The sequence below is a fragment of the Lipophrys pholis genome (assembly GCF_963383615.2).
Source record: "Lipophrys pholis genome assembly, chromosome: 10".
Classification (NCBI taxonomy): Eukaryota; Metazoa; Chordata; class Actinopteri; order Blenniiformes; family Blenniidae; genus Lipophrys; species Lipophrys pholis.
This window is the reverse complement of record NC_137640.1, coordinates 32109205-32253383: the sequence shown is the minus strand read 5'-3', so window position 1 is coordinate 32253383 and position 144179 is coordinate 32109205. Positions and strand designations below refer to the sequence as shown.

General features: G+C 46.9%; 1 protein-coding gene across 6 annotated transcripts; it reads right to left on the bottom strand.

Moving 5' to 3' along the window:
- Positions 1-31829: 31829 nt before the first annotated feature.
- On the bottom strand, positions 31830-133869 carry tut4 (terminal uridylyl transferase 4). Of its 6 annotated transcripts, none has more exons than XM_080473456.1 (28): positions 133716-133859; positions 117192-117479; positions 113624-113740; positions 113364-113541; positions 105183-105271; positions 105043-105094; positions 104894-104963; positions 104261-104387; positions 93742-93861; positions 65207-65356; positions 49013-49187; positions 46644-47281; positions 46267-46417; positions 45688-45774; positions 45487-45590; positions 45146-45203; positions 44957-45060; positions 44347-44436; positions 42568-42681; positions 42416-42493; positions 36558-36735; positions 36442-36489; positions 35695-35777; positions 34894-35009; positions 34100-34251; positions 33943-34025; positions 33593-33827; positions 31830-32984 (listed from the first exon to the last, which is right to left on the bottom strand). In XM_080473456.1, exons 2-28 carry the CDS (start codon positions 117447-117449, stop codon positions 32920-32922), a joined length of 3720 nt encoding a protein of 1239 aa, XP_080329582.1. In that variant the 5' UTR covers positions 117450-117479; positions 133716-133859; the 3' UTR covers positions 31830-32919. The 6 variants fall into 6 exon arrangements, 4 of the variants coding, with proteins under 4 accessions (XP_080329582.1, XP_080329580.1, XP_080329581.1 ...); XM_080473454.1 differs by having other exon boundaries at positions 32493-32984; positions 33512-33827; positions 133716-133869; XM_080473455.1 differs by having other exon boundaries at positions 32493-32984; positions 33512-33827; positions 42568-42603; positions 133716-133853.
- Between the last annotated feature and the right edge of the window lie 10310 nt (positions 133870-144179).

Sequence of the window (144179 nt, the reverse complement as noted above, 5' to 3'; positions counted from 1 at the left end):
TTCCTTCGTGCACTGTAGGATACCCTCCTTCCATTGTGATTCTCCCTCTCTCCAGTTTCAGAGGCCCTCCCTCCACTGTAAGGCTCCCTCTACTATAAGACTCCCTCCCTCAACCGTAAGAGTCCCTCCACTATTAGGCCCCCCTCCCTCCAAATCTGAGCCTCCCTCCCTCCACTGTGAGGCTCCCTCAAATGTGATCTCCCTCCCTCCACTGTGAGACTTCCTTCGTGCACTGTAGGATACCCTCCTTCCATTGTGATTCTCTCTCTCTCCAGTTTCAGAGTCCCTCCCTCCACTGTGAGGCTCCCTCCACTGTGAGACTCCCTCCCTCAGCTGTGAGACTCCCTCACTCCACTGCTAGCCTCCTTCCCTACGCTGTGAGACTCCCTCCCAACAGTATGACTCCCTCCCTCCACTGTGTCTCCCTCCACTGTGAGACTTCCTCCCTCCACTGTGAGACTCCCTCCCTCCACTATGAGCCTCCCTACACTTTGAGTGTCCTTCCACTGTGAGACTCCCTCCCTCAGCTGTGAGACTCCCTCACTCCACTGCTAGCCTCCTTCCCTATGCTGTGAGACTCCCTCCCTCCACTATGATCTCCCTCCCTCAACTCTGAGAGTCAATTCCTCCTTCAACTGTAACAGTCCCTCCACTATTAGGCCCCCTCCTTCCAATCTGAGCCTCCCTCCCTCCACTCTGAGGCTTCCTCCACGTTAGGCTCCTTCCCTCCCCTGTGAGACTCCCTCACTCCACTGTGAGCCTCCTTCCCTAGGCTGTGAGCATTTCTCAACTTTGACACTCCATCCACTGTAAGGCTCCCTCCACTGTGAGGCTCCTTCCACTCTGAGGCTCCATCCACATTGATACTCCCTACGTGGACTGTGAGACTCCACTGTCAGACTCACTCCCTCAACTGTGAGACTCCCTCGCTCCACTGTAAGGCTGCCTTCCTTCTCTGTGAGACTGCCTCCACTGTGAGGCACCCTCCCTCCGCTGTGAGACTCCCTCCACTGTGAGGGTCCATCCACTGTTAGGTTCCCTCCCCTGTGCGACTCCCTGCCTCATTTGTGGCCAGAAATGTGCTCCACACGAGATGCTGAGTTTGATTTTGGAAAAATGTTTATAATCACGAAAACACACTGGTACTTTCACTTTTCAACCACATACATTATGCTGTAGTATGTTCAAGCAGTTTGAAACATTGGATTTACTCGGCAATTGTCATTTTCATCATTTATGGCCAAAAACGTGCTCCAGACGAGATACTGAGGGTAATTTTTTGAAAAATGTTCATATTTCACAAGACAAACTCGAACTTTCACACTGATCAACCAAATACAACATGCAAGCAATTTCAACTTGTTTATTCATTGGATTTACAGTAATATTGTCATCTTCATCATTTATGGCCAAAAACGTGCTACAGACGAGATGCTGAGTTTGATTTTGGAAAAATGTTTATATTTCCCAAGAATAACTCGTACTTTCACTGAGGAACCACATGCAAAATGGATTCACCATGTTCAAGCAGTTTCAACTTGTTTATTCATTGGATTTACAGTAATATTGTCATTTTCATCATTTTGGCCAAAAACGTGCTCCACACGAGATACTGAGCGTGATTTTAAAAAAATGTTTACAATCACGAAGACACACTGGTACTTTCACTTTTCAACCACATACAATGTTGATTCACCATATTCAAGCAGTTTCAACTTGTTTATTCATTGGATTTACAGTAATATTGTCATCTTCATCATTTATGGCCAGAAATGTGCTCCAGACCAGACACCGAGCTTGATTTTGGAAAAATGTTTATATCTCCCAAGAACAAACTTGTACTTTCAATGATCAACCACATACAATAATGATTCAGCATATTCAAGCAGTTTCAACTTGTTTATTTATTGGATTTACAGTAATATTGTCATTTTTATCATTTTGGCCAAAAACGTGCTCCAGACGAGAAACCGAGCATGATTTTGGAAGCATTTTTATAATCACGAAAACACACTGGTACTTTCACTTTTCAACCACAAACAATGTTGATTCAGCATATTCAAGCAGTTTCAAATTGTTTATTCATTGGATTTACAGTAATATTGTTATATTCATCATTTGTGGCCAGAAACGCGCTCCAGAAGAGATACTGAGTTTGATTTTGGAAAAATGTTTATATCTCCCAAGAACAAACTCGTACTTTAACTGATCAAACACATACAATAATAATTCAGCATATTCAAGCAGTTTCAACTTGTTTATTCATTGGATTTACAGTAATATTGTCATTTTCATCATTTTGGCCAAAAACGTGTTTCAGACGAGAAACCGAGCTTGATTTTGGAAAAATGTTTATATTTCACAAGACAAACTCGTACTTTCACTGAGGAACCACATTCAAAATGGATTCACCATGTTCAAGCAGTTTCAACTTGTTTATTCATTGGATTTACAGAAATATTGTCATTTTCATCATTTGTGACCAAAAACGTGCTCCAGACGAGATACTGAGTTTGATTTTGGAAAAATGTTTATAATCACGAAAACACACTGGTACTTTCACTTTTCAACAACATACAATGTTGATTCACCATATTCAAGCAGTTTCAACCTTTTTTATTCATTGGATTTACAGTAATATTGTCATATTCATCAATTGTGGCCAGAAATGTGCTCCAGACCCGACACTGAGCTTGATTTTGGAAAAATGTTTATATCTCCCAAGAACAAACTCGTACTTTCACTGATCAACCACATACAATAATGATTCAGCATATTCAAGCAGTTTCAACTTGTTTATTCATTGGATTTACAGTAATATTGTCATTTTCATCATTTTGGCCAGAAATGTGCTCCAGACCAGACACTGAGCTTGATTTTGGAAAAATGTTTATATCTCCCAAGAACAAACTCGTACTTTCACTGATCAACCACATACAATAATGATTCAGCATATTCAAGCAGTTTCAACTTGTTTATTTGTTGGATTTACAGTAATATTGTCATTTTCATCATTTTGGCCAAAAACGTGTTTCAGACGAGAAACCGAGCTTGATTTTGGAAAAATGTTTATATTTCACAAGACAAACTCGTACTTTCACTGAGGAACCACATTCAAAATGGATTCACCATGTTCAAGCACTTTCAACTTGTTTATTCATTGGATTTACAGTAATATTGTCATATTCATCAATTGTGGCCAGAAATGTGCTCCAGACCAGACACTGAGCTTGATTTTGGAAAAATGTTTATATCTCCCAAGAACAAACTCGTACTTTCACTGATCAACCACATACATTAATGATTCAGCATATTCAAGCAGTTTCAACTTGTTTATAAATTGGATTTACAGAAATATTGTCATTTTCATCATTTGTGACCAAAAACGTGCTCCAGACGAGATACTGAGTTTGATTTTGGAAAAATGTTTATAATCACGAAAACACACTGGTACTTTCACTTTTCAACCACATACAATGTTGATTCACCATATTCAAGCAGTTTCAACCTTTTTTATTCATTGGATTTACAGTAATATTGTCATATTCATCAATTGTGGCCAGAAATGTGCTCCAGACGAGAAACCGAGCTTGATTTTGGAAAAATGTTTATATTTCACAAGACAAACTCGTACTTTCACTGAGGAACCACATTCAAAATGGATTCACCATGTTCAAGCAGTTTCAACTTGTTTATTCATTGGATTTACAGTAATATTGTCATATTCATCAATTGTGGCCAGAAATGTGCTCCAGACCAGACACTGAGCTTGATTTTGGAAAAATGTTTATATCTCCCAAGAACAAACTCGTACTTTCACTGATCAACCACATACATTAATGATTCAGCATATTCAAGCAGTTTCAACTTGTTTATTCATTGGATTTACAGTAATATTGTCATTTTCATCATTTTGGCCAAAAACGTGTTTCAGACGAGAAACCAAGCTTGATTTTGGAAAAATGTTTATATTTCACAAGACAAACTCGTACTTTCACTGAGGAACCACATTCAAAATGGATTCACCATGTTCAAGCAGTTTCAACTTGTTTATTCATTGGATTTACAGTAATATTGTCATATTCATCAATTGTGGCCAGAAATGTGCTCGATTGTGCTTGATTTTGGAAAAATGTTTATATCTCCCAAGAACAAACTCGTACTTTCACTGATCAACCACATACATTAATGATTCAGCATATTCAAGCAGTTTCAACTTGTTTATTCATTGGATTTACAGTAATATTGTCATTTTCATCATTTTGGCCAAAAACGTGTTTCAGACGAGAAACCGAGCTTGATTTTGGAAAAATGTTTATATTTCACAAGACAAACTCGTACTTTCACTGAGGAACCACATTCAAAATGGATTCACCATGTTCAAGCAGTTTCAACTTGTTTATTCATTGGATTTACAGTAATATTGTCATATTCATCAATTGTGGCCAGAAATGTGCTCCAGACCAGACACTGAGCTTGATTTTGGAAAAATGTTTATATCTCCCAAGAACAAACTCGTACTTTCACTGATCAACCACATACAATATGCAGTAGCATGTTCAAGCAGTTTCAAACTGCTTTATTCATTGGATTTACTCGGCAATTGTCATTTTCATCATTTTGGCCAAAAACATGCTCCACACGAGATACTGAGCGTGATTTTAAAAAAATGTTTACAATCACGAAGACACACTGGTACTTTCACTTTTCAACCACATACAATGTTGATTCACCATATTCAAGCAGTTTCAACTTGTTTATTCATTGGATTTACAGTAATATTGTCATTTTCATAATTTGGGACCAAAAACGTGCTCCAGACGAGATACTGAGCGTGATTTTGGAAAAATGTTTATATCTCCCAAAGAAAAAACTCGTACTGTCACTGATCAACCACATACATTAATGATTCAGCATATTCAAGCAGTTTCAACTTGTTTATTTATTGGATTTACAGTAATATTGTCATTTTTATCATTTTGGCCAAAAACGTGCTCCAGACGAGAAACCGAGCATGATTTTGGAAGCATTTTTATAATCACGAAAACACACTGGTACTTTCACTGAGGAACCACATTCAAAATGGATTCACCATGTTCAAGCAGTTTCAACTTGTTTATTCATTGGATTTACAGTAATATTGTCATATTCATCAATTGTAGCCAGAAATGTGCTCCAGACCAGACACTGAGCTTGATTTTGGAAAAATGTTTATATTTCACAAGACAAACTCGTACTTTCACTGAGGAACCACATTCAAAATGGATTCACCATGTTCAAGCAGTTTCAACTTGTTTATTCATTGGATTTACAGTAATATTGTCATATTCATCAATTGTGGCCAGAAATGTGCTCGATTGTGCTTGATTTTGGAAAAATGTTTATATCTCCCAAGAACAAACTCGTACTTTCACTGATCAACCACATACATTAATGATTCAGCATATTCAAGCAGTTTCAACTTGTTTATTCATTGGATTTACAGTAATATTGTCATTTTCATCATTTTGGCCAAAAACGTGTTTCAGACGAGAAACCGAGCTTGATTTTGGAAAAATGTTTATATTTCACAAGACAAACTCGTACTTTCACTGAGGAACCACATTCAAAATGGATTCACCATGTTCAAGCAGTTTCAACTTGTTTATTCATTGGATTTACAGTAATATTGTCATATTCATCAATTGTGGCCAGAAATGTGCTCCAGACCAGACACTGAGCTTGATTTTGGAAAAATGTTTATATCTCCCAAGAACAAACTCGTACTTTCACTGATCAACCACATACAATATGCAGTAGCATGTTCAAGCAGTTTCAAACTGCTTTATTCATTGGATTTACTCGGCAATTGTCATTTTCATCATTTTGGCCAAAAACATGCTCCACACGAGATACTGAGCGTGATTTTAAAAAAATGTTTACAATCACGAAGACACACTGGTACTTTCACTTTTCAACCACATACAATGTTGATTCACCATATTCAAGCAGTTTCAACTTGTTTATTCATTGGATTTACAGTAATATTGTCATTTTCATAATTTGGGACCAAAAACGTGCTCCAGACGAGATACTGAGCGTGATTTTGGAAAAATGTTTATAATCACGAAAACACACTGGTACTTTCACTGAGGAACCACATTCAAAATGGATTCACCATGTTCAAGCAGTTTCAACTTGTTTATTTATTGGATTTACAGTAATATTGTCATTTTTATCATTTTGGCCAAAAACGTGCTCCAGACGAGAAACCGAGCATGATTTTGGAAGCATTTTTATAATCACGAAAACACACTGGTACTTTCACTTTTCAACCACAAACAATGTTGATTCAGCATATTCAAGCAGTTTCAAATTGTTTATTCATTGGATTTACAGTAATATTGTCATTTTCATCATTTTGGCCAAAAACGTGTTTCAGACGAGAAACCGAGCTTGATTTTGGAAAAATGTTTATATTTCACAAGACAAACTCGTACTTTCACTGATCAACCACATACATTAATGATTCAGCATATTCAAGCAGTTTCAACTTGTTTATTTATTGGATTTACAGTAATATTGTCATTTTTATCATTTTGGCCAAAAACGTGTTTCAGACGAGAAACCGAGCTTGATTTTGGAAAAATGTTTATATTTCACAAGACAAACTCGTACTTTCACTGAGGAACCACATTCAAAATGGATTCACCATGTTCAAGCAGTTTCAACTTGTTTATTCATTGGATTTACAGTAATATTGTCATATTCATCAATTGTGGCCAGAAATGTGCTCCAGACCAGACACTGAGCTTGATTTTGGAAAAATGTTTATATCTCCCAAGAACAAACTCGTACTTTCACTGATCAACCACATACAATAATGATTCAGCATATTCAAGCAGTTTCAACTTGTTTATTCATTGGATTTACAGTAATATTGTCATTTTCATCATTTTGGCCAAAAACGTGTTTCAGACGAGAAACCGAGCTTGATTTAGGAAAAATGTTTATATTTCACAAGACAAAGTCCCTGGGAGGGGTGCTGGATAGTGCTCCAACTGGGGACTCCATTGTTCTATTGGGGGACTTCAATGCCCACGTGGGCAACGACAGTGTGACCTGGAAAGGGGTGATTGGGAGGAACGGCCTCCCTCATCTGAACCCGAGCGGTGTTCTGTTATTGGACTTCTGTGCTAGTCACAGTTTGGCCATAACGAACACCATGTTCGAGCACAGGGGTGTCCATAAGTGCACTTGGCACCAGGACACCCTAGGCTGGAGGTCGATGATAGACTTTGTGGTCGTGTCATCTGATCTCCGGCCACGTGTCTTGGACACTCGGGTGAAGAGAGGGGCAGAGCTGTCAACTGATCACCACCTGGTGGTGAGTTGGATGCGCTGGACGGGGAGAAAGCCGGACAGACTCGGCAGGCCCAAACGTGTCACGAGGGTCTGTTGGGAACGCCTGGCCGAGCCCTCTGTCCGCGCAGTCTTCAACTCCCGCCTCCGGGAGAGCTTCTCACGGATTCCGGGGGAGGTTGGAGACATTGAGTCCGAGTGGACTATGTTCTCCACCTCCATTGTTGAAGCTGCTACTCGGAGCTGTGGTCGCAGGGTCTCTGGTGCCTGTCGTGGCGGCAACCCCCGAACCCGGTGGTGGACACCGGAAGTAAGGGATGTCGTCAAGCTGAAGAAGGAGTCCTATCGGGCGCTGTTAGCTCATAGGACTCCTGAGGCAGCTGACGGGTACCGGCAGGCCAGGCGGGCCGCAGCCCGGGCCGTGGTGGAGGCAAAAACTCGGGCCTGGGAGGAGTTCGGGGAGGCCATGGAGGAGGACTATCGGTCGGCCCCGAGGAAATTCTGGCAAACCGTCCGGCGCCTCAGGAGGGGGAAGCAGTTTTTCACCAACACCGTTTACAGTGGAGGTGGGGAGCTGTTGACCTCAACTGGAGATGTCGTCGGGCGGTGGAAGGAATACTTCGAGGACCTCCTCAATCCCACCATCACGTCTTCCGCTGAGGAAGCAGAGGCTGGGTTCTCAGAGGTAGACTCGTCCATTACCCGGGCTGAAGTCACCGAGGTAGTTGCTAAGCTCCTCGGTGGCAAGGCACCGGGAGTGGATGAGATTCGCCCTGAGTTCCTTAAGTCTCTGGATGTGCAGGGACTGTCGTGGCTGACACGTCTCTGCAACATTGCGTGGCGGTCGGGGACAGTGCCTCTGGAGTGGCAGACCGGGGTGGTGGTCCCTCTTTTTAAGAAGGGGGATCGGAGGGTGTGTTCCAACTACAGGGGGATCACACTCCTCAGCCTTCCTGGGAAAGTTTATTCCAGGGTACTGGAGAGGAGGATCCGGCGGTTAGTCGAACCTCGGATCCAAGAGGAACAATGCGGTTTTCTTCCAGGTCGTGGAACACTGGACCAGCTCTATACCCTCCACCGGCTACTCGAGGGTTCATGGGAGTTCGCCCAATCAGTCCACATATGTTTTGTGGACCTGGAGAAGGCATTCGACTGTGTCCCTCGGGACGTCCTGTGGGGGGTGCTCCGGGAGTATGGAGTCCGGGACCCTTTGCTAAGGGCTGTCCGGTCCCTGTACGCCCGGAGCAGGAGTTTGGTTCGCATTGCCGGCAGTAAGTCGGACCTGTTCCCAGTGCACGTTGGCCTCCGGCAGGGCTGTCCTTTGTCACCGGTTCTGTTCATAACTTTTATGGACAGAATTTCTAGGCACAGCCAGGGACCGGAGGGGGTCTGGTTTGGGGACCACAGGATCTCGTCTCTGCTTTTTGCAGACGATGTGGTCCTGGTGGCTTCATCAAACCTGGACCTTCAGCGTGCACTGGCGCGGTTCGCAGCCGAGTGTGACGCAACTGGGATGAGGATCAGCACCTCTAAATCCGAGGCCATGGTTCTCGACCGGAAAAAGGTGGCTTGCCCCCTTCAGGTCGGTGGAGAGCCCTTGTCCCAAGTGGAGGAGTTCAAGTATCTCGGGGTCTTGTTCACGAGTGGGGGGAAGATGGAGCGTGAGATCGACAGGCGGATCGGTGCAGCGTCTGCAGTTATGCGGTCGCTGTATCGGTCCGTCGTGGTGAAGAAGGAGCTAAGCCAAAAGGCGAGGCTCTCGATTTACCAGTCGATCTTCGTTCCTACCCTCACCTATGGTCATGAGCTTTGGGTCATGACCGAAAGAACGAGATCCCGGATACAAGCGGCTGAAATGAGTTTCCTCCGTAGAGTGGCTGGGCGCACCCTTAGAGATAGGGTGAGGAGCTCAGTCACCAGGGAGGAGCTCGGAGTAGAGCCGCTGCTCCTCCGCATCGAGAGGAGCCAGCTGAGGTGGCTCGGGCATCTGTTTCGGATGCCCCATGGACGCCTCCCTCGGGAGGTGTTCCGGGCATGTCCCTCCGGTAGGTCTCGGGGCAGACCTAGGACACGCTGGAGAGACTATGTCTTTCGGCTGGCCTGGGAACGCCTCGGGGTCCCACCGGAGGAGCTGGAGGACGTGTCTGGGGCGAGGGAAGTCTGGGCTTCCTTGCTTAGACTGCTGCCCCCGCGACCCGGCCCCGGATAAGCGGAAGAAAATGGATGGATGGATGGAAGAACAAACTCATACTTTCACTGATCAACCAAATACCCTCCACTTGTGAGTTTCGCCTCCCTCCCCTGTGCGACTCCCACCCTCCAATGTGAAACACCTTCCCTCCACTGCCGTCATATTGAGACTCATATTGAGACTCCTATAAGACTCCGTCCCTCCACTCTAAGATTCCCTCCACTATAAGGCCTTCCACTCTGAGACTCACTCCCTCTACTCTGAGACTCCCAGCCTCCACTGTGAGACTCCTTCCCTCTGCTGTGGGATTCCCTCCCTCCACTGTGAGACTCGCTCCCTCCCCTATTAGGCTCACTACAATATGAGACTCCCGCCCTCCACTCTGAGGCTTCCTACACTTTAGGCTCTTTCCCTCCACTGTGAGCCTCCCTCCCTCCACTGTGAGACGCCATCCCACCACTGTGAGGATTTCTCAACTTTGACACTCCATCCACTGTGAGGCTCCCTCCACTGTGAGGGTCCTTCAACTCTGAGGGTCACTCCACATTGATACTCCGTCCCTGGACTGTGAGACTCCCTCCACTGTCAGACTCACTCCCTCAACTGTGAGACTCACGCTCTACACTGTGAGCCTCCCTCCCTCCGCTGTGAGACTCTCTCCTTCACAATAAAGCTCCCTCATTCCACTTTGAGCCTCCCTCCCTCCCCAGTGTGACACCCTCCCTCCACTGTGAGTCTCCCTTCACTGTGAGACTCCCTCCCTCAGCTGTGAGACTCCCTCACTACACTGTGAGCCTCCCTCCGCTGTGAGACTCCCTCACTCAATAGTAAGAATCCCTCAACTATTAGGCCCCCTCCCTCCAAATCTGAGCTTCCCTCCCTCCACTGTGGGGCTCCCTCCACTGTGAGACTAGCTCCCTCCACTACGACTCCCCTCCCTCCACTGTGAGTCTCCCACCACTGTGAGACTTCCTCCCTCCACTATGAGCCTCTCTCCACTTTGAGTGTCCTTCCACTGTAAGGCTCCCTCAAATGTGATCTCCCTCCCTCCACTGTGAGACTCCCTTCCTCCGCTATGACTCCCTCCCTCCGCTGTGAGACTTCCTCCGTGCACTATAGGATACCCTCCCTCCACAGTGATTCTCCCTCTCTCCAGTTTAAGACTCCCTCCCTCCCCAGTGTGACACCCTGCCTTCACTGTGAGACTCCCTCCCTCCGCTTTGAACTCCCTCCCTCCGCTGTGAGACTCCCTCTACTGTAAGACTCCCTCCACTGTTATCTTCCTCCCTCCACTGTTAGACTCCCTGCCTCGGCTGTGACTCCCTCCCTCCGCTGTCAGACTTCCTCCCTCCACTATAGGATACCCTCCCTCCACAGTGATTCTCCCTCCCTCCACTGTGAGGCTCCCTCCCTCCACTGTGAAACTCCCTCCACTGTCAGACTCCCTCCACTGTGAGGCTCCCTCCACTGTGAGGCTCCCTCCCTCCGCTATGACTCCCTCCCTCCACTGTGATCTCCCTCCCTCCACTCTGAGGGTCAATTCCTCCACTTTAGGCTCCCTCCCTCTACTCTGAGCCTCCCTCCCTCTGCTTTAAGACTCCCTCCATCCGCTCTGCGACTCCCTCCCTCCACTGTGAGACTCCCTCCCTCACAGTAAAGTTCCCTGGTTCCACTTTGAGCCTCCCTCCCTCCCCAGTGTGACACCCTGCCTTCACTGTGAGACTCCCTCCCTCCGCTTTGAACTCCCTCCCTCCGCTGTGAGACTCCCTCTACTGTAAGACTCCCTCCCTCAACAGTAAGAATCCCTCCACTATTAGGCCCCCTCACTACAATCTGAGCCTCCCTCCCTCCACTGTGAGACTCCTTCCACTGTGAGACTCCCTCCCTCAGCTGTGAGACTCCCTCACTACACTGTGAGCCTCCCTCCCTCCGCTGTGAGACTCCCTCCCTCAAAGTAAAGCTCCCTCGTTCCACTTTGAGCCTCCCTCCCTCCCCAGTGTGTCCTTCCACTGTAAGGCTCCCTCAAATGTGATCTCCCTCCCTCCACTGTAAGACTTCCTTCGTGCACTGTAGGATACCCTCCTTCCATTGTGATTCTCCCTCTCTCCAGTTTCAGAGGCCCTCCCTCCACTGTAAGGCTCCCTCTACTATAAGACTCCCTCCCTCAACCGTAAGAGTCCCTCCACTATTAGCCCCCCCTCCCTCCAAATCTGAGCCTCCCTCCCTCCACTGTGAGGCTCCCTCAAATGTGATCTCCCTCCCTCCACTGTGAGACTTCCTTCGTGCACTGTAGGATACCCTCCTTCCATTGTGATTCTCTCTCTCTCTAGTTTCAGAGTCTCTCCCTCCACTGTAAGGCTCCCTCTACTATAAGACTCCCTCCCTCAACCGTAAGAGTCCCTCCACTATTAGGCCCCCTCCCTCCACTGTGAGGCTCCCTCAAATGTGATCTCCCTCCCTCCACTGTGAGACTTCCTTCGTGCACTGTAGGATACCCTCCTTCCATTGTGATTCTCTCTCTCTCCAGTTTCAGAGTCCCTCCCTCCACTGTGAGGCTCCCTCCACTGTGAGACTCCCTCCCTCAGCTGTGAGACTCCCTCACTCCACTGCTAGCCTCCTTCCCTACGCTGTGAGACTCCCTCCCAACAGTATGACTCCCTCCCTCCACTGTGTCTCCCTCCACTGTGAGACTTCCTCCCTCCACTGTGAGACTCCCTCCCTCCACTATGAGCCTCCCTACACTTTGAGTGTCCTTCCACTGTGAGACTCCCTCCCTCAGCTGTGAGACTCCCTCACTCCACTGCTAGCCTCCTTCCCTATGCTGTGAGACTCCCTCCCTCCACTATGAGAGTCAATTCCTCCTTCAACTGTAACAGTCCCTCCACTATTAGGCCCCCTCCTTCCAATCTGAGCCTCCCTCCCTCCACTCTGAGGCTTCCTCCACGTTAGGCTCCTTCCCTCCCCTGTGAGACTCCCTCACTCCACTGTGAGCCTCCTTCCCTAGGCTGTGAGCATTTCTCAACTTTGACACTCCATCCACTGTAAGGCTCCCTCCACTGTGAGGCTCCTTCCACTCTGAGGCTCCATCCACATTGATACTCCCTCCGTGGACTGTGAGACTCCCTCCACTGTCAGACTCACTCCCTCAACTGTGAGACTCCCTCGCTCCACTGTAAGGCTGCCTTCCTTCTCTGTGAGACTGCCTCCACTGTGAGGCACCCTCCCTCCGCTGTGAGACTCCCTCCACTGTGAGGGTCCATCCACTGTTAGGTTCCCTCCCCTGTGCGACTCCCTGCCTCCACTGTGAGACTTCCTCCCTCCGCTTTGAACTCCCTCTGTCCGCTGTGAGACTCCCTCCCTCACAGTAAGGCTGCCTTCTTTCTCTGTGAGACTGCCTCCACTGTGAGGCTCTCTCCAATGTGAGGTTCCATCCACTTTTAGGTTCCCTCCCCTGTGCGACTCCCTGCCATTACTGCGAGCCTCCCTCCCTCCCCAGTGTGACACCCTCCCTCCACTGTGAGGCTCCCTCTCTGTACTGTGAGGCTCCCTACACTGTGAGTCTCCTTCCACTGTGAAACTTCCTCCCTCCACTGTGAGACTCCCTCCCTCCACTATGAGCCTCCCTCCACTTTGAGTGTCCTTCCACTGTAAGGCTCCCTTCACTGTGATCTCCCTCCCTCCACTGTGAGACTCCCTTCCTCCGCTGTGACTCCCTCCCTCCGCTGTGAGACTCCCTCCCTCCACTGTCAGACTTCATCCCTGCACTACAGGATACCCTCCCTCCACAGTGATTCTCCCTCTCTCCAGTTTAAGACTCCCTCCCTCCACTATTAGGCCCCCTCCCTCCAATCTGAGCCTCTCTCCCTCCACTGTGAGACTCCCTCCCTCACAGTAAAGCTCCCTCGTTCGACTTTGAGCCTCCATCCCTCCCCAGTGTGACACCCTCCGTCCACTGTGAGGCTCCCTCCCTCTACTGTGAGGCTCCCTCCACTGTGAGGCTCCCTCCCTCAGCTGTGAGACTCCCTCACTCCAATGTGAGCCTCCTTCCCTACGCTCTGAGACTCCCTCCCTCCGCTATGACTCCCTCCCTCCACTGTGAGTTTCCTTCCACTCTGTCAGGCTCCCTCCACTGTGATCTCCCTCCCTCAGCTGTGATACTCCCTCACTCCACTGTGAGCCCCCCCGTCCCCCGCCCCCCCCAATCTGGGAGCGAGGCAGACCCGGAGCGCGGCAGCAGGGGCCAACCCGCCCCACCGGGGGAGGAGGCCAGTGGGACCCCCACCAGAAAGGGGGAGGCCCCGCACCCCCAGGGCCCGACGCCCAGCACCCCCACCCCACCCCAGCGGGAGCACCCCCGGCTCAGAGCAGAGCCCCCCACACACACACCCACCAGGACTCTCCAGGCCAGGTCGCAGTCCCCCAGCATAGACGCTAGGACCCCCCCGAGCCCGCAGAGCCGCCAACCACCCAAACCACTGACGGCCCCCAGAGCCCCGGGGCGGAGCCACGGCCCCCCCACAGGGCTACATGGTGTATTTAATTATTGGGGACCATGTGGACTCAAATTGTGTCAACTGATTTTTCCTACCAGCAGACATTCTCTCCACTGTGATGTGGTCTAGAAGTAAGTTTTTAAATAACTTTATACTCAGATTACTTTTGGATTTCCAGTTCATGAGCCTTTTTTGCGACGCTTAGGGAAACCAGGAGCATCAGGACTCATTTTATTCTCATTTAATTTCTGTGAGATCACCTGACAAGCAAAGTGAAGGTGAGACTGGGATAGGGTGGCCCAGGTAGAACCATAAATCTTCACAAATCTTTTGCCAGAACGTTTGGACTGGTGTACACAGCCAAAGTGTGTGTAGATAGGTATCGAGGCACCTGTGCAGTTTGAATATATGTTAGTGGGAGTGAGCCCCATCTTGAACATCCTTTGTCCTGTGTAAAGTACTCTGTGAAGGAGCTTGTACTGTATGAGCTGTATCTTGGTGTTATTAGTGTACTAATGTATTAGTACAGAGTAGTGAGCCAAACGTTGGGTCTCTGTTGATGTTGAGATCTTCTTCCCATCTGGAGGTTGAAGGGATGTTGAGATATTTGAAGCTGACAGGATTGAGATGATTTTAGAAAGAGGTTTAGGAGCTGATATCTTCAGGAGCTTTGTCACTGTCTGAGGTCAGTTCAGCTCAATCTCTTCCAGTTTAAACTTAGTTTGTATTATTGACTGAAGCTGAAGATTTTCCAGATACTTGTTCTGACAGATAGCAGATGGTTCTATTAGCTCATTAAATGGAATCAAAGAGTTACTGGAGATAAGTTGTTCTAAGGTTCTTCTTCCTTTATTTTGCCATCTTGGGAAGTTTCTTGGTTTCTTCCTTTGCGGGATGTCAGGATTGTTCCAGAGGGGGTGAAGAACCTCCCAGCAAGCTGTCAGAGACGTGGTTCTATTGATGCTTTTAAAGCAGCTGGGTTCTTTGATGAAGGACTGAAGAAGGGAAGATCTCTGGTTTGGAGATCTTCACACAAGGTTTTTCCAATGTCTAGCCAGCCTTCATCTAAGGGTTTCTGATTCATCCATTTTACTACATAAAGTACTTTATTGGCCAGATAATGAGTATAAAGTTTGGGAGTTCCAAGCCACCTTGGTCCTTGGTGTTCTGGAGTGTTTTTAAACTTCTACCTGATGGTTGGTTTTTCCTTCAGAATGTTGAGACGTGAGAATCAAGAGTGTTAAAGCAGGTTTTTGGTGGTTTTGTTGGGATCATTGAGAAGATGGAGTTCATTTTAGGCAGGACCATCGATTGTTGCTCCTCTCCCCAGAAGTGAAATAGGGAGTGTCCTCCATCGGGTGAGTTCCTCCTCCAATGTTTTAATATGGGGAGTGTAGTTTAAGTTCACCAAGTCTGAGAGTTTGGCTGAGATGTTAATGTTGAGGTATTTGATGTTCCCTGGTGGGGTGTTAGGTGTGTGCTGAAATATAGAGTTAATAGGCAAGACAACCGATTTATTCCAATTTATAGAATATTCTGAGATTGAGGAGAACCTGTCTATTAACCCTTTTGTTTCTGGAAGAGACGTCTGTGTGTTCTGCAGGAAAAGTATCACATCATCTGCATAGAGACATATTTTATGTCTTACATTTACTGTTGGTATTCCTTTTATGTTATTGTTCTGTCTGATGGCTGCTGCTAGTGTTTCCATAGAAATAGCAAAGGGAGATGGTGAGAGTGGACACCCCTGTCTGGTGCCTCTCTCAAGATTGAACCTTGAGGACATTTGGTCATTGGTTTTAACATAGGCACTGAGTGAGGTGGACAGGATCTTTATCCAGGAGATGTCATTTTTTCTAAATCCAAATTTCCGTAGTGTAGCGAGTAGAACTTTCCAATTTACCCAATCAAAGGCTTTTTCTGCATCTAAGGAGGTGATAATGGCCTTTTGTTTATTGTGGTGGCAGTGGTTAATAAGATGAATTAATCTACGTGTATTGTTAGTGTAGTGGTCTATAAGATGAATTAATCTTCGTGTATTGTTAGTGCAGTGGTCTATAAGATTAATTAATCTTCGTGTATTGTTAGTGGAGTGGTCTATAAGATTAATTAATCTACGTGTATTGTTAGTGCAGTGGTCTATAAGATTAATTAATCTTCGTGTATTGTTAGTGGAGTAGACCACTCCACTAACAATACACGAAGATTAATTAATCTACGTGTATTGTTAGTGCAGTGGTCTATAAGATTAATTAATCAACGTGTATTGTTAGTGCAGTGGCCTATAAGATTAATTAATCTTCGTGTATTGATGGTGGAGTGGTCTATAAGATTAATTAATCTACGTGTATTGTTAATGCAGTGTTCTGTAAGATTAATTAATCTACGTGTATTGTTAGTGGAGTGTCGTCCTTTAATGAACTCAGTTTGATCAGGGTGTATGATGTGGGGTGTGATTTTTTCCAGTCTGCTTGCTGATGTTTTACTAATTATTTTAAGGTCTACATTGATTAGTGATATCGGGCGATAGCTAGATGGTAGTGTGGGATCTTTATCCGGTTTTAGAAGAAGACTGATATTTGGAAAGTTCATATGTTGGGGGAGAGTTGAAGATTCTTTAATTTCCTCAATTATTCTGAAAAGAAATAGGTAAAGACCATAATTCTTTGTAAAATTCAGTGGGGTATCCATCAGGTCCTGGAGCTTTACCACCAGGTCCTGGAGCTTTACCATCAGGTCCTGGAGCTTTACCTTCAGGTCCTGGAGCTTTACTGTCAGGTCCTGGAGCTTTACCAATCAGGCATGTGCTGGAGAGCTTCCTGCAGTTCTTCAACTGAGACGGAAGCTTCTAGACCTTGGGTCTGTTCTTCTTTTAATTTTGGGAGGTCATCTGTGCTCAGAAAGTCTATTTCAGATTGTGAAGGGTCAATTTGTGAAGAGTAAAGTTTTTTGTAAAATTCTCTGAAGGTATTGTTTATTTCTTGAGGGTTAAAAGTGATTTTACATTTTGAGTTTGGACTGAGGAGATTGTACATTTTTCTTTATTTCGTTTTAACTGATTGGCTAGAAGTTTGCTGGATTTATTACCATGTTCTAAGTTCTCCCAGCGTAGTCTCTGCAGTTGAAATTGTGTTTTATGTTCAATTATTCTATTCAACTCTATTTTTAATTTCCTTAGTTCCATTAATAGGCGGTCGTCTTTGCAGGCAGCATGAGCTGTAAGTAAGTAATTGAGTAATTACTTTAAAAAAAAGAATAAATTATCAAAAATTATTTATTAATAAAACAATTATTAATTTGCATAAATTTGTTATTTACGTATTAATAATAAATTGGGGCACCACCAGATAAACTGGAAATAGCTAATACCAAAATATCAGTCTCGTTTGTAAAAACTTTAAGTTAGTTAATATTTCTGTGTAAAATATAACAATCTTAAATAAAATGGAAGTTGTGAGATCCGAGCACAGAATGTTACAAACCAGTGAATTGTCAACAATAAATACACAATAATCACCAAGAATCGTTCAATTCAGCTAACAGGCGTTCATTTATAAAATGTATTCATTCATAAATAATTCTGAAATCATTCCATAAATGAACACATTCAAATAGCAAACGACATCTAACACGGAGATCTAATCTATTAAACAGCAAACACTATGTACAAAGTGTGTGTGTGTGTGTGTGTGTGTGTGTGTGTGTGTGTGTGTGTGTGTGTGTGTGTGTGTGTGTGTGTGTGTGTGTGTGTGTGTGGGTGTATGGGTGTATAGATGTGTGTGTGGTCTGGAGTGATGAGTGTGAGTAGGTGGCGCGCAGAGGGAGAGCGCAATAACCTGATGTGTCCACCCGGTGGATGTCAAGAGGGATTGCGATGACCCACGCGACCACTAGAGGTGTTTGACTCGCTCTTTCTGGGAACGCGGCGGTTGCTTAGCGGCCAGATAAACAAGACGTCCGTCGAGGCGGGTCTCAGAGCGAGGCAGTCTCCCGAGTCTACCAACATCAACATGGAACGTACCATGATGACATTCATCAACATGGAACGTACCATGATGACATTCATCAACATGGAACGTACCATAATGACATTCATCTTTCTATTTGGGCTGGATCTCACTTTCTAAGACACTTGAAGAACATACTAGAGTTTTCCCAGAAGACCCTCATGAATTTGGACGGACACAGGCTCAGCAGGACAATTCAGCAGCTGAAAAGGAAGTGAACTTAACATTGGAAGTTGAACGGAGCCACAAGTTAACCTGCTTTGGACTGAGACCAACCTTTCCTGCATCTTATTGAACTTAGTGGGATCAGAACTGAAGCAGTTTGGTCTGCAGTGAAGTGATCCTGGTCTGAACTGAAGCAGTTTGGTCTGCAGTGAAGTGATCCTGGTCTGAACTGAAGCAGTTTGGTCTGCAGGGAAGTGATCCTGGTCTGAACTGAAGCAGTTCAGTCATTCTGTGGGGCTCCACACAACAATGCTTTGTATTTCACGTTGTCGCTGCTCAATCAAAATCACATATTTTCACAATGTCTACTTTCATTTTACCTTTATTTTTTGACACTGAAGTCTTGAGGTGATTAGGGTTAGTCGGCTTAGTAGGTTGAACCTTAGTTTTAGTCCTCAAAAGTAGTTTATTTTTCCAAGAAAATGTAAAAGCCCATTCTCAGGATCCTTGGTTCTTGTTAGACAGCGATCGTTATTGTGTCCAGGCTCCTCCCTTTTAACATGCTGCATTTAGATTTACATTATGAAACACGACACATTTCTCCCTAAAGTGTTAATCTACCTTTTAATGGAGCTTTATTGAGTCTTAAGTATAGATATATATTTTATTTTATGTTTTCTAATATTCCAAGGCAATTCTGTTACACTCTTCTTTGGAAAATTGTGCATAAGGTCAAACACCTGTTTTTTCTGTTATAAATTACATGTTTGGTTCTTTCAAATGTGTGTGTTAAGATTTTATTACATTTGAATAAAAAAAAAACTGAGCCAGGTATGATACACACTGTAATACACACTGAGTCAATTCAACTTTATATAGGTGCTCAGAGCAGGTGAGCGGTGCTCAGGTAGCCGGAGAGCGCAGAGCAGCTAAAACCAACTACTGGACGTAAAGAACCAGATCCCTAAACCCAAAAGGTGACTGCCTTCCAGTTTCTCTCTGTTTTAGCTCCTATTAGCTCCTGTCTCGTCATGGCTTCCCCCTCCTCTCCTCCTATCTTTTCCAATATGTTTGCCCCACTCAGCAGCACGCTGGCTGAGAAGGACACGCTGGTTATTGGCTCCTCTATAGTGAGACACGTTAACCTAGGACAACCAGCGGCCACAGTTAGCTGCCTGCCCGGGGCCAGAGCAGGCGACATAGAGTCCCAGCTAAAGCTAATGACCAAGAGTAAACAGAGATTTAAAGGGATTATAATCCACTGCGTTGGAAATGACGTTCGCCTGAAGAAGTCTGAGGTCCTCAAAGCTAACGTAGAGTCAGTGTGCATATACGCGCGGACCATTTCAGACGAAGTAGTTTTCTCTGGCCCCCTCCCAAACCTCATCAGTGACCAGATATTTAGCCGCACCTCATCTTTTAACCGCTGGCTGTCAGGGTGGTGTCCCAGTAACTCGGTAGGCTTCTTTAATAATTGGAAGTCCTTCTGGGGCAAGCCTGGTCTCATCAGGAGGGATGGCATCCATCCCACGTTGGATGGAGCATACCTCTTATCTAGAAACAGAGTTAAAAGCTTAGCTCCTCCGTCCTGACGTAGCAGAGTGGGGATCAGGCAACAGAGTCCTACACGCCTCTCTGAGTTTCCCTCTGGGCAGTCACCAACCATAGCTAACTTAGTTAAACATCCCATAGAGACTGTGTCTCTCCCTCGGACCACCACAAGTATAAAACTATCTAAACCTAGGAAAACAACTTCTAATGACTACAAAAACTTCATCCGTATCAAGTGTGAAACTAGACAAAATCAAGACAAACAAATGAAATGTGGTTTCCTAAACATTAGATCTTTATCATCCAAAGCTCTTCTAGTCAATGATCTGATAAGCGAACACAACATTGATCTCTTTGGATGAATAGAAACCTGGCTACGTAAAGATGAGTATGTTAGTCTATGGAATAATTCTACGGAAAGTTATCACATTCACTGTACCAACAGTCTTTTAATGAATTGCAGAAGTACTGTGTGACTTATGTTTCCCCACTGTGACCTCGGAATGAGATAATAAAAGGAGAGGAGACGCAGAGGGTTTTCAGAGCGGGTTGGAGATTGTAACTGAAACACTCTCTGTCCGTTCTCCTCGCGGTGTTTATTCTTTCTTGCAGATTTAATAAATGTCCAGAGGTTGAACCTGACATTTAACTTGGTCCTTCGAGCCGGATGCCAACAACGCCTGAGGATTCCGGCAGACGCGGAGATCAGCAGAAAGACCACGGCCGTGGCAGGCTCACTAGGTGAGACCTAAGCTCCTTTTCCGGGACTGGTGGTCTCCCCAACTGTCGGAATTCGACGGCTGACGGCATCCAGAAGCGAGACAGAACCGCACCAAGGGTAAGTTGATTGTTTTTAAAAGACTGGCTGACCTGAGAGGGTTGCAGTGCAGTAGTAAAACCCTATAATCCTAGGCACTTATCAGTAAAACTAAGAAAAGACACTGAGGTTAACGGGGCCTGGAAAATACTCATTGTTAAAGGACGGCAGGGTCCGCGGTTGTTGTGTCTTCGAAAATCCTGCACCCAAAAATAAGAAAAGACACTGAGGTTAACGAGGCCTGGAAAATACTCGTTGTTATAAAAGACGGCAGGGTCCGCGGTTCTTGTGTCTCCGGAAATCCTGCGCCAAAAGTGTGAATGTTGATGAATGTGTGGAAGTACTGAGAACCACTAGGTTTCGGGCATCATTTAAAGCAACAGGAAAGTAAGTAGTGGGCTGACGTGGATGCACAGGCAAGAATTCTCCACCTGAGAGGGTTGAAGCGAGAATTACCGCATTCAGTTACAGATTAACCACTACCCTGTTGAAGAAGCGATAAAGCGGAACCACAGACTACCCTATGTAGTACGGTCCATCCAAATTTAATTCAAAATGGGACAGGGACGTTCAAAACCACGTGAAACATTAACATGTAAAGATTGGAAATTTGTTTAAAATCAGGATACGGACCTGACAAAACATTTAGACAGCTGGATAACTAAACATGGATTCAACGGGAGCCTCAATACTCAGAAAATAACCCAGCTCAGAGATTCGATAATAAAATATACCAAGGGAAACGAAAAGAAAAAACAGAAACAAGGGTTCGATCACACAACAAAATGGCTAGAAATAGCAAACAAGAGGAAGCAGGGGGAAAGGAGAGGAAAAGAGGAGAGAGAGAAACAAGCAAAACAAGGTTACAGCAACTTGGTTATGAACCTGTTCCATTGTATGCAGGGGCAGAATATGAAGGAGATTTCTATGATGTCATAAGCGCAGAGAACATAAACACTGAGGTACAATTAAATTTTGAAGAAATAATGTATTCTGCCCACCAATTACCTGAGGTAACGTTAATTTGTAATGGAAAACAAATTACTTTTCTCTGTTAAAAGATTCAGTACCCGGCCTTGTACAAACAAATGAAACAGTGAAACAGTTCCTCATACAAATCAGGAGATTTTTTTAAAGAAAAGTTCGAGAAATGACACCAAATGTTGAACAATGTATGAGCCCGGATGAGCTCCATGTAACAATGTGGTACAAAACAACTCCAGGGCCAGACGGAGATTATGAAAACAAACTGAACAGACTTACTCCTGAAAAGATAACATGCAGTTATGTGTACAGCGATGGCCACAGCCGTGCAGCGGCTGCTGTGACACTCCCAGCCTCCTTAAACCAGATATATGGAGGCCAGTACCCAGCACATGTGTCACTATGCAAGAAGGCATTAGATCAATGAAAAGATCTTTTTGACCAACCTTTAAATGAAGGAGAGACACTTTTTGTTGACGGTTCATCTCGGAAAAATGAGTTTGGGAAAACTGAGACAGGTTATGCTGTAGTGACGGCAGACAAAGTCTTAAAAGCGGAAGCGTTGCCATCTCATTATTCTGCACAGGCAGCCGAACTAGTTGCATTAATCGAAGCTTGTAAACTAATGGTAGGAAAACCAGTAACAATACATACTGATAGTCAATATGCTTATGCTACTGCTCATACCATTGTCACATACTGGCATAACAGAGGAATGGTTACATCAACAGGAAAACCGGTCACACATGCAACATTGCTAAAAGAGCTATTGGAAGCTATCCAGTTTCCCTCAAAATTAGCAATATGCAAATGTCAAGCCCACACTAACGGCACTGACAGCGTTAGCAAAGGAAATGCTTTCGCTGATAAAACAGCAAAAGATGCAGCAACAGGGAGAATTCTTGCTGCATCAATACAAAAACATGACCACTTAGATCAAGACTTACTTAGAACTATGCAAAAACAAAGTCCACCAATAGAACAAGATTATTGGAAAAAACAAGGCGCTAAACTAAAAGATAGCATCTATTTCTGACCAGAAAACAAACCAATCCTACCAAAAAACCTATATAAATGGGCAGCAATATTGAGCCATGGTGTCTCACATGCCCTACCCATAAACATCTACACACCCTAGACCTTATTCTAACTTATGGTTTGAATATAGAGCATCTGACCATCTCTCCTCACTATGATTTCCTGTCAGATCACTTCTTAATAACCTTTGACTTTGTTCTAAATAGTTATAACCCTCCGGCTAAAGCCGTGTTAACCAGGTCTCTCTCTGATAACATAGTAACTAAATTCAAGGAAAAAATTCCCTCTGCTATAGAATCAGTAGTGAATCTTCCTGACCCGTATACTGTTGCTAGCTCAGACATTGAATACCTAACAAACAGTCTGACAGATATGCTAAAAACAACGCTAGACGACATAGCTCCTCAAAAAATGAAAATGAAAAAACATGAAAAGTCCTCCCCATGGTTTAACTCATCAACCCGCCAGCTTAAACAACGCTCCCGTAGATTAGAAAGAACTTGGCGTTCAACAAAAACAGACCTAGATTATATAGCCTGGAAGGATAGCTTCAAAACTTATAAGAAAGCTCTGAGTAGAAGTAGAACTAATTACTATTCATCCTTAATAGAGGAAAACAAAAACAAGCCTCGGTTTCTTTTCAGTACTGTAGCCAAAATGACCAAGAACCAAAATAGCATTGAGCCCACCATTGCTATCAATATATGTAGTGAGGACTTCATGAAGTTCTTTCAAAATAAAATGACAAGGCTTAGGGATAACATCCATCAAACCCTACCGTCCGTTAGCCCCATAACAGAGGAACTGTTTAAACCTAACAGTCATCTGGAATGCTTTTAGCAAATACAACTAACCCAACTAAATTCCCTTATTTCTTTTGCTAAACCAACTACTAGCCTGTTGGACCCAATTCCTACTAGAATTCTGAAAGAGGCACTGCCACTAATCAATAATTCTATACTCTCAATTATTAACCAGTCTCTAACAATAGGCTATGTGCCCCAATCCTTTAAACTAGCAGTTATTAAACCTGTCATTAAGAAGCCAAACTTAGACACAAGCCTTCTCTCAAACTACAGGCCGATCTCCAACCTTCCTTTCCTGTCAAAGGTTCTGGAGCAAGTAGTCGCTAAACAACTCCAGGATTATCTGCAGGAGAATAATCTGTTAGAGGACCTTCAGTCCGGCTTCAGAATGAACCACAGTACAGAGACCGCACTGCTAAAAGTTACTAATGACCTTATAATGGCCTCAGAGCTCTTCTATCTGTTTTACTTCTTCTGGACCTTAGTATTTGATACTGTCCATCATAATATACTTTTAAGGAGATTAGAAGATGCCGTCGGCATTAAAAACTTAGCCTTAAACTGGTTTAAATCATATTTATCTGACCGGTTTCAATTTGTTCACGTAAATAACAAATCTTCAATGCATGAACGGGTCCTGTGTGGAGTACCACAAAGCTCCGTCCTCGGACCCATATTGTTTAATCTCTAGATGTTACCACTCGGAAATAGTATTAGGAAACACAACATTAACTTTCATTGTTATGCAGATGATACTCAGCTAAAGTATATTTATCAGTTATAGCCAATCAGGCCGACCAACTTGTTAAACTAGAATCCTGCCTCAGGGACGTTAAGTCCTGGATGTCTATCAACTTCTTAATGCTCAACACATCCAAGACTGAGGTTATAATCTTAGGTCCTAAAAAGCTCAGGGATAACTTTTCAGATAGTCTGATTACCTTAGATAATATTACCTTAACCTCTAACAGTGATATTAGGAACCTGGGTGTTATTTCTGATCAGGATCTGTCCTTTATGTCCCATGTTAAACATGTCTCCAGGACAGCCTTCTTCCATCTAAGGAATATTGCAAAAATGAGAAACTTCTTGTCCTTCAAAGCTGCAGAAAAAATGATTCCTGCCTTTGTGACTTCAAGATGAGATGATTGTAACTCCCTAATGTCAGGATGTCCAAACTCCTCTGTTAGGATCTTCCAGCTAGAGCAGAACGCTGCTGCAGGTTTACTAACCAGAACTGGAAGAAGAGCGCACATCTCCCCAGTCTTAGCATCCTTACACTGGCTTCACATCAAATCTAGAATAGAATTCCAGATCCTTCTGATCACATATAAAACTCTTCATCACCAGGCTCCGTCCTATATGGAGAAACTTCTAGAAGTGTCTCACCCTCCACGAGCCCTTGGCTCTGAAGATGCAGGACTGTTGGTAATCCCTAAAGTCCTTCAAAGTAAAACAGGAGGCAGGAGTTTCAGCCATATGGCTCCTTTACTCTGGAATCAACTAGCAGCCTCGGTCCGAAGGGCCCACACCATTAGTTTATTTAAGAGGAGACTAAAAACCTTCCTCTTTGATAAAGCTTCTCATTAGGAATAAAATAGGAGCACTAAGTTGAGCTGCTCTAGGCCTAGACTGCTGAGGGGATTTTCTCTCTCCCGTTAAAGGGAGGAACTCTACATTTGGAGCTTCTGTTTCTTGTCTTTCTTTCTTTCTCTCTGTGCAACAACATTACTGGAGCCACCAGATCCTGACAGGAGGGGAGCAGGATCCAGGGGATCAGACCCAAGACTCCCAGAGTGGAGTTACCACGGTCCTACTACCCGACCCCACCACAGCACCGGGACCCCACCGCAACGGCACGGCCCTTAAACTCCAGACTGAGATTGGTTCATCATCAGACCAACGCTCATCATAGTCTTTTCTTAGTATTTGTACTTATCTGGCCTGTCTGCCACTCTCTCTCTCCCTCTTCTATTCCTCTCTCTCCCTGTCCTATCCATGTACTTCTCCCCCCAACCGGTCAAGGCGGATGGCCGCCCTTCCAGAGTCTAGGGTCTGCCCCATGCTTTCTTCCTGAATAGGGAGTTCTTAGGAACTGTTCTTCCTGCGAGGGAGTTTTACCTGGCCATTGAGATAGATATAACTCAAACCTAACCCTAACCCTAACAGTCTTAACAATATATACTGTAGAAAATATAAGGCACAGCCTGCAGCTTGAAATATTACTTTACATACCACGGACATTTGAGGTCCATGTAGAGTCGAGTGGTATTCAGGAAAGTACCACAAACACCATTTAAACAGTCTGTAATTAAAGTTGTTTGTTTAATGCTAGGCTAAGCCAGGCTAGCCATCCGCTGGCACTTGTTGATAGTGGGGTAAAAATATCTATTGCTTCTTCAGCACTGTATTAGGACTGTCTGTGTTTTACACCTGTTAAGCTGAGCTTTAAAATAACAGTTGCCAACAATGAAGGAATGTCTTTTACGACATCTGATCCAGAGACCAGTTTAGCATGTAACCAAACTAGACAAGCATAAATGAGATAGTTGAGTAAAAAGAACTGCTGATATATGTACTCTGTGTGAACTCTGTGCAACCAAACATATTATGCATGCTGACTATATCAAAACAATGTATTAAAACTTGTATGTGTTTTTTAAAACTTGGGAAGCACCCTTGACGGATTATAACTGTGTCCTCTGCAGGGGGAGGGAAAACCCAGAATAGACCCAGAAGGAGGACACCAGTAGAACACCATAGTTTTGGGGTTCTACTGTAGGGATAAATTGTGATAGGAGGGGCTTCCCAACCAGACTACATAAGAACCCGGTTATTTCCAGACTATTGTTGATTGTTCAAAAATAAAATGGGACGTGCTTGAGAGCCGAAAGGAGGACTCTCAGAATGGCATATAAGCATTGGAACAAGAGCGAGTGTCTTAGTGTGCTGATCGATCTGGGCACCGGGTTTTAGCAATAAAACTCTACTTTGCATCCTGATGCCATCTCCCTGTCTGTTTTGTACTTCAGAACTAGCTGAGTACCAGTATAGTTAGAACATTAGAACCATATGCTTGTGAAATTTACAGACGACGCACCGGGCCCAAGGCTGCATTCCGATAAAATTTCACAACATTAATTGGCGAGCCAGCCAGGAGGAAAGAAGAAACCAGTGTTATCTTATCTGTGGGGAAGGGCCGACTTAGCGCATTGTGGCCACAGCGATTGGAAGGTAAGCAGAAGAAATTTATTCTGCAAAATATGTGTGCCTGATGTCTGGTCTCCACCAAGGTAGGATCCAGCCGGTTCAAATTGAATCCAAAAGAACCTAAATAAAAGTAAAACTATTGATAACTAATAGATAGGGAAGTTGGAAGTGGATGCAAACTACTAAGTGTATGTGCCTCACAGACCATGGAGTGGAATGAATGAGTGATGTGTAGCCCAGCTATTCCTATTCTCTATTGGAAAGGGCTCTGAGTTCTGTGACACATAACTCTGGTATTTTGATAAGTCTCATGTGACTATCTTTTGTGTCTTTCTGTGCTTGGGCTTCTGATATTGTTTACACTAACGGCACAACTACTTATTTGAAATGAATACTTCCTGGAAAACAGTTAACTAAAATCATTCCCATTTTAATAAACAAACAAACTCCATTAAACAGGTGCGTAAACAAAAGATACTGGCAACAATTCACACTACCTCAAAATTATCCAATTGATATAATCAGGTTAAAAAAAATGTATTTTCTATCACAGTGTGCACACTGGTAATTAGTTCATAATCATTTTAACCCAAAAAACTCAAAGCGCAGGCCTGCTTCGTTGCCCGGGATTCCACACAGCAAAATAAGGAATATCCTCAGTCCTTTCCTCACTGAGGAGGAGAAAAAACAAAACAAAGTGGTACCTGGTCCCACGGAACTGGAAGGATTCACTCCTACCAGTCTGACAGGCTCAGTCCGGGAACAGCTGATCGACAACAGCGGGAAACAGCTGATCGGCGCCACTGCAGCACCAGCGGAGCGTCCGTCCCGTTGCCAGAGGAACTCTGAGTTTTCCGGTCACTCAGAGCGCTATCTGGTTTCGTCTTGCTGTCTCCAGGTGGGAAACAGTAGGGTGAGCTACCTGCTCAGCTGTGGTGGCTGCCCCTGAAGCCGCTGGCCGGTGGTGAGGTGAATCAATCACTCACTGAACTAGTGAGTGATCCTCCAGCTGTCAAAGCCACAGATCCCAACTTCGGGTGGAAGTTATCTGTTGCACTGTCCTTTCACAGTCCTCTCCCAGATCGTCTCACCGACAGATCTGTCCACCGCGGCACGCAAAACACCCGCTTCGCTCCCTGTGTGCGGACCGGTGTGTCTCAATCACCAACGCGCATCCTCGAGTCTCCTGCTGACCTCCTAATTAAATCAACCACTCCCTTCACCTGATCTCTGATGCTCCTTTCCCCGTCACAGGTGAAGGTTCACACAACAAATCAAAACAGAACAACCTGAAGCATTGCTGCGATTGAAATAAAAAGGAACTAAAAAATCACAGACTCGAAATTGACATTTTAACTTAAATGAAATACATGAAAAAAAACATTCTTTTACACAATTTTCAACCTGGCTACAGATGTGTTAATCATCTGTTGACCGCCGTGTTGCTTTGAGGAAGAGTCTGGTCGTGTTATAGAAGCAACATAGTCCCGTGAGTCAAGTGATGCAGGATCTTAATGTAGAAAGGCCAAAAGAGGCATTTGAGCGAGATAAAGGAGTCCATGGTTTGTTGTGTGTTGTCCTTATGTGTGTTTGTCCAAAGTTAGCAGTTGTAAATGAGTCCATACGGCTCCCGCTGGCAGTCTGTCGGACAAATACAGCTAGGACGCAGTGTTTGGGTGACTGAAGGTCTGGTCTGAACGGGTAGGGCCACTACAAGCTTGTAAATTAGCCGCTATGGATACAGCTGACCGTTGGTTAATCAAATACAGTTAAGGTGCTGTGTGTGAGTAACTTAACACCAGGTCTGAACGGGTAGATGTGCTAAAGATTCTTCCCAAGATGGGAAAAGGTGTACACAAAGGTCCTAAGACAAGACCTGGACAGGAGATTCTGTCCAACTGACGGTTGGTCCTTGAGTAGGAGCAGAAAAAGAAAGGTGAGGGTTGTTGATAATGAGCGCTGATGTACCAGAGTCAGAGAGTCAGAAGGGAGGAGAGCAGAGGAAGTTCAAATGTAGGTCAGGCACCAGGGGGGAAGTCCCGACTGAAACCGTCTGGTGAACCAAACTCACAGGCAGGCCTGTATGACCATGATGACACAGCAACACCAGAGCAGAATAATAAATCTGTACCGGCGAAGGACAAGAGATACATTTGGCTGAATGCAAAGATGTGTGGACTCTGACAAGGTCATGACGGTGGTCTGATCTGAGTAATGGAGGCTGACTCCGCGGCGCAAGATGCACAGGGGGAGCAACGGCGGCCGAAAGCTGAAAAATGTAGTAATCTCCGTCTACTGGCTGGGTGGAGCTGGGTGGAGCTGCTAACAGCTGCACGTTGTACAACAGGCCCACGCTGGACCTGAAGGAGTTCGACGCTCTGCTGGCACAGATGTGAAAGGGGGGCGAAGGGGGATAGACAGCATATATAAGGGCCATATTTCCTGTGCTTGTCAGTCGTCGGAGCGACCGGCGGCTCAGAGTCTTTGTTCTGGACAATAAAGACTCTTTTAGTCCCACTTCTCATCTGTTTTTTGCTTCAAGAGTGAAGTTTTTTACCATTAGAGTTGGAGGATTAGAGAAAATGGTGCTGGCCCTGTGGCCGATGGAGTGAGCCTCCCTTAGACTTAATGTGAGCCCGTGGGAGGGGTTGAGCCTCCCTTAGACTTAATGTGAGCTCGTGGGGGGTGTTGAGCCTCCCTTACACTTAATGTGAGCCCATGGGTGGGGGGTTGAGCCTCCCTTGGACTTAACGTGAGCCTGTGGGGGTGGTTGAGCCTCCCTTGGACTAAATGTGAGCCCGTGGGGGGTGTTGAGCCTCCCTTGGACTTAATGTGAGCTCGTGGGGGGTGTTGAGCCTCCCTTAGACTTAATGTGAGCCCATGGGGGTGTTGAGCCTCCCTTGGACTTAACATTAGCCCGTGGGGGTGTTGAGCCTCCCTTGGACTTAATGTGAGCCCGTGGGGGGTGTTGAGCCTCCCTTAGACTTAACGTGAGCCCGTGGGGGGTGTTGAGCCTCCCTTGAACTCAATGTGAGCCCGTGGGGGGGTTGAGCCTCCCTTGGACTTAACGCGAGCCTGTGGGGGGTGTTGAGCCTCCCTTAGACTTAATGTGAGCCCGGGGGGGGTGTTGAGCCTCCCTTGGACTTAACGTGAGCCCGTGGGGGGGTTGAGCCTCCCTTGGACTTAACGTGAGCCTGTGGAGGGGGTTGGCCCCACCTGGAGGGGCCGTCAGTGGCGCTCCATCTACAATGATATTTTCAGACTCCATTCTGAAATACTTTCAATGGCTTACCTCACCAGAAATGCACCGGCACCCTTCCCTTCCTCATCTCTCCTTCCTCCTACTTGTTTCTTTCTACTTCTTGCTCTCTACTGCAACTACTTCTTCTCTTCTTCCTCCCTACTGTATCCTCTACTTCTTCCTCCCTACTTGTTCATTTCTACTTACTCCTGTTGGGGCCAGAGCTCCATGAACTCCTCCAGAGGTTTTTCCCCCGAAAGGAAAACACCAGCCACAATGGATAGGCCATAAAACAGCAGGGGAGCGAGCCAGACCCCGGAAGTGGCCAATGAGGACGCTTGAATCCGACCCGAACACAGCAGGGGTCCAAACCCAAGTTGATGAGACTCACGTTCTATCAAAGCTCTCGGCTATTCTCAACTACCCATGGAGGGAGAGACATCTTTTTCCCTCATCAGGATGGTAAAGAGAGCACCAAGCAGAAACAAAGAGACAGAACCAACGCCTGCCCGCTGGACGAGCAGGACCCAGTTTGGACTACATCTTCTGTTTTCCGCTATTTTTCCTGTTTTTGGGAGATTCTGGAGACCAGAGCCATCGTCTCCTCCCAAGATCATCCTCTCAGTTGCACTCCTGCAGCTGGAGCCAGGCCTCTGAATTTCAGGACGCTGAAATTAAGACCCGGTAACAACCAGTTACCACCGCCTCCCAGAACCAACAGCACCATGGACGGTGCTGTCCAGAACCGGAGGGTGAGAGCTTTTGTCTGGGCATAGAATAGTTAGAATGATGTTCTGTTGAAAATGCAATATGTTTCCCTGTGCCGCTCAGAAGGCCGCAGTATCTCATATGTTTATGTAGGCGCGTTCACGCGCACCAACCAAGTCCCTGACTCTGGTTTTCCACCTCAGAACCAGAGGTCCGAGTGAGCTCCAGGCCCACTGGGAACTCTGTGTGGAGGAACCAGGGTTCAGAACCGAGCCTCACAGAATTCTCTGTCTTTCTCTTGTCTTCATTCTCTCTCATCTCTCCCCCTCTTTCACTAACCGCAGATATGCGCCCCCCTTACCTGATCAAGATAAGCTCACACACACTGCTGCATGTAACACCAATCTGTTAGCTGCTGCAAGAGCAGATCTGCCGTGATCACAAGAGCCCTGACTGCCGGTCCCGACCTCCACTTAGGTGCTCAGAACCGGGCCAATGGAACCGCCCATTCGCTACACCCTCGGTAGACTAACTCGCTCCGAGACCGCCCTCGCTCGACGGACGTCTTGTTTATCTGGCCGCTGAGCAACCGCCGCGTCCCCAGAAAGAGCGAGTCAAACGCCCCTAGTGGTCGCGTGGGTCATCGCAATCCCTCTTGACATCCACCGGGTGGACACATCAGGTTATTGCGCTCTCCCTCTGCGCGCCGCCGCACGCCCCTAGTGGTCGTCACAGTCACCGCATTGACCCGCCGACGTCTGCCTCCACCTGGTGGACGTTCGAGGCCATTACACCCCCTCACTCCAGACCGCACGCACGCACGCACGCACACACACACACTCTTTGTACATAGTGTTTGCTGTTTAATAGATTAGATCTCCGTGTTAGATGTTGTTTGCTATTTGAATGTGTTGATTTATGAGATCATTTCCGAATTATTTATGAATTAATACATTTTTATTAATAAACGCCTGTTAGCTGAATTGTACGCTTCTTGGTGATTATTGTGTATTTATTGTTGACAATTCACTGGTTTGTAACAGTCTGTGCTCGGATCTCACACCTTCCAATCTATTTAAGATGGTTATATTTTATGCAGAAATATTAACTAACTTAAATAAACTTTTTACAAACGAGACTGATATTTTGGTATTAGCTATTTCCAGTTTATCTGGTGGTGCCCCGATTTATTATTAATACATAAATAACAAATTTATGCAAATTAATAATTTTTTTTATTAAAAATTATTTTCGATAATTTTTCTTTTTTTGTTTTTAAAGTAATTATTCAATTACTTTAGGAGTTGTTAATGAGTAAATGACCGTTTACTTCCATTAATAATTTCAATTTTTCATAAATTACTTCCAGTGATTTATTACTTTTAGTAATCTATTACTTACAGTAATTATATGCTAATAACCAACCATAAACCCCAACACTCCTCTCTACTGCATCTACTTCTTCTCTTCTTCCTCCCTACTGCATCCTCTATTTCTTCCTCCCTACTGCATCCCCTACTTCTTCCTCTCTACTTGTTCCTTTCTACTTCTTCCTCTCTAAGGCATCCTCTACTTCTTCCTTTCTACTTCTTCTCTACTTGTTAATTTCTATTTCCTCCTCTCTACTGCATCCTCTACTTGTTCCTTTCTACTTCCTCCTCTCTACTTCTTCTCTACTTGTTCATTTCTACTTGTTCCTCTCTACTGCATCCCCTACTTCTTCCTCCCAAGTTGTTCCTTTCTACATCATCTTCTCTACTTCCTCATCACTACTTCCTTTCTAATTGTTCCTCTCTTCCTCTCTGCATCTTCTACTTCTTTGTCCCTACTTATTATTCCCCAATTTTTCCTCTCTACTTCTTCCTCTAAGACCACTACTATTGCTACAACTACAACTATTAATGCTACTAGCACACATTACATTGTAAACACGACCCAGAAACATCCGAATTTGCATTTTTATTTTCTTTGTTTTTTATTATATTTTTCGGATATCTTCCATGTTTTTGTCCCTTTTTATTTCCTCCTGCTCGCTAATCCAAGTTGGCTAGCTGAGCCCGGCGCTGCATCCTGACACGTTTGCTCAGTTGGTCGTCATGTTGGCAAAAAACAAAACAAACATACACGGCGGATAAAAATAAAGGCGGACGTTTATTTTTCCTTTCGTCCACGTTACGTCAAACCTTTTTTTTCACGTTAAAAATAAAAACACGACTAATATCTGTTTGTTTCCCTGAAAAAACGGGAGATTAAAAAGATCCTTTTGACGCTTTGCCGTGAGATCAGAGGCGGCGACACGCTAAAAGATGAAAACGTAAAAACTGTACAAGAAAGTCTTTAAAACACGCAAACTACTCGACAGTAGCGTCACTTCTTCTGTTGGACAAAGTTCACGTGACGTAGGACGTGAGGCAGCAGCGGCACCACGGAGCCTGGAATAACAAACAAACATGTAAACAAACATTACACAAGTAGTTAGCATGCTAGCTGGAATTAGTGCATTAGCATGATAGCCAGGATGACTTGTCGTCAGCATGCTCGCAGTTGAGAAAGTAGCTGCTACCATGGCGCTTAATGTATAGCGTTAGCAACTATTGCATTAGCATGTTACTCAGGATTAGCACATTAATACTTTCGTAGTTGTTACTGCGTTAGCTTAAGTTAGTACATGGTCATCCTAGAGCACATTAGCTTGCTAGTACCTTGTCACTTGCGTGTTAGTAGTTGTTTGCATGTTAGCATATTAGCAGTTGACTGCGTCTTAAGTTCTTAGCATGTTAGCCATGGTGAGCACATTAGCTTGTTTGTAGTTGTTAGCATGCAAGCTGTGGTTAGAAAGTAAGCATTTTAGTTTGTAAGCAATTAGCATTTTCATAATAGCATGTAAATAGTTAGCGTGTTAGCAGTTGATTGTTAGCTGTGGTTAGCAAATCAGCAGTTGTTAGCATGTTGTCCTAACCTGGACCCAGAAAGCCGTTGCCCGGCTGGTAGTTGCCCCCCCCATTGCCCTGGGGCAGGAAGCCGTTGCCCTGGTAGTTACCTCCGGCGGGGAAGGCAGGTGGTGGGCGGGGCATCCTGTAGCTCCGCCCCCCGCCCGCCGGCTGGGCAAAGATGATGCTGGGGTCGTTAAGGGGCCATGAGGGGGAAGAGAGGGAGGGCAGGCCCGGGAACTGACCTGGGAAGCCCAGCAGGGATGACAGGGGCAACTGTGGGGGTGGGTACTGTGGTGGAGGCAACTGAGGGGGCGGCTGCGGGGAGCATGGCAGTGTCTCCGACTAGAAAAAAACACAAGAGTTCAATAGTGAAATAGTGCTACTGTCATGCTACGATTGGTTTCACTTGTTGAAAACTAAAAGCTAAAATTGCTCCAGATGTTTCGCCGCTACTCACGCATTCTGAGTTGCTCCGCGTCCTTCCAGGTCGCTCCGGGTCAGACAGCACGCTGCTAGCTCCGGATCGCACGATGTGACCACCTGTAGGGTGGGCGGTTTATTTAGATTAGTAAGCTAACGTTAAAGGAGAAGGTGCGTCTAGCGGTGTTGGGTACCTGGCGCGGCGGCTGCATTGCGATGTTTGAGGTGTCGGTATTCCGGACAGTCCCTCCGGACGTGTCCCGCATCGCCACACTGGAAGCAGCGGCGGTCGCGTGGTTCGTCCTCCTTCAGGTCCTCATCTCGCTCGCTCTCCTTCTTTTTCATCCTGAACGCACACAGCTAGCAAGAGGTTAGCTAACAGGCTATGTGCTCACACACTAGCTTGTTCACAGTTGTCATGTTAGCCCGTACAAAAGTATGAATTCTAAAGTTAGCATCTTAGCTTGTTAAAATATCATGATAGCTCATAAACAAGTTAAAAAACGTTAGCATGTCAAAATAAAAGCTCATAATTTGTTAGCATGTTAGCTCGTTAAAAAGTCTTGTTAAAATCATAACTTTAACATGTTAGCTTGTTAGCTAATTTACCAGTTTCATGTCAGCATGTTGTTATGTTAATGTTAGCATGTCAGCTCATTAAAACGGTTAGCTCGCGGAGGAGTCTCGTAAGCATTTTAGCTTGTTACTCATTGAAACACATTAGCTTATAAATAAAGTCGTGTTAGAAGATTGGCTAATAAATTTTTTTTAAAGTTTATAAAAAGTTTAGTGGCTTCGTAAGGCGTCGTGCAGACAGGTGTACTGTTAGCAAATAGCTGACCTGTGTCTGCGCGGACAGTCCTTCATGTAGTGTTAGAATGTTAGCTGACCTGCGTCTGTGCGGACAGTCCTTTATGTATTTTTAGAACGTTAGCTGACCTGCGTCTGCGCGGACAATCCTTCATGTAGTGTTAGCATGTTAGCTGACCTGCGTCTGCGCGGACAGTCCTTCATGTAGTGTCCGATCTTTCCACACACGCGGCAACAGCGGTCGTTTGGTGCGAGCTCTCCATCGGTGAGAACCTTCGAGTCAAAGAAGTAATCCTGAAGAGACAAAGCCTAAGTTAGTAGCTGGAGGCTAGCAGGTAGCTGCTAGGGGCTATTAGCTAGGGACTACTAGCTGGTGGCTAATGGTTAGGGTCTACTGATTAGCAGGTAGCTGTTAGGGGCTATTAGCTAGGGACTACCAGCAGTTGGCTAATGGTTAGGGGCTAGTGATTAGCAAGTAGCTGCTAGGGGCTATTAGCTAGGGAGTACTAGCTGGTGGCTAATGGTTAGGGGCTAGTGATTAGCAGGTAGCTGCTAGGGGCTATTAGCTAGGGAGTACTAGCTGGTGGCTAATGGTTAGGGGCTAGTAATTAGCAGATAGCTGCTAGGGGCTATTAGCTAGGGAGTACTAGCTGGTGGCTAATGGTTGTGTTCAGTGGAAAACAGGTCAGACCCTTGGTGCTAGTGGCAAGCAGCATTTAGCTCGGGGGTAGTGGCTAACAGCTGCGAGGGGCCAGTGGCTTCAAACTACTGCCTAGCTGACCGTGGTTTGGAAATAGCAGCTAGCTGCTATTGGCTAATGGTTACGGACTAGGGGCTAGCAGATACGGGCTAATGACCATTTACTAAGGGTTAGCAGATGATGGCTAATGGCTATTGCCTAGAAGCTAGCAGATATTGGCTAATGGCTATTGACAAGGGGCGAGCAGCCAGCCACTAGCAAGATATGGGTTGACGTTACCACTTCGGTTCCCGGGATCGGGAAGAACGGCGTTCCGAACAACTTGCGTCCGTTGACGAATGCCTTCATGATGAAATTCGTCACTGGAACGGAAACAATTAGCTGAGCGACACTAACACTCGAGAAGGTAACGTAGCTAACTTAGCATAAATCATTAAATAATGCTAATTAATTAGAGGTGTATGTTGCATGATTAGCTCCCAAATGAAACACTTGTTAGCATCAAAACTGCTGCAGCAAATTAGCTAACTGAGCTATCGGAAATGCTATCTGTCGCTAACTTTTCTGGATACACTACAATTAGTTGAGTTAGGTAAGGTTAGCCTTTTCATTAGCATATTTTACTAATTGATAGCTAAACATGCTATTTGTAGCTACATGTAGCATCTTTGAAAGCTGACTCTAGCGAACGGCTAGCAGTTAGCTACAATGAGCTTGATTTAGTTAAGCTTGCAAAGTTCAGCATTTTCATTAGCTTCTTCTAACAGATAGCTACGTTTGCTATTTGTAGCTAATAGTACCAACTTGCTACTACAACTAGCTCCAATTAGCACCAAGCAAACATAGTTAACAAGGATGCTATTTTTAGCTAATTGTAGCTAACAAGCATGCTAATTAAAGCTAGCTGTGCTCAAACCAACTTTTCAGAATGCAAACATTAGCCAAACTTTAATAATGCTAACTGTGGCTAAATGCATTTCAGTGAGGGAAGCAGCAAAGCTATGTTGAACTAACTAGCGTACGTACTCTTGCGGGAGACGCCGGCTCCGAGGTTGTGGTTCAGGTCGAAGGGATCTGCGGAAGAGACAACAGTTAGCCTCTGTTTGGGCGCATTAGCTCGTTTAGCATTAGCGCTAGCTTACCCTCAATAGCGATGCACTTGCTGGTCCACTGCTTCTCGAAGGTGGTTAGCCTGCGACGCTGGCGGATGCTAACTACGTGCTCCTTGAAGTCGAAGTCTTCGGTGTAGAATCGCAGCAGGCCGAGCCACAGTTCACCCACTGACTCAGAATTCCCCAGCGACTCCGACAGCCGGCGGCGCTAATGAGGGGAACGAGCCAGAGTCAAATTACGTCACAAACAAGTAAAATTTATGGGACTTTGTCCAGGAATTTTTTCCAGTTGGTAAATTCAGGAGTCCGTTCAAGAGTTTGTGAGTTTTGTACAAGACTTACAAGAGGACGAACTTGGATGGGAGTTCATACGAGAGTTCGTGGATTAGTTTGTGCGAGTTCGTGAGAGTATTGTGAGAGCTCATACCAGTTGTCCGTGAGTGCATATGAGCGTTTGTGTGCGTTTCAATGAAAGTTGTACACAAGTTCATACGAGTTTGTATGAAAGTCTGTATGAGAGTTCATACGAGTGTTTGTACGAGAGGGTGTACATGAGTTTGTATGACTGATTGTGCGAGAGGGTGTACATGAGTTTGTACTGAGACAGTGACTCCTGGCTGATGATTGGACAAATGGAGAGCACAGTCACAACCACTCAGTGTGTCACACAACCACTCAGTGTGTCACCATCATAACCAGTCAGTGTCACCGTCACAACCACTCAGTGTCACTGTCACAATCACTCAGTGTGTCACACAACCACTCAGTGTGTCACCGTCACATCAACTCAGTGGTCACTATCACAACTATCACAACCACTCAGTGTGTCACCGTCACATCAACTCAGTGTGTCACCGTCACAAATATCAAAACCACTCAGTGTGTCACCATCACAACCACTCAGTGTGTCACCATCATAACCAGTCAGTGTCACCGTCACAACCACTCAGTGTCACCGTCACAACCACTCAGTGTCACTGTCACAATCACTCAGTGTGTCACACAACCACTCAGTGTGTCACCGTCACATCAACTCAGTGGTCACTATCACAACTATCACAACCACTCAGTGTGTCACCGTCACATCAACTCAGTGTGTCACCGTCACAAACACTCAGTGTGTCACCATCACAACCACTCAGTATGTCACAAAATCACTTAGTGTGTCACCGTTACAACTCACTGTCACCGTCAAAACCACTGTGTATCATTGTCACAACCACTCAGTGTGTCACCACCACAACCACTTAGTGTGTAACCGTCATATCAACTCAGCGTGTCACCGTCACAACCACTCAGTGTGTCACTGTATCTTCAACTGAGTGTGTCTCTGTCACAACCACTCAGTGTCCCACCGTCACAACCACTCACTGTGTCACCGTCACAAACACTCAGTGTGTCACCGTCACAACCACTTAGTGTGTAACCGTCATATCAACTCAGCGTGTCACGCCACAACCACTCAGTGTGTCACTGTATCTTCAACTGAGTGTGTCTGTCACAACCACTCAGTGTCCCACCGTCACAACCACTCACTGTGTCACCGTCACAAACACTCAGTGTGTCACCGTCACAACCACTTAGTGTGTAACCGTCATATCAACTCAGCGTGTCACCGCCACAACCACTCAGTGTGTCACTGTATCTTCAACTGAGTGTGTCTCCGTCACAACCACTCAGTGTCCCACCGTCACAACCACTCACTGTGTCACCGTCACAAACACTCAGTGTGTCACCATCACAACCACTCAGTGTGTCAACGCCACAACCACTCAGTGTGTCACAAAACCACTCAGTGTGTCACTGTCACATCAACTCAGTGCGTCATCGTCACAACCACTCAGTGTGCCACACAACCCCTCAGTGTGTCACCGTCACAAACACTCAGTGTGTCACCATCACAACCACTCAGTGTGTTACCGTCACACAACCACTCAGTGTGTCAACGTCACAACCACTCAGTGTGTCACAAAACCACTCAGTCTGTCATCTTCACAACCACTCAGTGTGTCACTGTCACAATCCCCCAGTGTGCCAAACAACTGTTGGGGCTGAAGATACCAGTGAACTCCTCCAGAAATTTCTCCCCCGAAGGAGACTCACCAGGGACAATGAACAGGCCATAAAACAGCAGGGGAGCGAGCCAGACCCTGGAAGTGGCCAAAGAGGATGCTCGAATCCGACCCGAACAACACAGGGGTCCGAAATTCTAGCCTGGGTGAAACTTCTCCTACCAAATCTCTCTGCTTCTCATCTGACCATCGAGGGAGACACATGTCTCTCCTGCCTCAAGATGGTATAGAGAGCACCCAAGAGGAATAAAAGAAACAAGACAAGAAAAAAAGAAAAATAAAAAAAAGCCTTTTTGGGGGATTCTGGAGACCAAAGCCAGCGTCTCCTCTTCTCCAAAATCATCCTCTCAGCTGTCCACTCCTGCAGCTGAAGCCAGGCCTCTGAATTCAGGATGCTGAATTCAGACCCGGTAACAACCAGTTACCACCGCCTCCCAGAACCAACAGAACCACGGATGGTGCTTTTCAACCGAACCATGGAGGGTGAGAGCTTTGGCTGGGCAGAGAATAGTTAGATTGATGTTCTGTTGAAAATGCAATGTGTTTCAAAGTGCCGCTCAGAAGGCCACAGCATCTCATATGTTTGTGTATGCGCGTTCACGTGCACAAACCAAGTCCAGGACTCTGGTTTTCCACCTCAGAACCAGAGGTCCAAGTGAGCTTCAGGCCCACTGGGAGCTCTGTGTGGAGGAACCAGGGTTCAGAACCGAGCCTCGCAAGAATTCTCTGTCTTTCTCTTGTCTTCATCCTCTCTCATCTCTCCCCCTCTTTCACTAACCCGCAGCTACGCACCCCCCGTTATCTGATCAAGATAAACACACACACTACTGCATGTAGCACCTATGTGTTATCTGCTGCAAGGGCAGAGCTGCCTTGATCACAAGAGTTCTAACTGCAGGTCCCGACCTCCACTTAGGACTCCGGTGCTCAGAACCGGGCCAACGGAACCGCCCGTTCGTTACGCCCTCGGTAGACTGCCTCGCTCCGAGACCGGCCTCGCGCATGCGCGCTCGACGGACGTCTTGTTTATCTGGTCGCTAAGCAACCGCCGGGTCCCCAGAAAGAGTGAGTCAAATACCACTAGCGGTCACGTGGGTCATCGCAATCCCTCTTGACATCCACCTGGTGGACACATCAAGTCATTGCGCTCTCCCTCTGCGTGCCGCCGCACGCCCCTAGTGGTCATCACAGTCACCGCATTGACCCGCCGACGTCTGCCTCCACCTGGTGGACGTTCGAGGTCATTACACCCACTCACTCCAGACCGTCCACACACACACACACACACACACACACACACACACACACACACACACACACACACACACACACACACACACACACACACACACACACACACACACACACACACACACACACACACACACACACACACGCTCTTTGTACATGGTGTTTGCTGTTTAATAGATTAAATCTCCATGTTCGATGTCGTTTGCTATTTGAATGTGTTGATTTATGAGATGATTTCAGAATTATTTATGAATTAATACATTTTATTAATAAACGCCTGTTAGCTGAATTGAACGCTTCTTGGTGATTATTGTGTATTTATTGTTGACAATTCACTGGTTTGTAACAGTCTCTGCTCGGATCTCACACCTTCCATTCGTTATATTTTATGCAGAAATATTAACTTAAACAAACTTTTTACAAACGAGACTGATATTTTGGTATTAGCTATTTCCAGTTTATCTGGTGGTGCCCCGATTTATTATTAATACATAAATAACACATTTATGCAAATTAATATTTTTTTTATAAATAATTTTTTTTTGATAATTTATTCATTTTCCCCCCTTTTTTAAATAATTACTCAATTACTTTAGGAGTTGTTAATGAGTAAATGACCGTTTACTTCCATTAATAATTTCAATTTTTCATAAATTACTTCCAGTGATTTATTACTTTCAGTAATCTATTACTTACAGTAATTTAATGCTAATAACCAACCATAAATCCCAACACAACCAACCAGTGTGTCACACAACCACTCAAGTGTGTCACCGTCACAAACACTGTGTGTCACCGTCACACAAGGACTCAGTGTGTCACAAACACTCAGTGTGTCACCCCAACAACCACTCAGTGTGTCACCGCTACAACCGCTAAGCGTGTCACCGCCACAACCACTGAATGTGTCACCGTCACAAACCACTCAGTGTGTCACCGTCACAAACCCTCAGTGCGTCACCGTCACATCAACTCAGTGTGTCACCGTCACAACCACTCAGTGTGTCACTGTCACAACCACTCAGTGTGTCACCGTCACAACCACTCAGTGTGTCACTGTCACAACCACTCAGTGTGTCACCGTCACAACCACTCAGTGTGTCACTGTCACAACCACTCAGTGTGCCACACAACCAATCAGTGTGCCACACAACCACTCAGTGTGTCACACAACCAATCAGTGTGTCACACAACCACTCAGTGTGTCACACAACCAATCAGTGTGCCACACAACCACTCAGTGTGTCACCGTCACAAACCCTCAGTGCGTCAACCTCATAACCACTCAGTGTGTCACAAAACCACTGTGTGTCACAAAACCACTCAGTGTGTCATCTTCACAACCACTCACTGTGTCACCGCCACAACCACTCAGTGTGTCACCGTCACAAACATTTAGTGTGTCACCGTCACATCAACTCAGTGTGTCACCGTCACAACCACTCAGTGTGTCACTGTCACAACCACTCAGTGTGTCACCGTCACAACCACTCAGTGTGTCACTGTCACAACCACTCAGTGTGCCACACAACCAATCAGTGTGCCACACAACCACTCAGTGTGTCACACAACCAATCAGTGTGTCACACAACCACTCAGTGTGTCACACAACCAATCAGTGTGCCACACAACCACTCAGTGTGTCACACAACCACTCAGTGTGTCACACAACCAATCGGTGTGTCACACAACCACTCAGTGTGTCACCGTCACAAACACTCGGTGTGTCAACGTCACAACCACTCAGTGTGTCCCCGCCACAAACACTCAGTGTATCACCGTCACATCAAGTCAGTGTGTCACTGTCACAACCCCCCAGTGTGCCAAACAACCAATCAGTGTGTCACACAACCACTCAAGTGTGTCACCGTCACAAACACTCAGTGTGTCACCGTCACAAACACTCAGTGTGTCACCATCACACAACCACTCGGTGTGTCACAAACACTCAGTGTGTCAACGTCACAGCCACTCAGTGTATCACCCCAACAACCACTCAGTGTGTCACCGCTGCAACCACTAACTGTGTCACCGCCACAAACACTCAGTGTGTCAACGTCACAGCCACTTAGTGTGTCACCCCAACAACCACTCAGTGTGTCACCGCTGCAACCACTCAGTGTGTCACCGCTGCAACCACTCTGTGTGTCACTGTCACGTCAACTGAGTGTGTCACCGTCACACAACCACTCAGTGTGTCACCGTCACAAACACTCAGTGTGTCACCATCACACAACCACTCAGTGTGTCACAAACACTCAGTGTGTCACTGTCACACCCAATCAGTGTGTCAACGTCACAACCACTCAGGGTGTCACCGTCACAAACATTTAGTGTGTCGCCGTCACATCAACTCAGTGTGTCACCATCACAACCACTCAGTGTGTCACCGTCACAACCACTCAGTGTGTCACCGTCACAAACATTTAGTGTGTCACACAACCACTCAGTGTGTCACTGTCACAACCACTCAGTGTGCCACACAACCACTCAGTGTGTCACCATCACAACCACTCAGTGTGTCACCGTCACAACCTCTCAGTGTGTCTTTTATGATGTCGTTACCAGCTGCATCAGGTCGTCATAGAAGAAGGCGTTCCACCCGTCCACCATTCGCTGCGGAGCCGCCTCCCCGTCAAAGATCTGCACACACACATGCAGCGTTAGCACCGTGGCTAGCTTCAGTATTAGCGTGGCTAGTGGCGCACGGGCACTACCTCCTGCAGGACGGGGATGACAGGCGGCATGCGCTGCTGCAGGAAGTAAAGAACCATCAGGATGTATGCGTACGACGACAGGCTCCCCCGCGAGGCGTCGCCGATGTCGCAACGCTAACAGGAAGCACGCAGGAGGGTTAGCGCCGTTACAACAAACAACAACAGTAAAAACTGCTGACATGCTGTCCAATGTCCAAAAAACTCGCTATTAGCTAAATTGGCTAAAACCGCTAAAATAGTTAATACACAAAAAAAAAATCAGCTTAAAATATGTAAAACATCGAAATCAGGTAAAATGCGAAAAACACTCAAATGCAAAAACATTTACTACGTATAAACATTAGGAGGATTCATGAAAGGTTTATGCTCACGCAGTTAATACGCAAAAAATATTAACTAAGAAACATAAAGCATTAAAACCAGCGAAAATGCTAAATGCTAAATGTGGCTGAGATAAGTAAAATAGCTAAAACAGTTCATTTGTAACAAATGCGAAAATGCGGCGCTAACCTTAACGACTACACTAAAAACTGCTAACATGCTAACAATCTCTCTTCTGTAAATGACTACTTGGATGCTAACGACTGCTAACATGCTGATTACCTGCTAACACGAAAAAAGAGCTAAAAAAGTGATCATATCTGTAATATTTTAAATAGTTAACGCAGCCACTTTCAATTTTAACAAATTTAGCGAAGGAGTAAAATCGCTGATCTAAGTAAAATTACTGCATTAGCTAATGTAGCTAACAAGTTCAATTGCTGATGTAGCCAAAACGGCATAGCTAATTACAAAAAAGGCTAATGCTCGAACAAAATATAACTGATTTAGCTAAAGAGTTAAATAGCTAATGTAGCTAAAATTACAGATTTAGCCAGAATGAAATCGTTATCAAAGCTAAAATTATTAATTTAGCTCGAATGAAATTGGTAAAATAGCTAAACATGGTAATAGAACAAAACAATATTGGCTAAATTGATCATGTAGCTAATTTGGTTAACATCTTAAAATCACTAATGTAGCTAGCTGCTAAAATGCTAAAATGGCTAATGCTAATAGAGTTAAAATAGGCTTAATTAATAACGTAGCAAATTTAGCTAACATGTTTAAATCGCTAACAGTACATTTAACATGTTTAACCATAACGCTAATGGCTAATGCTAATAGGGCAAAGCAGAGGCCTCTACTACAACCCTGATAATCATTTCCAGGATCTCTCCGGTCAGTTACCATGGTGATTTATCCTGGGAAGATTTGAACCAGCGTTATAGTATGAAAAACGAGTTAATCCTGAAGTTACCTGGATAAGAGAAAACCAGAGTTAATCCTAACTTTAGGATTAACCTGGATAAGAGAAAACCAGAGTTAATCCTGAAGTTACCTCCATAAGAGAAAACCAGAGTTAATCCTAAAGTTATCTAGATCAGAGAAAACCAGAGTTAATCCTGAAGTTATCTAGATAAGAGAAAACCAGTTAATCCTGAAGTTACCTAGATAAGAGAAAACCAGTTAATCCTGAAGTTACCTCCATAAGAGTAAACCAGAGTTAATCCTGAAGTTACCGCCATAAGAGAAAACCAGTTAAATCTGAAGTTACCTCCATAAGAGAAAACCAGAGTTAATCCTGAAGTTACCTAGATAAGAGGAAATCTGGCGTCGTACTACAGGCTTCTGGTAAATCACTAACAGAACTGAAATTGAGTAACATAGCTAACAAAGTTAAAACAGGTTAAATGGTTAAAAAAATGCTAACGAGGCTCAACGAGCGTCAGCATGTACCTTAGCAAAGACCTTCATGGTGTAGCCCAGCAGCTGCACGCGAGGGTCCAGCGCGGCGTATGTAGCTAACATCCGGGTGTTGTGTTGAGCCTGCGGTAGGTGATTTATGCTCGTTAGCTTCAAGGAATTAAATGCACTAAATTAGCTGAAGAAGCAGCGCTAAAAGTGCTAAAACATCTGAAGTGGTGCAAAATACTAAAGGTGGTTCAATACGATAAAATCGTTAAGATGACTAAAATCGCGAAATCAGTCAATACGGAATGAAAGCTAAAAAACTTCAAAGATCCTAATCCTCTAAAACGGCAGAAATTCTGAATAAAACCACGAAGACGGCTAAAATGCTATTATTATAGGTTATTACGCAAAAAATCATTAAAACACAAAAAACATCCAAATCTACCTGGTTAATATGCAAAAAAAAAGCCAAACCATAATCCGCTAAAACCGATAAAATGACCATAAAAATAATCTGGAAAATCCTAAAACGTTTAAATTGGCTAAAATAGCAAACATTTTGAAAACGGTTAATACGGACTAAAAGCAAAAACACAAACACAGGATGCTACATGTAGCGCTAACAGAGCGGTGTGATGTTAACCTAGCGGCTAACCAGCGTGTTGTAGAGGCTAACGTCGCCCTCCAGGCCGCTCTGGCGGTGCTCGAACTTCACAATGGGAACTTTGGCCGTCGTGATTGGAAGAATGTTCCGGAGTCCTGCGGACACAGAACAAGGAGGCGGGGTCAGGACCCGCTGAGTCATTCCCACAAAGTTCCCGACTTACAAAACCTTTGTCCTCACCCGCGTGCTTCTTCAGTACTTTGGCTAGCCCCTCGATGATTTCCTTACAGTTCAGCTTCTGTCGGAACATCACGGTTAGTTCACACCAAACTTCGTATGCAAGTCGCTGCATAAATTAGCTTGAAACTTAATTAGTGCAATGTGTATTTGGAATGCTTTCAGCTAATTATGGTGTTTTTAACTGATTACTATACTTTTAATCAACAGTAATATTTTTAGCTAATTACGCAAGATTGTAGGTGAGTTTGTGTGAGACCTTGTATGTGTTGTTTTTTATGTAAGAGTGTACGTGAGTTTGTTCCAGACTTTGTACGCGGGTTTATACATGCTAGCGTGCTCACCTCCGCGTTGTCGTGGCCCTCCAGCGTCATGCAGATGTCGAGGTCGCTGTCACGGAAACCAAATCCGTTTTTTGAAGATCCAAACAAACAGAGCCGAGCTTTATCTGCAGAGACAGAACAAGCCAGCATGCTAACTCGCATACAGAGGGGACAATGCAGAGAGGCGGAGCTTAGACAGAACCAGAAAGGGACGGCGCTTACCATTGAACTCCTTCCTGATGAAACGTTCCAGTCCAGAGAGAATTAATTCTCGTCTCTGTTGTTCAAGCGGAGAAAGACACAACTCAACTACACACACACACACACACACACACACACACACACACACACACACACACACACACACACACACACACACACACACACACACACACACACACACACACACACACACACACACACACACACACACACACACACACACAGGTAAGTGTGTGTTTATAGTTCCAGTTGGAACTGGAATTTGTATGATTTTTTGTGACTTTGGACGAGAGTTTGTACGATAACTTTGCAGGGGATTTTGTTTGATGACTTTGTAGGTGAGTTTTTATAAGTTTGTGACATTGTACGAGGGATCGTTCAATATTTTGTATGAGAGTTTTTACGAGAGTTTTTCAGTGAGTTCATATGTTAGTTCGTACGTTAGTTTGCACAAGGGTGTGTACTGGAGTTCACAAGTGAGTTTGTATAAGACTGTACAAGTTTGTGTGTATTAGTGTGCGTTCACAGTGGCAGGCAGAAACACAGTGTGTGTGTGTGTGTGTGTGTGTGTGTGTTTACAGTAGCACGTGGAACACAGCGAGTCAAGGATCTTGAAGAACTTGGGGTTTGGTTCTGGAAGCTTCTGCAGTTCCGTTTTCTTGAAGTCTTCAGGACATTCGTCCTTCAGGTGTCCGTCACGCTTGCACACACTGCACACCACGGTGGGGGGCTACACACACACACGCGCACACACACACACACACACACACACACACACACACACACACACACACACACACACACACACACACACACACACACACACACACACACACACACACACACACACACACACACACACACACACACACACACACACACACACACACACATAAGCAGTTACAGTGACAAAAGGACGCAGGTTGAATAGAGAAGCTACGCTAACGGCGGCTAACCTTTCCTCCAGTGAGGATCAGCTTGTCGAAGACGTACTTCACTTCCTGGTTCTTGGTCGGCATCACTTCCTGGTTCCCAGAGGGCCTGACTTCCTGGTTCTCTGATGACACTTCCTGGTTCCACAGTGATTTAGCAGATCGCATTTCCTGCTTATCTGATGTTTCGGGGACTCTTACTTCCTGCTTCACCTCCTTGTTCTTTGACGACTTTGAAGGTCTTACTTCCTGGTTGTGGTTGAGTCCTACTTGCTGGTTCTCTGATGACGTGGAGGCTCTGGTGTCCTGGTTCTTGAAAGATTTGGGAGGGCTCACTTCCTGGTTCTCATTGAGTCCGAATTCCTGGTTACTTGACAACTTGCAAAGTCTCACTTCCTGGTTCACTCCCTGATTCCCCAATGACTCAGCAGGGCCTACTTCCTGTTTCGCCTTAACTGTAACTTCCAGGTCGACTTCCTGGTTCCCCAGTGACTCTGTAGATTTAACTTCCTGGTTGTCATTGAGTTCGACGTCCAGGTTCTCTGCGGGTCTCTGTGGGTGTGCAAAGTATCGGTACGCGGCCCGGAGGCGGTCCTGCAGGTACTCGAAGACCATCTGACTATTGAGGCTCCGTGCCACATTCCTCTTCAGGGCAAACGGGTCTGAAAGGGAGACAGCAGGGTCACAACCAGGACCAGAAGTAGAACCTGAACAAGGACCAGGACTAGAACCGAGACCGGGACCAGAACTAGAACCGGGCTCAGGACCAGGACCGGGAACAAGACAAGGACCGGGAGCAGACACGGGACTGGAACCAGAACTGGAACCGGAATCAGGCCTGGGACTGGGACCAGGACCGGGACTGGGACAAGGAACAGGTCCAGAACTGGACTTGGACCAGAACTATAACCGGGATCAGGACTGTGACCAGGACCAGGATTAGGACCGGGAGCAGGATAAGGACCGGGACCAGCACCGGGACATAAACTAGGAGTTTGACCAGGGGCCACATATAAGTTAAAACAGGCTGGCGTGACTCAGAGAAGCTAAACCCTAACGCAAGTCCTAGCGTGGCTAAAATAGGCTAACGTGCCTTAAAGAAGCTAAAACAGTACCTGATCACACTTTATGTCCCCGATACCGATCCGATTTTTCAGAATTGAGTACCGGGCGATACCGATACTTTCCCGATCCGATACTTACATTGCTATTGCAAATATACTCAATACTGTATTTTTGGAGCAACTAAGATGTCTGAAGCTAAAAGCACTATTGGTAGAAGCTTTGTTTACCTAGAAATTATTGTAAAACTCACTTATTGAATCAAAATTCTTCTCAGAATGACTTAAGAACTTATTTAAACTTTATTCAGTCAGAACAACAAAAACCCAATTACACTCTGCAGTCTTGTTTCTCTTATTTATCTTATCTTAAACAACTTCCCCTGGATTTTGTGGCAAATTAAAATAAATAAAAAATGAAACCCAGTGAATCAGTTTGACTCGTCGGGACGGCAGGGCATGCCGTGGCTCCAAAGGCTGTAAGAGACGGGACAATCCAGCACTCTCTGCCAAGGACATGGACTGGTTGTCCAGAGCCACAGATTCAATCACATTCTGGGTCATTAGTTTCTCCATATCGCTCCCCTGAGGGGACATGTCATTTTGTTTACAGTGGAGAGTTTGCTGCTTCGCTGCGGCTTTTTCTTTACTTCTTTAGTTTCTTTACTTCTTTAGTTTCTTTACTCCTTTAGTTTCTTTACTCCTTTACTTTCTTTACTTCTTTAGTTTCTTTAATTCGCTGACATTTTATCCACTCAACTGCATCAGGCTGCTAACGGCGAGGTTGCTATTTCTCAGTTTACGGCAGGTCGCAAACGGGGCTGACGTGAAATTTTATTTTATTTCTTTAAGATCGGCGGGGTTATCGGCTGGACTTGGCGATGCCCGATTACTCACAAATCACCAATATTGGCCCCGATCCGATATCTACTGATCGGATCGGGACATCCCTTTAATCCTTTATACGTGGCTAACATAAGCTAAAAGCGGCCAACGTGGCTAAAAGAGGCTAAAAGTGGCTAAAAGTAGAAAAGGCTAAAAAAGCTAATGGAGGCTAAAGTAGCTGGAGTGATCAGAATTGGCGACAGGATGCTAATGAGGTTAGAAGTGGTGAAATGAAGGTAAAAGACTAACGTTGCTAAGGAGTCTAAATAAAGCTAAATTAAGATAGAAGTGGCAGAAAGAAAGGCTAGAGTGGCTAACAGGCGTGAACAGTGGCTAACAAGGTGTAAAGTCGCTAAGAGAAAGGGCTAGAAAATGGTTCAGGGTCCAGCAGTCTCCGGGGACAGGACTTACCTTTGATAGCTAGCTGTATCCGGGGGCGGGGCTTACCTTCGATAGCTAGCCGTCTCCGGGGCCAGTTCTTGGCCTCGCGGGGAAGCGACTCCTTGAGGCGGACGCTGATCACCGAGTCTTCGAGAGGAAACTCCAGGGAGAAGAACTGGAGCAGCTCCAGCCAGAGGAGACCCACTGAGGCCGGGACGGGGCGGGGCCAGACGAGGGTGGCCTGGAAGACCACAACCAGAGAACCGGAGATTAGGGGGGGGGGGGGGGGGACGCAGCCCAGAGGACCATCTGGACCAGGACAGAGCGGCCTGGAAGACCACAACCAGAGAACCAGAGATTGTGGGGGGGGGGGCACGCAGCCAAGAGGACCATCTGGACCAGGACAGAGCGGCCTGGAAGACCACAGCCAGAAGAAAAGCCTAAAAGCTAAATAGGCTAAATTAAGCGAAAACCCCAAAAGAGGTCTAAGTGAAGCTAAAAAGGGCTAAAAGAGAATCAAATGGCTAACAATGCTAAATGATGCTAAAGTGGCTAAATGATGCTAAAGTGGCTACATAATGCTAAATGCTGCTGCGATAGGCTAACAATACTAGCAAAGCTAAATGATGCTAAAGATTCTAAAGTGGCAAAATGACACTAAAAGAGGTTCAAATAGGCTAACAATGCTAATGAAGCTAAAGATGCCAAAGAAGAAGAAGAATGGTACTTTATTGTACCACCTAGGGAAATTTAACCAAATTGGTATCGCCATCAGTAAGCAGCCACATGGCATAGCCCTCGGGGGAGGGGAGACTTACTCAGGGTCCCCGGTACGGTTCTTTGAATGGTGGGGGAAACCGGAGTATAAGGAGGAAACCCATGCACACTTGGGGAGAACATGCAAACCCCACACATAAAGCCTCATGACCTTCTCCATGTGAGGCAAGAGCACTAACCACTGCACCTGCACCACCACGCGGCTAAAGTGGCTAAAGGAAGATAAAAAGGGCTAAAAGAGACTCAAAATGGCTGACAATGCTAACAAGGCTAAAAATGGTAAAGTGGCTAAATAAAAGTAAAGATGGTAAAGTACGGGTACCGGAAACAGTACTGACTAGACCTCTGGTACACGCCCCCACCTGTCTTCCTCACTCACCACAACACGTATCTGTTGGCAAGAGCACCCCTACTGCTCTCTTCATCAACTCTCCACTACTCACAACAACACATTCACTGCCATCACCACAATCCTCCACAACCACCTCCTCCACATCCTCTCAGCTCCACCCTGACTAAACACAAACATACACAGAGCAGCAAAATGGCTCTCTATAACATTCCAGCTCCTGCCAGGAAATCTTGGATTAGAAATGATCTCATGTCAGATCAGAAACTGGACTGCCTGTGTGAAGGGAAAGGTTCTGACGCTCCAGCTGTTCTCACACAGGCTCCCCACACAATGTTAACGTTCTATTTTCAGTGAGGGGACGGAGGAAAGGTGGCGGCACTGCCTCAATTACCTGCGGCACTTTTTAAAAGAGGACATGTCTTTGGCAGTTCACCACCTTTGAACACGCCTTTGTTTTTAGCAGCCCTCAGATTCTATGTGTATCTATATATATATAAATTATTATATTTATTATATTTATATCTACAGCCCCCCAGTGTGCCTCTTCTTTTATCAGTGAATTTTCACACTCGCTATCAATCATACAGACCAAATACAATCAGATTTTAAGAAACAGTGATTTGAACTTACACATAGAAAACAAGTCTGACCGTGCTGCCAGTGATTTTATTCTTCTTTTAAACAGCTCGTCCCACAGCCCACTCACAACAGAGGACACACCCTGGACCTGCTCATCTCCTACGGCCTGACCCCTGCTGTGTCCTCTGGTGTTGACCTGACCACTGCTGTGTCCACTGGTTATGACCTTCCTAGTGTCAGGACCAGGACCTGGACCTGCTGGGTTGGGGCCCCTGAGGTCCTCTGGCTCCGGCCTTTTAAGGGTTCCTAGTGTCAGGACCAGGACCAGGACCTGCTGGGTCGGGGCCCCTGAGGTCCTCTAGCTCCGGCCGTTTAAGGGTTCCTAGTGTCAGGACCAGGACCTGCTGGGTTGGGGCCCCTGAGGTCCTCTGGCTCCGGCCTGTTAAGGGTTCCTAGTGTCAGGACCAGGACCAGGACCAGGACCAGGACCTGCTGGGTCGGGGCCCCTGAGGTCCTCTGGCGCCGGCCTTTTAAGGGTTCCTAGTGTCAGGACCAGGACCTGCTGGGTCGGGGCCCCTGAGGTCCTCTGGCTCCGGCCTTTTAAGGGTTCCTAGTGTCAGGACCAGGACCTGCTGGGTTGAGGCCCCTGACGTCCTCTGGCTCCGGCCTGTTAAGGGTTCCTAGTGTCAGGACCAGGACCTGCTGGGTCGACGGGCCCTGAGGTCCTCTGGCTCCAGTCTGTTAAGGGTTCCTAGTGTCAGGACCAGGACCTGCTGGGTCGATGGGCCCTGTGGTCCTCTGGCTCCAGTCTGTTAAGGGTTCCTAGTGTCAGGACCAGTACCTGCTGGGTCAGGTCCCTGAGGTCCTCTGGCTCCGGCCTGTTAAGGGTTCCTAATGTCAGGACCAGGACCAGGACCAGGACCTGCTGGGTCTGTAGGCTGTGGCTCCTCTCAGGGTGGACGGCCCCCTGGAGGGTGTTTGTCTCCTGGATCCTCAGGACCCGGGAAGCATATTAATCACTATGAATCGGGATCTAGATACAAACGTGCGGGATGCAAGTGTGTCCATCCCTTCAGTGTGCATCGGTGCAATTTACGGGTGAAATCGAGACGCATCGGTCACCGTGGGCCTACATAGGGAAAATCCAAGGTTGCGTAGATTTTTTCACGTTGTATAAATTTGTTTTGCACGTTGTATTTATTACCTTGTATTTAATTCTAGCCTGTGTTTCCGCGGCACACTGAATGCACCATCAGCCTGGACGCACATTTCTACCACAAGCCAGTGCCACGGCATGGAGGTCCGCCAGAGCAGCAGTGAGCAGGCAGAGGAGAAACACTTAGAATCAGGCCTTAGGAGGACTTTGGCTTTTACAAGAAGATGGTCAAGTTGACAAGACGCAGGCCGTTTGTAAAGAACGCCATGCTGCTGAACGGTACTCTGGAGGGACAAGTGTTCAGCACAGCAGGTGAGTCAGGCTGCTTCTTCCTCAACATGTGGACCAACTAATCTTCCCAGAAATAAACCACCAGGTTAGGTGTGTTAGCAGTGAGAGTGGCATTTACACACAGATCTGTTTTCTAACGTCTATATTATTTTTATTAATTTATCTTGTGTTATTTACATTGAATTTGACTCAGTGAGTCAGACACCCAGTGAGTCAGACACCCAGTGAGTCAGTCTGTTTACAGCAGCTGCTACTGACAAATGACAGTTGTGAAAGACCTTCCCTAATTATGAACGGTTATTATTATTTTTATCATTTATATGTGAAATCTTAGTTTAGTATCTGACTGGCAGACAGGAATATTGAAAGTGTCACTTGAAGTTACTCATTGATAGTGATTGTTGTTGTTGTCTTACTGTTGAAGTCGTGACGGTGGGATAAAACTAGTTCCACATGTGAGGAACCGATTCCTGTTCCTTATGTTGAATCTGTTTCCAAAAGCCAACTCTGTGAAAAGGCCTGTGTTTTGTGTCGTGCTTTTTCAGAGGCCAAAAAGAAGATGCATGAAGTGATGCATAGTTCTAGTAGATTATAAGCAAAATGAATATTTTGTTAAATTTGCTGCTTATGAGGATTGGAATAAAGAATAAATCCTTTGCCTCTGGAACCACACGGAATTGCAGCTTCTAATTTTTTTAAAACTGGATAACATTATAAGAAAATGTAAAATGAACTCCCAGAGTGCCAAAATGTGCTCTCTAGCGCCACCTACAAACACTACAACGGCCACCATAAACACTTAAACGGCGACCACGGCCCGTAGGAATGTCGTAGAGAGATCAAACCAAACTCAATTGTTCGTCTCATCGAGCCCTACAAATCACACACTGGGACCCCTGAACTAAATCCAACAGGAAGTCCACAATTCAAAATAAGATTTTCACCCACAAAAAGCTCTCTCCTCTGAGGGTGAATATCGTATCGGCTTCAAAACATTATTATTATTATTATTATTATTATTATTATTATTATTATTATTATTAATGAGACTCTCCTGCTCAATAATCTAGATCACTTTGACTAGTGGAGCGCTTTAATTTTTATTATCCGTCAAGTTGTGAAACTAAATCCTGCTGCCTCCCTCCTCCTCCCTCCTCCCTCTTCCACCCTCCTCCTCCCTCCTCCTCCACCCTCCTCTCATTCAAATACATAAGAAAACCAAGAGGTCTCCTCAGGAACAGTGGTGACAGAACCCCCTGAACAAGAGGTGACTGTGGCTAAACCGTCACTCTGAGCCACAGAACCAGCAGAACAGAAGCACGAGGAGAACCAGCAGATCAGAAGCACGAGGAGAACCAGACGATGTCACACATGAGGGGAACATTCCATAAAACAGGAGCTTTTGGACCAGAGAGAACAATGCTGTCGTTTTGTTTTCACCCACGATTTCAAACCACATATATCATTGAGTCAGATGGAGCAAAATCATGTGTCTGCGTCAAACTGCGCCTCCTAGTGTCTAAAGTTTACATCTGACTGCTTCCAAACCCACACAGACTGAAAGACGACACATTTTACTCTCAAGAAAGGAGAATTTTATCAAAATATTTGCCAGAAAACTGGATTCAGAGGAGTTGCTTCCAAAAGCTTTGGATAAAAGCCGTCCTCTCTCCCACTCTGATGACATCACTACCTGCAGCTGCTCATCAAACTGCTGTGTAATTCGACACCAGGATCGAGTCGGACCTTGAAAGTCCTTGTTTATGGGCTGAGCTGCTAGCATGTGCTACATAAACAAGCTACCATGCTAATGTGTGCTTTGTGGACCAGCTAACATGCCAATACGCGGTTTAAGGACTAGCTAACATGGTAACTGTGACATTAACAAGCTAACATGCTAATGTGTGCTTTGTGGACCAGCTAACATGCCAATATGCGGTTTAAGGACTAGCTACCTTGCTAATGTGTGCTTTGTGGACCAGCTAACATGCTATCGTGTGCGACATAAACAAGCTAACATGCTAATGTGTGCTTTGTGGACCAGCTAACATGCCAATACGCGGTTTAAGGACTAGCTACCATGCTAATGTGTGCTTTGTGGACCAGCTAACATGCCAATACGTGGTTTAAGGACTAGCTAACATGCTAATGTGCTCTTTGTGCACTAGCGAACATGCTAAGGTGCACTGTGACATAATGTTCATGCTTTCAATGCTTTTTAATGCTAAAGCTAGGCTTAGCACATTAGCATGTGAGATAAAACCAGATTCCCGGTCAGGGACACTTGGGGAGTAACCTGTGTCATTTTCAGGAGGATAATAGGTATTAGCTTATCATGCTAGTTAGCATGCTAACAAAGTTTGCTCCCCACCATCCACGCCCACTAAAATAGATCCTTATCTCTGGAAACCAGAAAAATTAGTGATAGGGTTGGGCTTAGGTGGTGGCCTATATACCACATTAAGAGTCTTATGTGAACCCACATTTTTCTAAATAAAATACATTTTTGTTAAAACTTTCACAATTTATATTTCTTGAATATTTAAAGGGGCCAGAGGCCGTGATTGGGCCAAAGACCATGATTGGACCCACCCCGACGGGCCAGGGTCCGAGATCCTGACCAACGCTGCTTGCAGCTTTTGATAAGGGCAGTTGGGGTTGGTGGTGTGTGTGTGTGTGTGTATGTGTATGTGGTCGTGTGTATGCATATGTGTGTGTTTTATTTCTCTTTTTAAAGTATGAGAAGCACTTTGTGCTGCAATTGTATGAAAAGTGGTATATGAATAAAGTTTTATTTGATTTGATTTGACTTGAAAGTGGCTACATAAAGGAAGAAAGGCTTAAAAGGAGGCTCAAATAGGCTAACAAGCAAGAAACAGGAAGTGGAGAGGCAGGGCTGAACATGAACCAGGAAGTGGAGAGGTGAAACTTAACATGGACCAGGAATTGGAAAGGTGAAGCTGACCATCAACCAGGAAGTGGAGAGGCAGGGCTGAACATGAACCAGGAAGTGGAGAGGTGAAGCTGAACATGAACAAGGAAGTGGAGAGCTGAAGCTGAACATGAACCAGGAAGTGGAGAGGCAGGGCTAAACATGAACCAGGAAGTGGAAAGGTGAAGCTGAACATGAACCAGGAAGTGGAGAGGCAGGGCTGAACATGAACCAGGAAGTGGAGAGGTGAAGCTTAACATGAACCAGGGTGCTTTGGAATTGTCCCTCCTATCTCCTTTTCTATCCACTGAGGTGTTAGGAGATTTCTGAAACGAGTTAGGAAAGGCGATCATGTTCGATGGCGACAATGGTTAGTGACGTCTGCCGTGGTGAAAAAACTAAAAATATGTGAGAATGGAGTAGATGAAGGTGATTTCTACCACTTTCCCCTGTTAGTGCTACAAATAGGTGAAATGTTTTGAAGAATTGTGGGTTTGGTGAAACAAGCACGAAACTTGGCAGACGGTTACAAAATGTGCTTGGGAAGATATTTGGCCATAGGGCCATACCATGAGTGGAGTGCCTGCCACTTTACAAAATGGCTGCCACTGTTCACCCTGGCAAAGAAGATCCAATGGAACTGGCCTACAAGTTATGGCGAAGATCGATTTATGGTGGCCTACAAATCGAGATGGCACGCACAAGATGGGCTCACCAAGTCACAGCCAGTAGCCTGTATCTACTTCAGCAAAGTGCCTATATAGTACTGATCTTGAAAATGGCCGCCATTTTTGTCACAGGTTCAATCTGAGATGGCCCTATATCTAAAAATCACCACTGAGGCACAGTCTACCTGTGGACCAAATTCCATGCTTGTGTCTTCAAACTCACAATACTTTTACTTATCTGCAGTCCTAACAGGGAGTATATCCAGACCCTGGAAGACGCAAGTGACATGGTGCCATTTGAAGACTGGTGTGATGCAAGGTCTGATGCATGTCCTCAATTCCAATTGGGGTACTTGATCCTGCAGGTGGAACTGGCTGTGATGGTCTCCATGAGATGGATGCGTGAGGCCGACTTCCTGCTCTACATAGAGGACCATAAACACTACTCAAGATGGGTTAGGGTTATGGGTGCTGATCCCCCTACGAGACATGGTGTCACTGAAGCAGCTCCAGCCCCATGTCTACGCTGAGTTTGTGAAGGGGAACTTTGTCATCAAGACGTCAAAGCGTGCATTCTCTGCTGTTGCTATTGACCAGGCCCATGAGTAGAACAAGGGAGACAGTGGTGCTGTGGGTCTTACAGAGAACCTCGCAGCTCTTTGTCGCTGGATGGTATGTGGGCCCGAGATGGCTCGTTTAATTCAGGAATTCAAGGGATCAATAGAGAAGAGGCAGGACACAGATGGACGTCACCATGAACAGAAGAGACATGCACAGATGGCATTTGCACAAGATGAGCGATCACTGAGCCAAGCCATAGAAGAGATGGAGATCTCCTTATCCTGAACAGCAGAGACGTTGTGGACACAGCAGTGGCAGACACAGTGCAGCAGATGCAGAAACTTGGATTCAAGGAATATGAGACATGTTGAAGAGAGGGTTGTGAACCAGACAGTGCCTACCTCCGTTCCTATCAAGCGGAACAACCTCCATCTTTTCAGCCGCCCACCACTCAGTGGGGAAGTCAAGGAAACAGCTACAGATGTCATCCCTAAAGAACGACTGTTCGCTCTTCTCCAGGCTGGACATTGCCTCCCAGAAACGCCATGGTGATTTGGACAAGTTCTTTCTGCATAAACACCAGGCCTGTCCCGCATCTCTGTCTCAGACGGGCAGCCTGAGAACTGGAACCAAGTCGGACTTGAAGCCCAAAACTTTGTTCCAGTGAAAATAGGATCTGTCCAACCCCAGAGTACAGGTCAACATGCTGCGACCAGAGACTGCAAAGACATTCCAAGGATATGCCACTGATGTCTTTGTTTCGTATGTCACATCCCAGCTTCAGCATGTAGACAGACTAAATACTGTCTGGGATCTGTACCTGGCAGACAGCTGGAAGGTGGACACTCGCAGGAGACAAGTTGAGCCATCACGTGCAGTTCCTGGAAACGGGCAAGAGTTTCTCTGCAGTGACGACAACAAGACAGAGCTGCTCTCCCTCCTGGCTTCTGATGTAGCAGAAAAGCAACACCAACACCAACAAACATCTCATCACCACACAAGGCATTGGCATTCTTTGCGTCAATCGAGACGACATGTCTGCACTAGTGCCATGCAGGCATGAGGAGGCCGACACTCATATCCTCCTGCACCTACAAGATGCCATACCAACAGGATGCCATACCTACAGAATGCCATACAACAGGATGCCATATCAACAGGATGCCATACCAACAGGATGCCATACCTACAGGATGCCACACCAACCGGATGCCATACCTACAGGATGCCATACCTACAGGATGCTATACAACAGGATGCCATACCTACAGGATGCCATACAACAGGATGCCATACCAACAGGATGCCATACCAACAGGATGCCATACCAACAGGATGCCATACAACAGGATGTCATACCAACAGGATGCCATACCTACAGGATGCCATACCAACAGGATGCTATACAACAGGATGCCATACCTACAGGATGCCATACAACAGGATGCCATACCAACAGGATGCCATACCAACAGGATGCCATACCTACAGGATGCCATACCTACAGGATGCCATACCAACAGGATGCTATACAACAGGATGCCATACCTACAGGATGCCATACAACAGGATGCCATACCAACAGGATGCCATACCTACAGGATGCCATACAACAGGATGTCATACCAACAGGATGCCATACCTACAGGATGCCATACCAACAGGATGCCATACAACAGGATGCCATACCTACAGGATGCCATACAACAGGATGCCATACAACAGGGGGACATTCGATACTTTTCCAAATAAACAGAGAAGACAAAAAAAGACATTAGATCCAGCCTGTCTTACGTAGGACCAATGTCTTCAAATGGTATGGTACTATGCAGTAATCTTTATAACATTAAATGGCTAAAATAAAATGTTTTCATATTATATTCTTTTATATTATTTATTATACACTGCTCAAAAAAATTAAAGGAACAGTTTTTTATCAGGGTATGGCATGAATTCAATTGCACTTTTCTGATAAGGTTTTGGTCAGGTACGTGGCAGAGGGGGTTGTTAATCAGTTTCAGCTACATTGGTGTTGATGGAATTAACAACAGGTGCACTAGAGGGGCAACAACGAGATGGCCCCCAAAACAGGACTGGTTTTGCAGGTGGAGGCCATTTCAAGTTCCTCCCTCTTGATCTTTTTCAACTGTTTTTCCACAAGTGTTGGCTTTAGCTAGAGTCATTATCACGACTGGGAGCATGAGGCGATTTCTTAACCCTCCTGAAGTTGCGCAGATTGTCCAACTCCTCCAGGATGGCACATCCATGCGTGCTGTTGCAAGAAGATTTGATGTGTCTCCCAGTACAATCTCCAGAGCATGGAGGAGATTCCAGGAGACAGGCAGTTACTCTAGGAGAGCTGGACAGGGCCGTAGACGGTCCTCATCCCATCAGCAGGACCGATATCTGCTGCTTTGTGCAAGGAGGAACAGGTGGAGCACTGCCCGAGCCCTACAGAATGACCTCCAGCAGGCTACTGGTGTGAATGTCTCTGCCCAAACAGTCAGAAACAGACTTCACGAGGGTGGCCTCAGGGCACGACGTCCTGTAGTGTGCCCTGTGCTCACTGCTCAGCACCGTGGAGCTCGATTGGCATTTGCCATAGAACACCAGAATTGGCAAGTCCGCCACTGGCGCCCTGTGCTTTTCACAGATGAGAGCAGGTTTACCCTGAGCACCTGTGATAGACGTGAAAGGGTCTGGAGAAGCCAAGGAGAGCGCTATGCTGCCTGCAACATCATTCAGCATGACCCGTTCGGTGGTGGGTCAGTGATGGTCTGGGGAGGCATTTCCATGGAGGGACGAACAGACCTCTACAGGCTAGTGAACGGCAGTCTGACTGCCATTAGGTATCGGGATGAAATCCTTGCACCCATGGTCAGACTGCTGGTGCAGTAGGTCCTGGGTTCCTCCTGGTCCACGACAATGCCCGGCCCGGCCTCATGTGGCAAGAGCATGCAGACAGTATCTGGAGGATGAAGGAATTGACACAATTGAATGGCCCTCACGATCACCTGATCTAAACCCGATAGAACACCTCTGGGACATAATGTTTCGGTCCATCAGACGCCGCCAGGTTGCTCTTCAGACTTTACAGGAGCTCACTGATGCCCTTAGACAGATCTGGGAGGACATCCCACAAGACACCATCCGTCGTCTCATTAGGAGCATGCCGCGACGTTGTCAAGCATGCATACAAGCACATGGGGGCCACACAAGATATTGAAAAGAATTTTGAGTTGCAGAAGTTGACTTTAGGCAAAATGGACGAGCCTGCCACATCATTTTTTCACTTAGATTCTTGGGGTGTCTATATACTGAGCCCTCTGTAGGCTGAAAACTTTTATTTCCATCAAAAGATGTGGCATCCTTTTGTTCCTGAGACATTAAACTGTCTATATCAGTATAGATATCCAACATTCTTTTTTCACCATTGAAATCTGATGTGTTTTCAAAGTGTTCCTTTAATTTTTTTGAGCAGTGTATTATATTTATAATACTAATATTTATAATAGCTTACATTTTTTCCAAGAGCAATTTTTTCATGGGTATATAAGTTACTAGCTGTGGTTCTTTGAACTCCTTCTGCAGGTCTGGGTGTTTGTCCTTCAGGAGTGTTGGGGCCTGAGGATTCCATGATCTCCTCCGTAGATTCAGTGAACTGTTTCTCCAGGTTACTCCCCCGAAAGAAAACACCACAACAATGGATAGGCCATAAAACAGCAGGGGAGCGAGCCAGACCCCGGAAGTGGCCAATGAGGACGCTTGAATCCGACCCGAACACACCACAGGGGTCCAAACCCAAGTTACTGAGACTCACGTTCTATCAAAGCTCTCGGCTGTTCAATCCGACCATGGAGGGAGAAACGTCTCTCCCTCCTCAGGATGGTAAAGAGGGCAAAAGAACAGAAGAACCACCAACGCCAGCCCGCTGGACGAGCAGGACCCAGTTTGGACTACATCTTCTGTTTTCCGCTATTTTTCCTGTTTTTGGGAGATTCTGGAGACCAGAGCCAGTGTCGTCTCCTCCCAAGATCATCCTCTCAGTTGCACTCCTGCAGCTGGAGCCAGGCCTCTGAATTTCAGGACGCTGAAATTAAGACCCGGTAACAACCAGTTACCACCGCCTCCCAGAACCAACAGCACCATGGACGGTGCTGTCCAGAACCAAAGAACTATCAGGGTGAGAGCGTTTGTCTGGGCAGAGAATAGTTAGAATGATGTTCTGTTGAAAATGCAATGTGTTTCCATGTGCCGCTCAGAAGGCAGCAGCCTTTCACGTTGTTTGTGTATGCGCATTCACGCGCACTAAGTCCAGAACGCTGGTTTTCCACCTCAGAACCAGAGGTCCAAGTGAGCTCCAGGCCCACTGGGAGCTCTGTGTGGAGGAACCAGGGTTCAGAACCGAGCCTCACAGAATTCTCTGTCTTTCTCTTGTCTTCATCCTCTCTCATCTCTCCCTCCTCTTTCACTAACCCGCAGCACCCCACTTATCTGATCAAGATAAGCTCACACTACTGCATGTCAGCTGCTGCAGAGCAGATCTGTTTTGATCACAGGAGTTCTAACTGCAGGACCCGACCTCCCCTTAGGACTCTGGTGATCAGAACCGGGCCAACGGAACCGCCCGTTCGTTACGCCCTCGGTAGACTAACTCGCTCCGAGACCGCCCTCGCGCACGCGCGCTCGACGGACGTCTTGTTTATCTGGCCGCTAAGCAACCGCCGCGTCCCCAGAAAGAGCGAGTCATCACACACCATCGTCACGCACGCACACACGCACACACGCACACACACACACACACTCTTTGTACATAGTGTTTGCTGTTTAATAGATTAGATCTCCGTGTTAGATGTCGTTTGCTATTTGAATGTGTTGATTTATGAGATGATTTCCGAATTATTTATGAATTAATACATTTTTATTAATAAACGCCTGTTAGCTGAATTGTACGCTTCTTGGTGATTATTGTGTATTTATTGTTGACAATTCACTGGTTTGTAACAGTCTGTGCTCGGATCTCACACCTTCCAATCTATTTAAGATTGTTATATTTTATGCAGAAATATTAACTAACTTAAATAAACTTTTTACAAACGAGACTGATATTTTGGTGTTAGCTATTTCCAGTTTATCTGGTGGCGCCCCGATTTATTATTAATACATAAATAAGAAATTTATGCAAATTAATAATTTTTTTTATGAAAAATTATTTTCGATAATGTTTCATTTTTTTTGTTTTTAAAGTAATTATTCAATTACTTTAGGAGTTGTTAATGAGTAAATGACCATTTACTTCCATTAATAATTTCAATTTTTCATAAATTACTTCCAGTGATTTATTACTTTTAGTAATCTATTACTTACAGTAATTATATGCTAATAACCAATCATAAACCCCAACAGGAGTTTAGCAGGTTAGTAGTGTAGCAGGTTAGTAGGTTAGTAGTGTTTCCTCTCTGGACCAGACGTGTTCTCTAACACTGTTTACTCAGTGGAGCTTCATTTTGATGGAGACACCGGGCTCTTTTGTTTTGAAGACAAGTACTTCATATAGTACTTCTAGTACCTGTCTTTTAAGTTATGGCCTTGTGGATGCAGCAGCATCCCCCCCCTCCATTAGTGATGTACTCCATTCTTTTTACAGAGTTTCGACAGGTCGTTTCAGTCAGGTAACCATGCTCACTCTCACATGGACCAAACGCCATGACATTTACACATGCACATCCGGTTTTCTTTTCAAAGTACAAGCTCGGTTGGGAGAAGATTGTTTTGAAAATATGTTACTTTGACTTTCATTTTGAAGTTGTGTCCAGGAATGTTGTTGGTAAATAAGGTCGAGTATGAAGCGCTATTCAGTTGCGGATCTCGGGTCGCAGCGCGGGAGGGCGGGCACGACGTCCCGGAGAAACCGGAGTGCAAAAAAAAAAAGAAAAAGAAAAAAGAAAAAAGAAACAGCAACAGACAAAGGAGGAGGCTGCAGTAAAATGGACTGACTGCTCAGGACTCCCAGATGAGGACTTTATTCTTATGATGGAGACAATAGATAAGAAACTGACTGTTCCAAAAAAACCTAAATTAAGTAATCTGATTGACAAACTTTATGAAGCTGAATTACAAAAGTTCAAAAGGAGACTGGCTGCTGTGCGGAAGGTATCAATTGGAACTGATCTGTGGACAAAGAAAGGACAGACAGCTTCCTTCCTGGCTGTAAGTTCAGGCTAAACACCACAACACCTATTGCTGGCCCTGGAACAGGGAGCCTGTCCTCACACTGCACAGACTGTCAAAGCATGTGTGGACCAATGTATGCTAGAGTCGGGCCTATCACATGACTGGATCCTCACAGTAATAACAGACACTGGCAGGATTATGGTGGCAGCTTTTAAACACACCACACCACCTCTGAGGATTCAGAACCAGAACACCTCCCAGGATTGGAAGTGACTCTGATGCTGAAGATGAGGACTCATTCAGATTTAATAGAAATTCCCATTATTAAGATTATGCCTGTTGAAGAGAGCTTTTTTATGTAATCCTACTTATTTGTGTGCATTCTTTTTAGACGCTCACAGTGAGGTGGATAGAAACTCCTTCCAGCTGGTGGTCCACAAGATGCAGGAGGAGACAGGTGTCCAGAGAGTCCTTGATGAAGCAAGGTCAGTTGTAAAGCTTTTTCACAAGTTGCACCACAAAGGATACTGGATGAGTGTGGCCTTACTGTTGTCAATGACTGCCCCACACGCTGCTCAAGCACATTCACCATGGTTGCACGACTCAGTTTGCCAAGTCTCCACCAACATGGGACGGGACAGCTTGCTCCATAGTGAACGGCAAAAGCTGAAGTCATTGGATGAACTCCTGCTGCCTTTAACCCTTCAGAGAGACACCATGTCCATGTCCTTGGGGATCCCTGCCATCTTGGATCAGCTCAGCCACCTTGCTGACTTTGAAGACAACACAAGCCATCGAGATCTTCATGTTCTTGTGCAGAAAAGGAAAAGGAGTGTGAACCAGCGTTTTGTTGGGTCTTGGACCCAACCCATGAAAAGTTCTCACCACTTGTGGCGGCTGCCTGCTTTGTCAACCCTGCTGTGTGTGAAACCCTGCTGGATGAGGACAATATTCAGGAACTGCTGAGATGGGCCGAGGACTATTTGGTCCAATCCACTCAGTCACACGCACAACATGAGGACCAGCCTGAAGACGGTGGAGAGGAGAAGGAAGAAACCAGAGGAACTAGAACCAGCACAGTCCTCATCAACTGGTATGAAACCTAAACAGGGGACCAGGCCTGTCACCATAACACATTCTGCTTGACAAGAAATTGTCCCAGAAATGATTGCCATAAATGACAATATTGTCGTTTTGATACCATTTTTCAACTAATATATTAATAATGGTGTAATAATGCAAGTATTCCTTTTTAAATATAAATAAACTTTTATTTCTTAAGAATATTTAAAATTGAAATTGTATTATGAAAAAAAGAGATCGTAAATCTCCGAAATAAAGAATCAAAACCACCTCATGTCCCCCTCTCCTCCTCACAGGGTCTCATGCTGCTCTCAGGTGTGTCAGGTCCCCCCCCCCTCCCCACACTAGAGTGATTGACAGGCAGTGTTGGGAAAGTTCAGTTTCTACATGAACCAGTTCAAAGTTCAGTTCACAAATTTTAATATGAACTAGTTCAGTTCATAGTTCTACATTCATAGTTCCAAAAATAAACTAGTTTTTCAATATGTTGCTGCGAGCTTTGGAGTTACGTGATGCACCTGAACGCATCACCCAGTATCAGCAGCATGAAGCTCGTTAACCCTTAAAAAGCCAAGTCGTCCTCCGCAGGGTTCAAAAAGAAATAGCAGCTCTCACCAGAGCTGACCTCATCAGAGCTGACCTCACCAGAGCTGACCTCACCAGAGGCCGGCGCACCAGAGCTGACCTCACCAGAGGTGACCTCACCAGAGCCCCAGAGCAAGGGCCATGTTGGCACCAAGTGCTTTCCTAAAAATGAATCCAGCCAAATCAATCTGTTGTCTCCACTGGCAACACTTATGCACATCTTATGGTTCAGATTGTTTTCTGTTATCGATGCTATAGCTCCATATATATTAAAGAGACGATGACCTCATTGTTTTTATTTTGAAGTTGAAAATGGTTGCAGTTCCTGCCCCTGATGGCCTTTATGAATGTGCAGCCCACCTATTCCTATGTTCTATTGGAAAGGGCTCTGAGCTCTGTGACCCATAACTCTGGTATTCTGATATGTCTCACTGGACTATCTTTGTGTCTTTCCTGATTCCATTTGAAGTGATATCATAGAGAATTTCAGCTGACTAGTTAACAGTGAACTGAAGCAATGTGTTTTTTAATACTAGAGTTACACTGATTCAGAGAGAGCAGTCCGATGGTATTATTGCCTATTCACTTTTTCTCTTCCGTTTTTAATTTTCACTAATGGCGCTGCTGATTTTACAGTATTACAGTCAATAAACGTTGGTTGCAAATAAGTTAATCTGTGTCTGTGTGTGAATTGCACAGTCATACCTGAACATTCCTGAACACATTCAGAGAGGTTTCATTTCATCTAGGTGGACATGACTTTCAGAAACTGAAGTTTACATTTTACCATTTACACACTTTCTAGTCGACTAAATCTACTGTCGTTTTCGTCGATTATAATCTTATGATATTTAGTCAACTAAAACTAGACTAAAACTAAATGACATTTTGCTGTCCAAATGAACACGGCTCTAAAGGAAGCATTGAGCCTCCTTTCTTCAGCTTAGTGAGAATTCCAACGCTCCTTATCATCTTAAACACTTCAGGGGTTAAGGAGAAGTGGATAGGAAAGGAGACAGGAGGGACTAATAGGAGATAGGAGGGACTATTAGGACACACCCAGAAAAGAACATGAACCAGGATGTGGAGAGGCGGAGCTTACCAGACCCTCCGAGCTCTCGGGGTCTTTGTAGTTCTCCGTCCGGTTCTCTCGGTTCTCAGAAGGAGGACGTCGTTCCCAGCGGACAGAGTACTCTGAGCAGATTCCCGTCAGGTGGAACTCGTCTGCTCGCTTCACGCTGAAATCTGGAACCTGCAACCGAGTCAATGAACCAAGTCAATAAGTCAACAGTCAAAGCATCAACAAGTTGACAAGTTAATGAGTCTGAATTGAGTTAATGAGTTAACAAACCAACATGTTTACAAGTTAATGAGTCTGTGAATTGACTTAATGAGTCATCGAACCAACCACTTGATGAGTTAATGAGTCTGAATTGAGTTAATGAGTCAATGAATCAACAAGTTGACGAGTTAATGAGTCTGTGAATTCAGCTAATTGGGTTAACTCAATTTTGGGTTAGGGCAGGGGTCGGCAACCCGTGGCTCCGGAGCCTCATGCGGCTCTTTCGTCCCTCTGCTGCGGCTTGGTGAGCCTCGGTCCCTCTTCAGTTCACCTCTGAGTGGAGCGGTACGGTACGGTAAGGCAAAGCGCAGCCAGACCAACTGTGTTGCGCGGTCCTACTCCAGAGGTACGGTAAAATGTAGGCGGCTTTGTGAACGACGCGGGGATGTAACATCATTACGCAACAATAATCACAGCTCCCAGCAGCTGCAGTTGTGCAGCCGTCGGAAGCTGTCAGCTCATTGGCCATCTGAAGCTGTCAGCTCATTGACCGTCTGAAGCTGTCAGCTCCCAGCAGCTCATTGGCCGTCTGAAACTGTCAGCTCCCAGCAGCTCAATGGCCGTCTGAAGCTGTCAGCTCCCAGCAGCTCATTGGCCATCTGAAGCTGTCAGCTCATTGGCCGTCTGAAGCTGTCAGCTCATTGGGCATCGGAAGCTGTCAGCTCATTGGCCGTCTGAAGCTGTCAGCTCCCAGCAGCTCATTGGCCGTCTGAAGCTGTCAGCTCATTGGCCGTCTGAAGCTGTCAGCTCATTGGCCGTCTGAAACTGTCAGCTCCCAGCAGCTCATTGGCCGTCTGAAGCTGTCAGCTCCCAGCAGCTCATTGGCCGTCTGAAGCTGTCAGCTCATTGGCCGTCTGAAGCTGTCAGCTCCCAGCAGCTCATTTGCCGTCTGAAGCTGTCAGCTCATTGGCCGTCTGAAACTGTCAGCTCCCAGCAGCTCATTGGCCGTCTGAAACTGTCAGCTCCCAGCAGCTCATTGGCCGTCGGAAGCTGTCAGCTCATTGGCCGTCTGAAGTTGTCAGCTCCCAGCAGCTTATTGGCCGTCTGAAACTGTCAGCTCCCAGCAGCTCATTGGCCGTCTGAAGCTGTCAGCTCCCAGCAGCTCATTGGCCGTCTGAAGCTGTCAGCTCCCAGCAGCTCATTGGCCGTCTGAAGCTGTCAGCAGTTCCTTTATATGTGACACAGTGAAAAACTTTCTCAATCCAAACTGCAGCGTCCATCTCCTGCTGGATCTCCTCTCCTTTTACTGAGAGGAGCGTCTGAACCTCGACGTTTCAATAAACCCACTCAACAAAACCACCAGTGTGCAAAGCAGCGTATGTGAACAATGACAGGAGGGTTTACGACAGATGAGACAGTTTACTATTGCAGACTTGTTGAGAGTGACGGTCGTCACTACCAGTCAGCAGACGTGTGGAGGAACGACGCTTCATGCTCACTGCCACGGAGAGAACAGTTATTCACCCGACAGTAAGTAATACACAACTGAATGACATTGAAAGCCACACCCCTCAGTCATGGTTCAAAAAACCCTGATCTCCCGCATATATGTGCTGATTTAATATTATTATAGCGACGACGAGGGGGGGGGGGGGGGCTTCCAGTGTGTTCTGTTCAGTGGGAAATGAGTCCAAATGGCTCTGGAGTGTTGAAGGTTGCCGACCCCTGGCTTAGGGTTATTGAATCAATGAATGAATTAGAGTAGTTAATGAGTCAACAAACAAGTTGACGAGTTAAAAAGTTAAGGAGTCCAAGAGTCAACAGGAATCTGGACTGAAAAATCTTCATTCAAGATTCAAGACCTTGACCAACACGTGGGTCTCAGGTCTCATGTCTAAAGAAATCAGGGAGAATCAACACCCGGGATTCAAGATTCAAGAATCAAAACCCGGGAATCAAGATTCAAGAATCAACACCCGGGACTCAAGATTCAGGATTCAAAACCCGGGACTAAAGATTCAAGAATCAAAACCCGGGACTCAAGATTCAAGAATAAAGATCAGGGACTCAAGATTAGAAAAATTAAGATCAGGGACAAAAGATTTAAAAACTAAGACCCAAGATTCAAGATTAAAGAATTAAGACTCTGGAATCAATTTTCAAGAATCAAGACAAGAGACTCAAGATTCAAGAATTAATAACTGGGTTGCTGACTGTGGTTGCCGTTGTTGCTGACTGTGTGGTTGGGGTGGATACTGACTGTGTGCTTGGGGTGGTTACTGACTGTGTGCTTGGGGTGGTTACTGACTGTGTGCTTGGAGTGGTTGCTGACTGTGTGGTTGCGGTGGTTACTGACTGTGTGGTTGGGGTGGTTACTGACTGTGTGGTTAGGGTGGTTACTGACAGTGTGGTTGCGGTGCTTACTGACTGTGTGGTTGCAGTGCTTACTGACTGTGTGGTTGGGGTGGTTACTGACAGTGTGGTTGCCGTTGTTACTGACTGTGTGGCTGCGGTGGTTTCCTGACTGTGGTTGCCATTGTTACTGACTGTGTGGTTGCCTTTGTTACCGTGTAGTTAACATTGTTGCTGACTGTGTGGTTGCGGTGATTACTGACTGTGTGGTTGCTGTTGTCACTGACTGTGTGGTTGCCTTTGTTACCGTATGGTTAACGTTGTTGCTGACTGTGTGGTTGCAGTGGGTACTGACTGTGTGGTTGGGGTCGCTACTGACTGTGTGCTTGGGGTGGTTACTGACTGTGTGGTTGCCTTTGTTACCGTGTGGTTAACGTTGTTGCTGACTGTGTGGTTGCCGTTGTTACTGACTGTGTGGTTGTCGTTGTTACTGACTGTGTGGTTGTCGTTTATGAGTGTAGGAGTGCGGTGGTTACTGACTGTGTGGTTGCCGTTGTTACAGTGTGGTTGCCGTTGTTACTGACTGTGTGGTTGCGGTGGGTACTGACTGTGTGGTTGCGGTGGGTACTGACTGTGTGGTTGGGGTGGTTACTGACTGTGTGGTTGCCATTGTTACTGACTGTGTGGTTGGGGTGGTTACTGACTGTGTGGTTGCCGTTGTTACTGACTGTGTGGTTGCCGTTGTTACTGACTGTGTGGTTGCCGTTGTTACTGACTGTGTGGCTGCGGTGGTTTCCTGACTGTGTGGTTGCCTTTGTTACCGTGTGGTTAATGTTGTTGCTGACTGTGTGGTTGCGGTGGTTACTGACTGTGTGGTTGCCGTTGTTACAGACTGTATGGTTGGGGTGGTGACTGACTGTGTGGTTGCCGTTGTTACTGATTGTGTGGCTGCGGTGGTTTCCTGACTTTGTGGTTGTCGTTGTTACTGACTGTGTGGTTGCCTTTGTTACCGTGTGGTTAACGTTGTTGCTGACTGTGTGATTGCGGTGGTTACTGACTGTGTGCTTGGGGGGGTTACTGACTGTGTGGTTGCGGTAGCTACTGACTGTGTGGTTGCCGTTGTTACTGACTGTGTGGCTGCGGTGGTTTCCTGACTGTGGTTGCCGTTGTTACTGACTGTGTGGTTGCCGTTGTTACTGACTGTGTGGCTGCGGTGGTTTCCTGACTGTGTGGTTGCCTTTGTTACCGTGTGGTTAACGTTGTTGCTGACTGTGTGGTTGCCGTTGTTACTGACTGTGTGGTTGTCGTTGTTACTGACTGTGTGGTTGTCGTTTAAGAGTGTAGGAGTGCGGTGGTTACTGACTGTGTGGTTGCCGTTGTTACAGTGTGGTTGCCGTTGTTACTGACTGTGTGGTTGCGGTGGGTACTGACTGTGTGGTTGGGGTGGGTACTGACTGTGTGGTTGGGGTGGTTACTGACTGTGTGGTTGCCATTGTTACTGACTGTGTGGTTGGGGTGGTTACTGACTGTGTGGTTGCCGTTGTTACTGACTGTGTGGTTGCCGTTGTTACTGACTGTGTGGTTGCCGTTGTTACTGACTGTGTGGCTGCGGTGGTTTCCTGACTGTGTGGTTGCCTTTGTTACCGTGTGGTTAATGTTGTTGCTGACTGTGTGGTTGCGGTGGTTACTGACTGTGTGGTTGCCGTTGTTACAGACTGTATGGTTGGGGTGGTGACTGACTGTGTGGTTGCCGTTGTTACTGATTGTGTGGCTGCGGTGGTTTCCTGACTTTGTGGTTGTCGTTGTTACTGACTGTGTGGTTGCCTTTGTTACCGTGTGGTTAACGTTGTTGCTGACTGTGTGATTGCGGTGGTTACTGACTGTGTGCTTGGGGGGGTTACTGACTGTGTGGTTGCGGTGCTTACTGACTGTGTGCTTGGGGTGGCTACTGACTGTGTGGTTGCCGTTGTTACTGACTGTGTGGCTGCGGTGGTTTCCTGACTGTGGTTGCCGTTGTTACTGACTGTGTGGTTGCCGTTGTTACTGACTGTGTGGCTGCGGTGGTTTCCTGACTGTGTGGTTGCCTTTGGTACCTTGTGGTTAACGTAGTTGCTGACTGTGTGGTTGCGGTGGTTACTGACTGTGTGCTTGGGGTGGTTACTGACTGTGTGGTTGCCGTTGTTACTGACTGTGTGGTTGCCGTTGTTACTGACTGTATGGTTGGGGTGGTTACTGACTGTGTGGTTGCCGATGTAACTGACTGTGTGGCTGCGGTGGTTTCCTGACTTTGTGGTGAAAGTTGTTTACTGACTGTGTGGTTGTCGTTGTTACTGACTGTGTGGTTGCCGTTGTTGCAGTGTGGTTAACGTTGTTGCTGACTGTGTGGTTGCCGTTGTTACTGACTGTGTAGTTGGGGTGGTTGCTGACTGTGTGGTTGGGGTGGTTGCTGACTGTGTGGTTGCGGTGGTTACTGACTGTGTGGTTGCGGTGGTTACTGACTGTGTAGTTGCGGTGGTTACTGACTGTGTGGTTGGGGTGCTTACTGACTGTGTGGCTGCGGTGGTTTCCTGACTGTGGTTGCCGTTGTTACTGACTGTGTGGTTGCTGTTGTTACTGACTGTGTGGTTGGGGTGGTTACTGACTGTGTGGTTGCCGATGTAACTGATTGTGTGGATGCGGTGGTTTCCTATTACCGTGTGGTTAAAGTTGTTACTGACTGTGTGGTTGCGGTGATTACTGACTGTATGGTTAAAGTTGTTTACTGACTGTGTGGTTGCGGTGGTTACTGACTGTGTGGTTGGGGTGGTTACTGACTGTGTGGCTGCGGTGGTTTCCTGACTGTGGTTGCCGTTGTTACTGACTGTGTGGTTGCCGTTGTTACTGACTGTGTGGTTGGGGTGGTTACTGACTGTGTGGTTGCCGATGTAACTGACTGTGTGGCTGCGGTGGTTTCCTGACTTTGTGGTGAAAGTTGTTTACTGACTGTGTGGTTGTCGTTGTTACTGACTGTGTGGTTGTAGTTCTTAATGAGTGTGTGATTGCGGTGGTTACTGACTGTGTGGTTGCCGTTGTTGCAGTGTGGTTAACGTTGTTACTGACTGTGTGGTTGCCGTTGTTACTGACTGTGTGGTTGGGGTGGTTACTGACTGTGTGGTTGGTGTGCTTACTGACTGTGTGGCTGCGGTGGTTTCCTGACTGTGTTTGCCGTTGTTGCAGTGTGGTTAATGTTGTTACTGACTGTGTGGTTGCCGTTGTTACCGACTGTGTGGTTGGGGTGGTTACTGACTGTGTGGTTGGGGTGGTTACTGACTGTGTGGTTGGTGTGCTTACTGACTGTGTGGCTGCGGTGGTTTCCTGACTGTGGTTGCCGTTGTTACTGACTGTGTGCTTGGGGTGGTTACTGACTGTATGGTTGGGGTGGTTACTGACTGTGTGGTTGGGGTGCTTACTGACTGTGTGGCTGCGGTGGTTTCCTGACTGTGGTTGCCGTTGTTACTGACTGTGTGGTTGCCGTTGTTACTGACTGTGTGGCTGCGGTGGTTTCCTGACTGTGTGGTTGCCGTTGTTACTGACTGTGTGGTTGCCTTTGTTACCGTGCGGGTAACGTTGTTGCTGACTGTGTGGTTGCGGTGGTTACTGACTGTGTGCTTGGGGTGGTTACTGACTGTGTGGTTGCCGTTATTACTGACTGTATGGTTGGGGTGGTTACTGACTGTGTGGTTGCCGTTGTTACTGACTGTGTGGTTGCTTTTGTTACCGTGTGGTTAAAGTTGTTACTGACTGTGTGGTTGCGGTGATTACTGACTGTGTGGTTAAAGTTGTTTAATGACTGTGTGGTTGTAGTTCTTACTGAGTGTGTGATTGCGGTGGTTACTGACTGTGTGGTTGCCGTTTTTGCAGTGTGGTTAACGTTGTTACTGACTGTGTGGTTGCCGTTGTTACTGACTGTGTGGTTGCATTTGTTACCGTGTGGTTAACGATGTTGCTGACTGTGTGGTTGCCTTTGTTACCGTGTGGGTAACGTTGTTGCTGACTGTGTGGTTGCCGTTGTTACTGACTGTGTGGTTGGGGTGGTTACTGACTGTGTGGTTGCTGTTGTTACTGACTGTGTGGTTGGGGTGGTTACTGACTGTGTGGCTGCGGTGGTTTCCTGACTGTGGTTGCCGTTGTTACTGACTGTGTGGTTGCCGTTGTTACTGACTGTGTGGTTGGGGTGGTTACTGACTGTGTGGTTGCCGTTGTTACTGACTGTATGGTTGGGGGGGTTACTGACTGTGTGGTTGCCGATGTAACTGACTGTGTGGCTGCGGTGGTTTCCTGACTTTGTGGTGAAAGTTGTTTACTGACTGTGTGGTTGTCGTTGTTACTGACTGTGTGGTTGTAGTTCTTACTGAGTGTGTGATTGCGGTGGTTACTGACTGTGTGGTTGCCGTTGTTGCAGTGTGGTTAACGTTGTTACTGACTGTGTGGTTGCCGTTGTTACTGACTGTGTGGTTGGGGTGGTTACTGACTGTGTGGTTGGGGTGCTTACTGACTGTGTAGCTGCGGTGGTTTCCTGACTGTGGTTGCCGTTGTTACTGACTGTGTGGTTGCCTTTGTTACCGTGTGGTTAACGTTGTTGCTGACTGTGTGGTTGCGGTGGTTACTGACTGTGTGCTTGGGGTGGTTACTGACTGTGTGCTTGGGGTGGTTACTGACTGTGTGCTTGGGGTGGTTACTGACTGTATGGTTGGGGTGGCTACTGACTGTGTGGTTGCCGTTGTTACTGACTGTGTGGCTGCGGTGGTTTCCTGACTGTGGTTGCCGTTGTTACTGACTGTGTGCTTGGGGTGGTTACTGACTGTGTGGTTGCCGTTGTTACTGACTGTATGGTTGGGGTGGTTACTGACTGTGTGGTTGCCGTTGTTACTGACTGTGTGGCTGCGGTGGTTTCCTGACTGTGTGGTTGCGGTGGTTACTGACTGTGCGGTTGGGGTGGTTACTGACTGTGTGGTTGGGGTGCTTACTGACTGTGTGGCTGCGGTGGTTTCCTGACTGTGGTTGCCGTTGTTACTGACTGTGTGGTTGCCGTTGTTACTGACTGTGTGGTTGGGGTGCTTACTGACTGTGTGGCTGCGGTGGTTTCCTGACTGTGGTTGCCGTTGTTACTGACTGTGTGGTTGCCGTTGTTACTGACTGTGTGGCTGCGGTGGTTTCCTGACTGTGTGGTTGCCGTTGTTACTGACTGTGTGGTTGCCTTTGTTACCGTGCGGGTAACGTTGTTGCTGACTGTGTGGTTGCGGTGGTTACTGACTGTGTGCTTGGGGTGGTTACTGACTGTGTGGTTGCCGTTATTACTGACTGTATGGTTGGGGTGGTTACTGACTGTGTGGTTGCCGTTGTTACTGACTGTGTGGTTGCTTTTGTTACCGTGTGGTTAAAGTTGTTACTGACTGTGTGGTTGCGGTGATTACTGACTGTGTGGTTAAAGTTGTTTACTGACTGTGTGGTTGTAGTTCTTACTGAGTGTGTGATTGCGGTGGTTACTGACTGTGTGGTTGCCGTTTTTGCAGTGTGGTTAACGTTGTTACTGACTGTGTGGTTGCCGTTGTTACTGACTGTGTGGTTGGGGTGGTTACTGACTGTGTGGTTGGTGTGCTTACTGACTGTGTGGCTGCGGTGGTTTCCTGACTGTGGTTGCCGTTGTTGCAGTGTGGTTAACGTTGTTACTGACTGTGTGGTTGCCGTTGTTACTGACTGTGTGGTTGGGGTGGTTACTGACTGTGTGGTTGGGGTGGTTACTGACTGTGTGGTTGGTGTGCTTACTGACTGTGTGGCTGCGGTGGTTTCCTGACTGTGGTTGCCGTTGTTACTGACTGTGTGCTTGGGGTGGTTACTGACTGTATGGTTGGGGTGGTTACTGACTGTGTGGTTGCCGTTGTTACTGACTGTGTGGTTGGGGTGGTCACTGACTGTGTGGTTGCCGTTGTTACTGACTTTGTGGTTGCCGTTGTTACTGACTGTGTGGCTGCGGTGGTTTCCTGACTGTGTGGTTGCCGTTGTTACTGACTGTGTGGTTGCCTTTGTTACCGTGCGGGTAACGTTGTTGCTGACTGTATGGTTGGGGTGGTTACTGACTGTGTGGTTGCCGTTGTTACTGACTGTGTGGCTGCGGTGGTTTCCTGACTTTGTGGTTGCCGTTGTTACTGACTGTGTGGTTGCTTTTGTTACCGTGTGGTTAAAGTTGTTACTGACTGTGTGGTTGCGGTGATTACTGACTGTGTGGTTAAAGTTGTTTACTGACTGTGTGGTTGTAGTTATTACTGAGTGTGTGATTGCGGTGGTTACTGACTGTGTGGTTGCCATTTTTGCAGTGTGGTTAACGTTGTTACTGACTGTGTGGTTGCCGTTGTTACTGACTGTGTGGTTGCATTTGTTACCGTGTGGTTAACGATGTTGCTGACTGTGTGGTTGCCTTTGTTACCGTGTGGGTAACGTTGTTGCTGACTGTGTGGTTGCCGTTGTTACTGACTGTGTGGTTGGGGTGGTTACTGACTGTGTGGTTGCCGTTGTTACTGACTGTGTGGTTGCCGTTGTTACTGACTGTATGGTTGGGGTGGTTACTGACTGTGTGGTTGCCGTTGTTACTGACTGTGTGGTTGGGGTGGTTACTGACTGTGTGGTTGCCGTTGTTACTGACTGTATGGTTGGGGTGGTTACTGACTGTGTGGTTGCCGTTGTTACTGACTGTGTGGCTGCGGTGGTTTCCTGACTGTGTGGTTGCGGTGGTTACTGACTGTGCGGTTGGGGTGGTTACTGACTGTGTGGTTGGGGTGCTTACTGACTGTGTGGCTGCGGTGGTTTCCTGACTGTGGTTGCCGTTGTTACTGACTGTGTGGTTGCCGTTGTTACTGACTGTGTGGTTGGGGTGGTTACTGACTGTGTGGTTGCCGTTGTTACTGACTGTATGGTTGTAGTTCTTACTGAGTGTGTGATTGCGGTGGTTACTGACTGTGTGGTTGCCGTTGTTGCAGTGTGGTTAACGTTGTTACTGACTGTGTGGTTGCCGTTGTTACTGACTGTGTGGTTGCCGTTGTTACTGACTGTGTGGTTGGGGTGGTTACTGACTGTGTGGTTGGGGTGCTTACTGACTGTGTAGCTGCGGTGGTTTCCTGACTGTGGTTGCCGTTGTTACTGACTGTGTGGTTGCCTTTGTTACCGTGTGGTTAACGTTGTTGCTGACTGTGTGGTTGCGGTGGTTACTGACTGTGTGCTTGGGGTGGTTACTGACTGTGTGCTTGGGGTGGTTACTGACTGTGTGCTTGGGGTGGTTACTGACTGTATGGTTGGGGTGGCTACTGACTGTGTGGTTGCCGTTGTTACTGACTGTGTGGCTGCGGTGGTTTCCTGACTGTGGTTGCCGTTGTTACTGACTGTGTGCTTGGGGTGGTTACTGACTGTGTGGTTGCCGTTGTTACTGACTGTATGGTTGGGGTGGTTACTGACTGTGTGGTTGCCGTTGTTACTGACTGTGTGGCTGCGGTGGTTTCCTGACTGTGTGGTTGCGGTGGTTACTGACTGTGCGGTTGGGGTGGTTACTGACTGTGTGGTTTGGGTGCTTACTGACTGTGTGGCTGCGGTGGTTTCCTGACTGTGGTTGCCGTTGTTACTGACTGTGTGGTTGTCGTTGTTACTGACTGTGTGGTTGGGGTGCTTACTGACTGTGTGGCTGCGGTGGTTTCCTAACTGTGGTTGCCGTTGTTACTGACTGTGTGGTTGCCGTTGTTACTGACTGTGTGGCTGCGGTGGTTTCCTGACTGTGTGGTTGCCGTTGTTACTGACTGTGTGGTTGCCTTTGTTACCGTGCGGGTAACGTTGTTGCTGACTGTGTGGTTGCGGTGGTTACTGACTGTGTGCTTGGGGTGGTTACTGACAGTGTGGTTGCCGTTATTACTGACTGTATGGTTGGCGTGGTTACTGACTGTGTGGTTGCCGTTGTTACTGACTGTGTGGTTGCTTTTGTTACCGTGTGGTTAAAGTTGTTACTGACTGTGTGGTTGCGGTGATTACTGACTGTGTGGTTAAAGTTGTTTACTGACTGTGTGGTTGTAGTTCTTACTGAGTGTGTGATTGCGGTGGTTACTGACTGTGTGGTTGCCGTTTTTGCAGTGTGGTTAACGTTGTTACTGACTGTGTGGTTGCCGTTGTTACTGACTGTGTGGTTGCATTTGTTACCGTGTGGTTAACGATGTTGCTGACTGTGTGGTTGCCTTTGTTACCGTGTGGGTAACGTTGTTGCTGACTGTGTGGTTGCCGTTGTTACTGACTGTGTGGTTGGGGTGGTTACTGACTGTGTGGTTGCTGTTGTTACTGACTGTGTGGTTGGGGTGGTTACTGACTGTGTGGTTGCCGTTGTTACTGACTGTATGGTTGGGGTGGTTACTGACTGTGTGTTTGCCGTTGTTACTGACTGTGTGGCTGCGGTGGTTTCCTGACTGTGTGGTTGCGGTGGTTACTGACTGTGCGGTTGGGGTGGTTACTGACTGTGTGGTTGGGGTGCTTACTGACTGTGTGGCTGCGGTGGTTTCCCGACTGTGGTTGCCGTTGTTACTGACTGTGTGGTTGCCGTTGTTACTGACTGTGTGGTTGGGGTGGTTACTGACTGTGTGGTTGCCGTTGTTACTGACTGTATGGTTGGGGGGGTTACTGACTGTGTGGTTGCCGATGTTGCTGACTGTGTGGTTGCCTTTGTTACCGTGTGGGTAACGTTGTTGCTGACTGTGTGGTTGTAGTTCTTACTGAGTGTGTGATTGCGGTGGTTACTGACTGTGTGGTTGCCGTTGTTGCAGTGTGGTTAACGTTGTTACTGACTGTGTGGTTGCCGTTGTTACTGACTGTGTGGTTGGGGTGGTTACTGACTGTGTGGTTGGTGTGCTTACTGACTGTGTGGCTGCGGTGGTTTCCTGACTGTGTGGCTGCGGTGGTTTCCTGACTGTGGTTGCCGTTGTTACTGACTGTGTGCTTGGGGTGGTTACTGACTGTATGGTTGGGGTGGTTACTGACTGTGTGGTTGCCGTTGTTACTGACTGTGTGGTTGGGGTGGTCACTGACTGTGTGGTTGCCGTTGTTACTGACTTTGTGGTTGCCGTTGTTACTGACTGTGTGGCTGCCTTTGTTACCGTGCGGGTAACGTTGTTGCTGACTGTATGGTTGGGGTGGTTACTGACTGTGTGGTTGCCGTTGTTACTGACTGTGTGGCTGCGGTGGTTTCCTGACTTTGTGGTTGCCGTTGTTACTGACTGTGTGGTTGCTTTTGTTACCGTGTGGTTAAAGTTGTTACTGACTGTGTGGTTGCGGTGATTACTGACTGTGTGGTTAAAGTTGTTTACTGACTGTGTGGTTGTAGTTATTACTGAGTGTGTGATTGCGGTGGTTACTGACTGTGTGGTTGCCATTTTTGCAGTGTGGTTAACGTTGTTACTGACTGTGTGGTTGCCGTTGTTACTGACTGTGTGGTTGCATTTGTTACCGTGTGGTTAACGATGTTGCTGACTGTGTGGTTGCCTTTGTTACCGTGTGGGTAACGTTGTTGCTGACTGTGTGGTTGCCGTTGTTACTGACTGTGTGGTTGGGGTGGTTACTGACTGTGTGGTTGCCGTTGTTACTGACTGTGTGGTTGCCGTTGTTACTGACTGTATGGTTGGGGTGGTTACTGACTGTGTGGTTGCCGTTGTTACTGACTGTGTGGTTGGGGTGGTTACTGACTGTGTGGTTGCCGTTGTTACTGACTGTATGGTTGGGGTGGTTACTGACTGTGTGGTTGCCGTTGTTACTGACTGTGTGGCTGCGGTGGTTTCCTGACTGTGTGGTTGCGGTGGTTACTGACTGTGCGGTTGGGGTGGTTACTGACTGTGTGGTTGGGGTGCTTACTGACTGTGTGGCTGCGGTGGTTTCCTGACTGTGGTTGCCGTTGTTACTGACTGTGTGGTTGCCGTTGTTACTGACTGTGTGGTTGGGGTGGTTACTGACTGTGTGGTTGCCGTTGTTACTGACTGTATGGTTGGGGGGGTTACTGACTGTGTGGTTGCCGATGTAACTGACTGTGTGGCTGCGGTGGTTTCCTGACTTTGTGGTGAAAGTTGTTTACTGACTGTGTGGTTGTCGTTGTTACTGACTGTGTGGTTGTAGTTATTACTAAGTGTGTGATTGCGGTGGTTACTGACTGTGTGGTTGCCGTTGTTGCAGTGTGGTTAACGTTGTTACTGACTGTGTGGTTGCCGTTGTTACTGACTGTGTGGTTGGGGTGGTTACTGACTGTGTGGTTGGGGTGCTTACTGACTGTGTAGCTGCGGTGGTTTCCTGACTGTGGTTGCCGTTGTTACTGACTGTGTGGTTGCCTTTGTTACCGTGTGGTTAACGTTGTTGCTGACTGTGTGGTTGCGGTGGTTACTGACTGTGTGCTTGGGGTGGTTACTGACTGTGCGGTTGGGGTGGTTACTGACTGTGTGGTTGGGGTGCTTACTGACTGTGTGGCTGCGGTGGTTTCCTGACTGTGGTTGCCGTTGTTACTGACTGTGTGGTTGCCGTTGTTACTGACTGTGTGGTTGGGGTGCTTACTGACTGTGTGGCTGCGGTGGTTTCCTGACTGTGGTTGCCGTTGTTACTGACTGTGTGGTTGCCGTTGTTACTGACTGTGTGGCTGCGGTGGTTTCCTGACTGTGTGGTTGCCGTTGTTACTGACTGTGTGGTTGCCTTTGTTACCGTGCGGGTAACGTTGTTGTTGACTGTGTGGTTGCGGTGGTTACTGACTGTGTGCTTGGGGTGGTTACTGACTGTGTGGTTGCCGTTATTACTGACTGTATGGTTGGGGTGGTTACTGACTGTGTGGTTGCCGTTGTTACTGACTGTGTGGTTGCTTTTGTTACCGTGTGGTTAAAGTTGTTACTGACTGTGTGGTTGCGGTGATTACTGACTGTGTGGTTAAAGTTGTTTACTGACTGTGTGGTTGTAGTTCTTACTGAGTGTGTGATTGCGGTGGTTACTGACTGTGTGGTTGCCGTTTTTGCAGTGTGGTTAACGTTGTTACTGACTGTGTGGTTGCCGTTGTTACTGACTGTGTGGTTGCATTTGTTACCGTGTGGTTAACGATGTTGCTGACTGTGTGGTTGCCTTTGTTACCGTGTGGGTAACGTTGTTGCTGACTGTGTGGTTGCCGTTGTTACTGACTGTGTGGTTGGGGTGGTTACTGACTGTGTGGTTGCTGTTGTTACTGACTGTGTGGTTGGGGTGGTTACTGACTGTGTGGTTGCCGTTGTTACTGACTGTATGGTTGGGGTGGTTACTGACTGTGTGGTTGCCGTTGTTACTGACTGTGTGGCTGCGGTGGTTTCCTGACTGTGTGGTTGCGGTGGTTAATGACTGTGCGGTTGGGGTGGTTACTGACTGTGTGGTTGGGGTGCTTACTGACTGTGTGGCTGCGGTGGTTTCCTGACTGTGGTTGCCGTTGTTACTGACTGTGTGGTTGCCGTTGTTACTGACTGTGTGGTTGGGGTGGTTACTGACTGTGTGGTTGCCGTTGTTACTGACTGTATGGTTGGGGGGGTTACTGACTGTGTGGTTGCCGATGTAACTGACTGTGTGGCTGCGGTGGTTTCCTGACTTTGTGGTGAAAGTTGTTTACTGACTGTGTGGTTGTCGTTGTTACTGACTGTGTGGTTGTAGTTCTTACTGAGTGTGTGATTGCGGTGGTTACTGACTGTGTGGTTGCCGTTGTTGCAGTGTGGTTAACGTTGTTACTGACTGTGTGGTTGCCGTTGTTACTGACTGTGTGGTTGGGGTGGTTACTGACTGTGTGGTTGGTGTGCTTACTGACTGTGTGGCTGCGGTGGTTTCCTGACTGTGGTTGCCGTTGTTGCAGTGTGGTTAACGTTGTTACTGACTGTGTGGTTGCCGTTGTTACTGACTGTGTGGTTGGGGTGGTTACTGACTGTGTGGTTGGGGTGGTTACTGACTGTGTGGTTGGTGTGCTTACTGACTGTGTGGCTGCGGTGGTTTCCTGACTGTGGTTGCCGTTGTTACTGACTGTGTGCTTGGGGTGGTTACTGACTGTATGGTTGGGGTGGTTACTGACTGTGTGGTTGCCGTTGTTACTGACTGTGTGGTTGGGGTGGTCACTGACTGTGTGGTTGCCGTTGTTACTGACTTTGTGGTTGCCGTTGTTACTGACTGTGTGGCTGCGGTGGTTTCCTGACTGTGTGGTTGCCGTTGTTACTGACTGTGTGGTTGCCTTTGTTACCGTGCGGGTAACGTTGTTGCTGACTGTATGGTTGGGGTGGTTACTGACTGTGTGGTTGCCGTTGTTACTGACTGTGTGGCTGCGGTGGTTTCCTGACTTTGTGGTTGCCGTTGTTACTGACTGTGTGGTTGCTTTTGTTACCGTGTGGTTAAAGTTGTTACTGACTGTGTGGTTGCGGTGATTACTGACTGTGTGGTTAAAGTTGTTTACTGACTGTGTGGTTGTAGTTCTTACTGAGTGTGTGATTGCGGTGGTTACTGACTGTGTGGTTGCCATTTTTGCAGTGTGGTTAACGTTGTTACTGACTGTGTGGTTGCATTTGTTACCGTGTGGTTAACGATGTTGCTGACTGTGTGGTTGCCTTTGTTACCGTGTGGGTAACGTTGTTGCTGACTGTGTGGTTGCCGTTGTTACTGACTGTGTGGTTGGGGTGGTTACTGACTGTGTGGTTGCCGTTGTTACTGACTGTATGGTTGGGGTGGTTACTGACTGTGTGGTTGCCGTTGTTACTGACTGTGTGGTTGGGGTGGTTACTGACTGTGTGGTTGCCGTTGTTACTGACTGTATGGTTGGGGTGGTTACTGACTGTGTGGTTGCCGTTGTTACTGACTGTGTGGCTGCGGTGGTTTCCTGACTGTGTGGTTGCGGTGGTTACTGACTGTGCGGTTGGGGTGGTTACTGACTGTGTGGTTGGGGTGCTTACTGACTGTGTGGCTGCGGTGGTTTCCTGACTGTGGTTGGCGTTGTTACTGACTGTGTGGTTGCCGTTGTTACTGACTGTGTGGTTGGGGTGGTTACTGACTGTGTGGTTGCCGTTGTTACTGACTGTATGGTTGGGGTGGTTACTGACTGTGTGGTTGCCGTTGTTACTGACTGTGTGGCTGCGGTGGTTTCCTGACTGTGTGGTTGCGGTGGTTACTGACTGTGCGGTTGGGGTGGTTACTGACTGTGTGGTTGGGGTGCTTACTGACTGTGTGGCTGCGGTGGTTTCCTGACTGTGGTTGCCGTTGTTACTGACTGTGTGGTTGCCGTTGTTACTGACTGTGTGGTTGGGGTGGTTACTGACTGTGTGGTTGCCGTTGTTACTGACTGTATGGTTGGGGGGGTTACTGACTGTGTGGTTGCCGATGTAACTGACTGTGTGGCTGCGGTGGTTTCCTGACTTTGTGGTGAAAGTTGTTTACTGACTGTGTGGTTGTCGTTGTTACTGACTGTGTGGTTGTAGTTCTTACTGAGTGTGTGATTGCGGTGGTTACTGACTGTGTGGTTGCCGTTGTTGCAGTGTGGTTAACGTTGTTAATGACTGTGTGGTTGCCGTTGTTACTGACTGTGTGGTTGGGGTGGTTACTGACTGTGTGGTTGGGGTGCTTACTGACTGTGTAGCTGCGGTGGTTTCCTGACTGTGGTTGCCGTTGTTACTGACTGTGTGGTTGCCTTTGTTACCGTGTGGTTAACGTTGTTGCTGACTGTGTGGTTGCGGTGGTTACTGACTGTGTGCTTGGGGTGGTTACTGACTGTGTGCTTGGGGTGGTTACTGACTGTGTGCTTGGGGTGGTTACTGACTGTATGGTTGGGGTGGCTACAAACTGTGTGGTTGCCGTTGTTACTGACTGTGTGGCTGCGGTGGTTTCCTGACTGTGGTTGCCGTTGTTACTGACTGTGTGCTTGGGGTGGTTACTGACTGTGTGGTTGGCGTTGTTACTGACTGTATGGTTGGGGTGGTTACTGACTGTGTGGTTGCCGTTGTTACTGACTGTGTGGCTGCGGTGGTTTCCTGACTGTGTGGTTGCGGTGGTTACTGACTGTGCGGTTGGGGTGGTTACTGACTGTGTGGTTGGGGTGCTTACTGACTGTGTGGCTGCGGTGGTTTCCTGACTGTGGTTGCCGTTGTTACTGACTGTGTGGTTGCCGTTGTTACTGACTGTGTGGTTGGGGTGGTTACTGACTGTGTGGTTGCCGTTGTTACTGACTGTATGGTTGGGGGGGTTACTGACTGTGTGGTTGCCGATGTAACTGACTGTGTGGCTGCGGTGGTTTCCTGACTTTGTGGTGAAAGTTGTTTACTGACTGTGTGGTTGTCGTTGTTACTGACTGTGTGGTTGTAGTTCTTACTGAGTGTGTGATTGCGGTGGTTACTGACTGTGTGGTTGCCGTTGTTGCAGTGTGGTTAACGTTGTTACTGACTGTGTGGTTGCCGTTGTTACTGACTGTGTGGTTGGGGTGGTTACTGACTGTGTGGTTGGTGTGCTTACTGACTGTGTGGCTGCGGTGGTTTCCTGACTGTTGTTGCCGTTGTTGCAGTGTGGTTAACGTTGTTACTGACTGTGTGGTTGCCGTTGTTACTGACTGTGTGGTTGGGGTGGTTACTGACTGTGTGGTTGGGGTGGTTACTGACTGTGTGGTTGGTGTGCTTACTGACTGTGTGGCTGCGGTGGTTTCCTGACTGTGGTTGCCGTTGTTACTGACTGTGTGCTTGGGGTGGTTACTGACTGTATGGTTGGGGTGGTTACTGACTGTGTGGTTGCCGTTGTTACTGACTGTGTGGTTGGGGTGGTCACTGACTGTGTGGTTGCCGTTGTTACTGACTTTGTGGTTGCCGTTGTTACTGACTGTGTGGCTGCGGTGGTTTCCTGACTGTGTGGTTGCCGTTGTTACTGACTGTGTGGTTGCCTTTGTTACCGTGCGGGTAACGTTGTTGCTGACTGTATGGTTGGGGTGGTTACTGACTGTGTGGTTGCCGTTGTTACTGACTGTGTGGCTGCGGTGGTTTCCTGACTTTGTGGTTGCCGTTGTTACTGACTGTGTGGTTGCTTTTGTTACCGTGTGGTTAAAGTTGTTACTGACTGTGTGGTTGCGGTGATTACTGACTGTGTGGTTAAAGTTGTTTACTGACTGTGTGGTTGTAGTTCTTACTGAGTGTGTGATTGCGGTGGTTACTGACTGTGTGGTTGCCGTTTTTGCAGTGTGGTTAACGTTGTTACTGACTGTGTGGTTGCCGTTGTTACTGACTGTGTGGTTGCATTTGTTACCGTGTGGTTAACGATGTTGCTGACTGTGTGGTTGCCTTTGTTACCGTGTGGGTAACGTTGTTGCTGACTGTGTGGTTGCCGTTGTTACTGACTGTGTGGTTGGGGTGGTTACTGACTGTGTGGTTGCCGTTGTTACTGACTGTATGGTTGGGGTGGTTACTGACTGTGTGGTTGCCGTTGTTACTGACTGTGTGGCTGCGGTGGTTTCCTGACTTTGTGGTTGCCGTTGTTACTGACTGTGTGGTTGCCGTTGTTACTGACTGTGTGGTTGCATTTGTTACCGTGTGGTTAACGATGTTGCTGACTGTGTGGTTGCCTTTGTTACCGTGTGGGTAACGTTGTTGCTGACTGTGTGGTTGCCGTTGTTACTGACTGTGTGGTTGGGGTGGTTACTGACTGTGTGGTTGCCGTTGTTACTGACTGTATGGTTGGGGTGGTTACTGACTGTGTGGTTGCCGTTGTTACTGACTGTGTGGCTGCGGTGGTTTCCTGACTTTGTGGTTGCCGTTGTGACTGACTGTGTGGTTGCTTTTGTTACCGTGTGGTTAAAGTTGTTACTGACTGTGTGGTTGCGGTGGTTACTGACTGTGCGGTTGGGGTGGTTACTGACTGTGTGGTTGGGGTGCTTACTGACTGTGTGGCTGCCGTTGTTACTGACTGTATGGTTGGGGTGGTTACTGACTGTGTGGTTGCCGATGTAACTGACTGTGTGGCTGCGGTGGTTTCCTGACTTTGTGGTGAAAGTTGTTTACTGACTGTGTGGTTGTCGTTGTTACTGACTGTGTGGTTGTAGTTCTTACTGAGTGTGTGATTGCGGTGGTTACTGACTGTGTGGTTGCCGTTGTTGCAGTGTGGTTAACGTTGTTACTGACTGTGTGGTTGCCGTTGTTACTGACTGTGTGGTTGGGGTGGTTACTGACTGTGTGGTTGGGGTGCTTACTGACTGTGTGGCTGCGGTGGTTTCCTGACTGTGGTTGCCGTTGTTACTGACTGTGTGGTTGCCTTTGTTACCGTGTGGTTAACGTTGTTGCTGACTGTGTGGTTGGGGTGGTTACTGACTGTATGGTTGGGGTGGTTACTGACTGTGTGCTTGGGGTGGTTACTGACTGTGTGCTTGGGGTGGTTACTGACTGTATGGCTGGGGTGGTTACTGACTGTGTGGTTGCCGTTGTTACTGTGTGGTTGGGGTGGTCACTGACTGTGTGGTTGCCGTTGTTACTGACTGTGTGGTTGGGGTGGTCACTGACTGTGTGGACTGTGTGGTTGCCGTTGTTACTGACTTTGTGGTTGCCGTTGTTACTGACTGTGTGGCTGCGGTGGTTTCCTAACTGTGTGGTTGCCGTTGTTACTGACTGTGTGGTTGCCTTTGTTACCGTGTGGGTAACGTTGTAGCTGACTGTGTGGTTGCCGTTGTTACTGACTTTGTGGTTGCCGTTGTTACTGACTGTGTGGCTGCGGTGGTTTCCTAACTGTGTGGTTGCCGTTGTTACTGACTGTGTGGTTGCCTTTGTTACCGTGTGGGTAACGTTGTAGCTGACTGTGTGGTTGCGGTGGTTACTGACTGTGTGCTTGGGGTGGTTACTGACTGTGTGGTTGCCGTTGTTACTGACTGTATGGTTGGGGTGGTTACTGACTGTGTGGTTGCCGTTGTTACTGACTGTGTGGCTGCGGTGGTTTCCTGACTTTGTGGTTGCCGTTGTTACTGACTGTGTGGTTGCTTTTGTTAACGTGTGGTTAAAGTTGTTACTGACTGTGTGGTTGCGGTGATTACTGACTGTGTGGTTAAAGTTGTTTACTGACTGTGTGGTTGTAGTTCTTACTGAGTGTGTGATTGCGGTGGTTACTGACTGTGTGGCTGCGGTGGTTTCCTGACTTTGTGGTTGCCGTTGTTACTGACTGTGTGGTTGCTTTTGTTACCGTGTGGTTAAAGTTATTACTGACTGTGTGGTTGCGGTGATTACTGACTGTGTGGTTAAAGTTGTTTACTGACTGTGTGGTTGTAGTTCTTACTGAGTGTGTGATTGCGGTGGTTACTGACTGTGTGGTTGCCGTTTTTGCAGTGTGGTTAACGTTGTTACTGACTGTGTGGTTGCCGTTGTTACTGACTGTGTGGTTGCATTTGTTACCGTGTGGTTAACGATGTTGCTGACTGTGTGGTTGCCTTTGTTACCGTGTGGGTAACGTTGTTGCTGACTGTGTGGTTGCCGTTGTTACTGACTGTGTGGTTGGGGTGGTTACTGACTGTGTGGTTGCCGTTGTTACTGACTGTATGGTTGGGGTGGTTACTGACTGTGTGGTTGCCGTTGTTACTGACTGTGTGGCTGCGGTGGTTTCCTGACTTTGTGGTTGCCGTTGTGACTGACTGTGTGGTTGCTTTTGTTACTGACTGTGTGGTTAAAGTTGTTACTGACTGTGTGGTTGCGGTGGTTACTGACTGTGCGGTTGGGGTGGTTACTGACTGTGTGCTTGGGGTGGTTACTGACTGTGTGCTTGGGGTGGTTACTGACTGTATGGTTGGGGTGGTTACTGACTGTGTGGTTGCCGTTGTTACTGACTGTGTGGTTGGGGTGGTCACTGACTGTGTGGTTGCCGTTGTTACTGACTTTGTGGTTGCTGTTGTTACTGACTGTGTGGCTGCGGTGGTTTCCTGACTGTGTGGTTGCCGTTGTTACTGACTGTGTGGTTGCCTTTGTTACCGTGTGGGTAACGTTGTTGCTGACTGTGTGGTTGCGGTGGTTACTGACTGTGTGCTTGGGGTGGTTACTGACTGTGTGGTTGCCGTTGTTACTGACTGTATGGTTGGGGTGGTTACTGACTGTGTGGTTGCCGTTGTTACTGACTGTGTGGCTGCGGTTGTTTCCTGACTTCGTGGTTGCCGTTGTTACTGACTGTGTGGTTGCTTTTGTTACCGTGTGGTTAAAGTTGTTTACTGACTGTGTGGCTGCGGTGGTTTCCTGACTTTGTGGTGAAAGTTGTTTACTGACTGTGTGGTTGTCGTTGTTACTGACAGTGTGGTTGCCTTTGTTACTGACTGTGTGGTTGTCGTTGTTACTGACTGTGTGGTTGTAGTTCTTACTGAGTGTGTGATTGAGGTGGTTACTGACTGTGTGCTTGGGGGGGTTACTGACTGTGTGGTTGCGGTGCTTACTGACTGTGTGCTTGGGGTGGCTACTGACTGTGTGGTTGCCGTTGTTACTGACTGTGTGGCTGCGGTGGTTTCCTGACTGTGGTTGCCGTTGTTACTGACTGTGTGGTTGCCGTTGTTACTGACTGTGTGGCTGCGGTGGTTTCCTGACTGTGTGGTTGCCTTTGGTACCTTGTGGTTAACGTAGTTGCTGAATGTGTGGTTGCGGTGGTTACTGACTGTGTGCTTGGGGTGGTTACTGACTGTGTGGTTGCCGTTGTTACTGACTGTGTGGTTGCGGTGGTTACTGACTGTGTGGTTGGGGTGGTTACTGACTGTGTGGTTGCCGTTGTTACTGACTGTATGGTTGGGGTGGTTACTGACTGTGTGGTTGCCGATGTAACTGACTGTGTGGCTGCGGTGGTTTCCTGACTTTGTGGTGAAAGTTGTTTACTGACTGTGTGGTTGTCGTTGTTACTGACTGTGTGGTTGCCGTTGTTGCAGTGTGGTTAACGTTGTTGCTGACTGTGTAGTTGGGGTGGTTGCTGACTGTGTGGTTGGGGTGCTTACTGACTGTGTGGCTGCGGTGGTTTCCTGACTGTTGTTGCCGTTGTTACTGACTGTGTGGTTGCCTTTGTTACCGTGTGGTTAACGTTGTTGCTGACTGTGTGGTGGCGGTGGTAACTGACTGTGTGGTTGCGGTGGTTACTGAGTGTGTGGTTGGCTTTGTTACCATGTGGTTGACGTTGTTGCTGACTGTGTGGTTGCGGTGGAAACTGACTGTGTGGTTGGGGTGGTTACTGACTGTGTGGTTGCCGTTGTTACTGACTGTGTGGTTGCCTTTGTTACCGTATGGTTAAAGATGTTGCTGACTGTGTGGTTGCGGTGGATACTGACTGTGTGCTTGGGGTGGTTACTGACTGTGTGCTCGGGGTGGTTACTGACTGTGTGGTTGCCTTTGTTACCGTGTGATTAACGTTGTTGCTGACTGTGTGGTTGCGGTGGTAACTGACTGTGTGGTTGCGGTGGTTACTGACTGTGTGGCTGCGGTGGTTTCCTGACTGTGTGGTTGCCGTTGTTACCGACTGTGTGGTTGCCTTTGTTACCGTGTGGTTAAAGTTGTTGCTGACTGTGTGGTTGCGGTGGTGACTGACTGTGTGCTTGGGGTGGTTACTGACTGTGTGGTTGCGGTGCTTACTGACTGTGTGGCTGCGGTGGTTTCCTGACTGTGGTTGCCGTTGTTACTGACTGTGTGGTTGCCGTTGTTACTGACTGTGTGGTTGGGGTGGTTACTGACTGTGTGGTTGCCGTTGTTACTGACTGTATGGTTGGGGTGGTTACTGACTGTGTGGTTGCCGATGTAACTGACTGTGTGGCTGCGGTGGTTTCCTGACTTTGTGGTGAAAGTTGTTTACTGACTGTGTGGTTGTCGTTGTTACTGACTGTGTGGTTGTAGTTCTTACTGAGTGTGTGATTGCGGTGGTTACTGACTGTGTGGTTGCCGTTGTTGCAGTGTGGTTAACGTTGTTACTGACTGTGTGGTTGCCGTTGTTACTGACTATGTGGTTGGGGTGGTAGCTGACTGTGTGGTTGGGGAGGTTGCTGACTGTGTGGTTGCGGTGGTTACTGACTGTGTGGTTGGGGTGGTTACTGACTGTGTGGTTGGGGTGCTTACTGACTGTGTGGCTGCGGTGGTTTCCTGACTGTGGTTGCCGTTGTTACTGACTGTGTGGTTGCCTTTGTTACCGTGTGGTTAACGTTGTTGCTGACTGTGTGGTTGCGGGTGGTAACTGACTGTGTGCTTGGGGTGGTTACTGACTGTGTGCTTGGGGTGGTTACTGACTGTGTGCTTGGGCTTGTTACTGACTGTGTGGTTGCCGTTGTTACTGACTGTATGGTTGGGGTGGATACTGACTGTGTGGTTGCCGTTGTTACTGACTGTGTGGTTGGGGTGGTTACTGACTGTGTGGTTGCCGTTGTTACTGACTGTGTGGTTGCCGTTGTTACTGACTGTGTAGCTGCGGTGGTTTCCTGACTGTGTGGTTGCCGTTGGTACTGACTGTGTGGTTGCCTTTGTTACCGTGTGGTTAAAGTTGTTACTGACTGTGTGGTTGCGGTGATTACTTACTGTGTGGTTAAAGTTGTTTACTGACTGTGTGGTTGTAGTTCTTACTGAGTGTGTGATTGCGGTGGTTACTGACTGTGTGGTTGCCGTTGTTGCAGTGTGGTTAACGTTGTTACTGACTGTGTGGTTGCGGTGGTTACTGACTGTGTGGTTGGGGTGGTTGCTGACTGTGTGGTTGCGGTGGTTACTGACTGTGTGGTTGCGGTGGTTACTGACTGTGTGGTTGCGGTGCTTACTGACTGTGTGCTTGGAGTGGTTACTGACTGTGTGGTTGGGGTGGTTACTGACTGTGCGGTTGCCGTTGCTACTGACTGTGTGGCTGCGGTGGTTTCCTGACTGTGGTTGCTGTTGTTACTGACTGTGTGGTTGCCTTTGTTACCGTGTGGTTAACGTTGTTGCTGACTGTGTGGTTGCGGTGATTACTGACTGTGTGGTTAAAGTTGTTGACTGACTGTGTGGTTAAAGTTGTTTACTGACTGTGTGGTTGTCGTTGTTACTGAGTGTGTGATTGTGGTGGTTACTGACTGTGTGGTTGCCGTTGTTACAGTGTGGTTGCCGTTGTTACCGTATGGTTAACGATGTTGCTGACTGTGTGGTTGCGGTGGATACTGACTGTGTGGTTGCGATGGTTACTGACTGTGTGGATACCTTTGTAACCGTGTGATTAACGTTGTTGCTGACTGTGTGGTTGGGGTGGTTGCTGACTGTGTGGTTGCGGTGGTTACTGACTGTGTGGTTGGGGTGGTTACTGACTGTGTGGTTGCCATTGTTACTGACTGTGTGGTTGCCTTTGTTACCGTATGGTTAACGATGTTGCCGACTGTGTGGTTGCGGTGGATACTGACTGTGTGCTTGGGGTGGTTACTGACTGTGTGCTTGGGGTGGGTACTGACTGTGTGCTTGGGGTGGTTACTGACTGTGTGGTTGGGGTGGTTACTGACTGTGTGGTTGCCGTTGTTACCGTGTGGTTAAAGTTGTTACTGACTGTGTGGTTGCGGTGATTACTTACTGTGTGGTTAAAGTTGTTTACTGACTGTGTGGTTGTAGTTCTTACTGAGTGTGTGATTGCGGTGGTTACTGACTGTGTGGTTGCCGTTGTTGCAGTGTGGTTAACGTTGTTACTGACTGTGTGGTTGCGGTGGTTACTGACTGTGTGGTTGGGGTGGTTGCTGACTGTGTGGTTGCGGTGGTTACTGACTGTGTGGTTGCGGTGGTTACTGACTGTGTGGTTGCGGTGCTTACTGACTGTGTGCTTGGAGTGGTTACTGACTGTGTGGTTGGGGTGGTTACTGACTGTGCGGTTGCCGTTGCTACTGACTGTGTGGCTGCGGTGGTTTCCTGACTGTGGTTGCTGTTGTTACTGACTGTGTGGTTGCCTTTGTTACCGTGTGGTTAACGTTGTTGCTGACTGTGTGGTTGCGGTGATTACTGACTGTGTGGTTAAAGTTGTTGACTGACTGTGTGGTTAAAGTTGTTTACTGACTGTGTGGTTGTCGTTGTTACTGAGTGTGTGATTGTGGTGGTTACTGACTGTGTGGTTGCCGTTGTTACAGTGTGGTTGCCGTCGTTACCGTATGGTTAACGATGTTGCTGACTGTGTGGTTGCGGTGGATACTGACTGTGTGCTTGGGGTGGTTACTGACTGTGTGGTTACCTTTGTTACCGTGTGATTAACGTTGTTGCTGACTGTGTGGTTGCGGTGGTAACTGACTGTGTGGCTGCGGTGGTTACCTGACTGTGTGGTTGCCGTTGTTACCGACTGTGTGGTTGCCTTTGTTACCGTGTGGTTAAAGTTGTTGCTGACTGTGTGGTTGCGGTGATTACTGACTGTATGGTTAAAGTTGTTCACTGACTGTGTGGTTGTCGTTGTTACTGACTGTGTGGTTGCGGTGGGTACTGACTGTGTGGTTGAGGTGGTTACTGACTGTGTGGTTGCGGTGGTTTCCTGACTGTGTGGTTGCCGTTGTTACTGACTGTGTGGTTGCGGTGGGTACTGACTGTGTGGTTGGGGTGGTTACTGACTGTGTGGTTGCGGTGGTTACTGACTGTGTGGTTGGGGTGGTTACTGACTGTGTGGTTGCCGTTGTTACTGACTGTGTGGTTGCCTTTGTTACCGTGTGATTAACGTTGTTGCTGACTGTGTGGTGGCGGTGGTAACTGACTGTGTGGTTGCGGTGGTTACTGAGTGTGTGGTTGGCTTTGTTACCATGTGGTTGACGTTGTTGCTGACTGTGTGGTTGCGGTGGAAACTGACTGTGTGGTTGGGGTGGTTGCTGACTGTGTGGTTGCGGTGGTTACTGACTGTGTGGTTGGGGTGGTTACTGACTGTGTGGTTGCCGTTGTTACTGACTGTGTGGTTGCCTTTGTTACCGTATGGTTAACGATGTTGCCGACTGTGTGGTTGCGGTGGATACTGACTGTGTGCTTGGGGTGGTTACTGACTGTGTGCTTGGGGTGGTTACTGACTGTGTGGTTGCCTTTGTTACCGTGTGATTAACGTTGTTGCTGACTGTGTGGTTGCGGTGGGTACTGACTGTGTGGTTGGGGTGGTTACTGACTGTGTGGTTGCGGTGGTTACTGACTGTGTGGTTGGGGTGGTTACTGACTGTGTGGTTGCCGTTGTTACTGACTGTGTGGTTGCCTTTGTTACCGTGTGATTAACGTTGTTCCTGACTTTGTGGTGGCGGTGGTAACTGACTGTGTGGTTGCGGTGGTTACTGAGTGTTTGGTTGGCTTTGTTACCATGTGGTTGACGTTGTTGCTGACTGTGTGGTTGCGGTGGAAACTGACTGTGTGGTTGGGGTGGTTGCTGACTGTGTGGTTGGGGTGGTTACTGACTGTGTGGTTGCCGTTGTTACTGACTGTGTGGTTGCCTTTGTTACCGTGTGGTTAACGTTGTTGCTGACTGTGTGGTTGCGGTGATTACTGACTGTGTGGTTGTCGTTGTTACTGACTGTGTGGTTGTCGTTGTTACTGAGTGTGTGATTGCGGTGGTTACTGACTGTGTGGTTGCCGTTGTTACAGTGTGGTTGCTGTTGTTACTGACTATGTGGCTGCGGTGGTTTCCTGACTGTGTGGTTGCCGTTGTTACTGACTGTGTGGTTGCCTTTGTAACCGTATGGTTAACGTTGTTGCTGACTGTGTGGTTGCGGTGATTACTGACTGTGTGGTTAAAGTTGTTTACTGACTGTGTGGTTGTCGTTGTTACTGACTGTGTGGTTGCCTTTGTTACCGTGTGGTTAAAGTTGTTACTGACTGTGTGGCTGCGGTGGTTTCCTGACTTTGTGGTTGCCGTTGTTACTGACTGTGTGGTGGCCTTTGTTACCGTGTGGTTCATGTTGTTACTGACTGTGTGGTTGTGGTGATTACTGACTGTGTGGTTAGTTGTTTACTGACTGTGTGGTTGTCGTTGTTACTGACTGTGTGGTTGTAGTTGTTACTGAGTGTGTGATTGCGGTGGTTACTGACTGTTTGGCTGCTGTGGTTTCCTGACTATGTGGTTGCCGTTGTTACTGACTGTGTGGTTGTCGTTGTTACTGACTGTGTGGTTGTAGTTGTTACTGAGTGTGTGATTGCGGTGGTTACTGACTGTTTGGCTGCTGTGGTTTCCTGACTATGTGGTTGCCGTTGTTACTGACTGTGTGGTTGCATTTGTTACCGTGTGGTTAACGTTGTTGCTGACTGTGTGGTTGCGGTTGTTACTGACTGTGTGGCTGCTGTGGTTTCCTGACTGTGTGGTTGCCGTTGTTACTGACTGTGTGGTTGGGGTGGTTACTGACTGTGTGGTTGCCGTTGTTACTGACTGTGTGGCTGCGGTGGTTTCCTGACTGTGTGGTTGCCGTTGTTACTGACTGTGTGGCTGCGGTGGTTTCCTGACTGTGTGGTTGCCGTTGTTACTGACTGTGTGGCTGCGGTGGTTTCCTGACTGTGTGGTTGCCGTTGTTACTGACAGTGTGGTTGCCTTTGTTACCGTGTGGTTAATGTTGTTACTGACTGTGTGGTTGCGGTGATTACTGACTGTGTGGTTAGTTGTTTACTGACTGTGTGGTTGTCGTTGTTACTGACTGTGTGGTTGTAGTTGTTACTGAGTGTGTGATTGCGGTGGTTACTGACTGTGTGGTTGCCGTTGTTGCAGTGTGGTTAACGTTGTTACTGACTGTGTGGCTGCTGTGGTTTCCTGACTGTGTGGTTGCCGTTGTTACTGACTGTGTGGTTGCATTTGTTACCGTGTGGTTAACGTTGTTGCTGACTGTGTGGTTGCGGTGGTTACTGACTGTGTGGTTGGGGTGGTTACTGACTGTGTGGCTGCTGTGGTTTCCTGATTGTGTGGTTGCCGTTGTTACTCACTGTGTGGTTGCCTTTGTTCCCGTGTGGTTAACGTTGTTGTTGACTGTGTTCTTGGGGTGGTTACTGATTGTGTGGTTGCCGTTTTTACTGACTGTGTGGTTGGGGTGGTTACTGACTGTGTGGTTGCCGTTGTTACTGACTGTGTGGCTGCAGTGGTTTCCTGACTGTGTGGTTGCTGTTGTTACTGACAGTGTGGTTGCCTTTGTTACCGTGTGGTTAAAGTTGTTGCTGACTGTGTGGTTAAAGTTGTTCACTGACTGTGTGGTTGTCGTTGTTACTGAGTGTGTGACTGCGGTGGTTTCCTGACTGTGTGGTTGCCGTTGTTACTGACTGTGTGGTTGCCTTTGTTACCGTGTGGTTAACGTTGTTGCTGAGTGTGTGATTGCGGTGGTTACTGATTGTGTGGTTGCCGTTGTTACTGACTGTGTGACTGCGGTGGTTACTGACTGTGTGGTTGCGGTGGTTTCCTGACTGTGTGGTTGCCGTTGTTACTGACTGTGTGGTTGCCTTTGTTGCCGTGTGATTAACGTTGTTGCTGACTGTGTGGTTGCTGTGGTAACTGACTGTGTGGTTGCGGTGGTTACTGACTGTGTGGTTAGCTTTGTTACCATGTGGTTAACGTTGTTGCTGACTGTGTAGTTGCGGTAGTAACTGACTGTGTGGTTAGCTTTGTTACCGTGTGGTTAACGTTGTTGCTGACTGTGTGGTTGCGGTGGTAACTGACTGTGTGGTTGTGGTGGTTACTGACTGTGTGGTTAGCTTTGTTACCATGTGGTTAACGTTGTTGCTGACTGTGTGGTTGCGGTGGTAACTGACTGTGTGGTTGCGGTGGTTACCGACTGTGTGGTTAGCTTTGTTACCGTGTGGTTTATGTTGTCACTGACTGTGTGGCTGCGGTGGTTTCCTGACTGTGTGGTGACCGTTGTTACTGACTGTGTGGTTGCCTTTGTTACCGTGTGGTTAACGTTGTTGCTGACTGTGTGGTTGCGGTGGTTACTGACTGTGTGACTGCGGTGGTTACTGACTGTGTGGTTAAAGTTGTTTACTGACTTTGTGGTTGCTGTTGCCATTGTTACTGACTGTGTGGTTGCCATGGTTACTGACCCAGTCTCCCAGGTAGACAGGCAGCAACGGCTGCTTCCTCTGTTGCAGGAAGAAAACGACCATGAGAGCCAGAGAGTATGAAGGTACGCCGCCTTCAGCCGGACAGTCCAGGTGCACCAGCTAGCGCACACACACAGACACACAGACACACAGACACACACACACAGACACACACACACACACACACACACACACACACACACACACACACACACACACACACACACACACACACACACACACACACACACACACACACACACACACACACACACACACACACACACACACACACACACACACACACAAGGTTAGCATCACTCTAACCAGCATGTTTATATATCATTGCATTGCAGCAGTATGACATAGCGAACTAGCATTAGCATTAGGCTAGGGGGTGTCACTACTTTTCACTGTATCTTTTACTTAGAATAGCTGAAGAGATCTCCAGGGCCTCCAGCCGGGCCCTGCAGGTCTTAGACTCTGCTGTCCGGCCGTTGGGTGGGGTGGGGGCTTCCTGCCAGAGTCCTCTTGTGGTGCCTTGTCGGGGGGCTGTTGTTCCCCGGGTCTCAGGCCGTTTGCTTGGGGGTGGTGAGGAGGAAGCGCGGGGGGGTCCAGCTGGGCCAAGGTCCTAGTGACGGGGGAACCTCCCTCCCTCACAACCCTCACTACCTTACCTCACTTGACTCTACAATTGGGAACAGTGGGGTGGTGCCGCTTGGTAGCGGTAGAATGCCCGGGCCCCGCTACCCCCCAACTTTAAACACCATAGACACACACACATTGTACCGACTTCTTGAAAACACAAAGACACACCCCTAAATGCATCCAACACTCCACAGGGTGGGGGGGGGGGGGAGACGGGGCTCCCCCCAGCCAGGGGTGAGTGCGGCTGGAATGTGGGGGGCGCGCTCGCTCAGGCATGGCGCTTGTGGGGGTCCGGGGTGCGATTTTACCCTCCCCATTCGCGGTTGGATTAGTGGACGATGGGCTCTTGCAGTGGCCTGGTGGGGACCCGGCTGGCGGCCTGGGGTATGATGGGGCGGGAACGTGGGTGGTGGGGTACGAGGCCCCTGCGGGTGAAGGGTTGGCTGTCCTCTGACCGGGCCCGGCCGAACCTTCGCTTTTCCTGGTCTGGGGGTCTAACCTGCTCAGGCTGGTTAATCTAGAAAATCATGTTACTGTCTCGATAGAGCTGCTCAGGCTGGTTTAATCTAGAAAATCATGTTACTGTCTCGATAGAGCTGCTCAGGCTGGTTTAATCTAGAAAATCATGTTACTGTCTAGATAGAGCTGCTCAGGCTAGGTTCCGGTTCCGCTAGCATGAGAATGAGAGCCTGAGTTGTGAGCTCCCGGCATTTATTTTTTTTAAATAACCCCCATCAGTACTCTTTTTGCCATTACTGAAGTTTGTATGTGGAGATGGGAAAGGGGGTTGTCACAAGAAGTATGAAATCTACAGTTTTGACAGAAGACGATATCGAGGACAGCCAGGAGGACCGAAGCCACGGGTCTGTGCTAACTTTAGCCTCTAAGGATACACCTGAGCCCACGCTGCTGAATATCTTAAAAGAGCTCCGAGATTTTAGAAAAGACAACAACGAGCAATACTCTGACATTAAACACGAGCTAAAGAGGGTCAATTATCGTGTAGAAGAGGCAGAATGTCAGATTGAGGAGTCGGAGACGGTGCTACAAGTAGTAACGGGGCTAATCACGAAGCTAACGGATCGTCAGGCTAACCTGGAAGAGAGGCTGGTTGAGCAGGAAGGCCGAGCGCGCAGGGACAATCTTCGGATATACGGAATAGCGCAAGATAAAGAGGGATCTAATATGGTGACATTTCTGGACAACATGTTGAAAAGGGCGCTGTTTTTTTCCGACGATGTGTCACTCGGGATTGAAAGAGCACACCACGCTCTGACTGCCAAGCCGGCTAACCAGGCGAAGCCGAGATCAATAGTGGTGAAGTTTGGGAGCTATTGGATGAAAGAAGAGGTTCTCCGGAGAGCCTGGCAAAAAAAAGAAGTCTCTTGTGATGGTGTGCGTTTTTTTGTGGACCAGGACTACCCTATTGAAGTGCTTAAAAAATGCAATGAATATAGGGAGGCCAAAAAGACACTTAAAGATAAACGCATCAAGTTTCAAACCCCGTACCCACATTAAATGCGGGTCTTCTACGACAATGTCACTCGTCTGTACAAGGATGCAGCCGAGGCAACAAGAGATATGGCGGAGCGGGGGCTTCCCGTCACAGTGGTGAAACCTGCAGCCGCCCCGGATCAAGAGGAGCTGCAGTTGTTGTCTGCCTGGCGCACGGCCCGCGGACACCACACCGAGAGGGGAGATCATCACTCCGGTATGGCTAATGATTCCATGCAAGATGGCCACCGCGCCCGTTTCAGGGAGAAGCTTCAGGTGTTTCGAAGAGACATTGTTGACTGAGGACGTTGTTTTGCTTTACTTATCGGATACTTGGGGTAAGATTGTCTGTTCCCCCTAAGAAACGTCTTGGCTGTCTCGTAAAAAAAATTATTATTATTTTTTTGTTAATATTTCATTTAAGAAGTCGGGTCTAGGTTGTGCTCTCATTCAGACTGAACCTTGCTAGTGTGTGGACATTCATTAGGGCCCTCCCTCAGCGACGAGGTGAGACATTTCTCTTTTGGGGCCTAACCAACGTAAGGCCATGTAGGGCTCCTTTTTTACGAGCCTCCACCTTGGAAGGACCTTTTTTGTTCTACTTTTTATTTCTTCTTTATCTATTTTCTGTTTACTGTTCGAGTTCTTTATTTGCTCTTTGGGAGAGAGCCTGTTTGAGCACAAGTCAGATGTGGGGGAAAAATGTATGTCTTTATTTGGTTTTTGGTTCTATTTCTACATTATTTAATTTAGGATACTATGGACATACAGGACATTAAGATAGTTTCATTTAATGTGAAAGGGATATCAAATCCTGTGAAGAGAAGTAAAATACTATCAAAAGTAAAACAGGAAGGAGCACAAATTGTTTTATTACAGGAGACACACCTCTTATTGGCCGAACATGAAAAGCTGAGAAGAATGGGATACACAAAGGCATATTTTTCATCTTATAAAAATGGTCGAAGGAGGGGAGTTATAATATTAATATCACAGAAAGTACCATTCGACTATATTTCAGAGGAGTCTGATAAAGAAGGGAGGTACTGTATATAGTAGTATCAGGTCAAATTCATGGCTTTGGCTTCGCGAACGAAGATTCATGAAGGAGGTCCACCCCGTTTTCTCCCACAAGACCTCTCGTGGCTCATAAGTCCAATGCGAGCACGGCAGGCTCGGCTGCAGTGTCGACAGATAAAGGATTGGTCATCTGGGTCTGATGGCTGTGCTATCCGGTCTTTCCGTTTGTTGTCTCTTTACAGCTAAGTTGCTCCTACGTTCACTCTCAAAGGTTGAGGCGGCTACGTTGATGGTGTGACGCCATCCAACTCGATCCTCTGCTTGTGTTTTCCACTCAGGCCAATCAGGTCAAATTAACAATGTATTAATAAACATTTGTAATGTTTACGTCCCACCAGGAAGTAATTTTGGCTTTTATCGAAAGGTCTTTGACTTAATGATTGGTGCAACTGGAATAGTAATCTGGGGAGGGGACTTAAATCTTCGTCTTAACCCCAACCTTGACACATCAAAAATTTCACCTATGACTGCAATACATAAAAAAGTGAATAGCTTAATGACTGAACTGGGGATATTGGATTTGTGGAGAGATTTTTATCCTTCAAGTCGCGATTATACTTTTTATTCACACCCACACAATACATACTCTCGGATAGATTATTTTTTTGTGTTTTCTAGGGACCGCTATAGATTTACCAGTTGTGACATTGGTTCTATTGATTTATCCGACCATGCTCCTATCTATTGTACAATACAAATGGAGGGTATTCCTCGAAATACACTTTGGAGACTCAACACAAGTGCTTTAAACAACCCCCAGTTTGTGGCTCTGATGAGAAAGGAGATCAAGCAATTTTTGGACATTAATGATACTGGTGAGATCGATTCATCAATTGTTTGGGATACTCTAAAAGCGGTGATTCGGGGAAAAATTATATCTTGGTGTGCATATAATAAGAAAGAAAAACAACAAAGACGGATTGACCTTAACAAAAAATTGAAGGATTTAGAAATGCAACATAAGAAGAAGCAATGTCCTAATTTACTTAACGAGATTAAGAGAATAAGAAATGAAATAAATTTGATGTGAACTCAGGAAATTGAACATAAATTTGTCTTTGTAAAACAAAAATATTACGAAGCTGGCCCTAAAGCGTCAAAAATTCTTGCTAGAAGACTACAAATAGAAAGAGCCGATGGTACAATTTACAAAATTAAACATCCTGATTCTGGAGTTACACTGTATAAACAAGAAGAACTACAAGAAGCATTTGAAAAGTATTATAAAAGTCTATATACTCAACCACCTTTAGAGAGTGAATCTCAAGTGGAGGAGTTTCTCAACTCGCTAGATTTGCCTACTTTGTCTGAAGAACAGAATAACATATTGAGAAATATCAAAGAAGGAACTAAATGCTGCCATTTCTAGACTGAAAGCTAATAAGACACCAGGCCCAGATGGCTTTCCTCCAGATTGGTACAAAGCATTTCCTAATGAGTTATTGCCAAGCCTTCTAAGGGCATCTAATACAGTTATTAAAAAATCAAAAATGCCACCTTCTTGGACTGAAGCAGTTATCTCTGTTATCTCTGTAAGACAAGTCAGAATGTGGTTCTTACAGGCTGAATGTTGATTATAAATTATTTACGGCTATACTTGCGAAAAGATTAGAGAAGATGCCTCCGTACCTTATACACACAGACCAAACTGGCTTTGTTTTGCAGAGACAAACCCACGATAACATTAGATGCTCTTTACACATCTTACATCATATTCAACAAAACAAACTGGAGGCTCTTTTGGTGAGCCTCGACGCCGAAAAGGCCTTTGACTCAGTAAGCTGGGCTTTTCTTTACAAAGTACTGGGAAGACTAGGGGTTCACGGTAAATTTGTGCAGGTTAGTCGTACGCTTTATACCAAGCCATCTGCAAGAATCAAGATTAATGGGCATCTCTCGGAATCGATTATGCTACAGCACGGTTCCAGACAGGGCTGTCCAATTTCGCTGCTCCTCTTCACTTTATATATAGAACCACTCGCACAATGGTTAAGACAGTCTGACAGTATTAAAGGCATCCCTATTAATGGTGAAGTCCATAAGGTTGCTTTATATGCGGATGACGTTTTGGTATTTATTTCGGAGCCCACTGTCACGTTTCCTGAGTTGATGAATATTTTGCTGAAATTTGGTCGATATTCGGGTTATAAATTAAACATACAAAAAACCCAACTTTTGAAATTTAATTACTCCCCCCCTAAACAGCTTTGTGAAACATTTCCTCTTAAATGGGACCAACAATCATTTAAGTATTTAGGCATTTCTTTACCAAAGGACATTTCCTTATTGGGAGAATTTAATTATGGCCCTTTATTAACTAAAATCAAAGCGAATATTACAAGATGGAACACGGTCCCCTATCTCACCTTGAGCCAAAGAATCAATAGTGTCAAAATGAATGTGCTTCCACGGTATCTGTTTTTGTTTCAGGTTCTCCCACTGGAAATTTCCCTGAAAGAATTCTCAGAAATTGATAAAATAATTTCTAGATTTATTTGGCAGGGTAAAAGACCCAGGGTCAAATTTAAAACATTACAGCTGTCAAAAGAAATGGGAGGCATGGCTTTACCTTATTTTAAAGGATATTTTTATGCAGCTGAGATTAAGCCACTCATTTATATGTGCTCTTCAAAATTCCATGCGAGATGGAAAGACATTGAACTCTCAATAATGAAAGATCCGCCAATTCATGCCGTCTTAGCTCATACAAATTCGGATAAACATATCAAAATGATTCAAAACCCTTGGATCAAAACACAATTGAAAATATGGAGTAAAGTCAAAGGAGAATATGAATTGGATAACAAAATACAAGCAATGCAGTGGTGTGCATTTGACCCTGGGTTTAGTCTCAACCAGTTAGACGGCACATTTAAACACTGGATTTCAAAGGGTGTGACGACTTTTTGTTCACTCACACATAATGGAAAGATGAAAGATTTTGAGAGTTTAAAGCACATGTGTCGAACTCCAGGCCTCGAGGGCCGCAGCCCTGCACGTTTTGCATGTCTCCCAGCTTCAACACAGCTGATTGCAATGAGCAGCTCGTTATCTGGCTTTGTGCTGAATGTGGTGATGAACCATCAGGACATTCAGGGGAGGGAGACATTGAAAACGTGCAGGGCTGCGGCCCACGAGGATCTGAGTTTGACACCCCTGGTTTAAAGCATGATTATAAGCTGAACAATTGCGATTTCTTTCGATATCTTCAATTGAGGAATTATTTCCAGCAAAATATTCGTTCCAAAACTGATATAGATGACCCAATCTTGTCAATCTTTCTGAAGGCTTGTGAAAATATTATAGTTAAAGGGATTATTGGCAAGTTGTATAAAGGGTTTCTGACAAAGTGGTCCCATTCTACAAACTACATCAAAGAAAAGTGGGAAAATGAAGGAAATGTTTCAATAACTAATGAAGAATGGCGTAATGTTTGTGAATCCTGCTGGAACTGTACCAACTCCCATAAATGGCGAGAGTTTAGCTGGAAATGTTTAGTGTGCTTTTTTCTAACACCAAGACAAAAAGTGCATTTGGGCACGGACACCGCCGGCTGCCGGAGGTTATGTGGGGCTCAGGACGCAGGACATTGGCATATATTTTGGGAATGCCCAAAGATAAAACTCTTTTGGCTTGAATTTCATAAAGCTTTAATTAGTATATTTAAGGTTAATAATCTACTGCTCCAGTTTAATACAACTTTTTTGGGAAATCTTGATAACATGCATAGACATGAAGATAAATACTTGTATAATATTTTTACATTAGCAGCCAAGAAGGCAGTCACAAGATGCTGGCTTCGTCCCGAGCCCCCCACGATGTCGGAGTGGATAGACATAGTGAATGAGATTTATGTAATGGAATCTGTAACATTTTCAATCCGCCTTAAAAAGTCTACTTTTGTTAAATTATGGACCAAATGGGTCACTTACATCCAGTCCTTACGACCAGATTTTATTGAGGTTACTAGTATTTAGAAAGTAACATTTCTCACCCCCTTTGGTTTTGGTGTTGGATTGGCATTTCTGTTTTTTATTTCACCACTTTTTGAAAATAAAGAATAAAAAAAAAGGTTGAGAACCGTGACAATTGGTTGAAAAATTATTTCACCGTGGGCGTCAACAGAAGTTGAAGGACTGATAGTGAGCTTCTCATATTTTAAAAACATTCCGTCTCCTTGTTACATTACATTATGGAAAGTTTTGGATCGCTATGTTATGGATCGTTACAGTACGTTATGGATCGTCACGTTATGTTATGGAACGTTATGGATCGTTATGTTACGTTATAGAACGTTATGGATTGTTATCGATCGTCACGTTACATTATGGAACGTTATGGATCGTTACGTTACATTATGGAACGTTTTGGATCGTTATGTTACGTTATGGATCGTTATGTTACGTTACAGAACGTTATGGATTGTTATGTTAAGTTATGGATCGTCACGTTAAATAATGGAACGTTTTGGATCGTTACGTTACTGATCGTTATGTTACGTTATGGATCGCCACGTTACTTTATGGAACGTTTTGGATCGTTAAGTTACGTTACGGATCGTTATGTTACGTTATGGATCGCCACGTTACTTTATGGAACGTTTTGGATCGTTACGTTACATTATGGATCGTCAGGTTACGTTACGGATCGTTATGTTACGGTATGGAACGTTTTGGATTGTTACGTTATGTTACATTATGGATCGTTACGTTACGTTATGGAACGTTTTGGATTGTTACGTTACGGATCGTTATGTTACGGACCGTTACGTTACGGATCGTTACGTTACGTTATGGAACGTTAAGGATTGTTACGTTATGGATCGTTTTGGATTGTTATGTTACGTTACATTATGGATCGTTGCGTTACGGATCGTTACGTTACATTATGGAACGTTTTGGATTGTTATGTTACGTTACATTATGGATCGTTGCGTTACGGATCGTAGCGTTACTCTTAATATTTTTTCAGACCCCGCAGACACCCTGGTGTGTCCTTGTCCAGTACAGGGTTCTACTGTACAATGTTTATCAAACTGTCACCACTTAACCTGCATGTCCTGACTTTCCAAATAAAAGCCGCAAACTCCTTCAAAATAAAAGTCCTTGTTTCTCAAGAATTCCGATGACTTCAAACTGGATAATGAGAGTTTAGCTAGGCTAGGGTTGAGCTGGCATAAATAAATAAAAGTCCTTGTTTATTAAGAATGACACCAAAACCCTAAAATATATATATATATATATATATATATATATATTTAGGGATTAGCTAGATTAGAGGTTAGTTGGCTTTCAATATAAAAGCCCCCCCCAGTCTTTTAAAATAAGTCCTTTTTTTTGTTAAAACCTTCAAAATGTACATTTGATCAATATTTCAATGGGCCAGAGGTCATGATTGGGCTGATCCCGACGGGCAAGAGTGCGAGGTCCAGAGTGCGAGGTCGACAGTGCGAGGTCCAGAGTGTGAGGTCGACAGTGCGCGGTCCAGAGTGTGAGGTCCAGAGTGCGAGGTCCGGGGTGCGAGGTCCGGAGTGCGAGGTCCGGGGTGCGAGGTCCGGAGTACGAGGTCCAGAGTGCGAGGTTCAGAGTGCGAGGTCCAGAGTGCGAGGTCCCGATCAAGGCTGCTTGCTACTTTAATTATTATTGAAATAAATATTAATGTCTTCGAACTGATCTAATTAGATGAGCTTTTATGTTGAAGAGACAGAGGAAGCTGTGTAGAGCATCAGTCTTGTTAGTAGTTAGTGATTAGTAGTAATTATTCCTGTTGTAATTAGTCCTGCTAGTAATTAGTAATAATTAGTCCTGTTCGTAATTATTAATCCTGTTAGTAATTAGTCCTGCTAGTAATTATTAGTTCTGTTAGTAATTAGTAATGGTTTGTTCTGTTAGTAATTAGTAGTAATTAGTCCTGTTGTAATTAGTCCTGCTAGTAATTAGTAATAATTAGTCCTGTTCATAACTATTAGTCCTGTCAGTAATTAGTCCTGCTAGTAATTATTAGTTCTGTTAGTAATTAGTAATGATTTGTTCTGTTAGTAATTAGTAGTAATTATTAGTTCTGTTAGTAATTAGTAATAATTAGTTCAGTTAGTAATTAGAAGTAATTAGTCCTGTTAGTAATTAGTCCTGCTAGTAATTAGTAATAATTAGTCCTGTTAGCAATAATTAGTTCTGTTAGCAATTATTATTTAGACATGTTATTAATTGGTAGTTAGTATTCCTGTATATTCAGAAGTCAGAGAACTTCAAAACATTAAAATCCTTCAAACAGCCATTAGTGTTACTGGTGTATGAGGTTATTAGTTCAGGACATAGAGCGACCAGAAGGTTCAGGAGCTAGAGCGACAAGAGGATTCAGGAGCTAGAGGGACCAGAGGGTTCAGGAGCTCGAGGGACCACATGACCAGAGTGTTCAGTTGCTAGAGCGACCAGCTGACCAGAGGATTCAGGAGCTACAGCGACCAGCTGACCAGAGAGTTCAGGAGCTAGAGCGACCAGTTGATCAGAGGGTTCAGGAGGTAGGGTTAGCTGATGGATGTTGGCTCCGGTTCATATCGGGGGGATTAGTTGTGCCTGATGGGGGCCGTTGACGTGGTGGTACTTTATTGTAATGAAAAACAACCGACTCTACTGAGTCGAGTAGTCGAGCCAGTTGGGCTGAGGAGGAGCTCGCGGAAAAACGCCATTAAAATAGTTAGCATTAGCATACTACTTGGTTAGCTAGTGCCACTACGTTTCACAGTATTTTTGACTTATAGTAGCGTCAAGCTAGGAAGAGAGCGATTAGTTTAGCATCATAATGGCTAGCACTGCTAACTATTACACCAGCTATCATTTAAAATAGCTATGTGGCATTAGCATCAGTATCGCTGACATTGCTACATATTTAAGCTAAAGCAAACAATGTATTTTGCCAAGCTAACCCGAAACTCAAATTGCAATTAAACTAGCCGCGCTCGCAAGCCACATTCATATTGGTAGCTGGAAATGCTGCATAGCGGCTATCCATGCTAATACTAACAAGCTATTTATAATGATAAAGGTAACAATTAGCAGTGATAGGTAGGATGTGATGCAATTTTTTTGGGGTGTGATGCTAATGCTAATTAGCCATTATTACTTATGGATGTTGAGCTATGTACCAAAGCAAGCTAGCTCAAGCAAATTTTTTTAATTCTAATGAGCAGAAACAAGCTAAATTAATCACGCTAGAAATTTATGGCGAGCTTAGCATACATATGATAGAATAAAAGACAGAGTCAGCATCAACAGCAAGCTAATGTTAGCGTACTGACCCGTCCCCAGTAGCGGAATGCCAGCACCAGAGGAACCAGTCGCGGCTCCAGCTTAGCTAGCGCGGCAAGGTGGTTGGTGGTGAGGCACGCCACGTCGTTTCCAGCGCTCACTTTGCACAGCAGGCCGCTGGAGGGGAGACAACCACGACAACGTGTTAGCGTTAGCTTCCACGCTAACAAGGATTCATTTCGAGCTAAAACTTCTTTCAATCTTAGTTTCTTTACTTTTCTTTCTTTTTTCTCTCCAATTCTTCTTTTCTCTTGTTCTTTACCCTTTTCCTGTTTAAATGATATATTTTTTCAATTTAAATAAAACTTTATTTAATTCCTTAATTTCTTTCTGTCTATCCCTTTTCTTTTTTCCCTTCTCACTGTTTCTTTAAAAAATTAATTTTTCTCCTTTTTATTATTCCTTCGTTTTGAACTTTGTCCTTTTCCTTGACATTTTTCTAAAATTTCTTAAAAAGAAATTTCATTTCATTCTTCATTCTTTTTTCTGTATTTTTTCATTTTATTATTTAGTTTTTCTTTGTTTATTTTTACTTCCAATGTGTCTTTTTTCTTCATAATTTTTTCATTTTTCTTTGTCTTTCCATTCGTTCTCTTCTCTCTTTTCGTTGTCATTAGCGGTACCTGCTGGCGTGTCTGCAGAAGACGGCAGGAACTTTAGCGTGAAAATCCGACTCCGCCCCCGAAAATTCCGCTGCAACAAAAGACACGTTAGGCTTTAGCTTAGTGGTTACCTGTTAGCCACATGCTAACGTGCTAATGGCTGAACGTACGACTGTTTTTCAGGATCTCCAGGACTCGGATCAGAACTTCGGGTTGCGTCATCTGACCCCCCCCCCAAAAAACAAAAAAAACAAACAGTTAGTGCCTTTATTTTGAAAGTTAGGACTTTTAGTTTGACGGCGGGACTCACAGAGTTGGGGAAGATGACGTCGATGTTGACATCGCTCGTCTTGAAGGCAAATCGCGTCAGTGAGGAGCCGTAGAGCCGCAGGGAGCACGCTAAATGCAACAGTTAGCATTTTAGCGTCTTCATGGCATCTCCACCTAGCTAAAGAATCTATCTTAGCTTTGAAGATAGTGGAAAGTGCTAAAATGTTTTCAAGGAACCTAAAGTTGCTCAAGTAGCCAATACAGCTCAAGTTTCTGCAGTTGCTTAGTTGTGTAAGTTGCTGAGGTAGAATAAATAGCTAAAGTTGCTCAAAGAGTTTTCATAGTTAAAATTGCTAAAGTTGCTAAAATCCGGTAATGTCCAGATTATTAAATGTCCACAAAAAATTGTGAGGAGGAGGACAGGGACAGACATGCGGGGAGAAACGTGAGCTAAGGGGAGGAGAGAGACAGGGGAGGGGAGAGACGGAGAGAAGAGAGACGGGAGGAGAGAGATGGGGAGGAAACAGACGAGGGGAGAAAAGCGAACCGTGGGAGGAGAGAGACGTGGGAGGAGAGAGACGGGGGAGGAGAGAGACGTGGGGAGAAGAGAGACGGGGGAGGAGAGAAAAGTGGGGAGGCGAGAGACGGGGGAGGAAAAAGACGAGGGAGGAGAAATACGTTGGGAGGAGAAAGACGAGGGGAGGATAGAGACGTGCGGAAAAGAGAGACGAGGAGGAGAGGGATGGGGGAGGGAGAGAGATGGGGAGAGATGAGGGAGGAGAGAGATGGGGAAGGATAAGGGAGGAGAGAGATGGGGAGGGATAAGGAAGGAGAGAGATGGGGGGGATTTATTTCTGTTGATAAAAGTATTTTCTGGGTTTTTGCTGATGGTGGTTTTGAGGAGGATGACGATGGTCAGCCACGGAGCGCAGCAGGTTGGAGTTACGTGATGTACCTGAATGCATCACCCATGTGTTGGCGACATGAAGCAAGTTAACCAGTAAATACCCCTGAACTAGAACCCGTCATTGTGTAAAGAGCTTATGACACCATATTCCATGTTGAGGTAATTATGTCCGTAGTCAGAAATAACAGTGAAGGCAATATTGCCGTCATCGGATTCCCCCTGGAATGTTCACATATTTACTGCTTTTCAAATTTTGCAGTGTTGAAAAGCAAACCCACTGGGGGGGGGGGGGGGGGGGGGGGGGGCTGGAGAGGAAAGTGGAAGTGACGTCGTGGGAGGCACAGTTCGCTCGGTCCCACAGGGAATGTTCATATTGACGACTCAGTTTATTAACGAGGAAGGAAAAATCCAACGCTACAGGGCTCAGTGTGAAAAGTGTTTTTCCAGAGTCTTTTCCAACACTGTGGAGGAATGCTGGCCACTCATCTTTGCAGAATTGCTGTAATTCAGCCACATTGGAGGATTGGGGTTAGGGTTAGGGCTACGGTTAGGGTTAGGGCTACAGTTAGGGTTAGGGCTACGGTTAAGGTTAGGGCTACGGTTAGGGCTAGGGTTAAGGTTAGGGCTACGGTTAAGGTTAGGGCTACGGTTAAGGTTAGGGCTACGGTTAAGGTTAGGGCTACAGTTAGGGCTAGGGTTAAGGTTAGGGCTACGGTTAGGGCTAGGGTTAAGGTTAGGGCTACGGTTAAGGTTAGGGCTACGGTTAAGGTTAGGGCTACGGTTAGGGCTAGGGTTAAGGTTAGGGTTGGGGTTAGGGCTAGGGTTAGGGCTACAGTTAAGGTTAGGGCTACGGTTAGGGCTACAGTTAGGGTTAGGGCTAGGGCTACGGTTAGGGCTAGGGTTATGGTTAGGGCTACAGTTAAGGTTAGGGCTACAGTTAAGGTTAGGGCTAGGGTTAGGGCTAGGGTTAAGGTTAGGGCTACGGTTAAGGTTAGGGTTCGGGTTAGGGTTAAGGTTAGGGCTACGGTTAAGGTTAGGGTTAGGGTTAAGGTTAGGGCTATGGTTAAGGTTAGGGTTGGGGTTAGGGCTAGAGTTCAGGTTGGGGGTAGGGCTAGGGTTAGGTTCCTGCCACAGTTTTTCTTCAGCCATTCAGAGGTGGACTTGCTGCTGTGTTTTGGATCATTGTCCTGATCTAGAACCCAGGTTCTCTTCAGCTTGAGGGCAGGAACAGATGGCCAGACATTCTCCTTCAGGATATTTTGATGACAGCAGAATCCATGCTTCCATTTATCAGGTCCTGGAGCCCCAGACCATCACACTGCCACCACGGTTATTTAAAGGACAATGATCAGTTCCATTACATCTTCTACTGTTGGTGTGATGCTCTTTTTCTCAAATGCGACACACACCTTCCAAAAAGTTTGATGTTTTTCTCGTCAATCCACAGAATATTTTACCAAAAGTCTTCATCAAGATCATCAAGATGTTTTCGAGCTAAAATGAGACAAGCCTTAATGTTCTTTTTACTCAGTGGTCTTGGAACCTTTCTTTGTCCTGGTGGAGTCAGGAACTGACTTTAACTGAGGCCTGCACTTCTTTACATGTTGTTGAGGGTCTTCTGTCAGCTCTTGGATGAGTCCTCGTTGCGCTTTCTGGGTCATTTTGGCCAGCCGGCCACTCCTGGGAAAGTTCACCACTGTTCTAACGGTTCTCAGTGTGCCTCTCTGGAGTCCCAAAGCTTTAGAACCTTTTCCAGACTCAGATTTCAATTACTTTTTCACTCCTTTGTTCCTGAATTTCTTTGGATCTGTGCGTCATGTCTCTAGCTTTGGAGGATCTTTTGGTTGACTTCACTTTGGGTTAGGGTTAGGTCTTCTTGAGGTGGTTTCTAGACTGAGAACAGGTGAGCAGTGATCAGGCCTGGTGTGGCTGCAGACATTCACCTCATGTGTGATCAACCACAGTTCTGTTCTAACGGGAGCTGGGGGGCACACACGTTTTCACACTGGGCCATGGAGCTTTGGATTGTTTCCTTCCTCATTAATAAAACCATTTAAAAACTGCGTTTTGTGTTTACTTGTGTTGTCTTTGAGTAATGCTTAAGTTTGTTTGATGATCTGAAACGTGTGGAAAACACAATCAGGAAGTGGGCAAACACTTTTTCACACCACTGTATATAGACATACTGTAGTAGACCTCAACTAGATTGTGTTTTTCTACAGAGTAGACATACTCTAGAACAGGGGTCGGCAACCTCCAACACTCCATTTGGACCCGTTTCCCACTGAACCAAAAACACTGGGAGCCCCCCCACCCAACGCTATAATATATTAAAATATTATTAAATTAGATCAGAGTTTCTAGAACCATGAGTGTGAGTGGTGAGGCTTTCAATGTACTTTTGTATCAAAGGAGGAGGTGGTAGAGGTCGAGGGTCTAGCTATGGAGGAGGTGATGGAGGCTGGGGGTGTAGCTCAAGAGGTGATGAGAGGTGGAGGGTGTAGCTCAGAAGGTGATGGAGGATGTAGCTAAAGAGGTGATGGAGGTCGGGGATGTAGCTCAGAAGGTGATGGAGGCCGGGGATGTAGCTCAGGAGGTGATGAGGTGGAGGGTGTAGCTCAGGAAGTGATGAGGTGGAGGGTGTAGCTCAGGGGGTGCTGGAGGTGAAGGGTGTACCTGAGGACGTGGTGAGGTGGAGGGTGCAGCTCAGGAGTTGATGAGGTGGAGGGTGTAGCTCAGGAGTTTATGATGTGAAGGGTGTAGTTCGGGAGTTGATGAGGTGGAGGGGGTAGCTCGGGAGTTGATGAGGTGGAGGGTGTAGCTCAGGAATTGATGAGGTGGAGGGTGTAGCTCAGGAGTTTATGATGTGAAGGGTGTAGTTCGGGAGTTGATGAGGTGGAGGGGGTAGCTCGGGAGTTGATGAGGTGGAGGGTGTAGCTCAGGAATTGATGAGGTGGAGGGTGTAGCTCGGGAGTTGATGAAGGTGGAGGGTGTCGCTCAGGAAGTCACTGTTCAGGTTGTTTACACTGTGGCGGTAAACAAGAGCAACAGAGGGAACACACTCGCACACGCAGAACATGAAAACTGCAAAAAGAAAGGTTCTTGCCGGGATTTGAACCTTCTGGCTGTAAGACGAGAAGCTGTGGAGCCACTGTGGAGTCAGTGTAGTCAGTTTGGAGCCACTGTGCAGTCGCTGTAGAACCACTGTGGAGCCAATGTGGATCCATTACAGAGTCACTGTGGAGTCACAATGGAGTGGCTGTGGAGCCACTGTAGAGTCACTATGGAGCCACTGTGGAACCAAAGTGAAGTCGCTGTTGAGCCAGCTTGGAGTCACTGTGAAGCCATTACAGAGTCACTGTGGAGTGAGTTTGGAGTCAGTTTGGAACCATTTTGGAGTCACTGTAGAGTCAGTTTGAACACCACTGTGGAGTCACTGTAGAACCACTGTGGAGTCAGTTTGAAACCGCTGTGGAGTCACTGTAGAACCTCTGTGGAGTCAGCTTGTAGCCACTGTGGAGTCATTACAGAGTCACTGTAGAGTCACTTTAGAGTCAGTGTGGAGCCACTGTGAAGTCATTACAGAGTCACTGTGGAGTCAGTTTGGAGTGACTATGGAGTACTTTGGAGTGACTGTGGAGACACTGTGAAGTCATTACAGAGTCACTGTGGAACCACTGTAGAGTCACTATGGAGCCTCTGTAGAGTCACTTTAGAGTCAGTGTGGAGCCTCTGTGGAGCCAGTGTGGAGTAACTGTAGAGTCAGTTTGGAGTAGCTGTGGAGTCACTGAAGAACCACTGTGGAGTCAGCTTGGAGCCACTGTGGAGTCACTTTGGAGTCACTGTGGAGCTAATGTGAAGTCCTTACAGAGTCACTATGGAACAACTGTAGCGTCACTATGGAGCCTCTGTGGAGTCAGTTTGGAGTCACTGTGGTGCCACTGTAGAGTCACTTTACAGTCAGTGTGGAGCCACTGAGGAGTGTCTGCGGAGTCACTATGAAGCCAGTGTGGAGTCAGTTTGGAGTTACTGTAGAGTCAGTTTGGAACCACATAGGAGTCACTGTTAAGTCTGTGTGGAGTCATAACAGAGTCACTTTTGAGTGACTGGAGTCACTTTAGAGTCAGTGGGGAGCCACTGTGGAGCGTCTGTGGAATCACTGTGGAGTCACTATGGAGTGGATTTGGAGTCACTGTAGATTGAGTGTGGAGTCAGTTTGGCGCCAGTGTGGAGTAACAGTTGAGTCAGTTTTGAGTCGCTGTGGAGTCACTGTGCAGTCTCTGTGGAGTGACTTCAGTGACTGTGGAGTCAGTGTGAAGTCAATTTGGAGCCACTGTGAAGTCATTACGGAGTCACTGTGGTGTAACTGTGAAGTCATTACAGAGTCACTGTGGAGCCACTGTAGAGTCACTATGGAGCCACTGTAGAGTCACTATGGAGTCTCTGTGGAGTCAGTTTGGAGCATCTGTGGAGTCACTGTGGAGTCATGACAGAGTCAGTGTGGACTCAGTGTGGAGCCACTGTGAAGTCATTACAGAGTCACTGTGGAGTCAGTTTGGAACCACATAGGAGTCACTGTTGAGTCTGTGTGGAGTCACTGAGGAGTCATAACAGTCACTTTTGAGTGACTGGAGTCACTTTAGAGTCAGTAGGGAGCCACTGTGGAGCGTCTTCTTCAGTCTGACCTCCATCACTCCTCCATCACTCTCTCTTCCTCTTCTTCTTTAGTCGGACCTCCATCACTCCTCCATCACTCTGTCTTACTCTTCTTCTTCAGTTTGACCTCCATCAATTTCCATCAATCTCTCTTCCTCTTCTTCTTCTTTAGTCGGACCTCCATCACTCTCTCTTACTCTTCTTCTTTAGTCTGACCTCCATCAATCCTCCATCACTCTCTCTTCCTCTTCTTCTTCTTTAGTCGGACCTCCATCACTCCTCCATCAGTCTGTCTTACTCTCCTTTAGTCTGACCTCCAACACTCCTCCATCACTCTCTCTTACTCTACTTTAGTCTGACCTCCAACACTCCTCCATCACTCTTTTCTTCTTCAGTCTGACCTCCATCACTCCTCCATCACTCTCTGACTCTTCTTCTTTAGTCTGACCTCCAACACTCTGACTCTTCTTCTTTAGTCTGACCTCCATCACTCTCTGACTCTTCTTTAGTCTGACTTCCATCACTCCTCCATCACTCTGACTCTTCTTCTTCAGTCTGACCTCCATCACTCTGACTCTTCTTCTTTAGTCTGACTTCCATCACTCCTCCATCACTCTCTCTTACTCTTCTTTAGTCTGACCTCCATCACTCTGACGCTTCTTCTTTAGTCTGACCTCCAACACTCCTCCATCACTCTTTTCTTCTTCAGTCTGACCTCCATCACTCCTCCATCACTCTCTGACTCTTCTTCTTTAGTCTGACTTCCAACACTCCTCCATCACTCTCTGACTCTTCTTCTTCAGTCTGACCTCCATCACTCTCTGACCCTTCTTCTTTAGTCTGACTTCCAACACTCCTCCATCACTCTCTCTTACTCTTCTTCAGTCTGACCTCTATCACTCTCTCTTTTCTTCTTTAGTCTGACGTCAAACACTCCTCCATCACTCTCTGACCCTTCTTCTTTAGTCTGACTTCCAACACTCCTCCATCACTCTCTGACTCTTCTTCAGTCTGACTTCCATCACTCCTCCATCACTCTCTCTTACTCTTCTTCAGTCTGACCTCCATCACTCTCTTTTCTTCTTTAGTCTGACCTCCATCACTCCTCCATCACTCTCTGACTCTTCTTCTTTAGTCTGACCTCCAACACTCCTCCATCACTCTCTGACTCTTCTTCTTTAGTCTGACTTCCAACACTCCTCCATCTCTCTGACTCTTCTTCAGTCTGACTTCCATCACTCTCTTTTCTTTAGTCTGACCTCCATCACTCCTCCATCACTCTCTGACTCTTCTTCTTTAGTCTGACCTCCAACACTCCTCCATCACTCTCACTCTTCTTTAAAAAAGTCTTCAACTACCACTGAAGTGTGAAATGTCAGAAAATATTTATTTTTCTTCACTCTGCTGTGCGTACGTCGCTGTTTAGAGCCTGTTACTTCTGTAGCCTGTTACTTCTGGGTTTACACCTGTTACTGTTGGAGGCTGTTACTGTTTAGAGCCTGTTACCCCTGTAGCCTGTTACTGTTGGAGCCTGTTACTCCTGTGTTTACAGCCTGTTACTGCTGTAGCCTGATACTGCTGGAGCCTGTTACTGCTGGAGCCTGTTACTGCTGTGTTTACAGCCTGTTACTGATGTAGCCTGTTACTGCTGGAGCCTGTTACTCCTGTGTTTACAGCCTGTTACTGCTGGAGCCTGTTACTGCTGTGTTTAGAGCATTTTACTGCTGTAACCTGTTACTGCTGTAACCTGTTACTCCTGTGTTTACAGCCTGTTACTGCTAGGGCCTGTTACTCCTGTGTTTACAGCCCGTTACTGCTGTAGCCTGATACTGCTAAAGCCTGTTACTGCTGGAGCCTGTTACGGCTGTGTTTAGAGCCTGTTACTGCTGGAGCCTGTTGCTGCTGTTTTTAGAGCTTTTTACTGCTGTAACCTGTTACTGCTGGAGCCTGTTACTCCTGTGTTTACAGCCTGTTACTCCTGTGTTTACAGCCTGTTACTGCTGGAGCCTGTTACTCCTGTGTTTACAGCCTGTTACTGCTGGAGAATGTTACTCCTGTGTTGACTTATTTTCAGTAGATGTTTTTATAGTTTTTTAAAACGCAGATGACCGCAGTATGACAAAGACGTTTTATAATGAAAATACTCCCAAAATGTTTTGGTGTCATAAGCTCTTTTAGCTGCAGGATTCAACGTGGGTGAAAAAAGCAGTGGCTCATATTCCGGAAATTGCAGTATTTTAAATGGCTAAATTTGCTGGAGAAGCTAAAGTCGCTAAAATAGTTTAAATAGCTAAAGTTGCTGGAAGCTAGAGGTGACAAAGTTCCTAAAATTGCTGGAGTTGATAATGTTGCGAAACAAGCTAAAGTGGCTGAGGAAGATAAAAAAGTAAAGTAGTTAAACAAGCTAACGTTATAAAAGTTGCTGGAGTAGCGTAAGTTACTAAAAGAGTTTAAATAGTTACAGTTGCTGGAGTAGCGTAAGTTACTAAAATAGTTTACATGGTTAAAGTTGCTAGAGAAGCAAAATTTGCTAAAGTTGCTTGAGAAGCTAGAGTTGCTAAATTAGCAACATAGCTAAAGTTGCTAAAACGGCAAGAAATTGCTCAGTTAGACACACTTAGCATCTCCTTCTGTGTGCATGTGTTCGCGTCCCCCCACCTGGCAGGTGCACTCTGATGATGTCATCCATGCGCCTCATGGTCTCTGACCGGGCCGCGATGTCGTCCTTGGAGATGCCCTGGCGATGGGCCATCTCTGTGACGACAGCGTCCAGCGCTGCCAGCTGGGCCGGCGTGGGCGGCCTTAGCGCACGCAGCTCGTTCTCCTCCTGCTTCTCCTGGAAACACACAGAACTGCTAAATAGCGCTAACATTACGCTGGGTTAGCGCGGATGCTAGGATAACCTGGCTATAACATACCGTGACGTTCTTCTTGTGCCGCTTCTCCTTGATGTGCTTGTGCGCCAGCTGCACGTTCTCGATGTGAACGCAGCACAGAGAGCACACGTAGACAAACGACGGGAAGTCGGGAGAGCGCTAGCACACAGAGAACACCTAGCATGTTAGCAGCTATTGCTAAGAGAAAAACTAAGCATGTTAGCGGCTAACACACAGAAAAATACCTAGCATGTCAGCTAGCAAAAAGAGATGCAACTTAGCATCTAATACAGGTAAACACTGCATGTTAGCGGCTAAAACCTTTAAAACGTTGTATTTTTAGCTCTCCTTCGCAAAACATTGTCGGTCATATTTAAAAAAAACTATTTTAGCAATTTCAACAATTGAAGCAATTTTAGCACCTTTAGCAACAGAAACTATTTTAGCAAATGAAGCCATTTCAGGGCCTGTTCACATCCTGTTTGATCTGGATCAGAGTAGAGAGGAAGAAGAGTTAGAGGAAGTAGTGAGGAAGAAGTAGAGGAAGAAGAAGAGAGGAGGAAGTAGAGAAGTGGAAGTAGAGAGAAAGAAGACAGGAGGAAGTAGAGAGGGAGAAGAAGAGAGGAGGAAGTACAGAGGATGAAGTAGAGAGAAATAAGTAGAGGAAGAAAAAGAGGGAAGTAGAGAAGAAAAAAGAGAAGGGAGTAGAGAGGAGGGTGTAGAGAGGAAGTAGAGAGGAACAAGTAAAGAGGAGGAAGTAGAGATAAATAAATGGAGAGAGGGATGAAGTAGATCGAGAAGCAGTGAGGATGAAGTAGAGAGGAAGAAGTATAGAGGTGGAAGTAGAGAGAAATAAGTAGAGGAAGAAAGAGAGGGGAGTAGAGAGGAAAAAGGAGAAGGGAGTAGAGAGGAGTGTGTAGAGATAAAGAAAAGAGAAGGATGTAGAGATGACGAAAAGAGAAGTAAGTAGAGAGGAACAAGTAAAGAGGAGGAAGTAGAGAAAAATAAATGGAGAGAGGGAAGAAGTAGAGGAAGAAGCAGTGAGGAGGAAGTACAGAGGAAGAAGTAGAGAGGAAGAAGAAGAGAGAGGGAAGAAGTAGAGGAAGAAGCAGTGAGGAGGAAGTAGAGAGTAACAAGTAGAGAGGAGAAAGTAGAAAGAATGAAGTAGAGAGGAAGAAGAGAGAAGGTAGTAGAGAGGAGGGTGTAGAGAGGAAGTACAGATGAAGAACACAATAGAAGGAAGTAGAGAGGAAGAAGAAAAGAGGAGGAAGTAGAGAGGGGGAAGAAGTAGAGGAAAAAGCAGTGAGGAAAGAGCAGGGGAAGAAGTAGAGAGGAAGAAGTCGAGAGGAAGAAAAGAGAAGGGAGTAGAGAGGAAGTAGAGATAAAGAAAAGAGAAGGAAGTAGAGATGAAGAAAAGTGAAGGAAGTAGAGAGGAACAAGTAAAGAGGAGGAAGTAGAGAGAAATAAATGGAGAGAGGGAAGAAGTAGAGGAAGAAGTAGAGAGATGGAAGAAGTAGAGGAAGAAGTAGAGAGAGGGAAGAAGTAGAGGAAGAAGCAGTAAGGATGAAGTAGAGAGGAAGAAGAAGAGAGGGAAGAAGTAGAGGAAGAAGCAGTGACGAGGAAGTAGAGAGGAAGAAGTAGAGAGAGGGAAGAAGTAGAGGAAGAAGCAGTGAGGATGAAGTAGAGAGAGGGAAGAAGTAGAGGAAGAAGCAGTGAGGAAAGAGTAGGGGAAGAATTAGTGAGGAAGCAGTAGAGAAGAAGAAGTAGAGAGGAGGAGGTAGTGAGGAAGAAGAGAGAAGGTAGTACAGAGGAGGGTGTAGAGAGGAAGTACAGATGAAGAAAAAAATAGAAGGAAGTAGAGAGGAAGAAGTAGAGCGGAAGAAGAAAAGAGGAGGAAGTAGAGAGGGGGAAGAAGTAGAGGAAGAAGCAGTGAGGAAAGAGTAGGGGAAGAATTAGTGAGGAAGTAGTAGAGAAGAAGAAGTCGAGAGAAGGAAGTCGAGAGGAAGAAGTCGAGAGAAGGAAGTCGAGAGGAAGAAGTAGAGAGGAAGAAGTCGAGAGGAAGAAGCAGAGAGGAAGAAAAAAGAGTGAAGTAGAGAGGAAGAAAAGAGAAGAGAGTAGAGACGAGGGTGCAGAGAGGAAGTAGAGATAAAGAAAATAGAAGTAGAGAGGAAGAAGTAAAGAGGAGGAAGAAGCAGTGAGGAGGAAGTCGAGGAAGAGGAAGAAGTAGAGAAGAGGAAGTAGAGAGGAAGAAGTTGGGGAAGAGGAAGAAGTAGAGAGGAGGAAGTAGAGGAAGAGGAAGAAGTAGAGAGGAGGAAGTAGAGAGGATGAAATTGAGGAAGAGGAAGAAGTAGAGAGGAGGAAGTAGAGAGGAGGAAGTTGAGGAAGAGGAAGTAGAGGGGAAGCAGTAGAGAGGAAGAAGTAGAGAGGAGGAAGTTGAGGAAGAGGAAGAAGAAGAGAGGAGGAAGTAGAGAGGAAGAAGTAGAGAGGAGGAAGTAGAGGAAGAAGTAGAGATAAAGAAAAGAGAAGGATGTAGAGATGACGAAAAGAGAAGGAAGTAGAGAGGAACAAGTAAAGAGGAGGAAGTAGAGAAAAATAAATGGAGAGAGGGAAGAAGTAGAGGAAGAAGTAGAGAGGAACAAGTAGAGAGGAGGAAGTAGAAAGAATGAAGTAGAGAGGAAGAAGAGAGAGGAGGAAGTAGAGAGGAGGAAGTTGAGGGAGAGGAGGAAGTAGAGAGGAAGAAGTAGAGAGGAAGAAGTAGTGAGGAAGAAGTAGAGAGGAAGAAGTAGAAAGGAGGAAGTAGAGAGGAGGAAGTAGAGAGGAGGAAGTTGAGGAAGAGGAGGAGTAGAGAGGAAGCAGTAGAGAGGAAGAAGTAGAGAGGAGGAAGAAGACTTTATATCGTGGTTGGCTGTGGCTACCCATTAGCCACAAGCTAATTGGCCTCGTCACTACGGACTAAGGGACTTCCTCTTCGGTCCAGACCAATCAATGAGCCGTGTTTCTTCTTTACTTCCTCTCTGGTCAGTGTTTGCTTATGGTGATAGAGCCCCCAAACCAGCAGCGAGTGTAACTGCGGGACATTTTCCAGGAGGGTTGATCTGAACCAAATGAAAGGGTGAACATTCTGGACTCCGTCCCCCAAGTTGACCGAGTCCCGGACTATAAAGGCCCCTTAGCAACTTTAGCAACAGAAGCTATGTTAGCAACCTTAGCAGCAGAGGTTATTTTAGCAACAGAAATTAATTTACCAACTTTAGCATCTGTACTTATTCGTACGTTAATTTTAGCAACTGAATCTATTTTAGTTATTCAATAAATTCAATTCAACTTTATTTATATATACCAATTACAGTCATTTCTAGGTAAATTTAGCAACAGAAGCTATGTTAGCAACTTTAGCAGCAGAGGTTATTCTAGCAACAGAAGCTATTTTAACAACTTTAGCAACAGAAGCTATTTTAGCAACAGAAGCTATTTTAGCAACAGAAGCTATTTTAGCAACTGAAGCTTTTTTACTAATATTATGAACCGACGATATTTTAGAAATTTTTCCAACTGCAGCTGTTTCAACAATTGTAGCCATTTTAGCTATATTGACGCTAGATAGCGCTACCTTGAGTAGCCGGTGGATGTGGTCGCGGCCGAGCCGCTCCTCGGCCTGTCGCAGTCCGAGCTGCTGTTCTGTTAGCGGTCCGTCCTCGAGGGCATCTTTTGCTTGCTGCTCCTCGTTAGCGTTGCCACTAGCGTCCACTTGCTCGACGGAACGGCCCGTTAGCCGAGCTAGCCTGGTTAGCCGCCCTCGTCGCGGGTTCTCCGAAGCCGCCCTGGCGCCAGCCGCCATGCAGTTGGCGTCTGGCTGTGTCCCTGGCATGGTGGGCGGAGTTGAAGGGCTACGTCAAGTCTGGAACCAAAAATACAACATCCAAAAAAACCGTCACGCATCTTTTAGCTAGTTAGCCACCACCAGCACATCGTTGTCTTTAGCTACACAAGCGAGATATTATACAACTTAGATTTGGCTAGCTTAGCTGTAAATTGTAGCTGACTCAAAATAATGCTATATTTAGCTCAGTAAGCTAGGTATTAATCTATATTTTACTAGCTAAACTACTTATTATGCCACTCATTGTGCTAAGTTAGTAAAATACCATGCTATAGTCGCCACTAGAGACATCATAAAGGATAGACGCCTGGTTCCGTGCTGGAGAGTGATGCAGCGTCGCCGCCATATTGGAGCGGGCACCTCGCTCTCCAGTAGCACTGGAGTCAACAGGACTTACGCAGAACGAGCAACGTTGTCCGTGTTTTGTTCACAAAATGGTAAAGGAATCTGAAGAGCGCCTACCAGTGGACCTTCCTCAGTATTTCTCTGGAAGTTAACCTCAGTCTGATGATGTCAGTCTTTGATATGCTGCATAAAGCTGTGAGCATCATGAGTCTCCTCTCATTAAAATCTCTCCCTTGCTTTGTTCAACTCTTTATAGACACACTCACACACTGTTTACATGGATGGATGGATATGTTAACTTACATATACACAAACCATCTCGCTGAGGCTGACACACACACACACACACACACACACACACACACACACACACACACACACACACACACACACACACACACACACACACACACACACACACACACACACACACACACACACACACACACACACAGGGTTGGTAGCACAGAATGAAAAAACCTTCCTCATATTCACAACTTGTTTAGGTGAAGTTTAATTTAAAAAATAAAAAAAGTGTGTGTGTGTGTGTGTGTGTGTGTGTGTGTGTGTGTGTGTGTGTGTGTGTGTGTGTGTGTGTGTACCTGAAAGTTAAAAAAAAATCTAATATACTTAAAAACATAAAAACAAAAATATGAAGACATGTGTTCCTGGTGTTTTCACATATATGAGAGAGCGAGAGCGAACTCCAAATTATCAATGTGTTTCTTAATTTATACATTTATTAATATGCCATATCACATGTCAGTCTTTGTGAAGAAACATAATACAAAGTTTTTCAGCGCGTACATTTGGGGAGTGAAAATTCAGCGAGTGATGATTATTACCGTTGGACTACACCTTCCTCAGTTTCCTACTGAAGCGGACTTGAGGCGCAAGGTGCCCCATCCAAGATGGCGCTGCGCTGTGACATCAGCTCTGATAGGCGGCACTAGTCATGAGTCACGCCGTAGATTACATCTATGGTCGCCACCTTATACTAATGCTAACTTTAGCTAATCAGGCTAGTTTGTTTTTATTTATTTGCTCTAGTTATATATAGTTAAGCTAGTGATTGTTAGCTTAGCTAAGTATGCTATGAATAACATAACTCGCTAGTTTGAAGCTATATTTAGCTAGCTAAGCTACTCAATACGCGAACTTAGCAAATATACTATGAATTTAAATGGCATAGCTTGTAATAATAATGCAATATTTATATAATTATGCTACTTAGTAGATACATTGCTCGTTAAGCTACTTGTTATGGTATTGTTAGATTGAGCTAGTTAAGCTAGTTTTATGCAACAATTAGTTGGTTATGCTAGTTATACTGCTAACATAGCAAGATATGCCGTAAATATTGTAACTAGCTCATAATAATGTAATATTTAACTAGTTATTCTGCTATATAAAGCTTCGTGCTTCACTGGGGACACAGTACGTTGTTCTCTCAACCAGCAACCAGAGGAATCCTACAAACAGTCGGAGACAGAAAGTCGTCCAGCTGAAGGACGGAGACAAACTGGCTGATAAGGCGAAGCAGCTGGAACAGAGGATTGAATCACATGCATGAAATACGTGAAAGTGATTACTTCATGTACTCTGTGCCAGCTAGTGTACATGGAGGAAATGTCACTGAACAGTCACAGATTGTACTGCATGGGAATACTTCTGATACTGAGCACCGCACCATGGAACTGCTACAACAATTCCCTGGATTTGTCCCGATGTGACCGAAATACTGCCGAGGCTCCAAGGTTCAACTGTTCAAACTGCGTTTCTTACTGGAACAGCACCGGAGCTCCAGCCCTAAAGCATCGACTCCAGCCCTATAGCACCGGAGCCAGACCTAAGCCAGCCCTAAAGCACCAGAGCTCCAGCCCTAAGGCATCGACTCCAGCCCTAAAGCACCAGAGCTCCAGCCCTAAGGCATCGACTCCAGCCCTAAAGCATCGGAGCCAGACCTAAGGCATCGAGTCCAGCCCTAAAGCACCAGAGCTCCAGCCCTAAGGCATCGACTCCAGCCCTAAAGCATCGGAGCCAGACCTAAGGCATCGAGTCCAGCCCTAAAGCATCGGAGCCAGCCCTAAAGCACCAAAACTCCAGCCCTAAGGCATCGACTCCAGCCCTAAAGCATAGAAGCCAGACCTAAGGCATCGACACCAGCCAGACCTAAAGCAGCGACTCCAGCCCTAAAGCACAGGTGCCAGACCCAAGGCATCGACTCCAGCCCCAAAGCACCGGAGCCAGACCTAAGGCATCGACTCTAGACCTAAAGCACCGGAGCCAGACCTAAGGCATCGACTCCAGCCCTAAAGCACTGGAGCCAGACCTAAGGCATCAACTCCAGCCCTAAAGCCCCGGAGCCAGACCTAAAGCATCGACTCCAGCCCTAAAGCACTGGAGCCAGACCTAAGGCATCGACTCTAGCCCTAAAGCACTGGAGCCAGACCTAAGGCATCGACTCTAGCCCTAAAGCACCGGAGCCAGACCTAAGGCATCGACTCCAGACCTAAAGCACCGGAGCCAGACCTAAGGCATCGACTCCAGACCTAAAGCACCGGAGCCAGACCTAAGCCAGCCCTAAAGCACCAGAGCTCCAGCCCTAAGGCATCGACTCCAGCCCTAAAGCACCAGAGCTCCAGCCCTAAGGCATCGACTCCAGCCCTAAAGCATCGGAGCCAGACCTAAGGCATCGAGTCCAGCCCTAAAGCATCGGAGCCAGCCCTAAAGCACCAGAACTCCAGCCCTAAGGCATCGACTCCAGCCCTAAAGCATAGAAGCCAGACCTAAGGCATCGACACCAGCCAGACCTAAAGCAGCGACTCCAGCCCTAAAGCACAGGTGCCAGACCCAAGGCATCGACCCAGCCCCAAAGCACCGGAGCAAGACCTAAGGCATCGACTCTAGACCTAAAGCACCGGAGCCAGACCTAAGGCATCGACTCCAGCCCTAAAGCACTGGAGCCAGACCTAAGGCATCAACTCCAGCCCTAAAGCCCCGGAGCCAGACCTAAAGCATCGACTCCAGCCCTAAACCACTGGAGCCAGACCTAAGGCATCGACTCTAGCCCTAAAGCACTGGAGCCAGACCTAAGGCAGCGACTCCAGCCCTAAAGCACAGGTGCCAGACCCAAGGCATCGACCCAGCCCCAAAGCACCGGAGCCAGACCTAAGGCATCGACTCTAGACCTAAAGCACCGGAGCCAGACCTAAAGCATCGACTCCAGCCCTAAAGCACCGGAGCCAGACCTAAGGCATCGACTCTAGACCTAAAGCACTGAAGCCAGACCTAAGGGATCTATTCTAGCCCTAAAGCACCGAAGCCAGACCTAAGGCATCGACTCTAGACCTAAAAGCACCAGAGCCAGACCTAATACATCGACTCCAGCCCTAAAGCACCGGAGCCAGACCTAAGGCATCGACTCCAGCCCTAAAGCACTTGAGCCAGATCTAAGGCATCGACTCCAGCCCTAAAGCACGGGAGCCAGACCTAAAGCATCGACTCCAGCCCTAAAGCACTTGAACCAGACCTAAGGTATCGACTCCAGCCCTAAAGCATGGGAGCCAGACCTAAGGTATCGACTCCAGCCCTAAAGCATCGACTCCAGCCCTAAAGCATCGGAGCCAGACCTAAAGCATCGACTCCAGCCCTAAAGCACTGGAGCCAGACCTAAAGCATCGACTCCAGCCCTAAAGCACTGGAACCAGACCGAAGGTATCGACTCCAGCCCGGACCTGGTCTGACATTGTGCGTAATAAAGGCGAGTCCAGTAAGAAAACAACCAAGAACCTCCTCCACCCACTCCTCCAGCTGAACCTCCTCCACTCACTCCTCCAGCTGAAACTCCTCCACCCACTCCTCCAGCTGATCCTCCTCCACTCACTCCTCCAGCTGAAACTCCTCCACCCACTCCTCCAGCTGAAACTCCTCCATCCACTCCTCCAGCTGAAACTCCTCCACCCACTGCTCCAGCTGAACCTCCTCTGCAGAACAGGTACCATCCCCTGGCTCTGAGTGAAATGTGTGATAACAGGGAGCAGCCAGGACTCAGGGACGCTCATCACTCAACAAGCAGGAAACACCAGCAGGTTCACAGAAATAACCCAAAACCACAATAAACCAGGGGCCAGGAGAACCTGAAGAACCTCATCAAGTTCCTTTACAAGTCTAGAGCTGCTGGACACTCTACTGATTGGAGACTCAGTCACCAGGCAAGGCAGAATGAGAGAGACAGCGATGTCCCCCACTGTTTGGTCTCCACATCCCAGCCAGAACATCCTCATCCATGCAGGCTCCTTCCACATACTGGAGCCAGACCGGTTCTGAGTAGGACTGAATGATTAATTGCATTTGCGATAATATCGCGATATGATAAAACGGGATTTTCTAATCGTACGGGTTGCGATTTGACTGCTAACGTGATGTGGTCACGTGACGACTTGTGTGTCCTGCGTGCGTCCTGCGCCCATATATACGCCGTGAGCGAGCGGCACAGAGAAGCAGGGAGAGCAGTCAAGTGAACCTGTTGCACGATGGCCTCAGGCTCCACAGAAGCGAACACTACAGAATGATTAGTACCAAAGAGGAGCATGTCAGTTGTGTGGATTTATTTTGGCTTTAAAAAAGCAGATGTTGCGCAATGTCAAGTACTGTGCAGAACCTGTCTCGTTGCTGTTGCTACCTCACTATGAACCTTTATCAACACTTAAAATAACACCACAAAACCATGTACCATAGTTGCATGGCTAAAACACCAGCGACCAGCGCGTCAACTTCAAGTAAGCAAAGTACCAGCCGACAGGTTCACTGACCGAACTGTTTGAAAGTATTTCTCCTTATGAACATAATTCGAAATGGCAGGTGGAAATAACTCATATCGGAGTTCATAGTGAAAGACATGATGCCCATTACAGGGCTGGACATTAAGGACTGTCCCACCGTCTGGGGCTGGTAAAAGCTTTGCTCGGGCAAGAGAATCATCTGCCCACCTTGACCGAACGGGCTCCTGGTTTTTAGGGATGGAGCCGATCCGATCCGGGATCGGGTTCTGATATCAACGTAATCCAACCTGCGGGGATTTCTGCTCCATAATCCTGGTTCTGCTTCACTGTTACTGAAATGACTCCACAGTGTTTCCCTGCTGCTGCTCTGCTCACTGCAAACTGTGGACTGGATTTCCTGAAGGGAGGCGGGTCTCAATGAGACCAGGAGGAATGAGTCAGGAAATCCATTCCACAGTTTGCAGCCAGCGAGCAGGCAAGGGCAGTAGCTATCCAACTTTCCATGACAACATGTTGCTGTTTGGACGGATTTTACACTCAAAACACCACGAAGCAACACAGCAACATGGATGTTAGCAAAGCGACGTAGCAACGTGGATGTTAGCAAAGCAACACAGCAACATGGATGTTTGCAAAGCAACGCAGCAACATAGATGTTAGCAAAGCAACGCAGCAACGTGGATGTTAGCAAAGCAACCCAGCAACGTGCAATGTTTGCAAAGCAACACAGCAATGTACAATGTTAGCAACGCAACACATCAATATGCCATGTTAGCAAAGCAACACAGCAACGTGCAGTGTTAGCAAAGCAACGCAGCAACGTGGATGTTAGCAAAGCCGTAGTCCAGCAGGGCGGAGCTCTGCAGCCAGACGTCAGCGTTTTCAAACTCCAGCTCTCGGAGGAGAACAGCACTGGCATCAAAACAATGAACAGCAGCTCCTCCAGGCTGTCAGCAGGCGATTCACACCTCCGTGAAGCTGTGTCCTACTCCACGCTAAACTCTCTGAAAATAGTCCCAATTGTTGGAGCTGCGTTAGAGCTGGAAACATTGTGTTGCTCCTGCCTTGCTCAAGAATTTCCCCAGGGATTAATAAAGTCATTCTGAGCTTTTAAAGATAGAACTAGTTTATTATGAGATGATGACGTCACGCAGACCCCCACATTGTCCACATGGAACAAAAATACTTTGTACTGCTTCCTTTTCTGTCCTGATACTAACCTCAAGTTGTCTTTTGAGAGAATACGTGTATACATTAGTACATTTCATACTTTACTGTAGAGAGGAGTTTATTACAGCCTCATATAAAGTCAACAATAATGATAATAATAATATTAAAGCAAACAGAGCTCTGGTATCAGAATAGTATCAGCAGATATCCACATTCCGGTATCGGGATCAGAAGTGAAAAAATGTGGATCGGTGCTTCACTACTGCAGTGTAGATGAGCAAACCCCTCAAAATCCTTAATGTCCAGCCCTGCATTTGTATAGTGACCAAGCCTGGCTTTAGGACTTTGATCCTTAATGTCCAGCCCTGCATTAGTATAGTGACCAAGCCTGGGTTTAGGACTTTGATCCTTAATGTCCAGCCCTGCATTAGTATAGTGACCAAGCCTGGGTTTAGGACTTTGATCCTTAATGTCCAGCCCTGCATTTGTATAGTGACCAAGCCTGGCTTTAGGACTTTGATCCTTAATGTCCAGCCCTGCATTAGTATAGTGACCAAGCCTGGTTTAGGGCTTTGATCAGCACAATGGACAAGCGCTTGGCTTGTTGTGGTGAACGCTTACAAGACTGCAAGTCACAGTACTTAGTAAGTTTACTACTGTAATTGAAGTAGAAGATAAATAAACTGTCTTTCATATGAACACATGCTTCATTTGACTTTATCTTAACATGAGCCTCGCCTATAAGAAAGAACAATTTATGTATAACAAATATGATATTCTTTATAGGGATGTCCCGATACGATCGGTAGATATCGGATCGGGGCCGATATTGGTGATTTGTGAGTAATCGGGGATCGGCAAATCCAGCCGATCACCCCGACGATCTAAAAAAAAAAGAAAAAGAAACGTGGTCCACAACGTCATCTAATAACCACAACAATCAGGGACTACAAGCTCCGGTGGAGCTGCAGAAGCTATAAGCAGTGGTTTATGTGTTTATGTGCAGAAGTCTACTTCTAAATATCTATGTGGTCTGTCTTCTTCTGCTTTTTTATTGTGTTTGGTGAGTCACAGCGCCCCAAAAGTCCTGGCATGTGCACTACATGCCCTGAAGCCTCGTGTTGAGCCGTGTTGTTCATAGTGAGGTGTGGACGGAGGTTTGGGAGAAGGTCAGGGAGAAAAAAGATTGTTTTATTGCTGTGTGGAAGTACCTTCAGTTTACAACAACTAAAGAGAAAGAGAAGAATTTTGATTCAATAAGTGAGTTTTACAATCATTTCCAGGTAAACAAAGCTTCTGCCAATAGTGCTTTTAGCTTCATACATCTTAGTTGCTCCAAAAATACACTATTGAGTATCTTTGCAATAGCAATGTGAGTATCGGATCGGGAAAGTATAGGTATCGGCCGATACTCAATTCTGAAAAATCGGATCAGTATCAGGGACAAAAAAGTGTGATCGGGACGTCCCTAATTCTTTATTAAAATACACATTGATTTATTGCTTGTGTTTGTTGAAAAATACATGAGAAGAGAACCTTGAAAAAATGATTGCATATTAAATCGCAATATTGAGGGGGAAAAAATCGCAATTAGATTATTTTCCAAAATTGTTCAGCCCTGGTTCTGAGGTCCTGAACAGGACTTTTCTCTACTAATGGAGACTCTGAAGGAGTCCGAGCCCCAACATGTTTTCATTCCAACCCTGGGAAAAGGAATTGAACCTTCCTCTGGCCTCTCTGCCTTGAACACGTGGCAGACTTCAACATGCTTCTCCAATGGATAAAGTTCATGGAACCTTCAACCTGTTCTGGAACTGTAAGGTCCGCTTCAAACCGGACGGGGTTCATCCCAATATCCCTGGACCCAGACTGCTCGGCGCCAACATACGTCATGGCCTCAGGATAACACCCTCCACCAGGAGCATGACCAGAACCACCAAGGACACTGGTGCTGACAGAGACTCAGGATCCACCGCTCCCCTCTCCGGTGTTCCTGTGGCCCAAATCAACCAGGGAACCAGAAGGACCTCTCTTCCCCAGTCCAGGACCCAGCAACCCCCCTGGCCCAGTTCAGGACCCAGTCCAGGACCCAGCACCCCCCCCTGCCCCGGTCCAGGACCCAGTCCAGGACCCAGCACCCCCCCTGCCCTAGTCCAGAACCCAGTCCAGGACCCAGTCACCCCCCTGCCCCAGTCCAGGACCCAGTCCAGGACCCAGTCAAATGAAAACAACAGTGCAGCAGCTCTCATTGAATCAGCTCCTACACCCTTCAGGAGCTCCTCCAACATTCAGTTTTCACAGTGAGGTCAGTGTTGGATAAAGGAAGTGGAGGAGCTCCTCCACCCTTCAGTTTTATCAGTGAGGCGAGCACCTCCACCCTTCAGTTTTCTCAGTGAGGTCAGAGTGTTGGAGAAAGGAGGTGGAGGAGCTTCTTTGTATAATGACACGTATCACTGCAAACAGCTGTGGTATGGAAAGTTTGACACTTTTAAACATGTTGCTCTTCAGGTCAACTCTTCCTGTTGGGCAATATGAGCAACCATCTCCACACCACCCAAATATACACCACCACCACCACCCAAATACAATGCAACCTGCTGTCTGCTGGATGTATTGATTAGGACTCTGTTGTGGTAATGGTGATTTGAATCTTCACTGTGAGAATCCACAAGATAACAGTGCTGAGGAACTCCTGGACATCTAGAACATGTTGGACTTTCCAGCATGAGACAAAGTCCACACACAACCAGGGACACATCTTAGACTTGGTTCTTTCCATTTGTGAGGTTGTGGTGAATGATGTGTGTGTTTCTGACCAGGACCTTGTCTCATTTAAAGTCTCCGTCTCAGCTGACAGCAGGACAAGGAAAACATAGCTGATCAGAAAAGGTCCCACTGATGAAAAGACACAGCGTGTCTTAAGCCAGACATTTTCTAGCATGCAGCTCTGCTGCAGCTTCTATCAAGCACCTTGTAGAGAACTTCAGCTCTAAAGTTAGAACCATCATTGATCCCATAGTGCCAGTCAGAGCTAAAGTAGTGTGTGATAGGAGGACAGCTCCATGGAGGAAGAAGACACTGGTTAAGGCCCAGAAAAAAACATCTAAGCTCCACCTTCATTAGGACATGTCCAAAGAAAGGCTTGGCATGTAGAAGCTAGAATTAGAAAGGGCCAGACAATGGTTCTTCTCTGAGGTTCTCAGCAAACACAGTACTAATGCTGGTACTTGGTTTAGTGTGGTGGACAGACTGAGACCGACAGTCCTTCGCCATCAGGACCTCCTGAACTCTTCTCAGATGCATCTTGGAATAATGTCCCTCCTATTTCAACATCAAATGAGCCCGATCAGACAGAGTCAGTGGGTGGAGCTCAGGCATTACGGCTGGAACCCCTGAGCCTCCACCCAAAGATGTTCTGTCTAATCTGGCAGATGTTCTCCTGTTAGACTGAGCAGCACTAACCCACATTGTTCTCCAGCTCAGACCCACAACATGCAGCCTCCACCCTCTCCACGCTCTCCACCCTCTGCACACAAAGTCTTTACACATGTTTTACACTGTCCAGCTCCAAAGATACTACACAGAGTACACAGCTCTCTTCACACGCTGTTTTTCCTAAAACTCTTCTAAAAGCTCTTTTAAAAAAGAGTAATCTGGATACTTGAGGAATCAGTAACTCCAGGCCTATATCAAAGCTTTCTGAAGTCAGATTATTGAAAAGGTGATTTTTACACAACTTCCTGCTTTTCTGGCTCAAAACAAGGAGCTGAATGTTTTCCAGTCTGGATTGAGGTCAGAGCACTGAAACACTCGGATTAAAGTGCTGAAGGACGTCTACATGAGCAGGGACACGTCCACTGTCTCACTTTGACTCTGACTGGATCTTAGTGCTGCTTTGGACACAGTTGGACACAACGTCCTGCTGGACCCACTGGAACAATGGTTGGAACTTCTGGCTCTGCACTCAGTGGCTTTAAATCCTCCTGGCAAGATGGCTCCATCCTTGGGCCCTTTTATTGAACATCTCCGTGCTCCCACTGGCTCAGATCATGGAACATTACAACATCTCTGCTCAGAATGACCAGACCACACTCAGCTCTATATCTCAGTGTCAGTGAATGACCACGCCCCCTGATACCCTCGTCAGGATCCAACCCCCACCCCCCCCCACACTCACTGTAGAGGAGCATGATGTGCGGCGCATGCTCCTGGCAGTGAACCCCAGGAAGGCTGAAGGCGCAGACGGAGTACCAGGCAAGGTGCTCAAAGCGTGAGCCTACCAGCTGTCACATGTCTTCTGCAGGATCTCCGACCTCTCCTTGGCCCAAGCAGTCCTCCCTGATGGAGCAGTCCTCCCTGATGGAGCAGTCACCCCCACCAGCCTGAAGTCTGCCACAATCATCCGAGTACCAACAAAGTCACCCACAACCAGCTTAAATGACGACTGACCCTGTTGCCCTTACACCCATAATAATGAAGAGCTTGGAAAGGCTGGTTCTTAAACACATTGGCTGAGGACACCACTGTGGTGGGACTGAGTTCAAAAGGAGACGAAGTGCAGAGACTCTCAACCTGACACTGAACACAGCCAAAACCAAGGAGATCATGATGGACTTCAGGAGGAACAGAACCGAGCCGCTCCCCCTCTACTTCAACGGCGAGTGTGTGGCGAGAGACCACACATTCAGGTTCCTGGGAGTCCAGATGTCCCATGACCCCTCCTGGACACACAACACCACAGCCGTCTCCACTTCCTGAGAGTTCTCAGGAGGAACAACCTGGACCCAAAGCTGCTGCTGGCCTACCGCTGAACCATGGAGAGCTTGCTGACGTCCTGTGGAGCCCCCTGGTGGTACGGGAGCTGCACTGAGGGGGACAGAGCCAGAGGACACTTAAACAGCACAAAAGACGTTTGGCTGTCCTCTCCCCTCCATAATGGACACTAACTCCTCCCGGTGCCTCAGCAGAGCTTGCAGCATTATCAAGGACAGCTCACACCCCGCTTCTCAGCTGGTTGGACTGTTGTCCTCTGCCAGGCGCTCCAGATGGGTTAGACGAGGACAAACAGACTGAGACACAGCTTGTCCCCAGAGCCAGCACCACCCTGAACTCTCATATGTGCAATACACATTCCATCACTGCTGCTCCTTCTCACTGTGTGATTATACACTGCGCAATACTTTTTAATATGGCAAAGATTTTAAACGCATTTTAAGTTTTTATGTGTAAATGATCCTTCATTGTGCAATGCTGCAATAAAGTCTATCTATCTATCTATCTATCTATACCGGCTGAGGAAATGTAGAAATGAAATGGAGTGATGAGTCAGCACTTTTTACAACTCAACCCAGAGAAAACAATGAGCTGATCATTGTTTTTGGCCCCAAAGAAGAAAGGTTAAAGGTCGGTGCTCATCTTGACTCCAGGTCACTCAGGACATCAAATCAGGCAGAAATCTGGGTGGAGATATGGACTCCACCCTGAAATTCAACAGCCACATTAAGACAAGAACCAAATCAGCTTCCTACCATCTGAACAATATTGAAGAATTAAAGGATTTCTGAGCAACAAGATTCTGAGAAACTTCTTCTGCTTTCATCTTCACTGGAACGGAGTGTTTACACATCACACCATCACACTGAGGGTGGAGCAAATTACACCACCACACTGATGGGGGAGCACATTACACTATCACACTGAGGGTGGAGCACATTACACCACCACACTGAGGGTGGAGCACATTACACCACCACTCTGAGGGTGGAGCACATTCCCCCACCACACTGAGGGTGGAGCTCATCCCCCCTGCTCCACCCTCTCCACTGGCTGTCTGTGTCTCAAAGGACTTCAGAATGGTCCTTCTGCTCTAGAAAGCTTTGAAGGATCTCGGCCTAAATCATCTCAGATTGACGTGTAGAAGATCAAAGCTCCAGACCTCTGAGGTCATCAGGAAGAGGTTGACTCACTGTTCCTACAGTCAGAAGAAACAAGGTGAAGCAGCTTTTAGTTCCTACCTCCTCACTTGTGGAACAAACTTCCTCAACACCTGAAGACTGCTGACACACTCACTTCTTTTAAATCAGGACTTAAAACATCCCTAGATTCACAGGCTGTAGAATAAACAATAGATTTTACTTACTTAGTAAACTAATCTTAATAAATCTCTTATCTTTTTATTATATTTTTCTTCATCATTTGTTTTAATGCATTTCTTCCATTTCTTCTAAAGCATTAATGTATTTCTTTCATTTCTTTTATTTCTTCATAAAGCACTGTGAATTGCCTTGTGTTTGAATGGTAAAACCGACTCGACACCTCGGTCCATCTCCTCTTCCGCAGGCTTCCACATTGGTGACCCTGACATTTGAACATATCTATCGAGGACGAACAAGCCGGCGGGGCCGTGAGGTTTGCCGCTACCGTCAAATTACCTGAGTTTTGGCAACATGACCCGGAGCCGTGGTTTCAGCATGTCGAAGCCCAGTTCCAGCTCCGAGGCATCTCGGCGGACGACACGAAATACTACCATGTCCTCGCGGCATTAGATTAATTCACCACCGTCTGAGTGATGGGGCTGTTGCGAGACCCGCCGGCGCAAAGCAAATTCACCACTCTCAAGAATCAGCTCCTCCGTCTGTTCCAGCTGTCCGACGCGGAATGAGTGGAGCGCCTGCTGTCACTCAGCGGTTAGGGGGACAGTAAACCCACGGAGCTGATGGACAATATGCTGGCGCTGCTGGGATCAGGTGACTCTTCGTTCCTCTTCACCCAGCTGTTTCTGAGTCAGCTCCCGCCGCAGGTGCACACGGCTCTGGCCACTTCGCCTCTGGTGCAGGCTAAGGACTATCATGGGTTGACGGAGGAAGCCGATCGGATTCTGCTCGCAGCACGCCCATACGGAGTACATGCCATGTGGCCAGCGGAGCCTCAACACCAGCCACAGGAGGACACACCAGTGGCCATTGCGAAAGACCGGCGCAAAGAGGACAGCCAGCGGTGTTTCTTCCACCGGCGATTCGGGATCAGAGCCAAGCTGCCTTTCTTGTTTGTCTATCTGGATGACATCCTGGTGGCCAGCGCTTCACCTGAGGAGCACCTGCTACACTTGTGACAGCTTTTAAGAGATTTCATGAGCACGGGTTGATCGTGAATCCAGGTAAATGTTGGTTTGGGCTGTCAGAGATTGACTTTCTGGGCCACCATGTCTCTTCAGGTGGAGTGGTCCCCTCACCAGTTAAGGTGGAAGCGATCACTGCCTTTCCACGTCCTCAAACCATCAAGGCGCTGCAGGAATTTCTCGGAATGGTGAACTTTTACAACCGCTTCATCGCCCACGCAGCTCACTTGATGCGCCCCCTGTATGAAGCAGTGAGGGGTGGAAAATCCAAGCAGGACGTGGACTGGTCCGCAGAAAGACTCCTGGCATTCGAGAAGGCCAAGGTTGCACTCGCTAACACCGCCATGCAGGCGCACCCATCTCCAACGGCTCCGGTGGCACTCACCACCGATGTCTCGGGACTACGCAGTAGAGGCGGTATGTGAACAGTGGGTGGAGCCTGGCAGCCTCTGGCGTTCTTCAGCAGGCAGCTGCATGACAATTAGGGAAGTACAGCACGTTTGACAGAGAACTCTTGGCTCTTTTCCTTTACATGTCACTTTAGGCTTTTGCTGGAGGGCCGGGAGTTCACAGTTTTGGTGGACCACGAACCCCTCACCTTCGCTATGGCCAAGACCTCAGAGCCGTGGTCTGCAAGGCAGCAGCGCCACCTCTCTGCCATTTCAGAGTTTACCACTGACATTCGGCATGTGGCTGGAAAAAACAACGCAGTGGCCGACTGCCTCTCCCGGGCAGGAGTAAACTCTGTGCAGCTGAGTGTGGACTCCCCTGCTATGGCCACTGACCAGCAGGCAGATGCTGAAATCCAGTCATTCAAGACAGCCGCGACGGGGTTTCAGCTAGAGGATGTGGTCTTCCATGACAGCGGGACCACGCTCCTCTCTACTGGACAGCCTCGCCCCATGGTACCTGCCGGCTGGCAATGCCAGGTTTTTGATGCAATACACACTCTTTCACATCCAGGGGTGAGGGCATCAGTCAAACTAGTGGGGGCAAGGTTCGTCTGGTCAGGGCTTAGAAAGGACGTCAGGAGCTGGGCAGCCTTCTGTGTGGCATGTCAGCGGGCCAAAGTACATCGCCACGCCAAGTTGGAGCCATTTTTGATTCCTGAGAGAAGGTTCGACTTTGTGCATCTGGACTTGGTGGGTCCGCTCCCTTCCTCCCAAGGCTTTACTCACCTCCTCACCATGGTGGACAGGACAACTAGGTGGCCAGAGGTCGTCCCTCTCTCATCAACCACGTCAGCTGAGGTGGCACGCGCCTTTATTTCCACATGGGTGGCCTGGTTCGGCACGCCATTGGATGTCACATCGGACAGAGGCTACCAGTTCACCTCGGAGCTGTGGACAGAGGTGGCAAAGAGCCTGGGGGTGCAGCTACACCGGACGACGGCTTTCAACCCGCAAACCAATAGACTGTGTGAGCGTTTTCCTCGCACAATGAAGGCCGCTCTACGAGCCACTCTCATGGACAGCAACTGGATCGAACAGCTGTCGTGGGTCATGTTGGGCCTGCATTCAGCCCCGAAGGAAGATCTCCAGGCGTCGTCGGCCGAGCTGGTGTTTGGTCAGCCTCCGAGGGTCCCCGGAGAGTTCCTGCCAGAACCATCAGAACCCTGGATGGTTACAGCGAGGAGGCCAGAACCATCAGAACCCTGGATGGTTACAGCCAGGAAGCCAGTCTTCAAGGAGCCGGCCCGTAGGTTCAACCCGGTTCCAGCTCGTTCTGTCTTCCCCGGTCCTATGTCCCAAAGAACTTGATGGCAGCTGAATATGTGTTCATTCGCCATCATGCTCACCGTTCCCCACTTCAGCTGCCGTATGATGGCCCGCTTCACGTCCTGGAAGCGGGGCCGAAGAACTTTGTGGTGGACATGGGGGGTAGGCATGTCCGGGTTTCCCCCAAGTTATCAACGGCAGCAATGTCCCCTGCACCTGTTTTAACCCTGGTACCGGTACCTGCACCTACTCCAGTGGGGGTGCAATGCAGCCGTTATGGCCGAGTGCTGAGACCTCTGAACAGGACTTAACTAACCTTTTTTTATTTTATTCTTTATGACGTTGTGGTACCATTCTGAATGTTCTGGGGGGGGCTGTGTGGTGCACCTTGAGGGAGGTTCTCTCATTCAGAGTGGAAGGGGTGTGTCGGTGACGTGTGGGGGTGTGTTGGTGATGCGGTAGGTGTGGTGATGTCACAGGTGAAATGTTTGGCAGGTCTACTGTCCTGCTGTGTGACGCTTTAAAGAAAACGACTCGACACCTCAGTCCGTCTCGTCTTTCACAGCTTCCACACTCAATAAATACATTTGCCTTGCCTTATAGCTAATAATCAACTTATGCTAAGCTAACTTCGCTGAACACGATGCTACATTTAGTTAGATATGCTACTTTTACCTATTACTATACCTAACCAGTAAGGCGAGTTATTATATCAACTTTGCTAAAATGAGTTAAAGCTAACAATGCTCACTGTCTTAGCCACAAGCAGCTCGCCGAAGTCACGCAGTACGCGAGGTGACGTCACTACGTGCGACTGTAACAATAACAATGGGCTCGTTTCAGTCGCTTAAAGCGTCAGAAACGAGCTAAAAGAGGGAGCGTGCCAACACTGCTGTCTGTTTACACGGTGTGTGTGTGTGTGTGTGTGTGTGTGTGTGTGTGTGTGTGTGTGTGTGTGTGTGTGTGTGTGTGTGTGTGTGTGTGTGTGTGTGTGTGTGTGTGTGTGTGTGTGTGTGTGTGTGTGTGTGTGTGTGTTAGCTTCGCGGGGCTTTGCCTCTCGTGACCCGGGAAGCGACGCCTCTCAAGGGGGAAAGAAAGAAGACAAAAAGCGACTCCGAACCTTCGTAACGGCGCGCGTCGCTGCGACCTCCTGCTCCTCCTCCTCCGAGCGGCTCGTGGCGGCTAGAGGCGGCTAGCGGCTCCGTCAGCGGCCCTGCGTTCCGCGATCCGCCATGTTAGCACCATGTTAGCAACACGCAGGGAGACACGGCGGAGAAGAGGGGGCGGGGTCGAGGGGGCGGGGCCTCAGAGGCCTTCATGGACGACTCAGACAAAACACTGTGTGACCGTCATCATGACGACGTCATCACGTCTCAAAATATTACTTTTATTTTGGAGTGATTTGTTTAACTTTAATATTTTAGTTTTAGTTTTGTCATTTTTTATTCTGGAATGCCACTTTTATTTTGAAATCCCTCAACGTAGTTTTATTTTATTTTGACAACTGAATTGATCCCCTTAGGGCAATTATGCAATTATCAATTAATCAATCAACTTTATTTATTTATTTTCAATTAATGTAATACAAAGTGCTTAACATGATTTAAAAACAGTGCAAAGATACAACAGATATTTAAGACACGAGTGAACGCACACACACGCACACACACGCACACACACGCAGACATGCCTAGTGGTATGGAGACATGGCAGGGCACTGAGGACTTAAGGTGAGGAAAGGCCACATTTGGGGGCCGTCCACACTGGGAGTGGCACAGCCTCTCACCACAGGGGGCGCTGCCCCACAGATCCCCCCCAGCCTGGGCAGACCGGCGAGTCCCACACATACATAAGAGACCAACCAGGTTCCTGGGACCAGTGGGGAAAGTGGCCAATACCAGTGTAGCGACCCCTGAGAGGAATCACTAGAGATAAAAGATTCAGTTAAAAACCTAATAAAAGTAGATAAATAGATAATAAAGTAGATAAATAAATAGGTAATACACATATCTGCATACATATACATACATATATATATATAAATATATAAATAGCATTTTTTTTAAAAACCTCAAGGGTCTCTGCAGCCCTGAGGCTCCCCGGCAGGATGTTCCACAGACGGGGGCCATAGGAGCTGAATGCAGCCCCCCCGGGGGTCTTGGTTCTGGTTCTAGGCACCATTAAAAGGCCGTCGCCGGAGGACCTCAGGGCCTGTGAGGGTCGATACGGTAAAAGCAGGCCAGATAAATAGGAGGGTGCAAAACCGTAAAGACCCTTAAAAACTAATAAAAGAACTTAAAATGATCCTGAAGCGAACGGGGAGCCAATGCAGTGATTTTAAAACAGGCGTGATGTGGGCCGCCCTCTGGTCCTCGTCAGCACTCCTGCAGCAGAGTTTTGTAGGAGTGTTGATAAAGTTTCTTTGGGAGACCAGAGAGCAAGGCGGTACAATAGTCCAGCCTACAGGAGGTAAAAGCATTAGCACCTCCACACTTGGCTGAGAGAGAAGTTGGTGGAGTCTGGCTGAGTTCTTCAGCTGATAAAAACAGTCTTTGTCACATGTTTGATGTGTGACATCAAATTAAGCTCAGAGTCAAAAGTCACGGCCAGGTTCTGTAGGGATGAAGATGGTTAAAATCTAACAGTTTTGGTAAAAGTTTCTCTCTCTGCCCTTCAGGACCAAGAACTAGAACCTGTGTTTTGTCCTGGTTGAGCTGAAGGACGTTTGCTGCCATCCAAGACTTAATATGTAAAATGCAGTTAAGAAGGGCATCAGTTGGCCTTGTCTCCTCAGGAGACACTGCCACATACAGTGTGTCATCAGCATAGCTATGGAAGCTGAAGGACGTCCCCGAGTGGCAGCATGTAAAGATTAAAAAGGATTGGCTCTAAAATCCATCCTTGGGGAATCCCACAGCTAACTTCATGGGTTCCTGAGGAACGTGTATCCATACTTACAAAGAAGCGTCGATCTGTGAGATAAGAACTGAACCACTTCAAAACATTAGCAGAGACGCCGGCCAGATTCCTGATTATCTAATAAAATGACCTGATCAATGGTGTCAGAAGTACTACGATCCACTAAATCTAGACTGGGAGCTTACGACTGAACAAAGCTTTCTTAAACAAAAATGGGGAAATAAAATACGACTTAATTCTTTATTTCTTTTTTTTTTTCTTTTTTTTTTTTTTTTCGCCCTTGTCCTGTTCGGCAGCTTGGGCCAGCAATATGATGTGATTGAGAGCCTTCGGAGTCAGAACAGATTTTGGTCTTGCAACAGGGAGAGACCTGGGGTCTCCTCCTGTTGCCTTCTCCGTCAGAAGATGGCATGGCTGCCGTACACGACCGGGGGGGGAACGCTCAAAGAGAGAGAGAAGAGAAAAGAGAGAAAAAGGTTGAGGGAGGAGGGAGGAGGGGGGAGGGGGGAGGGGGATAACATACAATATCCTTGTTGTGCTCCATATATTATTTGCAGTTATCACACTGATCCAAATATTTTCCAACTGTTTTTGGATTAAACCAGCCTGAGCTGCTCTATCTAGACAGTAAAATGATTTCTTAGATTAACCAGCCTGAGCAGCTCTATCTAGACAGTAACGTGAAGCAGGAACATGAATTAACAAAGAGGTGACAACAAAAGAGGAACATGATTTTTAAAGTTTGAGCAAATGATGATAGAGAACAAGCAACTTCAGAAGCACCTTTCGTGAGGAGTGGAAGTGTGTGTGTGTGTGTGTGTGTGTGTGTGTGTGTGTGTGTGTGTGTGTGTGTGTGTGTGTGTGTGTGTGTGTGTGTGTGTGTGTGTGTGTGTGTGTGTGTGTGTCTGTGTGTGGTTTGTCCACTGGGTGGGACCGGAACTGCTGTGGGGGGACCCGTGGCGAGACCCCGGGGTCCGAGGCCATCGGGCCCGGACACCGCCACCCCGGCAGACGGAAGCCCCCCAGGCCCGGGGAGACCCCAGCGAACCACCCCAGAGAGCCACGTCCCCGCCCAAAAAGCACCCGACGGAGAATGCAGAGAGGAATCCCCCCCAGGCAAGAGGGGCCCACAAGAGAAGGATAAAGGGCACAGGGCCCCAGGTCCCGACCCAAGCCGCCAAGCCGAGAAAAGGCCGGAGCAGGGCCCCCGGGCCGAGCGGGTCGAGAGCCCCCCCAACCCCGGCGGCGAGTCCCGCCGCACCCCCGGGAACAGGCCCACCCACCGCCCCCCCCCCAACCCGGCAAGGCAGAGACGGCCCCAGCCGCCGCGCCCCGGACCAGCCCCGCCCCCAGACCCAGGAAAGCGAAGACCGGCGCAGGCCCCGGTCGGAGGACAGTCAACTCTACACCCCCAGGAGCCTCATATCCCACCCGCCCCATGATCCTCCCCCCCGGTTTTAATTGAAATACCCAACCCCTGACCCACCCCCCACAGACACCCACCCCTGACGCAGACGCAGACGCAGACGGGCACACACACACACACACACACACACGGGATGGTGGGGGAGTGATGACTCTCGCCCCCCCAGGCCGCCGGCCGGGCCCCCACCCGGCCACCGCGGTGTCCCAACCTCCACTAATCCAACAGCAAATGGAGAAGGAGCACCGCGCCCCAGCCCCCCCACGAGCGCCATGCCCGAGGGAGCGCGCCCCCCGCATCCCAGCCGCACTCACCCCGGGCCGGGGCGGGACCCCAGTGGGAGGTGCTGGGGAGAGCCACATCTCCCGCCCTTCCCCTGCCCTATATGTGTGTTTGATGTATGTAAGGGTGTGTCTTTGTGTTTTGAAGAGGTGGATGCAATGTGTGTGTCTATGGTGCGGTTTAAAATTGGGGGGTAGCGGGGCCCGGGCGTTCTACCGCTGACAAGCGGCAGAACCCCGAAAGCGGCTTACCCCCTCAAGACCCTGCGTGACTAAGTGTGGTTAAAATTGTGGGTGGTGCAAAGTCGGGGGAGGACCCAGACCGCAGTTAAGTAGCCCGGACCCCCCACCTAGGCACCGCCCCACTGTTCCCTATTGTGGAGTAATATAAAGTGAGGTAAGGCAGGGAGGGTTCTGAGGGAGGGGGTCCCCCCGTCGCTAGGACCTTGGCCCAGCTGGACCCCCCCCTCTAATTCTTTATTTCAAGTTTGATTAGCCGGAAAACCCGGAAGTGGAGTCTCTTCTTCTCTGGATGGGAGAGTAAACAACGGTGCACCGCGTTGCTGCCCCCTGCAGGCTGCCTGTGAGCAGACACTCCCACCCTCACCCATCGACCCCCCGGAGGTTTGAACGTGGTCTGAGCGCTTTAGAATGTGGTGATGGAGTCATACGGTTTGTTTGGTGGAGGGAAGAGAGAGCCTGTGGGAGGAAGACATGTCGGTGGAGAAGGTCAGCAGAATGTTTCAGGGTGTAAAAATCATGTAAGGTCACAGCCAAAGTCGTGATTCTGCAGTTTGTTGGGTGGGGGACGTTACTGAATGAACCTTCACTTGCTCTCTGTGGGGCTCGTATTGTTTAGTACACACTGCCTAAAACTTTCTTTTTACTGTCAGTACTGGGAAAAAACACTATAAAATCTGTAATTGTCATTTTTAAAATTTGAAACGTCTCAAGGTTTTCTACAGTTTGATTAAAACAAATGACATAATAATCACTAATCATTTCTTCCTTTTTCAGGACCACCTTGGATCCGCTGTGTTTTGACTGTGAATCAATAAGAGTTTGTACACTTCATGTTAAATATAATTTATTGTCCATTCTATCCACTTCTACAGATGAGTGGTGCGACTGAACATCACAGACGATGGCATCCAGCAGCCATTTTCCCTGAGGACTCAGGGAACGTTCCCACCATGAACCTCACCAACCGAGGCCATTATGAGGTGCATGGTGATCAGGGGCCAAGCATGACCCCTGTGATCCCTGTGACCCCTGTGTCCCCTGTGTCCCCTGTGTCCCCCGTGACCCCTGTGACCTCTGTGTCCCCTGTGACCCCCGTGACCCCCGTGACCCCCTTGACCCCTGTGACCCCCGTGAACACCTGTCCCCTTCCCTTTCCCCTCGCCCTCTGTGTCCTCAGCGGGTTCTGGAAGACCCCCACCATTTGGTGCTCCCAGGCCATTTGGTGCTCCCCCACCATTTGGTGCTTCCAGACCATTTGGTTCTTCCAGACCATTTGGTGCTTCCCCACCATTTGGTGCTTCCAGACCATTTGGTTCTTCCAGACCATTTGGTGCTCCCCCACCATTTGGTGCTTCCAGACCATTTGGTGCTTCCAGACCATTTGGTGCTCCCAGACCTCTGCAGAGGTAAAGGTCACTGTTTGATCAAGCATTTCCCTTTTCCAGCTGAAATGTCATTCAAACATACGTACGTATATCAATGTAAATCCACCACCTCCCTCCAATCTGAACAGAGCTGATTATTACTTTTGATTTATTATCTGGATTGGATGAATTATGGATTGTGAACTCCTGGATGATTTCCTCTTCCCTCTAGAAAAACTAAAATGTCTCTCTGTCTGTTTCATTCCCAAGGTCACTCCGTTAGTGGCAAGCTGACAACCTCAGGAATGGTGGTGGTGCGCTTCTCAGAGGCGGGGGCGACTATGGAGGTCATCGCCCCCTAAGAGAGGGAGGCTTGGGGGGCTGAGGAGGACGTCACCCTGCAGGGTGACGTCCTCCTGGACTCGGACGGCAAAGGAATTAAGCTGCTGAGGCAGTTTGTCTCACTTTGGTACGTTTCTCACATCAGAAGTGAAAATCTCCACAGCGTTTCTTCAATCCCTCACTTCTTTATTTACACGATAACAGAAAGTTCTTACTCTTTTGAGCTTTTAAAATACAAATGTGAAGAACATTCTCTCTGACGTTACTGGAAGCAGAACTCCACAAAGAGATTGGCTTTGCCCAAAAGCAAATCTCTTTGTGGAGTTCCAGAGTGGGCGGCGGGCCAAAACCAGGTAACGCAACATTTCATATGAAGCAAAATCTGATTTGGTTTATATATTATATCCTGTGTTTTTATATGCACTAACGGAGAAATTTAGATTATTTCTTGTGTTATCTTTCTTTTTGTTCTCACATGTAAGTCGAAGGGCTGAAGACAGCCGTCTGCTGGACGTCGTCCAGAAAATGGACCAGATGAAGCAGGTTGGTGAGCCTCCAGGCATCTCAGACAGCAGTAATCAGCTGTCTGAGATGGCCAGGCAGGAGGTGACGGAGATGATGGAGGCACCTTCTAGCTGTCTGGGATGGCCAGGCAGAAGGTGATGGAGGTGACGGAGGCACCTTCTAGCTGTCTGGGATGGCCAGGCAGGAGGTGACGGAGGCACCTTCTAGCTGTCTGGGATGGCCAGGCAGAAGGTGCCTCCGTCACCATCTCAGACAGCAGTAATCAGATGTCTGGTTGAAAACGGATGTTTAGTTCAAATGGGCTGTTTTATTCACTGCCGACACTAATAAGGTGGAGCAGAGCCTCCAGAAAGGACGTAGGGTTGTCATTGGCAATACCATCAGATAGAGGATTGATGTCCCCAAAAGCCTCTGAAAATCGTCTTCCAGCCTGTTGTCTCGCCTCTTCGGTCATGAAAGGGACGAGTCCAAAGCCTGAGACCCTGGTCAGGGATGAACCTGTCTCTGCATGGTACCAGCCTGCTGCTACAGGCACAAGGCAGCAGGTTCTCTGGGATCCTGACTGGACAGCCAGCTGAGGCCAGAACATTGGGGATCCCTCTTCCTGCAGTAGGTTTTAATGTGGACACAAGAGACAAGACGAGCATATTAGCAACTGAAACAGGCGATTGGCAGGACGTTTTGGTTTGTCCTGCAATGATTTGCAGTGACTGATCGCTTGTTTTTGCCTTAAACCATCATGATTAAAGATGGAACCAATCAAAGAAGCATAAACAGAAACAGACACAGAACCTGACGTGCCAGGGCTGAGACACAGAACCTGACATGCTCCTCCTGCAGACGGAGAACCTGACGTGCTCCTCCTGCAGACGGAGAAACTCTTGATCCTGCAGACGTGTCAGGCAGGCCTTTATTTTGTAGTTGACTCTGTTATTTACCTATAAAGTCAAGCATACATGACAATGACATTTTATTGGAGCTCAGTTTAATATAAATCTAATTTAATAAGCCACAGTAAGAAAACTATACAAACCTCCACCCAAATCCTCTCAATGCGCTGGTTCTGAAAGTAAAGACAACAAACAGACTGAGTATCATGAATAACATGAGTGCCTGTAAACAACAACACACTTAACTTCTCTACGTACCGCAGCAAAGAAAAGCTGGTGGTTCAGAGAGGAAGCTGGAGGAACAGGGTTTCTCCTGCAGGAACAGGCTCAGGTTACCTGGAGGGTTAGGGTTTTTCCTGCAGGAACAGGCTCAGGTAACCTGGAGCCTGACAGTTTCTCTTGCATGAACAGGCTCAGGTAAAACTCTGTTTCAGCTCACAGCTGATCCTACATCCCGCACTGCATCACTGCCTCCCTCTAACAACGGCATAAAAACTAAAACAATAGGAGGTGTGTCTGTGCTTACATGTCTGTCTTTAGGGACAAAAGACAACAGGGACTAAAGTCATGCTGACTCTTCACAACATGTTGATATAAAATCTCTGTGGGAACAAAACTTTGGAATTTGGAATTACTTGCCACATGTAATACCATACCTGTACTCCTCGTATATCTTTACTGCCATGGTGGAATGGACAACCAGTGTCCCCCTGGATCACCTACGGCTCCAACACGAGTCCAAACATCACAAACTTCTCATTTGGTCAATGTGGAGTTTCTAACCAAAGTATTCAGCCCTGTACGGGACAGGATTCAGCTCAGCCCTGTACAGGACAGGATGGAGGTTCCAGGCTCCCTTAAAGAGAGAAAAAGAATCTAAGCTTCATAAATCGGACAATTCCAATAGTGATGATTTGGAAAAAGGTTCCATGTTGATGAGCTTCATGGTGTTGAGGGTGAACCTCTTGTGAGGCTGCTGCCACTCTGCTTTCACTGGCATGTATGTCCTCTAGAGGACAGGAGTCCTGTCATCATGTCCCTCTAGATGTTGGTCCAACATATAGAGGGAAAGTAAGACAGGAGTCCTGTCCTCATGTCCCTCTATATGTTGGTCCAACATATCAATTCAAGAGACAAATGAAGTAAAAAGATGATGACAATGACACACAGCTGCATCAGGAGCAGTATCAGGTTGTTACTAGTAATACTATCCCGAAGAAGACACTAACATTACATGTGTGATTTATATTATGAACCATTAACCAATATACAAAACGGTATCATTACTTTTTAGAATGTGCAAATATTATGGTGTAACTACAAATGAACCCTGCTGACACTAAGTATATTTGTAGCCTGACATTTATAATTATTATTTTGATTTAATATATATTTTTATCTCCTGAAAAGTGCTTCAGGACAATCTGCAAGTGTGCTGCTTCTGACAGTAGGGGGCGCTGTGACACAGCAGTTAGATTAACAAGAAGCCGAGAGTTTCATCATTTATATCTCAAATGATTCTTCTACAACTCTGCTCACCTCAGCAGGAGCTGCAGGTGGAGAGGCCTCGCTCTGCCGGAGATCTACCGACATTTCTCTATGAAAAACCTCTGCTGGCGCCAAACTGCTGCTCAGGTGTGCCGAGAGTTCACCTGCAGTCCTCCCGCTGGCCTCCATGTCCACTATTATAGTGGCACAAAGACATCTGAACACGTTTTAATAGTTAAATGTAGACGAGAGTATCAGCGGGAGGGGGCGGCCACACGAGTGTCAGAAGCGAAGCTGGTGGGCGAGCTCAACAGTCAGGCAGCCTGCAGGGGGCAGCAACACGATGCACCGTTGTTCACTCCCCCATCCAGAGAAGAAGAGACTCCACTTCCGGGTTTTCCGGCATATCAAACTTGAAATAAAGAATTATGGTCGTATTTTATTTCCAGATTTTTTTTAAAAAATGCTTATTGGGAAATGGGAAACCATCCGATTTCCGTTTTTCGATTTGATATCAGGAAACAAAAAACGGGAGACAGCTCGTCTTCGATATCAAATCGAAACTCGAATGGCCGTAAGGTACACGGACCCTTCACAGAGTACTTTACAATACACGGTCCCTCACAGAGTACTTTACAATACAAAGTCCTTCACAGAGTACTTTACAATACAAGCTCCTTCACAGAGTACTTTACAATACAAAGTCCTTCACAGTGTACTTTACAATACAAGCTCCTTCACAGAGTACTTTACAATACACGGTCCTTCACAGAGTACTTTACAATACAAAGTCCTCCACAGAGTACTTTACAATACAAGCTCCTTCACAGAGTACTTTACAATACAAAGTCCTTCACAGTGTACTTTACAATACAAGGTCCTCCACAGAGTACTTTACAATACAAGGTCCTTCACAGAGTACTTTACAATACAAAGTCCTCCACAGAGTACTTTACAATACAAGCTCCTTCACAGAGTACTCCACACAGGACAAAGGATGATCAAGATGGGTCTCACTTCCACTAACATATGTTCAAACTGCACAGGTGAGCTCCTTGATACTATCTGCACACTGTGATCTCCCTGATACTATCTACACACTGATCTCCCTGATACTATCTACACACTGTGATCTCCCTGATACTATCGACACACTGATCTCCTTGATATTATCCACACACTGATCTCCCTGATACTATCTACACACTGATCTCCCTGATACTATCTACACACTGTGATCTCCTGATACTATCTACACACTGATCTCCCTGATACTATCGACACACTGATCTCCTTGATACTATCTACACACTGATCTCCCTGATACTATCTACACACTGTGATCTCCCTGATACTATCGAAACACTGATCTCCTTGATTCTATCCACACACTGATCTCCCTGATACTATCTACACACTGTGATCTCCTGATACTATCTACACACACTATGGCTGTGTACACCAGTCCAAACATTCTGTCTAAAGATCAGTGAAGGTTTATGGTTCTACCTGGGCCCCCCTATTCCAGTCTCACCTGCACTTTGGTTGTCAGGTGATCTCACAGAAATTAAATGAGAATAAATGAGTCCTGATGCTCCTGGTTTCCCTAAGCGTTGCAAAAAAGGCTCATGAACTGGAAATCTCAAAGTAATCTGAGTATAAAGTTATTTAAAAACTTACTTCTAGACCACATCACAGTGGAGAGTATGTCTGCTGGTAGGAAAAATCATTTGACACAATTTGAGTCCACATGGTCCCCAATAATTAAATACACCATGTAGCCCTGTGGGGGGGCGGGGGATCCACCCGGGGGCTCTGGGGGCTGTCAGTGGTTGGGCTGTCGTGGCTTGGGTGGTTGGCGGCTCTGCGGGCTCGGGGGGGTCCTAGCGTCTATGCTGGGAAGAGAGGGTCTGCCTCACTCCCGGATCTGGGGGAGCGGGGGACAGTGGGGCTCCGGGTTCTGGATGGACAGTTGACTGAGAGAGACCTCCAGGGCCTGATATATGGGAGGTGTGTGTGTGTGTGTGTGTGTGTGTGTGTGTGTGTGTGTGTGTGTGTGTGTGTGTGTGTGTGTGTGTGTGTGTGTGTTCTGTATCTATAAGTATGTGC

What these genes read in the sequence shown, in the direction of transcription:
- tut4 (XM_080473454.1), bottom strand. Translation starts at nt 117,449, where the DNA reads ATGCCAGGGACACAGCCAGACGCCAACTGCATGGCGGCTGGCGCCAGG. An exon ending in GGAGATCCTGAAAAACAGTC is followed by an intron (nt 104,964 to 105,042) that starts GTACGTTCAGCC and finishes CTTTTGTTGCAG; the next exon opens with CGGAATTTTCGGGGGCGGAG. An exon ending in AGTACTGAAGAAGCACGCGG is followed by an intron (nt 45,061 to 45,145) that starts GTGAGGACAAAG and finishes CTGTGTCCGCAG; the next exon opens with GACTCCGGAACATTCTTCCA.